The sequence below is a fragment of the Artemia franciscana genome, chromosome 13 (assembly GCF_032884065.1).
Source record: "Artemia franciscana chromosome 13, ASM3288406v1, whole genome shotgun sequence".
Lineage (NCBI taxonomy): Eukaryota > Metazoa > Arthropoda > Branchiopoda > Anostraca > Artemiidae > Artemia > Artemia franciscana.
This window is the reverse complement of record NC_088875.1, coordinates 10736265-10880443: the sequence shown is the minus strand read 5'-3', so window position 1 is coordinate 10880443 and position 144179 is coordinate 10736265. Positions and strand designations below refer to the sequence as shown.

The 144179-nt window shown below is 35.1% G+C and overlaps 5 protein-coding genes across 7 annotated transcripts; 2 read left to right on the top strand and 3 right to left on the bottom strand.

Annotated features, from left to right (window-relative positions):
- Nucleotides 1-3815: 3815 nt before the first annotated feature.
- LOC136034509 (uncharacterized) lies at nucleotides 3816-29856 on the bottom strand. Its single transcript, XM_065715730.1, has 4 exons — nucleotides 29733-29856; nucleotides 21514-21700; nucleotides 14696-15067; nucleotides 3816-4322 (listed from the first exon to the last, which is right to left on the bottom strand). The coding sequence occupies exons 2-4, from the start codon at nucleotides 21686-21688 to the stop codon at nucleotides 3886-3888; spliced, it is 984 nt and encodes a 327-aa protein (XP_065571802.1). The 5' UTR covers nucleotides 21689-21700; nucleotides 29733-29856; the 3' UTR covers nucleotides 3816-3885.
- A 9102-nt stretch (nucleotides 29857-38958) lies between these two features.
- Nucleotides 38959-84904, bottom strand: LOC136034507 (dual specificity mitogen-activated protein kinase kinase 1-like). The gene is made up of 8 exons (XM_065715727.1): nucleotides 84652-84904; nucleotides 62288-62501; nucleotides 57932-58044; nucleotides 56836-56947; nucleotides 54424-54600; nucleotides 51055-51247; nucleotides 48259-48440; nucleotides 38959-43734 (listed from the first exon to the last, which is right to left on the bottom strand). Exons 1-8 carry the CDS (start codon nucleotides 84858-84860, stop codon nucleotides 43651-43653), a joined length of 1284 nt encoding a protein of 427 aa, XP_065571799.1. The 5' UTR covers nucleotides 84861-84904; the 3' UTR covers nucleotides 38959-43650.
- LOC136035041 (DNA-directed RNA polymerase III subunit RPC2-like) lies at nucleotides 68988-72673 on the bottom strand. The gene is made up of 2 exons (XM_065716640.1): nucleotides 71083-72673; nucleotides 68988-69088 (listed from the first exon to the last, which is right to left on the bottom strand). Exons 1-2 carry the CDS (start codon nucleotides 72671-72673, stop codon nucleotides 68988-68990), a joined length of 1692 nt encoding a protein of 563 aa, XP_065572712.1.
- A 1852-nt stretch (nucleotides 84905-86756) lies between the features above and the next one.
- On the top strand, nucleotides 86757-103595 carry LOC136034508 (large ribosomal subunit protein uL22-like). Of its 2 annotated transcripts, none has more exons than XM_065715728.1 (5): nucleotides 86757-86870; nucleotides 91166-91246; nucleotides 94270-94404; nucleotides 98704-98899; nucleotides 103402-103595. In XM_065715728.1, exons 2-5 carry the CDS (start codon nucleotides 91166-91168, stop codon nucleotides 103545-103547), a joined length of 558 nt encoding a protein of 185 aa, XP_065571800.1. In that variant the 5' UTR covers nucleotides 86757-86870; the 3' UTR covers nucleotides 103548-103595. The 2 variants fall into 2 exon arrangements, with proteins under 2 accessions (XP_065571800.1, XP_065571801.1); XM_065715729.1 differs by lacking the exon at nucleotides 86757-86870 and adding an exon at nucleotides 87221-87295.
- Nucleotides 103596-113792: 10197 nt separating this feature from the next.
- On the top strand, nucleotides 113793-139096 carry LOC136034506 (uncharacterized). 2 transcript variants are annotated; one of them, XM_065715726.1, is made up of 3 exons: nucleotides 113793-113922; nucleotides 133224-133432; nucleotides 138927-139096. In XM_065715726.1, exons 1-3 carry the CDS (start codon nucleotides 113854-113856, stop codon nucleotides 138967-138969), a joined length of 321 nt encoding a protein of 106 aa, XP_065571798.1. In that variant the 5' UTR covers nucleotides 113793-113853; the 3' UTR covers nucleotides 138970-139096. The 2 variants fall into 2 exon arrangements, 1 of the variants encoding a protein (XP_065571798.1); XR_010619192.1 differs by lacking the exons at nucleotides 133224-133432; nucleotides 138927-139096 and adding an exon at nucleotides 123083-123234 and having other exon boundaries at nucleotides 113804-113922.
- The last annotated feature ends 5083 nt before the right edge of the window (nucleotides 139097-144179 follow it).

Below are 144179 nucleotides of genomic sequence, written 5' to 3'. Positions count from 1 at the left end.
TATTGGCCTTTCAATTAATATAGATAAATGCGAGTTTCTTCCCTATAACTGTACTACTGCTACTTCCCTTCACTGTAATAACTTCACTTTCCCTCTTGTTGATTGTATTCGTTGGCTTGGTATCTCTATTACTAACAATCTTTCGAGCTTACGTCAGCGTACTGTTGATATAAGTAAAAAGATTCAGATTGGTTATGCAAAAATTGTTGCAAATAGAGGGAAGTATAATAGACGTGCGCTGGCTAAACTTTATTCTACTTTCTGTGATCATTCTGTCCTTTATGCTTCAGGTCTTTTCCCCCTTCTTAATAATGGTAATTTAAAAAGAACTCGGATAAATTATTTCAAATTTTGCAAATTTCTTCTGTATCTTCCACCTTGGACAAAAAACCGGACTCTTGTTAAAAAATTCTCAGTTCCTGACATAACTTTAAAGTTGGAGATTCTTCACAGACAACTCTCCAGTACAGCTTCTGCGTACCTATCCCCTCACCACCGTCTTATCGGTTTTTTTCGTTGACTTTGTGTGTGTATTTGTTTTTCTCTTTGTGTTTTTTGAATTTCATTTTTTGTGTGTATCTAATGTTCATTTTTTTTCATAGTTCGTTATTTTGTGTGTTTATTTAATTTTTTGTATTAACGTAAAAAATTTCTATTGTCATTACTTTTCATTTTTTGTATGTTTTGCTTTTTTTGTGTGTATTTAATTGTTTGTACTCCACATTTTAATACCTTTATAGTGTTGTTGTGGGTAAGAAATAAATTATTATTATTATGAACAGTCATGTTATTCAGCAATTAAAGGAGCTTTATTCTTCATACGCTACACCTGATAAGTTCATTGAAGTATTTTGTGCTGTTTATGAAACGAATATAGCTGCGGTTAGCGTGGGGAGCAGAATTAACAGTTCTTCAAGGGTGGAGTTGAATAAAGCGGCTTTTTTGTTTAATATCTGACCTTTTTTAAACCACCATGACCCCCCCCTATAAAATATTCCCTCAAAAACTCCCGGAAACTTTCCCCTCGGTGGGTCCCCCTTTTTAGGGGGAGGGGGTATTTTGATAGATTTTTGCCTAAGAAACACAGCAACGTCTAAGATCAAAGACTTTGATCATACCTTATGTTTTGAGTGTTCTACGCGAAAATGATGATGAAATCGAGGGACTATTAGCAGCTGGTTTTGATTTAAATCAGGAGTTAAGCAGGGTTGTGTTCTATCTCCCTTTATAGGAATCATTTTGATGGACTTTGTCCTAAGGAGCACAGGAAAGGCAATGGGAGACCACGGAATCAAATGGGGAAAAAAACTCTCCTGGATCTGGATTATGCTGATGATTTAAGCATATTAGATGAAAGTGTGAGCAAAATGAAAGATTTTTTAGAGGTTTCGCGAGTTCAGGGTGCTAGAATAGGTTTGAAAATTAATGTTAAGAAGACTAAGTCACTAAGGCTAGGAATAAATGAAGACGAAAAGGTGACTTTGAGTAACGAAAAGATTTATCAGTTGGGCAACTTCACTTACCTTGGTAGTCTTATTGGTAAAGACGTTGGGAGCAGTGAAGATATTAAAAATAGAATAGCCAAGACTAAGGGTGTTTTTTTTCACAGCTAAAAAATGATTGGAAGAATAGAAACTTAAGTCTGCAAACCAAGATTAGAATATTGGAAGGTACAGAGATGACAGTAGTCAAGTATGGCTCAGAGGCATGGGCGCTCCGATAAGCGGATAAAGATTTACTAGATGTTTTACAGAAAAATTGTTTAGCCAACTTTCAGGTACCCCATATCGATACAATCTAACTTCTAAATGCTTTGTCTTCATTAAGGTTTACGCGGCCCTGAAAGATTTAATCCTGTCAGAGGCGAAAAAACCTATTTTCTGGCGTCACAAATCGATAAACCCAAAATTAGTTTGAATTTGCATCCAGTGGGAGTAACCTCATTCTCAGAGGAATATCTATTAGGTTTATCAACTTCTGAACAAAATGACCGTGACAAAATTTTGATTCGATGGTTTGAGCGGCTGAATACCTATGACTTTACAAGCATCAGACTCTACTGCATCAGACTCTTCGCCGAGTATGGATGTCCCGTGTATGCTCTTGTTTCGAAAATGTTGTTGGCACAGCTCATAAAGATCCGGAATGGGACAGATTCAGTAGTTCTCATGACTCTCCCCAGTCTGTTAGTTAGAGGTTTAATTTAGCGCCAACGGCTATTTTCTACAAGTAAATAAATTCAACCCTTCTTTAGAGCTTTCTCCTATTGCCCCCCCCCCTGTCTATTCGACAAGACAGATCCAACGGCACAGAGCTCGGTCCAATTATCCTAAGGTTGGCACGCCGAGAATGGAGCATTTGAAGAACATCTTAATTCGACCTTGCACTTCAATTTGGAACGATTCTCCAGTATACAAACAAGTCCGTATTGTTATGCAATTTTTACATTTCTGAGTGGGGAATTGAAATCAAGTAAAAGCCCTCGGTTAGGATCGGAGGATTTCATACATATTTGAATCAGAGGAAACAGATGAGTCTATCAAAAATACTTCGCTGAGTGAGGCTAACTGGATTCTATCTAATTCCGTTTATCAGGCTAAGGGTCCAATCCTGGGCTTTTTATAAAAAGAAAGAAAACATCTCAGAAGGGTCCCAATCTCAATACTGACCATGAGGTAGAACAAGCCAGTTCCATAAAGCTTCAAAAATACTTTTCATCCCGACTTTTCATAAGTGAAACAATGTTTGTCATAAATACAAATAATTCATTCAAAACTTCTTTTGTCCAATGACTATATACAGAATTTTGTGAGAATAAAACGGATGCGTTTCCCCAATGGTTTTGTTAAAAAATCTTAACGCAGATGATGAACTCTCATGGCGCAAAAAGGTGCGATGAAAAAGGAATGACACAAACCGCAGAAAAGTCGATTTGTGCGAGATTGCGTATCTATGTGACCTCAATGCTAGAGAATAAACGTCACGATTCTTGTGGTATTTTCTTTTTCGATTTGTGCGCGAATACGTACCTATGTGACCTCAATGCTAGAGAATAAACGTCACGATTCTTGTGGTATTTTCTTTTTCGATTTGTGCGCGAATGCGTACCTATGTGACCTCAATGCTAGAGAATAAACGTCACGATTCTTGTGGTATTTTCTTTTTCGATTTGTGCGCGAATGCGTACCTATGTGACCTCAATGCTAGAGAATAAACGTCATGATACTTGTGGTATTTTCTTTTTCGATTTGTGCGCGAATGCGTACCTATGCGACCCCAAGGCTACAGAATAAACGTCACGATACTTGTGGTATTTTCTTTTTCGATTTGTGCGCGAATGCGTACCTATGTGACCTCAAGAATAGAGAATAAACGTCACGATACTTGTGGTATTTTCTTTTTCGATTTGTGCGCGAATGCGTACCTATGCGACCCCAAGGCTACAGAATAAACGTCACGATACTTGTGGTATTTTCTTTTTCGATTTGTGCGCGAATGCGTACCTATGTGACCTCAATGCTAGAGAATAAAAGTCACGATACTTGTGGTATTTTCTTTTTCGATTTGTGCGCGAATGTGTACCTATGTGACCTCAAGGCTAGAGAACCTCACTTAATTCGCTGAATGATGATTGGCCCAAAAGAATTTCTTTCTCTGAATGTCGCTGTTTTCAAAAACTTAAAATATTTACCAAGAAAACCTATCGTTTCTATGAAAAAACAGCTTATCTTTCGCACATGTACACTCTTACAGCGGCAGAATAAAAGATTACGTCTGTCCGATCTTTCAGGGTCGAGAAGTACAACATAAAAACAAACGATTCATTCTCTATTATAAAACAATACTGGTTAGAGCCAACAATTTTTATACAAATATATATGAACTTCAGTTTTTGGCAGTAAAAACGGAGGAAATAAAAAATTGTTCTTTAGGGTAGAACATGAAACCATCCTCGCCAAAAAACCGCAGCCATCCGTTAGAAAGTTCATAGGTAACCCAATTACAATTATTTCCCAAAGCATTCTGCTCACAACTCACAAGTTCAGCAAGGTCAAAACCAGTCACAACAGGGGGTATATCTTGGGCACATCCAAGGGTGACATGTGCACGGCTTCCTTTACCCTTTAGAGGGGCAAAATTTCCTAGTACATCCTGATCTTGTGGTTGTATTTGAATATATTCAATAAGTACCTCATCCTCTGGATCAGGGAAATCTTTATATCTATCAATATGAATTGTTTGACTGGATACTACAACGTCACTAGCAGCTGTTGTTGCATCACCTCTTATTTCTGTCATCATAATCTCTTCCACAGCTGTTTCTGGAAATAAATTATTTCAATTTAGTGTATTTTAACAAATGGCTGAATAAAATCTGACGTTCCATACGTAATCCTGATCTAGATATATAATGTAAAAAAAGAAAAAAAGTTATTGGACTTTACAATTCCTACTAGAGGGCGTTTCATAGCCCACCAGGAAATGCAATGAGGGGTTGGGGACCGAAATCTTGTGCTTTGCCCATCCTTCCTGGTTACCTTCCCCAGATCTCTACTTGTATGAAATAAACAGTGACACCAGGACTATAACCTCTATCCTCACGGACAAAGGATTTCAAATCTAGCGGGGTAACTTTTGGCTAGGAAGGCAGAAAAATGGATCTCTTGTTTTCTTTTCTAATAGAAAAAAAATATTGAAAAAAAAAATCAAATCGTAGCCCCCCCCCCCCCCCCGGAAAACATTTTATAGGGCTCGAAAAATTCCTTCATTCAAGAATTTGAAGTATTCGGTAGTAAATAAGAAAGTTTTACTAAACGCCAACAAAAGCAAAGACACTGAAGAGGAAGGAAATTAGAGACAAAAATAAACGAGAGAAAGTACGAAAAAAGGGAAAAAGAATTTAAAATGCACAGACAATTAAACATTTTCCAGAAGAGAGCAGAGCTTCAGAGGTTGATGAAAAAACGACACTGACAATAAATAAAATCATCCTGAATGATTATTGTAAAAAAAAAGAAAACGATAACAAAGGAAACTAGAGGCAAAAAATAAATAAGAGAAAATACGAGAAAAGGGAAAAAGAACTAAAATACACAGAAAATTAAATATTTTCCAGCAGAGAGCAGAGTTTGAGAGGAAGAGGAAAAAACAACACTGACAATAAATAAAATCATTCTGGATGATTAAACACCATCATTAATAAAGAAAAATAAAAACGAAGGAAACTAAAGACAAAAATAAATACGAGAAAATGCAAAAAAGGGGAAAAGATTTAAAATACATAGAAAATTAAATTTTCTCCCTGTATAGGGCAGAGCTCGAGAATCTAAAAAAAAACATTGAACATAAACAAAACTACTCTCACATATTACAGAACACTATTATAATTATTACACAGAACACTATTATAAAGAAAGAAATGTAAAAAAAGGAAACTAGCTACAAAAATAAATTAGAGGTTACAAAAAAAGGTAATTAAGCGATACTTAACACCAGATTTTTGGAAATAAATTTTTTAGAACATTTTTTTTTAAATTTAGAGCCTTCGGCACGAGATTGTCTCCATAAGCAAAAAAATTAATGTAGGGCTTCTTTCCCAGCAGATGATCATAGTCTGTAAATGTCTGTAATCAGTCAAATTTGAATTTGATTATCAAAAATATAGTCATAAGATATATTGAGAGAAGTGCACAAAATTCTTACTTTCAAAGCGAAAAAAATATTTTCATTTATTAAATTATTAATTAGAAAGGGCCAACATTTTATTCAATATCGAAATTCAAAATATAAGATAATGAATATTGTAAAAGAAAAAAAAATAGGACATATCCCACAAAAAATCATTTATCGGATTGGACATTTTGAATCCTTTTTATACAGGAGCAAAAAATAAAGTTCGGCAGATAATTCGCCGAAAAACTTTTTTAAGGGTTGAAAAGGAAAAAAAAAGCGAAATGGCTGTGTTAATCCAAGTGATTTAGCCGTTGTTTGGTATATAAAAGATTAAATCAAACAGTATTTGAGCTAGAAATGTTGAAGCATTTCTGTTTGCTCATCTCTTGAGTTCCCTAGCTTTTACTTTGTTTGTAAATGGTCCTAGTGGAGGAGTGGAAGGAGCGCAATAGCCCATTTCAGAAAGGAGTAAAATCAAATAGTTCGTGGTAACGAACTGTAGTAAGGATCGACCCGGCTCAATAGTAACCAAAACTCTATAAAAATAGAATTTTGATACCAATAGCTACATCAAAAGAATTGCATTTTAATGCTGATTTTAAATATATAAGTTTCATCAAGTTTAGTCTTACCCATCAAAAGTTACGAGCCTGAGAAAATTTGCGTTATTTTAGAAAATAGGGGGAAAAACCCCCTACCTCTTAACGAAAATCACACCATCAGATTCAGCGTATCAGAGAACCCTACTGTAGAAGTTTCAAGCTCTTATCTATAAAAATGTGGAATTCTGTATTTTTTGCCAGAGGGCTAATTCTAACGTAAATGAAAAGTTCTAGTGCCCTTTTTAAGTGACCAAAAAAATTGGAGGGCAACTAGGCCCCCTCCCACCCTAATTATTTTCCCAAAGTCAACTGATCAAAATTCTGAGATAGCCATTTTATTCGGCGTAGTCGAAAAACCTTATAACTATGTCTTTGGGGGCGACTTACTCCCCCACAGTCCCCGTGGGAGGGGCAACAAGTTACAAACTTTGACCAGTGCTTACATATAGTAATGGTTATTGGGAAGTGTACAGGCGTTTTCAGGAGGATTTTTTTGGTTGGGGGGAGGGGTTGAGAAGAGGGGGATATGCGGGAGGAACTTTCCATCGAGAATTTGTCATGGGGGGAAGAAAATTTCCATGAAGGGAGCGCAGGATTTACTAGCATTATTTAAAAAAACAATGAAAAAATAAATATGAAAAGTTTTTTTTCAGCTGGAAGTAAGGAACAGCATTAAAACTTAAAACAAACAGAAATTATTACCCATATGAGGGGCTCACCTCCTCCTAATACCTCGCTCTTTACGCTAAAGTGTTTTTAGTAATTTCAACTATTTATTCTACGGCTTTTGTGATTCAGGGGTCATTCTTAATGAATTGGGACAAAATTTAAACTTTAGTATAAAGAGCGAGGTACTGACGAGGAAGCGAACCCCCTCATATATGTAATAAAAACATGAGAATACAAAAGTTCTTTACGTAAGCTAATTTATAAGTTACGTAAATCTTTTACTAATAAAAAGATTCGTAAAAAATTAAAAGTTCTAGTTGCCTTTTTAATTAACCAAAAAATCGGAGGGCAACTAGGCTTCCTCCCCCGCTCTTTTTTTCTCAAAATCATTCGATCAAAATTATGAGAAAGCCATTTAGCCAAAAAAAAAATATGCAAATTTCGTTTTAATTATTCCTCTGCGGAGAGCCAAAATCAAAACATGCATTGATTCAAAAACGTTCAGAAATTAAATAAAAAAAAAACAAGTTTTTTAACTGAAAGTAAGGAGCGACATTAAAACTTAAAACGAACAGAAATTACTTCGTATATGAAAGAGGCTGCTTCCTCATCAACGCCCCGCTCTTTACGCTAAAGTTTTTTACTGTTTTAAAAAGAAGAGTTGAGAGAAAGAGTCAAACTTTAGCGTAAAGAGCGGGGCGTCGATGAGGAAGCAGCCTTTTTCATATACGAAGTAATTTCTGTTCGTTTTAAGTTTTAATGTCGCTCCTTACTTTCAGCTAAAAAAAACTTGTTTTTTTATTTAATACATTCTTAGGCTCAGGGCACGATGGTGCAGTTGTAACAATTTGTAACAACTCTTCAATAAAGTTGTTACAAATAGAAATACTGATCAAATATAGAATTCCTATCGCACCTAAATTGCAATCTTGTGCTTGTACTTGCTGTAAGACATGGCATTTTCCACTTCACCTGGCATCGGAAGTTCAGATATTTCGTAGCAAAAAGGTAAGCGAGTGTTTTTTAATTATAGAGATTGCACTCTATCAGTAAGTAAAGTAAGTAAGACGGCACTAGTCCCTTAAGGTCCAAACCGGAGGTGCTGATCTCTGTTTCATGGCCCTTCAGCCAGGAAGTGCTATGGGGGGTTGGGTGCCAGCCATCCTGTGCTTTCACACACCCTTCCTGCTTACCTTCCCCAGATTTCTCCAGGTACCCATTTAGAGCTGGGTCGACTCTAGCTGAGCTTACAGAGTCACACCACTGACCCCCGTCCCAAACTAAATAACTGGTCAAAACTGGGATTGAACCCGTGCCTCTTGGACACAGAATTCTCACGCCAGCGCGCCAACCACTCAGCCAGGACGGCTACTGTCAGTAAGTTTCATTACAAGGTGATAAATTTTATAAATGCTTCTATATATACACCCTGTTTAGCCTCTCGGCTGGGAGATTGAGTTACTATTTACAGGAAAAGTTTTTCTTCAGAAGAGGGAGATAAAGAGACTTAAAATCTTGTTTTTGGAAGAAGAGGAAAACTATTTTCCCCCGATAGTCACAAAAGAGTACACGCTACGTTTTTCTCTTCCCCGCGTCTGTCGTCAAACAGCCTCTTGTTCTCTTCTTCTTCTTATAGTTACTGCAGGACAAGGAGTTTTCTGCTTCGCCTGGTACCTAAAGTTCAGGTGTTTCGTAGCCATAGGTAAACGAGCATTTCTTATAATAGCGATTGTATACAGTTAGTAGTTTTAATTAAAAGGTGATAAATTTTATAAATAGTGAAGGTACATATGGAATATATTGTCTCTTGGCTGGAAGACTGAGTTAAGACTTTTAGGAAGTTTTTCTTTGGGGAGGGGGGAGAGACTCAAAATACTGTTTTTGGGAGAAGAATAAAAATATTTTTCTTCTGTCCTCAGAAACGAGCATACGCCATTTTTTTCCTTTTCCATGCCCAGAGAGGTTGTTGTGAAACACTGTCGCCTTATGCACCAGCCGGTGCAGGAAGATCTAAATCTAAGACCAAATTTGTCGCCAATGAGCCTATTGTTCTCTTCTTCTTCTTGTACTTGCGGCAAGACCAGACGTTTTTCCGCCTCACCTGGCATCTGAAATTCAGATGTTACTTGGGAATTTGTTTAACCGTAAACTCCCAAGACTCAGAGCTTAACGAGGGCTGAGGCTTTCTCTTAAGGTGGGTTAAGGTCTCTGTCTTTTTCGTTTCATTTAGCCTTATAAGTTAATAAGTAAGTAAGTAAGCATGATGGAACTAGACCCTTAAGGTCCAAACCGGCAGTGCTGATCTCCGTTTTGTGGCCCTTCATCTAGGAAAACCAATGGGGGGGGGGCTGGGGGACAGCCATCCTGTGCTTTTGCACATCTTTCCTGCTTAGCTTCCCCAGATTTCTCCAGGTACCCATTTAAAGAAGGGTCGATTCTGGCTGAGTTTACAGAGTCACGCCATTGACCCCCGTCCCAAACCAAATAACTGGCTATGCCAGGGATCGAACCCTTGCCCCTTGGACAAAGAATTCTCAAACCAGCGCGCCAACGAAATAGCCATATCGAAGTCATTTCTACTAATTGGGCAAACCAAACCCCAATTTAGTAATTGGAATTTGCAAAATCCACCTGGCAGAAACGTTCTTTTATATTTACAGTTTGGGCTAAGCCAATTTTTGAGAAATTTTAGAGGGATTTTATTTTGTTTGGGGGTGGGGCTGAGGAGAGGGGGCTATGTTGGAGGATCTTTCCTTGGAGGAATCTGTCATGAGGGAAGAAAAATTCAATGAAAAGGGCGCAGGGTTCTCTAGCACTACTATAAGAAAACAATGAAAAATAAACATGAAAACGTTTTTTCAAATGAAAGGAAGAAGTAGCATTGAAACCTAAAACGAACAGAGATAATTACGCATATGAGGGGTTCTAAAAATACTTTAGCATAAAGAGCGAGGTATTTAGGAGGAGATAAATACCTTGCTCTTTATGCTAAAGTATTTTTAGTAATTTCAACTATTTATTCTACGGCCTTTCTGATTCAGGGGTCATTCTTAAAGAATTGGGACAAAACTTACGATTTAGTGTAAAGAGCGAGGTATTAACGAGGGTACAAACCCCCTCTTATACATAATAAAAATATAAGGTTATGAAAGTTTGTTACGTAAGTTAATTCTTAAGTTACGTGTATTTCTTACTAATAAAAACGTTCATTAAAAATTAAAAGTTCTAGTTGCCATTTTAAGTGACCGAAAAATTGGAGGGCAACTAGGCCTCCTTCTCCACCCCTTGTTTCTCAAAATCGTCTGATCAAAACTAAGAGAAAGCCATTTAGCCAAAAAAAGAATTAATATACAAGTTTCATTTTAATAATTTATGTGCGGAGAGCCAAAACCAAACATGCATTAATTCAAAAACGTTCAGAAATTAAATAAAAAAACTAATTTTTTTTAGCTGAAAGTAAGGAGCGACATTAAAACTTAAAACGAACAGAAATTACTCCGTATATGAAATGGGTTGTCCCCTCCGCAATCCCTCGCTCTTTACGCTGAAGTTTGACTCTTTGCCACAATTCTACTTTTTAAAACAATTAAAAGCTTTAGCGTAAAGAGCGAGGGATTGCGGAGGGGACAACCCATTTCATATACGGAGTAATTTCTGTTCGTTTTAAGTTTTAATGTCGCTCCTTACTTTCAGCTAAAAAAAATTAGTTTTTTTTATTTAATACCATAAATGAAGGCAATTAAAAAATGGATTACTTACCAAGAAAATTACTTTTAAATTCCAACCATTGATGTTTTATAGACAAAAGAATTGAATGGGTTACTGTTGTTAGAGATTTTTGTTTGTGTCTAGCATTTTTTTTTTATTGTGTACATTCTTTTATAATTGTTTTACCTTAAGGTGTGTTATAATTATATGTTCTTATTACGGGTTATAAATAAATAGATAAATAAATAAATAAAAGAATAGGGATTTGCAGAGGTTGGAGCTCCCCCCCGCTTCAGTTCAAAGGACTCTCCATAAAAAATTTGAAGAAACCTATTATTATTACTAATTTAACCCCGGAAACAGGTCGCCATTTGTACGGTTTCCCAACAAGAGCTGTGTGGAGAACTCCCCTCCTCTCCCACTTCTCCACAGGAACAGTTTTTGTGGAAAAACGGATACAGTTCTCAATTAACCAGATATCTAGGACCAAAAAAGCACCTTTTCGGAGTATCAGGCCTCACGCCCACAGGAATCCCCCTTCAAATTCCCTTGGATTATTTTTTGATCCTTTCTAAAGCACCAAATATGAGTATTCATTAATGCTTTACTTATTTTAATTAGTGATTAATCCTAACCAAATAATTACTTTATTCTGTAATATAATGGCAGCTCAAATCAGTCCCGCGCGTCCATGCCAAAGAATTATTTATTTCCCATCACGATTTCACATTTCACCACGATTGCACGATTTCCCACCAAGAACTGCGTGGAGAACTCCCCTCCTCTCCCACTTCTCGCCAAGTTCCCAACTACTCAGATATTTAGGTTGAAAAAAGCACCGTTTCGGTATATCAGGCCTCACGCTCACAGGAATCCCCTTCAAATTCGTTAGGATTCCTCTTTGATCCCTTCTAAAGCACCAAATATGAGTATTCATTAATGATTTACTTACTTTAATTAGTGATTAATCAAAATCAAATAATTACTTTATTCTGTAACATAATGGCAGCTCAAATCATCCCCACGCTTCTATGCCCAAAGAATTACTTATTCGCCTCGATTTGAGAATTATTTATACGAATAAACAAACATCAAAAAAAAAAAAACGAACACTTTGTGTTTTAGAAGCGACGCTAATGTTAACCAATAGGATCACGTAGAAGGACGAACATTCAGTCAACAATATGGTGGTGCACCATCTTGAGGGAAAATGATGATGTGTCTGCGGGTTAGCTGATACTAAAGAGGCAAGAGGATTGCATTATAGCAAAAGCTTACTGAATCATTTGCATGCATGTGATCAATGATAATAAATAGACAATCAGTTAACAATTATTGGTACAGTTTAATTTGAAAAGCTATTTTCTAAATGTTTTATAAATCTTATTTGACTAAAAAATGAGCAGAATTAAAAAATTAACTGACTGATTACTTTCACCCCAAAAAATGACAACACTGTCGTTATTTTCCTATTTATGAAGAAAACTGAAGTACCGTGGACGTCAGAATAAAAAGCATTTTGCCTTCTGAAACCGTCTCCAGCCAGTTTGTACTCGAAAACAGCTATTTTCGAAGATCTTTCTTTCGACTGTTAAAACTAAGAAGTCTCTAGTGCAGTACCACATTTTCCTCAGCATTGCCACGTTGAATCGTCAAAATAAACAAGGAAAAACAGTTAGTTAATCTTGACAACGCTTTTTGTGCCTAAATAGCAATAAGTTGATTCTTAAAGACAGCTAAACCTTCAAGTGATAGCTACAGCTTCTTAAGTTGTTTGGTGATGCATGTTTATAGCTTAATTTTTGCAAATTTTTCACAAACGTCTCTTTCTTTTTGAATTTGGCACCTGTTATGACAAGAAACTATAACTGCATAAGGAATTTTTTCCATTAGACATTGAATTCCCTATTCCTGCAACTTTTTAAAAAATATACATGGGTGTGTAAATTTCTACCAATCCAATTCAAAAAATCAGATTTCATTTTGGCTGTCCTTGGTAGTTTTAAATGAGTGATTTAAGCCTTTAGCAAATAAGATTCTTTTTAAGCATATAACTTGTAGGATTGGTCTATATGGTCATTTTGCCGTACCCGGACAAAATTAATTACAGGCAGCTTTCCCCGTTCCCCTCCCCTTCCCTCTTTTGAACGGCTCAGATAGGGTGTCTATAAGAATCTTTACAATCAAAACATTTATTACAAAAGCAGTTATTGAAATATTCAAACTAGATTTATTTTAACTTAATCAATGTCCATAAAGGCTGTTATTCACTGTAGATTTTTCACCTCTATATGAACCCTTTAGTTGAAAAAGCACATAAAGACGATAAATATTGGAATGTTCACTGTCCTCAACAGTGACAATTCATATTAACAATTATCGACAATTTATATTAGCAATTATATTGATAATTGTCAATAGCGACAATTTAGCCCTTCATAGTGAGAACGGCGTTAAGAATTCTTTACTTTCAAGTCAGCCAGATCCTGTATCTTCTCCTGATACGGGCTATCTTGCATATGCCCATACAAATACCGAGGGAGCGATATCTGCTGGAGACCATGGCCTCCAGGCCATGAAATCTGTGCCTTCCTTCTATTCCACCGATATGGAAATATTTGAGTGATGAGGAGACGAACATTCAGTCCCAAATGTGATGGTGTAACATCCACACCTTCCTTCTAACCCACAGATAAGGAAACATTTGAGTGATGAGGAGACGAACATTCAGTCCCAAATATAATGGTGCACCATCTTGCAGGAAAATAATAGTTGGCTTTAAGTCAATCAGTTGTGGTGCCACAAACTCGGTCATGACCAAGTTTTCTACACATATGAATATGTGTAGAAATTGTTGTCTTATTGAATAAAACTGGATCAATCGTTTGATTGACATGATTCTAAACCGCACATTCAACTTTCAGGCTATGAACGTTTAGCTACCTAGCAACATAAGGGCTACCATAAGGTCTACCTAGCAACATAATGAAAACGAAATTCTTGGTAGCACTCCCCCCTCCTGAAAAATTTCTAGTGGCGCTCAGGATAACCCCCTCCTTTCTACCTCTCTACCTTTGTGCCTGTATGTATGTGAATGTAGTCTTTTATGTTAAATAAAAAAAGATTGTTTGTAATAGGAGTGGCGCTAACACCTCTCAACACCAATATACGCGCGTAGTCATAAAATGTTCCCAATAATCAAGGGGGATTGGAGACTAATTTCAGCGTCCCAATTCCCAGATTCTAATATTTTATCTATTCGACTTCCTTGAAACATTAAAGTCTTGATACTAAAAAAAAACTTACTGGAGGAACGATTTATCTTTAGAAACGCGTTCGAGTATATTGATTGTGAACTTTTGTCATTTGGCTCAAACGCCTTTAATAGCCGCACATGGTACAACCATAAAATTTCAAAACTTCAATAAACAACTACTACAATAAAATACATCTGGCTAACGTATCTTATGAACAGCCATTTTAATTTTTTTTTTCAAGTATAAAGAGACTTCGAGCATACCCTGCAGATCAATCCCTATAGCTAGAACAGTGAGAAGGTTTATCCAGTTAAGCAGGACAACTTATCCTCTGGATTTAAAAACGCAGGATATATTTACCTTGCTTTAGATTTAATCTAAATTTCTCCTCCAACTTATCAAGAACATCTATGAGGGGATCCTCCTTGTTACCTTCTTCTTCTTTTTTTTAAGCATAAAGAGACTTCGAGCACACCCTGCAGATTAATCCCTATAGCTAGAACAGTGAGAAGGTTTATCCAGTTAAGCCGGACAACTTATCCTCTGGTTCTAGAAACGCGGGATATATTAACCTTGCTTTAGATTTTGTCTGAATTTCTCCTCCAACTTATCAAGAATATCCATGAGGGGATCCTCCTTGTTATCTTCTTCTTCTTTTTTTTTCAAGCATAAAGAGACTTCGAGCATACACTGCAGATAAATCCCTATAGCTAGAACAGTGAGAAGGTTTATCCAGTTAAGCAGGACAACTTATCCTCAGGATTTAAAAACGCAAGATATATTTACCTTGCTTTAGATTTTGTCTAAATTTCTCCTCCAACTTATCAAGAATATCCACGAAGGGATCCTCCTTGTTATCTTCTTCTTTCTTTTTCCGTCTATCTTGCCATCTTCCTGGGTAATCGTCCTGGTCATATATATTCAGCTGATTGTCTGTCAATCTAACTCTTGCACCAAAAGTACGAGAGGTGAAAAAGAAACCGATTACATTTATGGTGTCAGCTTTGCCGAGACTTCCCTGTACATCTGGCCGATTATGGTAAGCTTTAGCATCGTCTTCGTCCACTTTTTTTCCATTGTATTTAGCAGTTACATGCAACGTTTCACGATCTGGAAGTTGTGCATATGATCTGCTATACAGACTGTTAATGTTCAGTTCTAAAAAAGAGAGAAAAAAGAGACTAAAAAAAAAGAATCACAGCTGATAAGACTACTCTCTTAAGCTTTTATGCTTTTAAAGTCAACACATTTTTGTTCATTGTCCAGACAGTCGCTCCTTATCATTTCAATGAAGTAGTCATATTAGACTTCAGAGTCGTAAAACCAACAAAATATCAATTTAAAAGAATTAGATTTTTCATGTAACTAATACCTGAAGAAGAAGGCTATCCCAGCAATCTCGGTCAAAGCTGACGAACAGGTACGCCCACATGACGTAACAGACAAAAGACTACTAGGCGTAACAGACTACTTTTGTCCAACAGAAGAATGAAACAAACCTTTTTCTGTAAGAGTTTTACTGGAGCACCTAAGATCCTCCTAGCAGAAAGCTAATGCTGCTGTAAATTCTCTTAAACATGGGAGATGTGAGAAAACTTTGGATCCAAACTTTGCCATTATACGTGCTTCTAAGGCTCTTCCAAAGTTTTGACATATAACACCCTTTCTTCTTAACTATCCTATACCCTTCCCATGTAGGGATGTAAACAATAAAAATATAAAACAGTAAACACTTAACGAATTAAAAAACAACATTATAAGTTAGAAAGTATAAAGTGTGGCTAATATAAAGTTTATCCAAGGTCGTCATCTTTGCAATGCGTCAATACAAATCTGAAAAAGACAAAGGCTCCACTTTGAGGGGCTAATATCCCCCCCTTCAGGATGCTAGCTTCTGAATTTAAAATTGCATTAAAAAATACGTTACATAAATAGACTCTACCAGAAAACAAATTTGGTTGTTTATCCCTTATTGGGGGGGGGGGGGGGGTATCTTCTCACTAGAGTTAAAAGTATTCACATCTTCGAAATTATTATTTGAATTCAAAAATTATATTATTTACAAACAACTTGTGTGTAGTCAAACACTATCTATTTCTTCAGATTTTAGGGGCATACACCACCCTTCAGAGGGCAACAGAGGGACTTCTTCAAATATCAAATAACATCCCCAATACCAAGTTGTATACTTGGAATCTGCAAGGGGAGAAGCAGGTTGTAGTTAAGAAGGTTTCTTTTAGAAAATATTCCCCTAACATTGACAAGGGAAAAGATAAAAGCAAAACAATATAACAGATTTCATATGCTATGACTATTTTTTTCTGAAAAATTGAGTCATTTTCCACCTACTAGCCCTAACAACAAATCTATACTCAAAGACACCCACTCCCTCGGGAAAATCATGATAAGTCTGAATTGTATTCGGGTTAAGGAGCTTATTAAGAAAAAAAGATAAAAGAAACTTAACAAAAAAAAATAGCAAGAAGCCCAATAAATGGACAGCGACAGAACAGAACAAATTCCTAAACTACTTGAGGGATAAATCATACAAGGTATCAAATGAATAGCTAAAAATCAGCTTCAATATAATTCAACTCAAAAATATCCTCAGAAGTTAAAGCTAGTTACGGCTTTTGATAAATGAAATGATCAAATGACATCTTTGCCACCTAGAACAGTCTTTCTTTAGAGCCTGAACAGTAAATCACTTCATTTTAACTCAAATGCTCACTAGCTTAGGTATGCTGAGGCTTTTCCTATGGAGACAAGCAAAATTATTGTTCATTTTTAGACAGAAAAACTAGAAGCATAAGAAAGAGGGACTATGTTCTTTTTGTAAGCTAGTAATATCCATCAATATAAATGCGTATACATCGGATTTACAACGCTCCTTGACTGCTAAGGGCCTTGTAGTGTGCTGCTGCGACCAGGTCATCAATACAAAATTTTTTAACATTCAACGTGTTCAAAATTCTAGCAGGCAACATTTTAATTTATAGCGTTTTTCTTTATTTGTAGTTTTCAGACAAATTATTTTATTATTTATTTGTTTTTGGGTACTGACCCAGCACATGTGGGTGTATCTATATTCTTCGTTGGTTTGTATTGTGAACCTTTGGTTGGAACTACTCAGTCCTCTTCTTTTTTCCTGATGTCAATCACTGGGTTAAGCAGTATGAAAATTGATAAGAGGAAACTTTTCCACTTCTTCTTCTTCTCTGGTTTATAACTCAAGAGAGGAAACTTGTGCACTTCTTCTTCTTCTTTGGTTTATTTCACGACCTTTTGGTTAAACTACTCAGTCCTCTTTTTCTTCTTTCCTGATGTTCATCAGCAGTTTGAGCAGTACCGTATAGAAAATTGATTAGAGAGAAAACTTTGGCAATTCTTCTCCTTTTTTGGTTTATATTACGATCTTTCTTCTTCTTCTTATTCAGCAGACGGGCTTTTAAGTCGATACTATTTAGCCCTTTTCCTTTTGGCTCACTCTGTGAGATCGACAGAGCTAAGGAGCTGGTTTGTCTTATATGATTTGTATCTGCTCAGATTTCTTGAAGTATATCTTTTGATACCAGCAGTTGAATTATAAGAGAGTATATATTGATCTCTGTGCTCTGCGAGAGAGTATGGTCAGCAAGACTCTTGGCTGTTAGTGGAATTTTGTGGTGTTTGAAGCATTCTAACATTTTACATCGCAGGGTATACTGTGCAGACGTCAGCATATTACATTCAAATAGGCAGTGATCTATTGTTTCATTCTTAAGATTACATGACCTGCAAAGGGGGGACGAGGGAACTTCACCACTTGAATTAGGGATCTGATATGAAAATGCCTGAAAATTTAGCCCATTTGAACCTGACCGAATTCTATGATAAATCTTGGAAAGGTGCTTACTTGGGAAAGGTGATAGGGTAGGATTCTTATTATTTATCAGTACCTCTGTAAGTCTCCAGCGGTAAATATCTCTAATGGGGATTGGTCTCCCACTTGGCTGGTCAATATTTAAAGCATTTTTTGCTATTTCATCTGCCTTATGGTTACCTATTATACCCGAGTGGCTTGGAATATACTGTATATGAGTTAAAATACCTTTGGAAGCAAAAATATCAATAATTCTAAGACAAAGAGATGTGTCAATATCCATCTTATTTTGAGAAGCTGGCGGAAGAAGCTCAAGGCTTGACAAAGAGTCAGAATATATTATAATATTTATAATATTAACTTTCATATATTCATTAACCATGAGGAAATCTAATGCCATGATTATGGCATTTAGCTCGGCAGACATTACAGATGAATTATCTTGTAATCTCTCTCCTAAAGCGATATTATGGGTTGGGAAGAATGCTCCGCTTGCCACTTTGTCATTCATTTTGGACCCATCTACAAAAATTTGGAGATGGTTTTTATAAGCAACATTATTTAGCTCGGCAAAATTTTTCGGAATAAAAGAAATGGGGGTAAGTTCTTTGGTCCACTTTGAGAAGTCAGTCTTTATTATGGGGGTTGACCAACTCCAAGGGGGGGGGGGGTTGGGGGAATGTGGGTGCAATAGATTTTACTGGCACTGGGAACTTCTTCTGGATATTTGCATATTCATTTGCAACGCCTCTAAACATAGATGGATTTATTAACCAGTTATGCAGGGTATGAGAATCATTGGCTTCAATTTTTGTAAGGTGCTTAGTTAGTAGAGATCTTCTTCTTTCGCGTAATGGGGATAGTCCACTCTCAGTAAGCAGAAACTTGGTTTTTGTTGGTTTCCTAAGACCAAATATAAGACGAATTATATCATTTTGCGTCGTTCCGATTTTTTGCATGTGGGTCTTAGCACAAGCACCATAAACTATGAGGCCATAATCAACATGGGGTCTTATATATGATTTATAAAATTGGAGTAGTGTTTTCCCATTACAGCCCCAAGGTGTGGCTAGTAGCCTTTTAATTATTCTTATTTTTCTATAGCACTTTTTTATTGTATTTGTGATGTGGAGGTGGAAATTTAGTTTTTGGTCAAGTATGAGCCCTGGATAATTAATTTGATTTTCCTCTGGGATAAGTATTCCATTTAATGTTAGCCTAGCATCATAATGATTTCGCTTATGGTGGAATTGAATAATTTTTGACTTTGTGGGTGCAGTAGGTAAAATGGACTTTTGGGAGAACTTTTCAAATTGGAAAAGTGCATTTTGCAACTTTGAATGCGCAATCTCGAAGGTATTGCCGGTTGCCCATAATACCAGATCGTCAGCGTACTGTAGATTGGTATGTGGGAGGTTCATGTCCCACAGAAATAGTGAAAATAGGAGGCAGCTCAGGAATGCACCCTGTGGAAGGCCTTTGGTTATTGAAATTTTGTGTGAGGAGGCTGAACCTACACAAATCATGAAACTTCGGTTTTCTATAAAGGATTTTATGAAGGATACAAGTTTGGGGGGTAGTCCAAGGTTTGCAAGTTTAACTAAGAGAATCTGGTAGTCAACATTATCATAAGCTCCTTCAAAATCTAGGAATGCAGCAGTTAAGACATTATTTTTTGATAGAGAGTCATTTATTGCATTTGTTAACACTATGAAAGCATATGTTGATGAGTGGTGTTTCCTGAAGCCGGTTTGAGTATGAGGTATCAGATTATTCTTCTCAACAAACCATAGCAGCCGATGGTAAATCATTTTCTCCATTAATTTTCCCAGCACTGGGACAATCATTATGGGTCTATATGACTGAGGGTCATGTTTAGGTTTGTTTTTCTTTAAAATTGGTATGAGAGATGAACATTTCCAGTTATTAGGGAATGTGGATGTAGCCCATGCACGGTTATAGCAATTTAGGATTACAAAGGGGTAAGATTCTTTATCCACATAGGGTGTATATTATCATAGCTACTTGTAGCAATCTTTTTGGTTGAAACTACACAATCCTCGTCTTCTTCTGTTTTGGTAAACGAGGGCTTTTCAGTCTAGAATATTCAATCCCTTTCCTTTTAATTCACTCTGTGAGATTAACAGAGCTACTGAATTGGTTGCTTCTTATTTATCTTGAATCGGCTCAGATTTCTTTCAGTAAATCTTTTGATTCTAGGAGTGATTATTCTCAGCAGTAGCTTCTACTAAGGTTGAGAAAAGTGCATCACAGGCAACCATTTTCCAGTTTTCAGATCATCTCTAAAAATAAGCTTTTACTAAGCTTCTACTAAGGTTCTACTAAGCTTCTACTCTACTAAGGTTCTACTCTACTAAGCTTCTACTAAGGTTGAGAAAAGTGCATCACAGGCAACCATTTTCCAGTTTTCAGATCATCTCTAAAAATAAGCTTCTACTAAGCTTGTACTAAGGTTCTACTCTACTAAGCTTCTACTATAAGCTTCTACTAAGGTTGAGAAAAGTGCATCACAGGCAACCGTTTTCCAGTTTTCATATCATCTCTAAAAATAAGCTTCTACTAAGCTTCTACTAAGGTTCTACTAAGCTTCTACTCTACTAAGGTTCTACTAAGGTTCTACTCTACTAAGCTTCTACTATAAGCTTCTACTAAGGTTGAGAAAAGTGCATCACAGGCAACCATTTTCCAGTTTTCAGATCATCTCTAAAAACCGAATACTTTGTCTGTCATAGGTCTGTCTGTGGTTAGAGCCAAATACAAATCTACCTGGAGAAAGTGTCAGATCCTGCAAATACAGACAGTTGTGCAGGTAAAACCAGAGCAAGCTTCAGTTGAATACTGGCAACTTCAGACTTTAAGCCTTTGAAAGCACAGGAGTTTCAAAACATATAGAAAACAGGAAATGGTCCATCCTTTTTTCTTACATTATAATTAGTTTTTGGTGCTTTTAATTTTTTTACCCTTTTATTATGTACTCTACTTGCAGGAGTGCACCTTTAGTGGGTTTTTAAATATGTTGTTGTTAGTATTACTCTTTTTACTATTTGAAAATTAAAAAATATCAGATTGAAATAAAAACTGCACCATTGGAGTAAAATCATAGAGAGCTGTTTGAGAGCACATTTTAAAAGAAATAGCTACATATGCTGCCTTTTGTAATTAACACATTCAAATTGAAATAACCTAATGGCAAATATTTGAAAAACCAGAGTTAATACTAAATGTAACGATGCTGAGCAGAGTTGCAACAGGGAGTGCAATGAAGCCTCTGCTTCCCAGTAGTATAATCATTATTTAAGTACCAAGATCAAATTCTTGGAGCCATTGTTTTACATTTTACTCAAAACATTTAAATTGTAATGGTTTATAAGCTCACCAGCAATACTGAGATGAGAAATATGTGACTGAAATGGAACATAAATTTCTGGAAGCTATGCTCGAAATATGTAGGCAAATATTAGAGCAGCCAAAAAAAAACAGAAATACCTGAAAATAAGTATTTTTAATTTAGATTTAAGATTATTTTCTTAGATTCCATAAATGCCAAGATATTGCTAAGAAAGTTTAAATAGAACACAAATTTCCCAGCAAAAACACCACACAGGTGATAATAGAATAGATTTTTGTGTAGAAATTTTCTCAAAAAAAAGTATGGGTGAAAAACAGCTCAGATAGCTCCAAGTTAAAATTTAAAGTATTATGGTAATATGTTTTTTTTTACCTTCATCTCCATTGAATGTTTCTTTCAACCATGCAGCAAAATCAGGACATTCTTTCTTCAAACAAGAAAAGATGCAGCTGGCAAGCAAACATAGACTTGATGACTCCAATTGATGTATGTTCCACCAATATACATAAGGGATCTCTTCAACTGATGCAATAGTTTTCTCTTCCATTTAGATTTGGTTCTACATAGAAAATAAATTAGTAATAGGATTGTATATTTGTTTCAATTTTACAATACAAAAGTATGAGAATGATTAGTGACCACTGCTTGTTATCCCTAATGGCTAAAGATGACAATATAACTCCTATTTGTCTTCAGGCAATTCACAACTGGTAAGAGCGGATTTTATATTCTGTTCTTATCCAAAGACAATAATCATGAAATTCTTAGTTAATTACATCCTTCTGCTTCTTCTGAAGAATATCAGCTGGGATATAAAACATTGAAACAATTTCTATTATTGGATTTTTGAAGTTGTTTCCAATTTAACTGCATCCCAACCTCTTCTTAGCCTTAATTTTCAGAATGATTTTCAAAGTCAAAACTCTTGTATACTAAATTTTAAATACAAAGTATTCAAAAAATATGTATTATTAGATTTTCTAAGTCGTTGTCAATTTAACTGCATCCTAGCCCTGATCCCATTGCTCCAAAAGCAGTTATTGAAAGAATGCAATTAAACTGTAACCAATCCTAACAAATCAATAAATGGAAATTTTTTTAGTGTAATGAAGCAAAAGTTTTTTTTTATAATAGTGTTTAGTCTAGAACAGGTCATAAGCTCCACTGTTTCCAAAAGAATATTTTACTCTAGGATACCCAAAAACAGCCACGTGTTGAAAAAAAAGGTCCTAACTATTCACTTTTATTCTAGAAAAACAAATCTAAAAAAAAGCCTGAAATTGACAATAGAAACCTAAAAAAAGCAGCAAGTCTATTTTACTGGCCTAGTTTTTTTTATTAGGTGAATGGGCTGATGGAAATCTATAATATAAAATCAATAAAAGAAGATCAGTCTTAGCTGGTATAAAACAAAACATCAAGTAATCTTGGCAGCAATATCGTTTCAATCGGCCAGTAAAAGCCACTATACATAATGTACCTCTGGGTTCTGGACCTGTATTAGAAAATTTCAAGGCAATGGGCAACTAAAGTCTATTAGCTATTTTGGCTTGGCCAATGTGCATAACAAGTTTTTTTTGGCTGTCTTGAGGTTTTCCTGGCTTCATGAACAATCCCTAGAACAGTAGACTTTGAGTTTTTTCTATTACTTAGCTAGTTAGAATGAGAACAAACAATTAAAGGCACTTTTTTTCAAGTCTGCCAATGCCTTTTTTTGTAAATTTTATTTTGAGATCTTAAAGTGGCACCTTATTCCTTATTATTTGCCAATAGAAAATAGCAAAAATCCCGGAAACTACGTTAAAATCATAAAAACTTACTTATATCAGAAATAAAAGGATACTGCTTCACTTAACCTCCATCCCCTTCCACCTAATGGATAAATATATAGCCTACTATAAATGTTGACACTATTTTTTAGGATAGTGTAACTTCATTTTTTGTGGCTGATTGATTAGTGTTTACCATAAAAAAATAAAATAAAGAAGAGAAAAGTTATGCTGCTGAAAAGCAAAGTTTCAATACACAAGTTAGAATATATGTTTATCTGTCAGGGGGAAGGGTAAAGTGAAGCAAAGTGCTTTTAGAAATAAAATAAGCATTTATGGTAAAATGCTATATTAGAGGCTTTGGTTGATCTTAGAAAGTAGTTGAGTTTGTGAATGAAACTCTCAAGAATGGGTCTAGAGTCTTCAAGATTTCCCAAGAAGGCTTTCGAAGCGCCCTTGTCCACTCCTTCCCCCTCAAAGGGGTACTAAACTTTGTTGTAATTTTATAATCTCTGTGTTACAAAAGTCAGACCTTAAGAAACAGATCTACTGCTCAAATGAGGCCCAAGAAAAGTGTCTTAGGCCTTATACCTTTGCTTCATCCAGATGTATAAGGTTTTATATATTATTGAATCCATTTCTAAAATTTAGAAAAAAACTCTGATATTTCTTGAAATTTTACTGAAATAATAGGGATTGTATTTTAAAAATCAGAGCCAATCAAAAAGAGATTGAAAACCTAAAAATTTTCTTGTCAAATTTAGACACATGTAGATTTATCATGTGTAGTCTACTATTTTCTAAGCCTAGAACTAAGGAAAACGTAAAGACAGTAGCTTAGCAATACCTTCAGTGGCTATACTTTAGGCCCTGGATTAATTTCTGAAAGCTTCATTCGCCCAACTGAACTACTTTCCAAGATAGCAAGAAGTCCCCTCAACTACACCTTCATTGTATTTGTAATTGTGAGAAGGTAGTTCTCAGAATTTCTGGTAACCATTTCTAATAGAGAACAAGGTGTCACTCTAAGGGACCCTTTGAGCATTGAAAATAGAACTTAAAAATGAAGCAATTTGTATATTTAAAAAACATACAAATATGCACTCAGTGGTGTTTTCACCTCCAATCTAGCTAAGTAATGGAAAAAACTAAAAAAATACCCTAAAACTTTCAACCCAATTGATGACATTAGGCCTATTTCCAAGCTTGTGTTGTTTGTTTTTTGTTTTTTTTGTCCAGATTCTCGTATTACTGCAAATTATTAGCTAAAAACTTTTGTTAGCTGACAATTCTGCTAGCCTACCACTTCCCTAACGAAAACTGTTATATTGAAGTTGGATGGCAGCAAAAATCCTTATATCTGGCCCATTAAGGCGACAAAATTACTATATTAGAGAGTAACAGCTCTTCTTAAGGAAATACTCTAATAAAATAAAAGTAGTACCACATGATTTCTTATGTAATATTATTTCCAAGTGTCATGTTTGCTTTTCTGACAATGCATGGTTCTGGTTTAGTGGTTGGTGTCTATCACTTTATTTTGTCACCTACTCCCTAACAGTCAAACATATGACCAAAATTATACAGTCTTGATGAATTTTTCCATTGCTTGATGCAGTTGATGTTGGTTATTTGTTGTCAATTTAATTTGAAGAAAAGAGTCACTTATAGAAAATTTGTTGTAGCCTATCTATGCCATTCAGGGTGTATATTTTGCAATTAGGGGGGGGGGGGGTAAAATAAATGTATGCACTTTTATGAATGATCTAAGTAATCATTTTGGTATTTTCCAAAGTAGTTTTTAGTATTTTATAATGTTCCCTTCAAAAGGGGCCAACCACTAAACTAGTACACAATACACAACACAGCCCCCCTGCCTCAATGGTTCCATATATAGCATTATGATAATATCAAACAAAAAGAAAACAACACTAAAAAATAGAAATCCTTACTTTATGATATACAGCATATCCATATTAATCAGATTATCATGTTAATTATTCATAATTTAACTTCTTTAGAATAGTATAGGCCTATACACTTTTTTCATCTAATATTCAATCAGTCACTTAGGCTAAATTTGATATTATAAAGTCTATACAACAGATCAAAACATGAAAACAACAACAAAGAAATACATTATTAGGGCTATAAGGGGGGGAATGGTTTGGTTGTGCGTTTTCAGGGTAATGACTATAACCCTGAAAAGAAGCATGAAGGAACCTCATGGTAATGTATTTATTCTATGATGATATTTCCTTCATAAATCCTAATTCTTTATAATTAGGCATATCAACTTCTAGTTGATGGACTTCTTGCTATCTCAGAAAATAGTTTAGTTATACCTAGAACAATAAAACTTTCAAGAATGAGTCTATGGCCAAAATTACACCCAGGAAAGTGTTTGCAAGCTACTGCTTTATCTTTTCCCTCAATTTGAGGGCTTACAAGATTGCAAGGATGACTGATTTATATTTAAATAAATTTGAGCATAAAACATTTAACCTTAATTTTGGGTTCTTAGTCTTTTTGTCAGTGGCTTTAGTTTTGAAATACAAATTTTACTGCTTCAGCAAGATTTTAAGCCATATCAATGCTTTTTCTTTAAATTTAAGTGACCAATTTACAAATCTTTAAAACCATTCAAATCAAGAATGAGTAAAGCAAAGCTTCAATTAATGTAAATAAATATAAGGGTCTTGATGATATTCCTCCTCAGCTTCTCAAACATAGCTGCCCCATTAGCTGTAATCTTCCAAAAATCAATCAAAGCAGCAAAATATCTGGTGGATTGGAAAAAAACATACACTACTTCTGTTTTCTAAAAGCAAAAATGAAGTTCTGCAGCAAATTACAGGCCCATCAATATTACATCTTCTGTTATCAAACTGATTGAAGGAATAGTTAATGGTGCTATTATTAAACATCTTGAAAAGAATGGCATCCTTCACCATTCTCAACATGGCTTCAAAAGAAGCAGATCTGTTAAACAAATTTACTAGTTTTACAATCCTATTACAGATCAAATAGACAAGGAAATTCCTGTTGATGTTGCCCTCTTTGACCAAGCCAAAGCCTTTAATAGGGTCTGCAACAGGAGACTGATTATCAAGTTACATGCTACAGAAACAAACAACCATGTTGTTGGCTGGATTAATGCATTTCTTGCTAAAAGGACTCAACAGGTCAGGATATTCACATCTCATGGTATGCTGATTTATTCCAAATCATTACAAGTCAAGAGGGGTGTGCTACAAGGTATTATACTTGGCCCTACCATGTTCAATATTTTTATTAATGATGCCCCTAGTGTAGTACACATATTTAACTTTATATGCAGATGACTCCAAACTTATTGGTGGTAGCAGAAACCAACTTGATGCAGACATTTTTCAATGTGATATAATTGAGCTTAATATTAGGGCAAATGCCTGGTTATTGAGCTTCAAGACATTTAAATACCTTGTCCTTTATTTTGGAGCAAACAACTTACATTTTGGGCACACTCTCAATGACCTACCACTTGAGGCTGTTCCCAAGGATAGAGATCTGGGTGTCTTGGTTGATGAGACTTTGATTCTTAAATTCTTTTAAGAATCTTTTGATTCTTTTGAGACTTTGATTCTTTTGATTGAACTTAAATTTGATTCTCATGCTGCTATTGCTGCTCAGCTAGCCAGACCCAAGGAACAATAAAGAGAACTATCAGCAGCTGCTCTTCAGGAGTCATGACACCACTATATATAGCTCTTGTTCAACCTAAACTTGAAGTTGACATGACACTTGCATCCTCTTTTTGCAATAAAGACAAATTCGTCCTAGAAGCAGTCCAAAGGCAAGCAACGAAATTGATTATCAAATTTGAAACAGTCCCCTATTGTGTACATCTTTGTTGCCTCAAATTATCTAAAATATAAAATGTGGGGACTTCAAACTTATTTTGACAAACATTGTGGCTGATTTATTCTTGGTTGCCACCACCTCTTCTACCAGACATTACTCAAAGGAACTGTTGAAGATGTCATGTAGACTCCAATGGAGAAATCAGTTCTTTTTAAACAGAGTCACTAGCCTTAGGATTAGACCATCAGAATATGCTGTCTCTGCAACTTGTCTTGACACTTTCAAATCCAGGATGGATACTGAATGGAGCGATGTTGAGTGGGAGTATGATTGGGCAAACCATGAGTATTCAACTTGTCTTTAATTCTTCATGGAGCTTACAAGGAGGAAATCCTTAGATTACCCCAAGCTGCAACTTAAGGTTAAGGTATTGGGCTAAAAACACTTTCCCTGTGCCTCATTTGAGTAGATCAAATTCTAAGTAGAAAGAAATATATTACTAGGGTTATACATGGGTCAATCAAGGAGGGGGGGGGGTAGTTCAGTACTGCATTTTCAGGGTAATGATTATAATCTTGAAAAGAATCATAAAAGAATCTAATGGTAATGTCTTTATTTTATTATGAAATTTCCTTCATAAGAGTTCTAAGTCTTTATAATTAGGCATATCAACTTCTAGTTGATGGACTTGTTGCTATCTTAGAAAATAGCTGAGTTAAGCTTAGGAGAATGAAACTGTTAAGAATGAGTCTATAGCCAAAGTTATATCCACAAAAGTGTTTGTAAGCTTACCTTAGACCTTAGCTCCTCCAGAGCTATCAGTAGTGTATAGGGTATCAACAAAGCCTCCTTATTCATTCTGCATTGATGATCTCTTCCTATTCAGGTTGTAATGAGGTGCCAGCCATACTCAGATCTCAGTTATGTTTGCTTCAATGTAATTTTGGGGCAGTCTCACTTTCTTCTACTGATGGCTTCTATTCACAGGTTGTTCAATGAAGGCAACTCTCTTCAATACAAAGAATACATCCCAGGTATGTACACCACCTTCTTTTCAGTAACTTACTGACTGGAGGTTGGCATGTTTTTCTGCATATGTAGTTTTTTGTTGCTGGTTTGTATTCAAGATTCTTCTGAGGCTTATATTTTCAATTGTGAGGATCCTTTTTTCAAACTAGGTGCTTATTCAAGCTGAGGCTCATATTATATTACTTATTAATTTCTGGGTGCTGTTGAAGAGTTGAAGCTTCAGTTGCATTGAATATTTATTAGTTCTCCAAATAGGCTTCAATCTACTGAAGGCACCTGCAGCTTGTCTAATTCTACATTCAATCTTGGTTGAAAGCTCTCCAGCACAGTCAATCCAGCTACCCAGGTACTTGAACTCCTGGACTTGTTCTAGATCCTTGTTTTTGCAATGGAGAACAAGTGGTGAGCTTGTGATGGCCATGCTCTTTGATTTCTCAATGGTTACCTTTACCCTGACATTCTCTACATTCTTGGTGATAGTATCAAGTAGTTGCTGTAACTCTTCTTTAGACTCTTTGAGAAGGACAACAAAGTCCAGATTCAACACTTGCTTGTTGCTTACTTTTACCCTGTGGCCTGATACAAATCTCAGGGCATAATCCATTATAATTATAAAGAGCATGAGGGAAAGTACACACCCTTGACAAACACCAGACATGATCTTGAAAAGTCTTATGGTACTGTTTTTGGTCTGTATGCAACATTTCAATTCTTCATAAAGCACTATAGTCACATCTATTATTTCCTCAGGAATTCTATAGTATTTGATGCCAGGCCTAAGAGGGAAGCCATACAAAGACTGCCTAAGAATTTTTGAGCTGCCAAGTCTGTTGTACAGACATAAGCAAGGAGATGCCATCTAGATGTTCAAGATGAAAGCCAAAATAGAAAATCTTCCCTTTGAAAAGTTCTTCAGGAAAACAGCCATAAACCAAACCAGAGGTTATTCAGAAAAGGCATATAAGCCAGAAGCCAGAAATGTGCCTATGCAAACTTTTTCTCAACACAAGCAGTGGACATAAGGAACAACCTGTCTAAATATGCCACCCAAGCACCAAACATCAATAGCTTCAAAAACAGAGTTAACAAGTTCTGGGAGAAACACAATAACAAATTTAATGCATTTACTGAGTGGTCAACATAACTTAAAATAAACCAACTACAAACCCTTTCAAAGTTAATGAATAGGAGGTAGAGCTACAGTTTTCAAGCTACTGCTTCATCTTTTCCCTCAATTCTAGGGCTTACAAGATTGCACAGATGACTGGTTTATATTTAAATAAATTTGAACATAAAACATTTAACCTTCAGTTGTGTTTTCCAGCCTCTTTCTCAATGGCTCTAGTTTTGAGACAAAATTTTATTGCTTCAACATTATTTTAAGTCATATCATTGCTTTTTCCTTAAATTTAAGTTACCAATTTACAAATCTTTAAAATCAGGACCTGAATCAAATCAGGGTCAATGTTGGTATTACTTGAACAATTTTTTTGGGGTCATGAAACTATTGTTAATAGATGCGTTTTGACTTTTTAAATACCTTTTCTCTCCTGCAAAACAACCGCAAACTCAACCTAACATAACAAAAATTATCTCTAAAATCCAGAGAGCAATTTTTGGTCTTACAATTTCAAATTTCTGATCAACAAACAAGGAATTTATTGCAATTCTATATGTACAAATACAAGACTATTTGGGCTGGATAACTCCATAATGGTGAGTATGTGGTAGTTTTTCAAGAGAGAAAATATGTTCAAAAAGTTAAAATGCATCTATTAACAATAGTTTCATGACCCAAAAAAATTGTTCCAGTATTACCAACATTGACCCAACTCAGGACTGAGCAAAGGTATTGGGCTCAAAATACTTCCCCTTTGCCTCACTTGAGTGGATCTAGTTCTCAAGGTATAGCTTTCATACTGCAAAGACTATAAAATGTCATCAAAATACCTTCCAAGAGGATCATTCAGGCTCTAGATTTATTCCTTTCCATACCTTGTCGTCTGCTTTCAAATTTCTTTGCCATGATATTTGCAACAAAATCCCTGGATCGACACGGTAGAGGCTTATTCTGCTGTCCAATTGTTAGCTAACCTATGTTTAACCCCAAAACGAACAGAAACTAGACCTACGTTGCCTGAGCAACGTGAAGTGTTGCGGCAACCTTCGTCCGGCTTCACCGGCTAAAGTGTTGCGAGAGCAACACTTTGGTTTTGTTTCTTTGCTATTGATCAGTAATCAGATGATCAAAGGCCATTCCTCAGCGTTGAAAAAAAAAAAAAAATAGTATCGAAAGAAGGGACTAAATTGACTTTGCAGCCAGTTGAACTTTATCCTTTTCAATCGTAGACATCGTGACGAATGAAAACTTGGAACAATATCTTATATAATCTAGTTGGTATTATAAAGATATCCGTAACTTTTCAGGATCAAATTATCATACATGACACTTTATTAATTATTACGAAACTGCCTCGTTGTTTTACGTAATCGTTTGTAGCCGTTGCGTAAACACTTAATTCTAGGTTACAGTGAGTATGGGTAGGCTACACCAACTAGAAAAAGGTATAAACCCCTCTTCGCTAAAGATGATTGTAGCCTAACAGACGATTATTACTTACAAGTCCCCTACATGTCTTACTTACCAACACTGGAACCAAATTGGTCTTATCATCAAATACACCGGAAACAAATAATAGGTACACCAACTCGCAAAAGTTGCAAACCCCTCATTGCAACTAGCAAAAGTTGCAAACCCCTCATCGCTGAAGATGATTGTAGCCTAACAGCCGATTATTACTTACAAGTCCCCTACATGTCTTACCACTGGAACCAAATTGGTCTTACCATCAAATACAACGGAAACAAAAAATAGGTACACCAACTAGTAAGAGTTGCGAACCCCTCATTGCCGAGGATGATTATGAGCTAACAGCCGACTGTTGCTTATAACTCGCCTATATGTCTCACAATTGGTATCGGCCTATTTTTGGTTTCAGTGTGTACCTTACTACTGAAGTTGTCAACCCCTTTAAACTTTCAAACTGGTATATCTCATGAAGGAATTTTTGTACAAAAAAATGGATGAGATATACTTTGATCAGCTCATCAAAAGCTATCGACTGCCGTCGAAAAAAGAAAATCTATCTGTCTTAGTTCAAAAGTTGACTTTTTTGCCGTAGGCCAACTTTCTAACGTCATCACTTAGAAAGGAGCAAAGCATAAACTCTAATTTCTTTAGCAATGAGAGAACTTTTAAAGTTTAAGAGCCACATCTGATACCATTTCTCTACCGCAATCCCAAGTCCGAAAAACCGAATGATAAACTAAGCCGAAATCACGGCAGCACTTTCGGACCCGTGGGAAAATGCCGCTTTTTTGCTTCTCTAAATTTTTCTATTTATCACTCAAAGAAGATATATTGCCTGTGGGCCAGGGTAACTGTGACATATATTTAACACTTATAGGTTTTAGTCCATCTTCAATTTGAAACTGGTGCCTGCCTGCTTGCCTGCTAGAACGGAGCTTTCCACTCGAAAGCAGAAACATGGTTTGATGAAACGAAAGCTTGGCTGCATGACTTCAGATAGTCCTCTCTGTCAGAGGCTATAAAACTCCACTTCACTTCACACACTATAGGCTCTGACTCAAGGACAAGCAAAAACCATCATTTTTGGCCCCAGGCAAGAGTTCTACGAAGCTTTCCAAAATGCAAAGTCATATTCATCAATCCGGCCTAAGGTCCACACTTTCCGTAAAAACCGCAGAGGTTAGACCCTTACCACTTTCTAGGAATAAGCTGAAATCGGGGTGCTAGGAACAAAAAAAAACATGACAAAACCAAAGTGTTGCTCTCGCAACACAATTAAATCGACAATTATAACCAACAAATATGCAACAGGTACTATCCTCTTTCCCTACCCCAAATGCAAAAATCTAGATCCTACTGTGTCTTTTGCTTTTTATCGAAAACTATATGTCTTGAAAAGTACTTGAAAAGAACTAATAAGATTTAAGTTGTTTTAAAATTTATCTATTCATTCATATTAGCGCTTGTATGTTTGTTTGCTATGGTTGTATTTTTAATTTCTGTTCGTATTGGGTTTCATTTATTCTTTCATTGTAATTTCTGGTCACTTTGAGTTTTAATTATAATAGAAATTTATTTCTACTTGTCTTTAGATTTATGGCGTTTTTTGAAAAACATCATTTTTGGAAAGTTTTTTTTTTAATTAATTTCTGTTCGTTTTCACTTGCCATAGTCTCACATTTTTCAACGCTACCCATTTGAACATCAATTTTTTTTCAACATCAAAGTTTCATCAAAAATCAAAACATCAAACTGATGTTTTTTTTTCAATATTAAAGTTTTGAAGTTACTAATTCCTCTCAACATTGTTTGAAAATAATTACATATGGATATAGTAGCAATTGTAAGCAGTCGCAGTAACAGTTGCAATTAGTCGCAATTGGATTTAGTCATATTTGTAATTGCTACCAGTGTCATTTGCAGCCCTAGAAGCAACAGTAATAGTAGTGATCCTGAGAATTTTATGAAGTTAATGCCTTTACCCGTTCCTAATATATTGTAGATACGCCCTTTTGATAACTTGGATAAGGATAATTTCGTTTAATGTAGCTCAATACACCCCTTACTACATTTTGAATTTTGCCTTAAAAACATTAGTTTTTTGGACACGTCCAGGCTCAAACATTCTCCCCTTTCCGAATGATGATCCAGCAGGTAAAAAACGGACCAACTGCATTATTTGTATTCCTTTCCCCGGGGGCTCTGAACACATGGCATCCACAAGGGCATGCTTATTAGACTGTGTGTCTATTTCGAATAGAATGGCTTTTCAAGATCTCTGTCAGTGTTATGGGCAATATCTAAAAGGACAAGAGGAGGGAGGGTTACCCTTCATTCCTTTTTCCAACATTCCATTAAAGTTCAACTTAAGTTTCAACTTTCAACTTATACGTTTCATAGATATTACTGATGTTTCCTTTTAACAACTCTCCTGCACATAGTGTGCTTTGATTTTGTTTGACACTCCTTTCAAAATTATATAAAGGTTTTACCTTAATATTCTTAGTATTTTTGGAGATACAGGATCAAACCTGCCCCCTTTTCAAAATAACCGGCCTTGTATATAAGCAATGGGCAACTTATACAGCTTCAAATACTTGCCCCTGGGATTGTATGGGTTAATTCTTCCCTGGAAGTATAGTTTTTTGAATATTTTGACCATGACGGCTACTTCAAAATTTTGATCAGATGTTTTTCGAGGGAGGACTGCTAAAAAGGGAATGGGAGGGGGACTGGTTGCCCTCTGACCAGTTTTTTTTATACGGAGCGCCAGTTCAAGAACTCATAATTTTAAAAACATGGTTGATATTGCTAGTACTGCCTGAATTGTGAAAATAGGTGAAGGGGTCATATTTTAAGCACGTGGATCCATCGTCAGGGAAGGATGTGAAGAGAATATATGATAGTTCAAACTTTACACTAATATTACACTGAAACGTTCCCACATATAGCAAAGCGGCTGTCACAAAGGTGATACAATAAACGAGGGAGGCGGCCGCACGCTTCAGAATAACGATTTTCAGAACGTTCGGTATTGATGTTCCTAGTTAGGTGTACATTAATCAATGTGAAGCCAGTTGTACTAGAAAATTAAACGGCTAACCAGTAGTCGCATGATTCTAACTTCCATGACTCAATCGCCTGATCAACTATTTCTGCTAGTCTTCCTCTCGGTCTGCAACAAGCGTAATACCGCTTTGTTGGATGAAGGTGTACAGTCTTTCAAGGGCTGCGAACACACCTGTGTCGTCTACTGTTAACGAATATTCTTGTAGACACACGACCTGATAATCGCTGTATAGACTTTGGATATACTCCATTTTCCTCGTATTGTGACTATAAATATTTCTGCAAAATATTAAAAGATCATTCATAATTTAAACAAATACGCACCATCACGATGCTTTGCTAGGGCATTCCGAACTACTGGACACTGCAGGCTATATGAAGGATGAGAATTCTTGCCGGTTGGATACAGAGTACACTTTACAATTTGCGAGTCACGTGGGACTTCTTTTGTAGAACCATGTGGGCCTGCACAACTCGCACATTTAGTATCATTCTGGTATTCTTTTGCGAGGTGCTCAAAGGATTGACATTTGAACCATCTTTTGGGTATTTGTTTAAATTCTACGACACGGGTATGAGTATATCCTATGCAAAGCCCTTCCTTGATGGCACAATTGCGAGACTCGATTTCACTGAAAGTGAATTTAACAGTTCCGGTTGAACATAACGCGAAGCTTCCGCAATCTGGATACAGGCAGCTTTAATTTCGTCCTCCGAAGTTCTTAAAGGAACGAATGTAGCAATCACACTGAATTTTTATTTTCTGTAGCTTACTTTCACCTCCGGTAGCTTACTAAGAGAGTCCACAAGAGCACGTGCAGCTTTATAAGACTCCAAGTGAGCAACTGGGCCAGACTTACGTGGCTCAATCTTGAGTGTTTCCACGAGTCAAAAGTAATCAGAGAGCAACAAGCCCCACCAACACCTTTTTCCCAAATGCTTCCGATCAAAATTTTGAGATAGCCATTTTGTTCGAAATAGTCTGAAGGTCAAATAAATATGGTTCCAGCCTTAACAACCCCCTTCTAGTTCCCAGGGCAAAGGCTATAAGTTATGCAAGCTGCTCAATGTAAACATATAAGGTTTTTATGGAAGGGGCGGTCTTAAAAAAAGTTTGGAGGAGGCTCATTCTATTGGAAATCAGGATTTCTAATATCCTTTATAAAAGTCAAAAGGGATCAGAAGACCACCATCCCCACACCCCCTCCCCCAGCGTCCTTTTTCCCAAAGGTATAGGATCAAAATTTTGAGGTAGCCAAGGTTGACAAACCCTTGACAACCCCCAGGACAAGGGTTGTATATTATTCAAGCTGCTCATAGCTCATTTATAATTTTTTGGTGAAGAGGTGGTCGTATTAACTTATTCCATTTGAAATCGAAAGTTATAGCTATTTTTAAGAGTCCAAAGTGACCAAAGAGCAACGAGCCCCCACCCCATGTCCTTTTTCCTTAAATACATCCATTCAAAGCTTTGAGATAATCTTTTTTTTCAAAATAATCCAAAGGTTTAATAGTTATGCCTTCAGGTTTGACAACAGCCCTCCTAAGCCTGCGGAGCAAGGGTTGTAAGTTGTGGAAGCTGTCCATTGTTAATATGTAGGATTCACGGAAAGGTTGGTCGTATAAACTTTGGATGACGCTCATTCGATTGGAAAACGAAAGTTAAGAGTCAAAAGTGATCAGAGGGCAGCCATTCTCCCCCTCCTGTGCTCTTTTTCCCTCAGATACATATGACCAAAATATTGAGATAGCCATTTTTTTCAAATTATTCAGAAGTTCAAATAACATTGCTTATGGGGTGACCCCCCCCCCAGACCCTGAAATAACAGCTGTAAATTGTGCATGTTGCTTATTGGTAACATATAAGCTTTTATGTAAAAGGTTGTTGGGGAAATTTTAGCGGAGGCTCGCTCGATTGGAAATCGAAAGTGCCCAGTTCTTATGAGTCAAAAGTCATCGGAGGGCAACCAGACTCCCCCCCTCTCAACTCATTCCCGTTTTCCTTAAATGCATCAGATCAAAACTTTGTGATAGCCGTCTTTTTCAAATCGTTCAAGGATCAAATAACTATGATTCTGGGGTTGGCATACCTCCCCCCAGTCTTCAGGGCATGGGCTATAAGTTATATATTTTGCCCATTGTTAACATACAAGGATTTTTACTGGAAAAGGGGGCATAGATCCTGGGTCTTCAAAAAAGCTTAAGGTTTTAAGGTGAAACTTTAAGGAAATATTCAGAGGGATGCTGAACAAAATCAAAACACACGATTTGCTTGCTGGTTGTTAAAAGGAAACATCTAAAGAACGACAGAGGTTATTTGAAGGCAATTCATAAAGAGATTTGAGGGCAACCATCTCACCCTTTCTTTTCTCTTTTGGTGTGCCCCATCTGCTCAATATTGATTGATCTGCATCAATATTGAAATCAAAAGGCATTATGTAAATCCAATTCATCATAAAAAAGATCGGCATTTTTAAGAACGGCTGAGGGTATTGAGTTAAAAATTTCGGGTCATATTGAGGTGTAAAGTCGAAAAGTGGTTGGAAAGCCGCCAGTCCCTTCCTATTCTCTTTTTAGTTGCCTTCCCTTTAAACATATTAAGCTTTGAAGAAGGATTCCAAACACATCGGAAAACATTTTGTGCTTGCTGATTGTCCGAAGGATGTAACATCAATATCTAAAGAACTGATGAGGGTATTAAGTTGAAAACTTCAGGAGACGTTGAAGAGCCATCGAAGGGCAGTCAGTCCCCTTTCCCTTTGTAAGTGCTTCCTTCCCTCATCACTGATCAAAATTTTGAAAAGGCAATTTTGTTCAAGACAGTCAAATGGTCTAGCAGCGAAGGCTCAAGATATGCAGTGCTCCACAGAGCCATAGGGTAAGGATTGTAAATTATACTGTTTGTCCTTTTTTACGTACAGAATTTATTATTAAGAAAAGGGGGATATTTGATTCTAGGTGTGTTCAAAAAACCTATGGGTTTTAAGGTAAAACTTTGGGAAATGTTGAGGGGCATATCAAACTAAATCTAAGTTACTATATCATCCTGTTTACCAAAATGGTGTATTTACAATATCACAAAATACCTGAGGGGATTAAGTTTCAACTCTCAGTGCATGTTGAGGAAAACGTTAACGCATTTCGGCGTGGCATCGAAGTTTTTTGAAAAATTAGAATGTGCGGAAACAGAAAATGCAGTGTATAAACAAGTAAGCGACGAAGATTTAAACAAAACTAGATCTACGTTGCATGGGCAACGTGAGGTGTTGCGGCAACCTTTGCTCGGCTTTGCCGAGTAATTGCCAAGGATGATTATGAGCTAACAGCCGACTGTTGCTTACAACTCCCCTATATGTCTCACAATTGGTATCGGCCTATTTTTGGTTTCAGTGTGTACCTTACTACTGAAGTTGTCAACCCCTTTAAACTTTCAAACTGGTATATCTCATGAAGGAATTTTTGTACAAAAAAATGGATGACATGTACTTTGATCAGCTCATCAAGAGCTATCGACTGCCGTCGAAAAAAAATCTATCTGTCTTAGTTTAAAAGTTGACTTTTTTTGCCGTAGGCCAAGTTTCTAACGTCATCACTTAGAAAGGAGCAAAGGATAAACTCTAATTTCTTTAGCAATGAGAGAACTTTTAAAGTTTAAGAGGCACATCTGATACCATTTCTCTACCGCAATCGCAAGTGCGAAAAACCGAATGATAAACTCAGCCGAAATCACGGCAGCACTTTCGGGCCCGTGGGAAAATGCCGCTTTTTTGCTTCTCTAAATTTTTCGATTTATCACTCAAACAAGATATATTGGCTGTGGGGCAGGGTAACTGTCGCATATATTTAACACTTATAGATTTTAGTCCATCTTCAATTTGAAACTGGTGCCTGCCTGCTTGCCTGCTAGAACGGAGCTTTCCACTCGAAAGCAGAAACATGGTTTGATGAAACGAAAGCTTGGCTGCATAACTTCAGATAGTCCTCTCTGACATAGGCTATACAACTCCTCTTCACTTCACACACTATAGGCTCTGGCTCAAGGACAAGCAAAAACCATCCTTTTTGGCCCCAAGCAAGAGTTCTACGAAGCTTTCCAAAATGTAAAGTCATATTCATCAATCCGGCCTAAGGTCCACACTTCCCGTAAAAACCGCAGAGGTTAGACCCTTACCACTTTCTAGCAATAAGCTGAAATCGGGGTGCTAGGAACAAAAAAAAAAAAAAAAAAAACACGACAAAACCAAAGTGTTGCTCTCGCAACACAATCAAAGTACCTTTTAACCACCTTTGTCACGACATTTCCGATTCGGTCGCAACTGAAATATATTATGTCGAGTTAAGCCATGCTACGAAGGTCGCACAAAATGTCGTTGTCCCAGTGTCTATGGTCCTTCAAGGAGCAAGGAAACCGGGTTGGCACAAGTCTCCTGCGATTAAGTATGCTAACTATCGTTCAAAATTATGTGATGTAGTCACGGTAGGGTAGAAGGGGTCAGATAGTTGGTTATTCGACAATTTTTTTTTTTTACTGTACCAATAACGACTTATATAGAAGTTTCGCCTTGGCCCACACTGTATCTTTCTCCCCTGAATCTGGGACATTTCAGCAAGTACATAGAACAGGATTCTGTCGGTAAACAGCGAAGATCCCTCTGTCATAAATAGGACCGTCTCCTCACTTCAAAACCCATTTGAGGATTGTGTATCACGGCATGATAACCTTACTGTCCAGTATTTCGTGTATGGGATTAGCCTCTGTAAGGCACATCTCTAGTGAAACTTCGAACAGCGACATCAGTCCGAACCAAAGCTGTTCATTTTAGAACTATGTAAAAAGACAGCTTAGCAGTGTGGTTGGCATAGAAAAGCTATTGACGAGGTAAACAGGCTGACTTTCACCGAGAGTGTAGCAGAGCATTTTCATGACACCCCCTGAAGGACTAAGATTGGTTTTAGCTGGGGGATCACGAGTAGGTTGAGAACCACCATCAAATGGGCAAACAACAAAAACTCATTTAACCCAAAATAAAAAGACTTTTTTTACAGCATCACCTCTTCTTTGCTTTAGCTTTCACAAAAACTTGATTCTTAACACACTTAAATTAAACCAAAAAGTAACAACGGCAAGAACGAATCCTCTCTATTTTTGTAATAGAGTCATTTACTAACCAGAAATTCACCTTGCTTTTAATTTCTATTTTCAAGAAAGATTTACAAGCAACAAAACTGGTCTGCTATCAAAATTTATTTATAAACAGTCACTCAGTGACATATACTATGAGCCCAACAGCGCCAATCAAACCGAGTTAAATAAATTTTCTTACGGAAATGATTGCTAAAAGTCAAAGAGAATGGTAATAAATCAAAATTCACAACTTTAAGATGATTCTTTTCAGACAAAACCGCCTCATTTTTAAAGTTTTGTCAACTGGGCAAACTTTCGTCAGGTGCTTCTGGCACGACCATGCCTATATGCTAAAACAATACCTCTGTAAGAAATCAACTCGAATCCAAATATTTTAAACATTTATATATACATTTATTCTCAAAATCTAAACAATCATTAAAATTTAATATCAAATTGACACGATGTACTCAGTAGCACGAAAATTACATTTACAAACTATTACAGTCATGCCTCAAGATGGTACCTGAAAATTTCACACTTTTAAAAAAATCGACTAAGACCGTTTGCTAAGCTGCTCTAAAAGGGAGGGCCTGGAGGGAAAAGTGGATCAAAAGGAACAAAGAACCATTGAAAATACATTTCCCTACTGACCATCCCTTTGGGAATAGCTTAGCAAAGGGTTTTTGCCATTTCTTTAGAAATGTGAGATTTCAGATGCGACGTTAAGGCGTGAGAGCAACAAAAAATGCCGATTGGAATCAAAATAGCTATACGGCAATGAAATACACTACAAAATCACAGACAAGAATTTAAATACTTTGATACCGTTGATCTATCTAAAACTTTATTCCACTAAAGGAAATGTTTCAAGGCAAATAGAGATTAGAACTTATATATTTATATTACAGTTCTTTTAGGGATTATGTATTTGACGTAAGCCACTGTTTTCATAGAGCAATTGTGGAATGAAAAGCATATATGAAGTTCATAGGAATTACGATAAAACTAGTTTTCCTGTTAGTCAATTTACTCAGTTGTTAGGTTACATGAAGTAAATTGTTATTTGAAGCAGCCAATGGAGACAGGTACCTCAGTAATTTGCATCCAAGAAGTTCGAAATGATCTATCCTTAAATATAAGTTATGAAGAAAAGAAGAAAACAGTGACGTTAGAAATTGAGAAAAATTCCTAAGAATTCTAGGAAATAAAGAATTCGGCACTAAAACTATTAGCTTACGCCAGTATAATGCTTTTCTTTACAATAAGCGATCATTGCGCTTATATTACTGATTAGTGTCCTGTTTCACATTAAGAAAAACGCGGAAAACTTAAGAAGTTGCATGTCTCATTACAGTTTATTAGTATAAAGATGCCGATATTGGACAACTCCGAGCAGGTATTCGTTAAAAGTTTCGTAGTTATCAATTACAAGGTGCCTAGGGGCGGGGCTTCATTTACGGATTCCAGAGAACATTTTCAGCTATTTTTTGAGGATGCACGCATACCATAGCCTCAGAATGAAATTACGTATAATTTTGATTACTATAAGCAAGAGTTACTAGAAGCAAAGTTTTAAGAGAAGAACAGTGCGGCTTTAGAAAAGGTAGAGGATGTGTCGACCAAATTTTCACTTTTAGGTTAATAATTGAGAAGTGCCCAAGTACAAAACGACAAATTTGCAAGACTTGGAAATTTTTATCTTTAGGGCTATTTTTAACTAAGAACGTTACCAAGGCCGTACCAAGAGCAACCTATGGACGTACCAAGGGCATAACTTGAATCTTGGGCTTTTGCAATCTTCTTTTTTTTTAGGGAAGGGACTCAGCTACGCTCTCACCGTCTTTGAGAACGCTCTTCTTTCCCAGGTTTTTTAGAATCTAGAAAAGGAGTAACACGATTTCCAAATAGACAGCAGCCTACACTTGGAAAATGACTATCATCAATACACGCAAAGAGCGAAAGCCTCCCCTGACAACAGTCAAACCACCCCTATGCATAAGGGCTGGATTTAAACTTGCTGGAAACAGCAAGTTTAAACCATTGTCCAAGAAAAGATCTAACGTGTAACGTTTCAACGATAATAGCTTTGCTATCATTCCATAAGTCTCTATTAACTGTAACAAGTCGGGTTCTGTAAATAGATTTTTCAGGAACTAATGAGTCAAATCATCAGGGACGTCAATGGAAGGGGGGACTTGCCCCCCCAATCCTAAGATATTGAAAAATATCATTTTTACTGCAATTTCTTTCAGTAGTTTCGTTGGAAATTTGAAGAGCAATAAAACGACCCACCTTTTCCCAAATTTTGAATACATCTTCTGTCTCCTCCTATTATTTTTTTTTTGAATTGACGTCAATAGCAATGTTATAAAAATATTGTTCTTTGGTCCAAGTTACACCTGGAGGCTTGTCGCAAAATTGTATGTTTGAAAGGGAACATAAATCTTAAGGCGATTGGGAATCACACTTGCTCTTCCTACCTCATTGGGATTGTTCTAGTTTTATTAGTAACAGTAATGAAATTTGATAAAACTAAAATCATAATAAATAAAAAGAACATAATTGATAAATAAATCTGAAACTAATGAATCTAATTCTAATTTTCGTACAAACTATAGTTGTGGAATTACCTGAAAATCACACATTTCAGAGGGAATATAAATCTTAAAAGTCAAAGTCTTAGATAAAATTTAAGACAAGACCTTGATAATGTTTCATATGGGCTGTGCTTGACGCAACCGTTATAGGAAAATTATTGCCAATTACTGATGTACTGGTTTAATAATCTCGCTTATGCAACTATTTGATAAACTGTGTAAATATGTCTGACTGGCCAAATCCGTCAAAATTTAGCCAAATATGACGTTATCAAAGAATATGACGTTATCATAATAGCAAATTATTGCCAACTGATCTCCAAACATGTCCAAAAAGAGCCAAATATGACGTTATTGTAAGATATAACTTCAAAAATGGTGTTGTCATAAAAAGAAAATTATTGCCTATTACTGATCTACTGATATCATCATTACTGATATAATCATCATACTACTAAATAAACTGTACAAATTTGTCTGACTGACCAGATTTGTCCATATTTAGCCAAATATGGGGAAAAACTGACCAAAACTATTTGATAAACTGAGAAACATGTCTGACTGGCCAAATTTATCCGAAAAATAGCCAAATATGACGCTACTGTAAGATATTACGGCAAATATGACTTTATCGTGACAAAAAATTACTGGCAATTACTCATCTTCTTATATCATAATTATGTAAGACAACCTACGAAAATTTGTCTAACTGGCCAAATTTGTCCAAATCTAGCCAAACATGGTCAGAACTGTCCAAAGGGCCTTTCTGCAGTCTAGTCGCACTCATTCCACAATCAAGCTTTTTTTTTGTTTGGATTTTACCTTCTCGTTTGTTTTTCTTTTTGCCGCCATTTCCACAGTGTTGCTTTTTTGTCGATGTTGTTTTACTGGTTTATTTGTTCCCTTTTTTCTTGATATTCCGCTTTTTTGGCAGTTTGGTAGAGTGGGTGAAAGAAACTGTCTTCTTATAGTTACCTCTGGGTTATTTTCAACTATTCCAGAACCACAAATGAATTCGAGAGTTACCTTACAATGGAAAAAAAAGGTAAGCAATCAAGGAAACTCACCAGCTCTGTTCTTTTAGATATACAGTCGGATTAAGGTTTTACTGACATAGAATATTTCAAGCAGTCCACATCTAAGAAGATTAATCGGAAAATGACACAAAGAAAGTGGATCACACAGACAATGAACTTTACATATTAGTTGTCTCATTTCAATAGCAACTATCAATAGCAATCAAACAAGTTACAAAAGGTTTCATAAATAGGACTCTATGAGCCCTCATTTCTCTTCTTCTTCTTCTGTTTCAGCTAACGAGGACTTTTCAGTCGAGACTGTTCAGCCCTTTTCCTTTTCATTCAGTCTATGAGATTCAGTCATTCAGTCATTTGATTCAGTTGATTCAGTCATTCAGTCTATGAACAGAGCTACTGAATTGGCTGATTCTTATTTATCTTGAATCGGCTCAGATTTCTTTCGGTAAATGTTTTGATTCTAGGAGTTGAAATATAAGAGGATAAACGTTGAGTTCTTCAACTGTTTCATTTTTTAAATTACAATACCTGCAAAGAGCAGAAGCGGGAACTGAGCCACTTGAATTAGGGAACTGATATAAAAACGCCTGAAGATTTAGCTCATTTGAGTCAGACCAAATTCTATGATAAATTTTAGAAAGGTGGTTATTGAGGAAGGGAGGTAAGATTGGATTATTCTTATTTAAGAATACCTCTGATGATCTCCAGCGGTATGTCTCCAATGAGGATTTGTCTCCCACTTGGCTGGTCAATATTTAAAGCATTTTTTGCAATTTCATCCACCTGATGGTTACCAGTTATACCAGAGTGGCTTGGAGCATACTGAAGGTAAGAATCTCAAAATTAAAGTATACTTTCTTCTTCTTGTTTGGAATAATATAGTGATGCTTTCGCATTATGTTATCACCAGAATTAAATTCCAAGCCCTTCAATATGTTGCTACACCAAGGTTCGAACTCTAATCCAGTATTACTAGGCTGAGATCGAACGTACTGCAGCCCTACAGGACTTAAAGCATTGCACACAGCCTGCTTAAAATATTCTATGTCAATAAGTCACTTACTCTGACTAAATCTCTAAATAATTGAAATGGTCAGTGAACTTGATTACTTACCTTTTATTGTACCCAAAGAAATTTTGGTTGCTAGCCGAAATTTCTTCCACCGCCAAGCGAGATGGGACAATATTTCTTTTTGAACTGCTTAAAATCTTTGGTACCAAGTGGGAAAGTAAGATACTTCTACGGGGATAACCAAATACCCTTAATGTAATACATAGAAACGATCCTACTCATACAACATTTTCTGAGTTGATTAGAGAAGGAATAAAGTAAATAGAAAGAAAAAAGCCAGACACCGCAAATGATGTATATGCAAAAACCAGATTATTACCAGGTGAAAAGTGATAGGGATAGTTATAGTTATATGATAGTAGGGATAGTTATAAACTAATCTTGAAATTCAAGGGTTTTAGAAACCCATCCGGCAATATCGACTTGTTCACATTCAGATTTTGTAATCCATGGATGTACCTGAAAAAATAAAGAAGCTTATTTTACTATTTATTTAAAACTGATATCCAATAGCCAAAAAAAGACAAAGCAATAAATAAGAGAAAACAACACAATCTACATTTACAAAACAACGGCAACAATATTAACAACAACAACAACAACGGTAGGAGATCAAAACCAGTCTCCAAGTTGTTCGACAATTGACCTGCTGTTTTCCCGCGTTTTGAAACTGTGACTTTTTTTTGGATTTATGCTGTCATGTTTATTACTCAATCTTGATTTTAGTGCTCATAAATAAAAAATAAAAAAAAATAATAGAACGGACTTTCGCTTTATCAGTTTTAGTGAACTTCTTCCAGGAAACATAGCATAAAGAATATGAGGCAGTGCCACAACGTTGCAATATTTGCGCGTTACATCTGGTGATATAACTTTGACAAGCAAATATCTGGCGAAAAAAAAAAAAAAAAAACAGAACGGATTTTTCATTTATCAGTTTTAGTGAACATCTCCCAGGAAACATAGCACAACAAATATGAGGCAGTGCCACAGCGTTGCAATATTTGCACGTTATATCTGGTGATATAACCTTGTGTAGCAAATGTCTGGCGAAATGGAAGAAAAAAACAAAAACAGAACGGATTTTCCTTTGTCAGTTTCAGTAAATATCTTCCAAAAATACAAAGCATAAAGAATATGAGACAGTGTCATTGTAGTTGTACATTTGCGCGTTAAATCGGGTGATATAAAGTAGTGTAGCGAATACCTGGTAGTTGTGCAGCGAAATAAAAAAAAATTGAACGAATTTTTGATTTATCAGTATTAGTGGCAGTGCATAGCGGCAATATGAGGCAGTGTCACAACAATGCAATATTTGCGCGTTATATTTGGTGATATATCGTTGTTAAGGAAATATCTGGCGAAGTGGAAGAAAAAAAAGAGAACGGATTTTGCTAAGTCAGTTTCAGTGAATATCAGCCATAAATACAAAGCATAAAGAATATGAGGCAGTGCAACAGTGTCGTAACACTTGGGCGTTATATCTGGTGATACAAAATTTGTGTAGCAAACACCTGGTGGTTGTGTTGCGAAACCGGAAGAAAAAATAGAACGGTTTTTTGCTTTATCAGTTTTGGTGAACATCTTCCAAGAAACATAGCATAAAGAATATGAGGCAGTGCCACAACGTTGCAATATTTACGCGTTATATTTGGTGATATAACATTGTGTAGCAAATATCTGGCAAAATGGAAGAAAAAAAAACAGAACAGGTTTTGCTTTGTCAGTTTCAGTGTACATCTTCCAGAAAAACAAAGTATAAAGAATATGAGGCAGTGCCACAAAGTTGTAATATTTGCGCGTTATATCTGGTGATATAAGGTTGTGTAGCAAATACCTGGTAGTTGTGCAGCGAAATGGAAGAAACAATAGAACTGATTTTATATTTATCAGTGTTAGTGAGCATCTTCCAGAAAACATAGCATAAAGAATATGAGGCAGCGCCACAACGTTTCAATAGTTGCATGTTATATCTGGTTATATAACTTTGTGTAGCAAATATCTGACGAAAAGAAAAAAAAATAAACAAATTTTGCTTTGTCAGTTTCGGTGAATATCTTCCAGAAATTAAAAAACACAGCGTTTTAACATTTACGCGTTATATGGAAAGAAAAATAAAACGGATTTTTGCTTTATCAGTTTTAGTGAATATTTCCCAGAAATACATAGCATAAACACTATGAGGCAGTGCGATAGCGTTGTAATATTTGCGCGTCTCTTATTTCTATATCAATTTCACAGAGTTCACAGCGAATCACGTGAATTACGCTACTAACAATAAGCTTTTCCACGAAGCAAGTCCAAGAAATCATGGAATCTATGGTTTGAGTCCAAAGGAGACCATAAGACTAAGGGCACTAAAGTAAAGCTTTCGGGAAACGTTGAGAGGACTGTTGAGCTAAATCAAAATACACTGTGTGCACGAAGGTTGCCAACAAAGCATATCTCAAGAACGGCTTAGGATATTAAGTTGAAACTTACAAGACATGATGAAGGGGGGGGGGGGTCAATTGACCAAAAAGTAATATGTACACGCTACTACTACTACTACTACCACGAATACTAGTACTACTAAGGCTAGGGTTATTAAGGTGAAAATTTCAGGAAACATTCAGGAAGGGTTGAAATAAATCAAAGCACACCATGGGCATGCTGGTTGTCAAAAGGGTGTATCAGCAATATTTCAGGAACAGCTAAGAGCATTAAGTTGAATCTTAAAGTGTATATTGAGGGATCTAAACTAACCGTAAGGCACTATGTGCATTCTATTTCTACTTTAACTGCTGCTACTACTACTCCTACTGCTACCATTAAGGTTATGGGTATTAAGGTGAAACTTCCAGGGAATGTTGAACTAAATCAGAACACACTATGTGCATGCAGGTTGTCAAAAAAGTGCGTCAGCACTATCCATGGAATTTCTTAGGGTGTTATGTTGAAAGTCTCAGGGCGTGTTGAGGGGGATGTGGAACTAACAAGCAGCATTATGCACATATTACTACTGCTACTAACACTACTACTATTCTACAGGAAATGTTGAAGGCTAAGGGTATAAGGTGAAAATTTTAGCAAAAGTTGAACTAAACCAAAACACAGTATGTGTAAGTAGGCTGTCAAAAAGGTGCATCAGCAATCATGGGTCCAACTGGATAGTGAGAAAACAAAAATCCCACTTGTAGCTGATTCAAAAATAGCAATCATTATCTAAGTTATTCTCAACAGAAGAATGTTATTTCGAAAACAATCTTATGGGAGTTTCAAAAAATAGTCTCAAACTCTTAAAAAGTAGCGCCGGATCAAAACAAATACACTGTTGGAATCGCCATTGCCGAAAACCCTATGCAAGAAACTTATAATCCCCTGGCTTGAACGACAAGGAAAATCACTTTTTCATGGGTAGCACTAATGTGTCCTATTTTTTTCCCTTTTATTTTTTGCTTCACTGCTAGCAGACACTGGGACATCATTGAGAGATGTTTAATGGCTCTTTTTAAAAGAAATCATGATTGCAGAGGTAGCTGCAGCCTAGTAAAGGACCAACCATTGTCCATGGTAACCAAACATTAAGAAACGCGTCTAAAAAAAAAGTGACGTGATTACACTGAATTAAGTAACAAAGGAAAGATATAATAGCATTCCAAGCGTACAACGACCATAAATCACTATCAATAAATATATAAATCCAAAAACAAACAGAAATTACAATAAATAAGAACTTCAACTTTGAACGGACAGAAACTACCACAAAGAAGAGTAGGACTAACGTCAACTATTCCTTCTAAAGACCAAAACGTAATTTGCAATTTACTGAAAACATAATGAGTTTCAAGCACTTTTTCTTTTATAGCATTAATAAATCCAAAATAGCTGAAACATTCAGAAATGAATATCAGCATGTATTAAACAGTAAACCCACATTCATTTGTTCTTTTCAGTAATCTCGGTTATTATGGTGCTTTTTTGCTTATACTACGAGAAATAAAAAAAGCTAGAAATATAAAAATTTTCAGTAAATTAAAGATTAGATTCTGGTCTTTAGAAAGAACAGGGGGAGTCAGCCATACTTCTCTTTGTGGTAGTTTCTGCTCATTATAGGTTTGACCTGGCTATTTATTTTAATTTATGTTTGTTTTGGGTTTCATATATTTATTAATAGTTCTTTATAGCCGTTTTACGCTTGAAAAATTATTTGAGTTTATTTCTGCTCATCCTTGTTTTAAAATTGTTCTTTACTCTTTCGTTTGTGGATTTCTTTTTTAATTAACCTAAAAAAGAAGAAAAGTGATTTTTCTACTTGGGCTGCATTTTTTACATAATTTGACTTCAATAGTCTTTGAGACAGCAAAGGTACGAATTTTCTTTCCCGCAAAAACTGATACGGACATACTTTTTTTCTTATTAGAATTTTCCTCCACAACGATTCTAATTATTTATGCTCAAAGTTTATTTTTGTTGAATGATTGAATAACTGAACAATTTTTATTAGCCATAAGTAAACATAATTACCAAGATTAAGTACATATTAAAAGAAGGAACACACGCACAACAAGAAACATACACACAAAACAGGGATTAAGAGAAAAAACTAAAAAAATATTTTCAACTCCCCTATTGAAACAATATGGCGCATACATGCCTATAGCATAACTAACATAAAAATTTTAAGTGTATACATAAAAATTTAATTTTTATAAAATTTAAGTGTATATTACACTTAAAACATAAAAACTTAATAAAACATAAAAATCATACACATAAAAATATAAGTGTATGATCTTCAAAAGCAAAAAAAAAAATCCAGAAAACTTACCATTTGGAGGATGGGGACGAGGACAGGTTCGAACCTGATTTTGTAAAACAGGGGAGGCCCTGTTTGCCATAGAAATAACAGGGGATTCGTTATAAAAATAACATTGTGTATTAGAGTTATCTTGACTTATTAGTCACTAATATTCAAATAAAAAACATCGAAAATGGACTTACCATCAACGACTTCAAATCCGCCCTTTCAGCTGGATTCTTCTTTAAACATCGGTCTACAAAATCTTTGAATTGATTCGTGAACACCCCAGAGGGCAATTTCGGAGGCGGTTCATTTACAATGTAATCAAGAAGCTCAAAAATGGCCATCGGACGAGGAGTGCTTCCACCTGTTCCATATTGACCTAAAAGTAAGATATATTGTATGTAAATGTAGTAAAGATTCAGTTTTTAATCTTCCTCTCGTCAAGTACTTCTTACTGACATTACACACAATTCGCAACATCTCGCAACAGACTGTTGCGAGACGTTCCTTCACACTGTAATCGAGAAGCTCAAAAACAATGATTGGACCAAGAGTACCTCCACCTGTTACACACAGACCTAAAAATAATATATTTAAAAATAATTTAACCAAAAATATTTCCACCTGTTAAATACTGACCTAAAAGTAATATATGTAAACATATTTTAATATGCGTATGTGTTACCGTGAACGTCCAAAAACCGGTTATCGGTGAATGTTGACTTTCAAAAAAGTGCACCTTTTTTGAAAAGAAAGCATTGCCCTCTAACTTTTTCAGTTTAATCCAAGGTTTAATGATGACAGGTTAGGTTATAGTAAATTATATCCCTTCCAATTGCATTATTTAAGTATTACTATTAGACGTGTAAACATCTTGACACTAAATATATTAAACGTATTAGTGTTGAGCTTTTATCGCTGTATCAAAGTTATCTTACAATAGCCGAAAAGAATAGATTCCCCAGCCTTTAAGTTTTAATCGTCTCCCTCCGCTTTCATATTTCAATATTTTAATTTTTCTACTTTCTGCTTTTCTACATTATCTATGTTTCTACATTGTTGTTTTTCATATTTCTATTTCTACATCGTTTACCTTTTTTATTATTTCTATAGAAATATATCTCTTCGAGTAAATTCTGCAATAATAACGATTACATCCAAGCTTCATGCGTTTACCTATTCTTCAAAACAGTGCACTTTTTTGTTTTGACTTCTAGATGAAGAAATGGACGAGGAGAGAATGGAGGAGGGAGACAGGGAGGCCTACCCTGCCCCCCTCCCTGGCCAGCATAAAGATTCCCATGAGAATTATCTTTACAGACTTAAACTACTTTTTGTATTAAGAGTTTTTTTTTAATTAACATTCATGGAAAAAGCCCTTAGCACCATCGCTGAGAGAATTTCCTTAGATAAGGAAGCATCACAATTGTTTCCTGTACTGGCATGCCTAACCGTGATCATCTGGGAAAATACAGTGACAGTTTCTTCAAAATAAAATTTTTGAAAATTAACTGAATAGTAGAACCAACAAGATTTAATCAAATAATGGTTAGCCCCTTAGGAGCGACCAAGTAAATAACAATTCTTAGCCCATTAAATTAACTTTAATTTTTTAGCTACCACAGCTGAGCAGGTAAAAGGCTCCGAAAAGATAAAAAAATATTATTTTTTTTAACTGCCAAGTGAGAAAGAATCATCAACTGATCCAGGATGGTAACTTTCATGTCGAGTAATCTTAATGATAAAAGTCCATGGCAAAAACAAATTTAAGGGAATTTCTAGAAATAGCCTGAAACTCCACAAAATGGTGTCAGATCAAAATTAAATCTGCACCATTCGGCACCAATCATCAGAGCCAAAAACCCTTTTTAGAAGAATTAGTCCCCATTCTTGAGCACCGAGGGAAGTCCTCTTTTCATAGGGGATGCAGTGGTATGTCTATTTTTTTTCTGTCACAGCTAGTGGGGCGCTGAAACATTATAAAACTGCATTTGAAACGAAATTGCTATATCTACGGGCTTTTAGCATGCCAGTGTTCTTCACAAGTCAATTTACAAGTCAAATTCTAATTATCCAAATTTGGATTTAGAATGGCACTTTAATATGAGTTTAATAGGAACCACACATACAGGTGCAACTGACACTGCAAGGCACCACACAGAAAAAAAAAATATAATCAGAAACAAGCTTAATTTTATTACTATTAAAATCTGGATTCCAATTAAAAATCAAAGTTTATCTAGATCCAAACTGAGAACTTATGAAAGAAGACATATTCTTCCCTTGTTTAAATTCTTTCTTTTTTACACATAATAAAATAATTAATGGAGACCATAAACTAGTCAAAAAAAACTGTACAAATTTATTTATTGTTCCCTTTTTAGAAAAAGCTGTTTTATCATCTTGAGACAATGTCAAAGCAAAATAAAAAAGGGGGAGGGAAAAAAAGTTCTCTTAAATAGGCTTGCAAAATCAAATTAAATTTTGCTGCGTAAGACAAGATGGCGTTGGCCATTTCTGTCTACCATCAACAAATAAAATACTTAATTAAAATACGACAAATAAATGGAGAACATAAACTAGTAAAAAAAAAAAACAACAACAAAGAAACAAGTTATTTATTGTTCCATTTTGGAAAAACACATTTCTTTCATCTTTGGACAGTGCCAAAGCTAAATAAAAAACTGGGAAAGGGGAAAAACAGTTTTTTTTTATAAGTTTCATTTCATCTTATTAGTAATATGAAAAAACTAAAAAATAATAAAAAAGAACAAAAAGTGACAGAGTAAAAAAAAGAAAAACAAATACATTAGATATTGTAGCCCCAAAAGTGAGCTTATAGGGGACCCAGCTGAGCTTGTAGTTTGCATAATTAACTTATATTTTGCCAAGTAACGCAAGATGACGGTGGCTATTTTTTGTACATCAAAATTGAGTTTCCTCTCTTATTAGATCCCTATTCATTCTGGACTGAGAAGCTAACAGTTATTTACCAGACCGTGGAGAACGAATTGGCAGTGATGAATTTTCAGGGTCATCACTAACTTTTGACCCAAATACGGCAGCTAGAGACTGGGCATCTGGAGGTGGAATTGGGTACACTCCAATTGCCATTTCCACAAGAGACAATCCTAGTGACCATATATCACTCTGTACTGAATAGTTTGTCCCCTGTAAACGCTCTGGCTAAAAGAGAAAAAAATAACTACTAACAAATTTAAATTGTTTAAAATAAACACCTAATTAAATACAATCCAATCACGTAACCAAACCAGGAGGAAGCCAGGATGTCTGCAGTAGCCTATATTACTGTAACGTATATGCTCAATTAATCTTCTGAATGGGACTATAGCAAAATGAAATAGGGTCACCGAATCGGTAACCCTAACTCTTTCTCCCAGACCTTGGTTTGCTTTCCCCCAGACCCCAGTTTGCCCCCCCAGCAGAAATTTGGTTTCTTCAAAAATTTTGTCAAAACTAAGATAAGCTTGCATAATTTAAGTATCAACAGAAATGGATCAGTTTTCTGTAGTCCACTGTAAAGCAACTTTATGGTACTTTTATAGTACTACAGAATACCTTTATAGTACTTTTATAGTACTATAGACGAAATTTGCAGGAGGGGGGAGAGAAGTTCAAACTTAATAAATTTTTCAATTCACTCACTAATAAGATCTAAGAAATAGACGTGAATAAGAATCATCTAAATACTAGCAAATTTAAAAGAGAATCAAACTGACAGATTTTGCTTTATTAGCATTCTTTGGCAGGGCAAAATGAAACTGAATAAAGAGAAAAATCAAGAGAGATGGGGCAGAATGGACAGGGTGATGAGAGATAATCCAATTTTACATCCCTTTTATTTTGGGGTAGGCTATTTGGGGTATTCCATTGTAAATTCGTTATTTCTGGTTTTCTCAAACGTCGTAAAGCCCCCAGCTTGGTCGGTATAACGCAGCATCATCTCCTGAATGATAATTCTTTGTTGATCCAATGCTTGAAACTTTTAAGTCAGCTGTACATTAATAGAGATAAAATGCCACCATTATTGGGTTTAGCGGTTTTGCGAATTTTCTTTTTAAAAGAAGCTTTTTTTTTAAAGAATTTTTTTTTAAAAAGAAGCTTATTCATGCAGTATTCTCTATTTAGTATTTTGGTAAAGATACCTGAAACCCTGATTTTGTCTAATTTAATATGTAAATATGCTTTAGATTATAGATAGCTTGATTTTTGTAGACATCTGAATTGTCGGTTAGCTCATAACCTTGTATAGAGAACTCTGAGAAAAACTGAGGCCTTAGGAAATGCTGCATAGTTATGTATCGTGGATATATTGTCAACTTTCAATTTATTTTTCCATTCTAAAGTGATTTCCCCCCCCCCTGATTTCGGTATTACAACCCATGTGGTTACACTACTTTCTTATTGGTATTTGATAAAAGTCTTCTACACAGGCCAATACGGTTGTGTAGAGGCCTGACACAGGATTCAATCTTGGATCCTTTTATTTTCAACATTTTGACAAATGTTGTAAGCAGGAGGATTAATGATTGACTATAAACCGACCTTAGCGATTTGAATTTGATGATACGAGTTAATTGTGATGATGTACTGCTGATCAGGTCCAGTATACCGACTTCAATATGATTCTCTTATCTCGACAAAGAAGCTTCTGGAACTTTCCTTTAACGCTGCAAAAACGGACCTCCGTGTTTATAATATACACCAGAGGGATACAGATTTTCTGTCTTTAATCGTGGCAAGTGTTAAATTTCAATAATAGTTGGCGCTAGCCGTCCTGAAATGGAACACTTGCTTTACAAAAACGCTTACCGGGCCAGCAATGGCTTCTTCTGCTGCCATATTCAGGAATATTTTTATTAATATAACCACTGCATAAATATTTAAACAATCGGCACTCAGAAAGACGAATATCACGAACACTAGCAATCTAAATTGAAGTAGCATGGAGTGCAAGCCTCCACAGCGCAACAACATCTACAGTTCTGTCTTTCATTGTGGTAAGTACAGCAACAAAAGAGTTCATTAGGGTACAATATCACTAAGATTATGTGATATGAAAGGATATGGGAAGGATACATAAAGGGATATAAATGGATATGAAAGGATATACATATAATCACTAAGATTATAAGTATAGCGACAAAAGAGTCTACTAGGGCACAATATCACTAAGATTATGTGATATGAAAGAATATCAGAAGGATATATGAAAGAATATATGGATATGAAAGGATATACTTATAATCACTAAGATTATAAGTGTAGCGACAAGAGAGTCTACTAGGGCACAATATCGCTAGGATTATGTGATAGGAAAGGATATAAGAAGGATATGTATGGATATCAAAAGATATACCTATTACCACTAAGATTATAAGTATAGCGACAAAAGAGTCTACTAGGACACAATATCATTAAAATTATGGGATATGAAAGGATATAAGAAGGATATACGAAAGGATATATATGGATATGAAAGGATATACTTATAACAACTAAAATTATAAGGACTTTAACCCGCACACTCACCTCTCTCACTAATAGTTGTTTAATTTTTGCCTTTCCGTAGTATATAAACAAGTAGTTATACGATGGTAAATTCCAGCCAAAACCATTAACAGCTGATTCGTCAACGTCTGAAGGAGATGGCTCCAACGCGACTCACAAGGACATCCAGGATGTAAGTCAAAGTCATTGGTAATTTTGAGATTGCCAATATTAAATTAAAGAATTATTGCTATTACCAGTAATAAAGCAATTCTACGTGGGTTTGAGCAAAAGATTACCACTCTACCACAATATAACTCACTGTTCTATCACCATAAAAGTATGATCAGAGAAATAAGAGCATCACTTAAAAAAAAAAAAACATCTTAGTTTACATTAATGCAAAAGTTGGCAATATTAATTAAAGTGTTATTGCTACTATCGCTAACAAAACTATTTGACATGAATTTATACAAGGAATTATCACTCCAATATGAATTAAACTCAATAGCTATTTATGTCGCATCGACCATGGAGAGATCAAGATATATATATATATATATATATATATATATATATATATATATATATATATATATATATATATATATATATACATTATATATATATATATATATATAGAGAGAGAGAGAGGAGAGAGAGAGAGAGAGAGAGAGAGAGAGATAGAGAGAGAGAGAGAGAGAGAGAGAGAGAGAGAGAGAGAGAGAGAGAGAGAGAGAGAGAGAGAGAGAGAGAGGAGAGAGAGAGAGAGAGAGAGAGAGAGAGAGAGAGAGAGAGAGAGAGAGAGAGAGAGAGAGAGAGAGAGAGAGAGTAAGCATTTAGATACTTACAGACATATAACTTCTAGTTCCAACAAACGAATTGGCCATGGAGTCAATTAGTTGACCTGATACACCAAAGTCGCAGATTTTGATCTCCCCTCTTGTATTTACTAAAATATTTGAAGGTTTGACATCTCTGTGCATAATTTTATGCTTTTCTCTAAGATAGACTAAGCCTTTCAACACCTTAAAAAAACAGAATGGATAAAATACTAGCAATGTAAACCATTTCAAAGAAGACAGTAAAAAGCATTAGAACGCTTGAATAATTAATAAAAGAAAGTGTTCAACTAATTTACGATTAACTTAGCGAACATCAATTTAGCACACAAGCAGCAAATAAATAAGGGGGTTGTTGTATTTAAACATTAAACCAAAAATGTCCAGGTCCTGGTATTTCGGTGTTCGGTAATTTTGACGTTGTATCTCAAAACTAACCGAGGATGCAGGGGGAGGGGGGTACCTTCATACTCTTCCAAACACGTGCAAACATGTTTGCTTTGTTCCTAACAAAAGGTTGACAGACAGACATTGCGTTTTAAGAGTGTGCGCTTAGCGTATATGAACGAAGAGTTGGCGTTTCCACAGACAAGGCAACGTTTTCTTGGCTAATATTCTACACTTTATTTAGAAGAAATTTTGAGGAGCCAAGTCCCCCTGTAAATTATATTGGGTGAACTTCAATCTCTATAGCAGATATTTCTACATATCCAGTAATAAGAATATTTACTTTTGTTGAATCAAGTTCTCTAACTACAGTAATTCAGAGCAAAAGAAAGAGAAAAAAGAGAGCAAGCTTATACTGACAAAAATGCAAACTGAGAGCTTAAAAACGGCCGTTTTGAATTGAATATCACACTGCAGCAGGAGCAGCTAATGACCTTATACCTATCATCAGTAATGGGGGCTTCTTTTCTTCTCCTTCCTCTTGTTCTCTAATGAGTTATAGACTTTTCAGTTTGACAGTTGAGCATTTTCCTTTTCCTGCCCTTACTCAGAGAGCAGCTGATACGGCATTTAATACTTGGTTAAATGTATCAGGTTAAATCATTTCTCTCAAAACACTTAAAGATAAGGTTGAATATTGCCATCTCTGTGTATTTTACCATATTTGGTTCCAATAAACTTTAGCTAGATGGCGATGGCTTATGAGAATTACGGAAGTATAACAGTTCAAAATAGGGATGAAACCTTTTAATCGACAGTGAACAGATATAAAATTCTTAACTGGATATTTCGAACACATATACCGTGTTCATCATCAGCAGTAAAACTAAAAGACATCAATAAAAACAAACAAAATTTATACCCAATAAACTAATTATATATAGTTTATTGCTCTTACTTTTTTTTTCAATGCAACAGCGGAAGCAAATCTCCTTGACCTTTTCTGTTCCGGTTCATTAGAATTATCTGACATATCAGGTGAACAGAGGTCATTGCTCTTAGGTGAAATAAGATTTACTCTATTTGACCTCAGTAAATTTTCATAAATTGAATTCAATCCAAATTCACCTGTATCTTTGTTTATGGAATTATTCTTGAATAATTTTTTTTTTAATTTCGATTGTTTCCTTGAAAATTTGCTTAAAACCTTGGTCCCTAGAAATCAAAGAAACATTTCAAACAAAATAAAATGATTTAGATAGTTATAAATACGTTCGATAGAGCCGACTTGAAATCTTTAGGTTTGGAATTTCGCTTTAAGGAACGATGAAATAGAATTATGATGTTGTAGAAATCTCATCTTCAAATTTTGGTTAGTACGTCCCACATAAGAGCTTCCACAAGTACATGGGATATTATAAACTCCACTTTGTTGCTCTACGGAAGTTCGATCCTTTCCAGAATTTTAAAAAACTAGCCAAAGTATACAAAGTACACTTTCGTCATGGAAAGGCGGAGTGGTCTTCGAAGTTATTTGAGAATTACGGAACAGTTAAAATACTTTAAGGGCTATCAAAATATTGACAGATACTAGAATGTTTGGAGCTCAGAGCATACAATATACCTTTGAAGTTTGACTCTTTAATAAATGATATTTTTTAAATATAGTTAAGTCACTTTAAAGCTATCAATTTCAGCAAGCATAACATATAAATCATCGAATAATTTTTCAGCTGAAGCTGTATATACAATGTGTAAAGTGGGAAAATTGCTTAGATGAGGCCAACTTCCCCATTTTTTAATAGTCAACAGCCAGTATCTTGCAACATGTACCACACGCAAGCTCTGCTAACTCCATGTAGCTGACTTGACTAACCCTACCAGCACTTAACACTTTATGGGAAGAATCTAAGGCTGTTATGGGAAGGAGAGCAAGCATCCGAGATTTTAGCAACAGCTATCTGAATCTGTATATTTTCAAACATTTTTGACAATAAAGAAAAACCAAGCAGAACAAGAAGAAACGGTACTCACAGAACCAGTAATCTTTCCAAGAATTTGCTCTGGTATCCTTCCAACTCTTTTTAGAATAAGATCCAACGAACCACCATCCATGTATTCCATACATATGTTAATCTCACCTTCACTGTAAACATAATATGTTGTTAGTAAAAAAAAAAGAAAAAGAAAAAAAGAACCACCCGTGGCATGATGAAGCGGAGAGTATTTTAGAGAAGAATAAAATGTCTTTACACACAGTCCAAATAACTCACATTTCCTTGGGAGGGGTGTGGGCGGCAATATTAAACCGATTGGCTGACGGAAAAACTATTACAGAACTTAAAATGCCAAGTGTCACCCAACGCTAGATAGCGCTAATGTTCTTGCCAACACTAACGCCAATTTCCATTCTTATGAGTTACCCATGCTCTTTGACTCATAGCCTATAGTCTCCACTCATAGCCCGTTTAGACGCAAGGGGAAACGTCCAAAAACCGATCGGTTTTTCCCATAGCACCGACTGTTTTTTGGGGCTAAGAATTTTTCTAGTTTTGCTGTGGTGCCCATCGGTTTTTTGCTTGAAGTCGCGCAAAAATGAGCAAGCATTTTTGAAAGTGGAAAACATGTCAACTGTTGAGCACGCGAAAGTTCGGGATTTGGTGGTTCTTATCCGGTACTAACAATTTTATCCAACACAAGTAATGCTTTGTACAAAACTAAGAAAAAACGGAAGATACATGGCAAGAAATACACTTGGCTTACATGCTTAGCCTGTACAAGTGTATGTTATCTAGGCTTTTTAGAAAAACTTTTGTACCCATTGTTTAAATACTTTTCCTCTCTTCCTGATTGTTTTTTTTTTTCGTCGGGTTACCAATGCATTTGAACAGACCTTTACTAAATCTGTTAAACCCTTCCAGCCCACGTTCCTCAAAAGACCAGATTATACAAGAAACAAAAGGGTTTCGTGACAGAGTAATCTTTCCCCGTATGGTTTGAAAAAAACCCATAGGTTTTGAAACAACCTAAACAGGGTTGTGGTAAACAGGAAAAAAAGTTTTGAATAAAGAAAAAGAGTAGTTTGTCTAACAGAATAAAGGATAATTTGGAACGAAGCTTCAATACTAACCTATAGAATGCTCCAAAAAAGCCGACAATAAAAGGGGAGTTGCACTGATGCAGAACTTTTAATTCACGTAAAATCTGCTTCTTTATTGCTGGTTTCACTTCAAGATGAATGAGCTAGAAAAGAAATATTGAATTGGAAAAAAAATTTAAAAAGTAATTAAAAAGAAATAATAAACTGAAAAGAAATGAAATAATGAAAAGAATAAATTTGCTCTTTATTGCTGGTTTCACTTCAAGATGAATGAGCTAGAAAAGAAATATTGAATTGGAAAAAAAATTTAAAAAGTAATTAAAAAGAAATAATAAACTGAAAAGAAATGAAATAATGAAAAGAATAAATTTGCTCTTTATTGCTGGTTTCACTTCAAGATGAATGAGCTAGAAAAGAAATATTGAATTGTAAAAAAAAATTAAAAAGTAATTAGAAAGAAATAATAAATTGAAAAGAAATGAAATAATGAAAAGAATAAATTTACTCTTTATTGTTGGTTTCACTTCAAGATGAATGAGCTAGAAAAGAAATATTGAATTGAAAAAAAAAAATAAAAAGTAATTAGAAAGAAATAATAAATTGAAAAGAAATGAAATAATGAAAAGAATAAATTTGCTCTTTATTGCTGGTTTCACTTCAAGATGAATGAGCTAGAAAAGAAATACTGAATTGGAAAAAAATTTAAAAAGTATTTAAAAAGAAATAATAAATTGAAAAGAAATGAAATAATGAAGAGAATAAATTTGCTCTTTATTGCTGGTTTCACTTCAAGATGAATGAGCTAGAAAAGAAATATTGAGTTGGAAAAAAAATTCAAAAAGTAATTAAAAAGAAATAATAAATTGAAAAGAAATGAAATAATGAAAAGAATAAATTTGCTCTTTATTGCTGGTTTCACTTCAAGATGAATGAGCTAGAAAAGAAATATTGAATTGAAAAAAAAAATTAAAAAGTAATTAGAAAGAAATAATAAATTGAAAAGAAATGAAATAATGAAAAGAATAAATTTGCTCTTTATTGCTGGTTTCACTTCAAGATGAATGAGCTAGAAAAGAAATATTGAATTGGAAAAACCAATTAAAAAGTAATTGGAAAGAAATAATAAATTGAAAAGAAAGGAAATAATGAAAAGAATAAAATTTGATCTTTATTGCTGGTTTCACTTCAAGATGAATGAGTTAGAAAAGAAATACTGAATTGAGAAAAAAAAATATTAAAAGGTAATTAGAAAGAAATAATAAATTGAAAAGAAAGGAAATAACGAAAAGAATACAATTTGCTCTTTATTGCTGGTTTCACTTCAAGATGAATGAGCTAGAAAAGAAATATTGAGTTGGAAAAAAAATTCAAAAAGTAACTAAAAAGAAATAATAAATTGAAAAGAAATGAAATAATGAAAAGAATAAATTTGCTCTTTATTGCTGGTTTCACTTCAAGATGAATGAGCTAGAAAAGAAATATTGAATTGAAAAAAAAAATTAAAAAGTAATTAGAAAGAAATAATAAATTGAAAAGAAATGAAATAATGAAAAGAATAAATTTGCTCTTTATTGCTGGTTTCACTTCAAGATGAATGAGCTAGAAAAGAAATATTGAATTGGAAAAACCAATTAAAAAGTAATTAGAAAGAAATAATAAATTGAAAAGAAAGGAAATAATGAAAAGAATAAAATTTGATCTTTATTGCTGGTTTCACTTCAAGATGAATGAGTTAGAAAAGAAATACTGAATTGAAAAAAAAAATATTAAAAGGTAATTAGAAAGAAATAATAAATTGAAAAGAAAGGAAATAACGAAAAGAATACAATTTGCTCTTTATTGCTGGTTTCACTTCAAGATGAATGAGCTAGAAAAGAAATATTGAGTTGGAAAAAAAATTCAAAAAGTAATTAAAAAGAAATAATAAATTGAAAAGAAATGAAATAATGAAAAGAATAAATTTGCTCTTTATTGCTGGTTTCACTTCAAGATGAATGAGCTAGAAAAGAAATATTGAATTGAAAAAAAAAATTAAAAAGTAATTAGAAAGAAATAATAAATTGAAAAGAAATGAAATAATGAAAAGAATAAATTTGCTCTTTATTGCTGGTTTCACTTCAAGATGAATGAGCTAGAAAAGAAATATTGAATTGGAAAAACCAATTAAAAAGTAATTAGAAAGAAATAATAAATTGAAAAGAAAGGAAATAATGAAAAGAATAAAATTTGATCTTTATTGCTGGTTTCACTTCAAGATGAATGAGTTAGAAAAGAAATACTGAATTGAGAAAAAAAAATATTAAAAGGTAATTAGAAAGAAATAATAAATTGAAAAGAAAGGAAATAACGAAAAGAATAAAATTTGCTCTTTATTGCTGGTTTCACTTCAAGATGAATGAGCTAGAAAAGAAATATTGAATTGGAAAAAAAATTAAAAAAGTAATTAAAAAGAAATAATAAATTGAAAAGAAATGAAATAATGAAAAGAATAAATTTGCTCTTTATTGCTGGTTTCACTTCAAGATGAATGAGCTAGAAAAGAAATATTGAATTGAAAAAAAAAATTAAAAAGTAATTAGAAAGAAATAATAAATTGAAAAGAAATGAAATAATGAAAAGAATAAATTTGCTCTTTATTGCTGGTTTCACTTCAAGATGAATGAGCTAGAAAAGAAATATTGAATTGGAAAAACCAATTAAAAAGTAATTGGAAAGAAATAATAAATTGAAAAGAAAGGAAATAATGAAAAGAATAAAATTTGATCTTTATTGCTGGTTTCACTTCAAGATGAATGAGTTAGAAAAGAAATACTGAATTGAGAAAAAAAAATATTAAAAGGTAATTAGAAAGAAATAATAAATTGAAAAGAAAGGAAATAACGAAAAGAATACAATTTGCTTCTTTATTGCTGGCTTTACTTCAAGATGAATGAGCTAGAAAAGAAAAATTGAATTGACTAAATAAAATTAGAAAGTAATTAGAAAGAAATAATAAACTGAAAAGAAAGGAAATAATGAAAAGAATAAAATTTGCTCTTTATTGCTAGTTTCACTTCAAGACAAATGTGCTAGAAAAAGAATACAGAAGTGAAACAAAACTTAAGAAGCCTCGATTTCAAACACAGTACCACAGATTACCAGAGATTTTTCTTGAAAAAAAATTGGTAATTAAAAACTTTTCATCGTTTTTTCTGGGTTACTGCTTCTCAAAAACAGATCAATTAAATTCTATTATTATTATGGGTGAGCTTTATGGGTAAGCCACACAGGCCATTCCCTTCAAAGAGTAACTGGCAGCCAATTAAGTTTCAGAAAGACAGAATTATTTGTCTCTCTTGTAATTACATTTCGAGTCATTCTAAAATTGAAGTTCAGCATTAGTCAACCAAGTTTCAAATGGCATTTTTTTTTATATCTCTCCAGAAATAAAGAACAAGGGGATCGGCTTGTAAAAATCCGTGACAAAAATAAACCAAAAAATCAAAGCACTTTTTTTAACACAAAAGCAAGACAGTAATTTCTTTCTTCCCCTTCTTTTTTCCCTTTGAATATATGAATCAAGAAAAAAATGTTTTAAATATCTATAAATTCTCATTGTTTCCACTTCGAATTTATAATGTACAAAACAATCCTTAATTAGTATCCTAATAAAAGGTGCACATTGCCTTTGAGGCGATCTGGTACACTAAAACTAGCTACTTTTGAATTTTGCCGACGCCTATAACTAGTTATGCAAGAAACAACTATTAGACAGATATTCCTCCAATTAAAGTTTTTTCTAGACAGCAAATTTTGACAAAAAGACACTTGCTTAATATACTGCTAACACAATCACAACAATGACAAAACTTACAATTTCAAGACCCGTAAAATATGACGTAAAAAATCACAGCTTAGTTAAGAATTTGTCTAGATTAATAATCGCTATTATCACTCCACACAAGGGGATAAAATTCTAAGTAAGAGTCAATTTTCGAGGTATGCTGCCTAAATAGTGGCACCCGTGAAAATTTCTTTCAATCTTCCCTATAAGGTCTGACCTCTTTGTACTTATGACTACAACAAATATTTTTGGTGCATAAATTATTAAATGGCTTTTACTTATAAATGCATTTTAGTTGATTTAAATTCTTTTATGTCTTAAAATTTCGTTAGTGACTCAGAATATTAAAAAGAAGAGAAAATAGAAAAACAGCAAAGGAAAATTCTAGAGCCCTCTTTGCTTGATATGCCTTCTCCTGAAGACTTCCTTCATCTAATTTAGGCTAGTGCACGCTGGGAATATTTGGAAAACATTGGAACTAATGACGGAAATCAGAGAAGAATTGTACAAACAGGTATACAGTTAGTTTCAATTTGAAGGGTATGGAATCTGCAAATTCTTACTTTTCTAGCTAAGATGAGTCCGGTAGTCTTGTGTCTAACTTTGGTGACAACCCCTCCATTTCCAGCTCCAAGCTCTCCTAGTTTTTCTAGGGATTCTTCAGTTAAGTCACCCAAGTTCTGCTTTTGCATGAGGAATGAAACAAGTCTTTGTCTCTGTACATCATCCAACTCCAACTCTTTGAGGCAATTTTGCACTGTTTCCAGTGTGAGAGCACTAAGGACAAAAGAAGAGAATATGTTACAGAGAGACAAATATATTTACTAGGTAAATATAGCCCTAAGCCAAGTGGCACCAATAAAAAATAGGACCAAGCAAAATGTATTTATAAACAGGAGGCGGGGCAAATGCACACCCCAACCCTCATTGACACTACTGCACAAGCTAAGAAAAGCGTAAGATCGTAAAACTAGCACTTGATAAACCCGCTTGAAGTCAGGGGTGGAAATACAGAACAGAAAACCTCGAATAACTGGGGGTCTAGCTGAATCAAGAATCAAACAGTTCATGATAACAAAATGTAAGTAAGGAGCGACCCGGCTCAATAATAACCAAAACTCTAAAAACAGAATTTTGATACTGAACGATATATCAAAAGAATTAGATTTTTATACTATTAAATATACAAGTTTCATTAAGTTTAATATTACCCATCAAAGGTTACAAGCCTGAGAAAATTTGGCTGATTTCTGGAAAAGGGTGAAACCCGCCCATAAAAGTCATAGATAATTACACCATCGGATTCAGCATATCAAGAAACCCTACTGTAGAGGTTTCAAGCTCTTATCTTCAAAAATGAGGAATTTTGTATTTTTTGCAAGAAGAAAGTTCATGGATGCGTGTTCGTTTTTGTTGTTGTTTTCCCCAGGGTGATCTTGTCGACCCAGTAGGCCTAGAGCATCGGGAAAGGGCTCATTCTAACAGAAATTCAAAGTCCTAGTGCCCTTTTTAAATGATCAAAAAATTGGAGACAAATAGGCCCCCACCCAAGCCACTTTTTTCCCAAAATCATACGATCAAAATTCTGAGAAAGCCATTTTGTTCAGCATAATTGAAAGGCCTAATAACTATAACTTTAAAGATAACATGACCCCCCAAAGCCCCTACGGAAAGCTCTTTAAGTTATAAAATTTGCCATTGTTCACGTATAGTATTTGTTATTGGGAAGCATGCATACATTTTTCAGGTAGGGAGGGGAGGATGAATTTTCTACTGGGCAAATTTTGCACAGGGATCATTTTCCATAAAGAGGAAAGTTTCCAGGGGGTGAACTTTTCAGGAGAAATTGTATACTGGGTCAATTTGCCTGAATTCATATGCAAAATTTCTTTACATGTCTTGCTTTCTCTTTAACGACTCAATTTTACGCGTGGAGGTGTTAAGGCTAATTGTCCGGGATAAATTTTCACCATGATTGAATTGTCCAGAGAATATTTCCATGGGGAGAGGGATTTTTCCATGGAGATGGAGCCAGGTTTCCTGGCGTTATTTAAAAACTATAAGAAATTCAACAACAAAAAAGAAATTTTTTTTCAAATGAAAGTAATGAACATTAAAATATAAAACGAACAGGAATTACCTATATACGAGGGGTTGCCTCTTCCTCGACCCCTTGCTCTTTACACTAAAGTTTAAATTTTGTCCCAATTAGTTAAAAACAACTCCTGAAACACAAGGATTGTTTAATTAAAACAACAAGTAACCTTTTCAGAAGTCCCGAAATTTAGCGTGAAGAGGGAGATGTTGAGGAAGGGGCAACCCACCTCATATACGTGATAATTTCTGTTCTTTTTAAGCTTTAATGCGTCCTTACTTTCATTTAAAAAATGAAACTTTTTATTTAATTTTCAAGTACAAGGATTATGTTTAAAGTATTAATACTTCCTCCAACAAATCAAAATATAATTTTAATTGTTCCTATCTTTTAAATATTACACAGAAGCTCCTCCCAAAGTAGAAGTTCAAGGTTTTTTATAACCAAAGGAACAAATTTGCCCTTTGCAGGGGCATTTCTATTAGAAAAAACTAGTAGCTTAAAAAAAATTCTAAAATTTATAAACAGAATTTTCGTAAAAATATGCCAATCGTTGAGGTGTGCACCAAGCGATCTAGGGAATACGCCATTAAAGGTTTAGAATTGGGCCTCTTAAAAAAAAGACATACTAGAACAAAAAGAGACATTTTTATATTGCAAATCTTACCACTATTTTCATGATTTGTTCGCGTTTTTGCTACTTCATCCACAACCTTCTCTCTCCAACGGTCACATGTACCCTTGGGCTATGTAGAGGGAAGTAAAATAATAAGTGATAAGAACAAATTCAAAAACAGGTCAAAATAGAAAAAAAGACAAACAAGGAAATATGATTCTTCAATGCTTGGTGCAGATTATAAAGTAAAAATTTTGTATATTTTGGGTTATTGTCTTTTTATATCCTAGGGCTATAGGGACCATTAGAGGGGAGGTCGAGATGAATTGTCAAAAATGCAAACCAAATCATGGGAGCAAGCAAAAGATTAGCAATATACAAATATTTCTATTTTTGTTCAAACATGTCTGATTCTGAAGAGGTTCGATTCCGAACCTCGACGCCATTCGTGGAAGAACAGTGTAAAGCGTGGCAGAAGTTTGCAGTACATATGGCACTCCGAGATGAACACTGGGCTTCATTAATTGGGCAACCACTAAGCTAGCTTTGTTTAAATTTATAGTTATTTATTCCTGGTCAACAGTTGGTTCACGATATCAAATAATACCCATATGAAAAAAGGACATAGTCTAGTGCTATATCTCGGAATTGGGGGGGGGGGGTGGAGGTATACTTAATGCGACACTGAACACCCAACAAGTAGAAACTTTGTGAATGTAATGAAGTAAGATAACAAATCTGGCATTTTAGAAAATAAATCTAAAACAAGCTTTAATCATAAATTTTGAAGGTATTGAGTAGGGAAATTAAGAATTAAAATGATTGGGTAATGAAAGAATAAGATGTCCTAACAAAACTCTTTTGTGACAAGGGCGCCAATAATCGACCCAATTGACAAACTAATGTAAAAAGAAGAGTGAAAACCAGAAAAAAAAAGCAGATCCAAGTAACTGGTTTTGCCTGCTTCCAGAACCTTGGAAAACCTTTGCTGGCGACACGTAATAAAAAAGCGCTGCTGTCCACAAAACAGATGGTGGCCACTATCAATTATACTTAACACGTGTATGGTCTTGCCTTTTGAAATAGCCACAAGTCATGTCCCGGACTTTATCAAACAGTTTGTGGTAACGAACTGTAAGTAAGGAGCAACTCGGCTCAATAGTTACCGAAACTCTAAAAGAAGGAATTTCGATAACAAAAGATGTATCAAAAGAACTGTATTTTTATACTGATTTTAAATATATAAGTTTTATTAAGTTTAGTCATACCCACCAAAGGTTAAAAGCCTGAGATAATTTTCTGGGTTTTCGAAAAAAGGAGAAATACCCCCCAAAATTGAAATAATCTTAATGAAAAGCACACCATCAGATTCAGCGTATCAGAGAAGCATACTGTAAAGGTCTCAAGCTCCTATCTGCAATTAAATAATAAAACAAGTTTTTTTTTTAATGAAAGAAAGGAGCAATATTCACTTAAAACGAACAGAAAATAATCCGTATATGAAAGGGGCTGTTCCTCCTCAACGCTCCACTCTTTACGCTAAAGTTTGACTCTTTCTCTTGACTCTACTTTTAAAACAGTAAGAAACTTTAGCGTAAAGAGCGGGGCGTTCAGGAGAAAAAGCCCCTTTCATATACGGATTAATTTCTGCTCCTTTTATGTTTTATTATTGCTCCTTACTTTCATTTAAACAAAGTTGTTTTTTTATTTTATTTCTGGACGTTTCTGAATTAATGCATCTTGGCTCTCCACACATAAATAATTAAAATGAAATTTGTATATTAATTAATTGCAATTAATCGGAAGATTTTGAAAAAAAGGAGTGAGGGAGGAGGCCTAGTTGCCCTCCACTTTTTGATTGCTTAAAAAGGCAACAAGAACTTTTATTTTTTTTACGAACGTTTTCATTGGTAAAAAATATACGTAGCTTACAAATTAACTTACGTAACGAACTTCTATATTCGTATGTTTTTATTGCGCATATGGGGGGGTTCAACCCTCGTCGATACCTCGCTCTTTACACTAGAGCTTAAATTTTGTCCCAATTCCTTAAAAATGACCTCTGAATCACAAAGACCGTACAATAAATAGTTGAAATTACTAAAATACTTTAGCGTAAAGAGTGAGGTATTACGAGGAGGTAAACTCCTCATATGCGTAATAATTTTTGTTCGTTTTAAGTTTTAATGCTGATCCCTACTTTCAGTAGGAAAAAATTTTCATATTTATTTTTTCAAATAATACTAGAAAATCCTGCGCCCCCTTCATTGAAATTCTCTTCCCCCATGAGAAGTTCCTCCATGGAAACATCCTCCCACGTAACACCCCCCTAAACCAAAAAATCCCCCTGAAAACGTCTGTACACTTCCCAGTAACATTCATATTATGTAAACACAGGTCAAAGTTTGTAACTTGCAGCCCCTACCACGGGGAGTGCGGGGGAGTAAGTCGTCCCAAAGACAGTTGTTAGGTTTTTGACTATGGTGAATAAAATGGCTATCTCAAAATTTTGATTCGGTGACTTTTGGGAAAAAATGAGCGTGAAGGGGGCTATCTGGGGCATGTTATCCGTATGGCGGGAGATAGACTCCCCAGAACTGTACTGGAGTGGCAACCAGAGGGAACCCGAAGAAGAGGGAAGCCGAAGAATACACTTCGTCGTACGTACCAGCGGGACCTAAAACACATCAATGCGATAGTCCAACCCCAGTGGGAAGACGTCTGGGCAGCAGCACATATGAGGGACGACTGGCGGCTCTTTTTGGATGCCCTGGGTGCCTCTGGTGGCACAGGAGGAACTAAGGTCTAAGGTCTAAGGAAGGGGGCCTAGGTGACCTCCAATTTTTTCGGTCACTTAAAAAGGGCACAAGAACTTTAATTTCCATTAGAATGAGCCCTCTCGCGACATTCTAGGATCACTTAGTCGATACGATCACCCTTGAAAAAAAAAAAAAAAAAAAAAAAAACATGCATCCGATCTCTTTTATTCCCTTCAGAGGTAAAGTCGTGATGTCTTCAGGCAAAAAATGCGAAATTCCACATTATTGTAGATAGGAGCTTGAAACTTCAACAATAAGGTTCTTTGATACGCTGAATTTGATGGTGTGATTTTCATTAAGATTGTATGACTTTTAGGGGTCGTTCCCTCAATTTTCTAAATGAGGCAAATTTTCTCAGACTCGTAACTTTTGATGGGTAAGACTAATCTTGATGAAACTTATATATTTAAAATTAGCATTAAAATTCGATTCTTTTGATATAACTATTGGTATTAAAATTCCATTTTTTAGAGTTTTGGTTACTATTGAGCCAGCTGGCTCCTTACTACAGTTTGTTACCACGAACTGTTTGAAAATGTGGAATTTTGTACTTTTTGCCAGAAGAAAGATAACTGATCCATGTTCACTTGTTTTTTTTTTTTCTTCCCAGGGGTGATCGCATCGACCCAGTGGGCCGAGAATATCGGGAGAAGGCTCATTTGTTCAGCATAGTTGAAAGGCTTAATTACTATGTCTTAGAGATAACATGATCCCCCACGGCCCTTGGGGAAAGGTCTTTAAGTTATAAAGTCTGCCTACTTTTTATGCATAGTATTTTTATAGTATTATTATTTTGGGAAGTATGCATACATTTTTCAGGTGTGGAGAGGAGGACGAACTTTTTGCTCGGGGGACTTTGCATGGGGAGAATTTTTCTTGGAGAGAAAATTTTCCCGGGGTGAACTTTTCAGGGGAAATTGTACACTGGGAGAATTTGCCAAAATTCCTATGCAAAACTTTTTGATTTTTTATTTTCTCTTTACTGACTCTTTTTTACGCGTGGAGGTGTTAAAGGTAATTGGACAAGGTAAATTTTCACAAGGATTGAATTGTTCAGAGGATATTTCCGTGGAGTGTGGGATTTTACATGGAGGTGGAGCCAGGTTTCCTTGTCTTATTTAAAAACGATCAGAAGCTAAACAAAAAAGTTCTTTCAGCTGTAAGTAAGGAGCAACATTGGTTCTTAAGCGAACAGAAATTATTGCGTATACGAGGGGGTTGCCCCCTCCTCAACACCTCGCTCTTTACGCTGAAGTTTAAATTTTGTCCCAATTCTTTAAAAATGACTCCTGAAACACAGGCGTCGTTTAATTAGAGCAATAAGTAACTTTTTTTAATGTTGAAAACTTTAGCATGAAGTCCGAGGTGTGTAGGAGAGGGCAATTCCCCCGTATAAGCAATAATCTCTGCTCGTTTTTAAGTTTTAACATTGCTCCTTATTTTCAACGGAAAAAAACTCCATCCTCCTCTCCACACCTGAAAAATGTATGCATGCTTCCCAAAATAATAATACTATACAAATACTATACATAAAAAATAGGCAGACTTTAGAACTTAAAGACCTTTCCCCAAGGGCTGTGGGGGATCATGTTATCTCTTTGTACTTTTTCTCAGATGATAGCCATAGAAGTATGCTTCGCATAATTATTATTTTTTCATCAGGGATGTTAGTAGTCAGCCAGTGGCTTTAGAGCTTTGGAAAAGAAAAGCTCTCATCCAAATTAAAATAAGTCCTAAAAACCTTTATGAGGAAAGATTTTTGCCACTTTATACTCCAAAACAACAATTTTGACCTGGATAGGTTCGAAAGTTTTCCCAGTGCAAAATACATCACCTAAAAATTAAACTTATATCACAATTGAAAAATATAAAAATTGAAAAAAAGAAAAGAAAATATGATTGATTGATGCTTGGTACATATTATAAAATAAGAATTTTTATATTTGGGTTATTGTCTTTTTACATTCTATGGCTATAGGGACCATTAGAGGGAAGATTGAGATGAATTCTCAAATATGCAAACCAAATCATGGGAGTAGCAGGGCGTTGAGAACGAATAGCCTCTTTCATATACGGAGTAATTTCTGTTTGTTTTAAGTTTTAATGTTGCTCCTTACTTTCAGTTAAAAACGCTTGTTTTTTTTAATTTAATCTTAATAATAGTTGTACCTTCAAATCCAAAGACTGAAGGAACCAATTGGCTTAAAACAGTCAATTGGTTCAGAAACAATAAAAGTATATTTTGTACTTTTTCTCAGATATGATGTCAAAGTGGAAGTATGTTTCTCATAATAATTATTTTTTTCATCAGGGATGCTAGTATTCAGCCAGTGGTTTTAGAGTTTTGAAAAGACCTTATCCAAATTAAAATAAGTTCTAATACACTTTTCCAAAAACAACAATTTTGACCTGAATAGGTTCGAAAGTTTCCCCAGTGGGAAATGCACCACCTAAAAATGAAACTTATATACTTTTTATTGAGAGTTTACACAAATAGCTTATTGAGAGTTCCAAGCCAAATGATAGTTGGACTATCAGTCAAGTGGTTTACTATCAAAAAGCTACTTTACATAAATTTCCTTTTAATAATAAACAAAGAAAAGATTGGGTGATAAAAATTCTGAAAGTTTGCAAGTTGTGAAAAAATTATATGGGATATGGAATATTTGTAAACAATTACATTTTTTGTAAAGGTGAGTACAAGTTCAAAACGAATCATGCTATATGCATGCCTCATTTATTACATAAGTTTAAAGAAAATGTGATAGCCTTTAATCATGAGAATTACAAGAAATGCATCTTCATATTCAATTGTAACATATAGACCAGCCCCCCCCTCTATAAAATTCAGGACCAAATCTCTCATTCACACCCCTTTAGAAATTCTCAAATACAGGACCAAATCTCTCATCCATACTCTTCTAGAAACTCTTAAGTTCAGGACTAAATTTCTCAGTCATACCCCTTTAGTAAATTTCAAGTTAGAAAAAGATTTAAAGTAAAATCTTATAGAATTTAGCAGTTATTCAATACTTTGTGGACTACGTGCCTTTAGACACAAGTTAAATGTTCCTTTTGGAACCAATCAACGGGTTTATTTGAACTTTGTTTTTTTTTTAACTCAAAACCAGAAGGGAAATCCTTGTTACGAAAATAACTTCTGGGTGCGGAAACTAGCCAAAGTATCATGATTGGAGAATACCAGCAGTATTGCAACATTTTAGCGCTAGAGGTCAACCGCCCAGGTCACCAAGCCTGTCCGCCAAGTTCTTGTTTAGAAATCGCGTGAGACTTATATCAGCTCAACGCAGGCAGTTGGTAGTTCAGTTTCAGGAGTTTTATAATAGTCAAGTTCCAGTGTTCATGTGTACCTTTTCATGCTATAAGTTATTGGAGCTGTTTTGCCCAAAGTTGTATGTTGTAAGTAAATAAACCTTATTGTACTTAATCATCTTTTGTCTATGTACTAGGGCATCAGGTACAGTTCCTCTAGTCTTCAGGTACGGTCTCAAGGGAATCTATATTATCTCAGGAGACCTCGATCATCACTGAGATGATTCTGTCTCCCAGGTTACTGGGGATTATATACAAAGCCTTTTTATTATGTTAGTAATTTAGCTCCCATATCTCATATCCACATTAAGCTACCAAGACTTAGAAAAGTCCCAAGTACCTCACGGTAAAAATCCCCTTTTTGGTAAAAACTTCCCACCAAACTTATCCATTTCCACTAAAACCCTCCCCCCGTAACAAATGGCGCGGCTTGTAGGATGCAAGTCTTAGAATTTATATATAAGCAATATAAAACTTTTAAAACAAATAGGAAACCTAGCTTTTCAAGCCTGATTTCGCTGTTGCATTTGCCACAGTGTTGGAGCCCCCAAGTTGGATCTGTGGGGTAATATTCATAGACTGAAGTTCTTGCAAAAGCAACTTGCAGGCATAGGGCATTATAGTTTCTGTGAGATGATAACAACACTTGTTCTGCAAAAGACTCAACATCGTGTTTATACGAAACTGGGACATCTTGATATCTCGCGAGATGGGCTTCAGACAAGGATAAATTCAAGGAGCTGGCCAAAGGGACCTTCTTATTCACAAGCACATTTCCCTGTTGTATACGAGAGCCAGGCTCGAAAATTCCATCTTTTCCAAGTATAACATGTCTCCTATCAGGCTCTCTAGTCACTTTATCAACAAGAGGTCCGTCAATTCTGTCACACAGTCCTTTATCATAGCTACGAAGTTGTATCACTTCATTTTTGTAAACTATACACCTTCCATATCCTCTGTCAACAGATGCCTGGTTTAAGACAATGGCATCTTCAATGTCATATCCAGAGTAGCTCATGACAGCAACAATGGCGTTCTGTCCAGCAGGGAGCTGTTCAAAATTTATCAAGTCGATTGTCCTTGATTTCACCATTGGCTTCATAGGGTAAACTATATTATACTGTAGACTATCGATCCGCATTCTTTGATTTAGTCCTATTACACCCATAGCTTGTTTACCCATGGCACATTGGTAAGTATTTCTGGGGAACTGATTATGATGCGGGAAGGGAATGAGACCAGCAACGACACCTAATATAGTATAAGGTTCAATTTCCATGTGAGTATGAGAAGGAGTCACTTCAAACTCTGAAACGGCGACCAGTGAAAGATTCTCTTCGTTGACATCTAGATATTCAACTAACCCTCTGTCAACAAAGTCTTGAAATATAATCTTTTCGTTTGACAATTCTTGAATATGTTGAGTAGTAACTTTGGGTTTTCCATTTTCTACAATTATATAAGGACGACAAAGACGGCCACCATCAGTTGCAATGTAAACACATCGATGTCTGTTCTCCAAATAGACGGACACAAACGGCGAACCATAGCCTTTTCGTCGAAGATGTCGAATTGCTCTCACCAAAGGTGCAGGTTTATCTGTAGCTGCTACTAACGAACCATTCACAAGGACCATATAAGTTTTGCCAAGTTTGCTCAAGTCAACACATTGAATGTCTTCGGCTCCAAGACTCTTAACCAAGCTTCTATGCTCCTTATCGTCAGATGGGGTTGTAATATGAGCTAAAAGAGCAAGGTTTTTCACCAAGCCACATCCTTCTCCTTCTGGTGTTTCTGAGGGACAAAGAACACCCCATTGTGACCCGACAAGGGATCTGACACCTCCAACTTTTCGAGTTTTTTCAAACTGTGAATTGACACGCGTCAACATTCCAAGCATATATATGTAAGAAAATCTTGACAATACTTGGCTTACACCTTTTCTGTGCATACCAAATCGCCCAATAATCCAATTACCCGTTCCTATAGCAAATATAAGGCCTTGAGATACTGTTTGTTCGGTAATCAACTGACGCACATCAAAAGAAGTTGCCATAGTTGCACCCGAAACTTTTTCCACGTGCATTGCAATGTCCTGACACAGTCACTTGAACAATTCCTCAAAAACTAGCGCAATTAAAGAGCCAGCCAACTCCACTCTTTTGTTACCAATACAGTCCCGATCATCAATAAAACTTGGATCTAGCTGGGCTTTAATTATTCGTCGCACCATCATACCTAGGTAGATCGCTCTTGCATGAAAATTATCATTTTCTGCAGGAATGTGGGACAGGATCATCCTGCAAGCCTCCAAACCTCTTTCTTCATCGCTCTTCCCTTGAATGCCAGACGTCTTAATTTTGCTACCTAAAAATTGAAGGGCTTCCTTTTGAGATCTGATATAAGTGTGTCCTTTGGCAGTTGTATAACAGTCATCAAGAGCTTCAGAGAACATCCTTAAACAATCATCGTCGGTTCCGACAGCAAACTGAATTTTCTGTTCTTCTTCAAAGCCATAAGCTTTAAATAATATGGCCACTGGAATAGGTGTTCCAAAGAGTTTAATATCCAAGTTATATTTATTTTTCATGCCAGCCACAGTTATTTTCATACGTCGCTTTAAAGTTGACGTTTGGACGTCACATACAATTCCCTTCGGTCCTTTCAGGACAAGCATTCGATTAGCGACTGGATGTTCATGCATCATTATAGTCTTCTCACTTCCATTGACTATGAAATATCCACCAGGATCATAATAGCATTCACCTTTTTGTGCCAGCTCAGAAAAGGTCTTTTGGTGAAGGTTACATCGCTCACTTCGCAACGTGATTGGCAATTTACCAATAGTAACATTGCTTCTAAATTCTTTCTTGAAAGTATTCCCTTGTCCCTTTGTGTATTCAATGTCAGCATTAATGTCTCCTGCATAGGTAAGGCCTCTTAATCTTGCTTGTTGAGGGTACATTTCAAATGATACTCCAATGTCATCAACAAGCTGTGGATTCAAACCCCGAACGTCCACAAATTTTAGATACCAATTTGCGTTGCTTTGAGAATAGACAGTGGAGTTGGCAGCCACAATATTTTTCATTTCTTCGTTAACAAACTGATTAAATGAAGATATATGGTGTCCAATTATTCCCTTTGTCTCAACAAAGGCATTCACTAGCTTCCATTTATCCTCAATAGCTTCAACAGGTTCATGTAAATTCCAATCTTCCATTTTTTAAAAGATAATCATAGGGTGTGTTCCAGCTGATGATTTTTCAATAACTGCATTTGGGGGTAAATTACATTAGGTAAATTACATTAGGGTAAATTTGGGGATTTTTTCTTAAATTACATGTTTCACAAGTATTGACATAATTCTTCAACTTTGTTAAGGCTGAACTGACGAAGAAGTATTGTTTTAATCTATGGAAAGTCTTATCTAATCCTAAATGTCCTCCCACGTCAGAATGAAAATTCTGAAGTGACGAAGCTGTGGATCTGAAGTGACGAAGAAGTATTGTTTTAATCTATGGAAAGTCTTATCTAATCCTAAATGTCCTCCCACGTCAGAATGAAAAGATTCAAAAGCGGGTTTTTCTAAAATTTGGGGTAACTGGTAAAATGGAAGTTTGACTTCTGTTATTGTCTGTCATTATTCTACATAGTATCTTTTCATCTATATCATAATAATAATTATCGATTTCTTTTTTAATAGATTTCATTTCATCAGGTAGCTCTTTATCATATAAGAAATATTCTATTAGAGCAGCACAAGTATTGTCCTTCTTTTGATATATTTTTATAGAATTTAAGGAAAACGGGCTGTTTTTCTGTTCTTTCTCAACCGAATTATTCTCGACCGATTTTATTTTTAAACCCTTATTCTTTGGAACATATTTTGCTTTTATTGTGTTGACTTCTTCGTTTTCATTTTCTACTGGGGTATTATCTGGAAATCTACTTAGATAATCACATGGGGCGTTTTGTTTTCCCTTAAGATGTACAAATTCATAATCTAAATCCTGGATTTTCAGAATCCATCTCGCGAGTATTCCCGTTGGCTTTTTGAAAGACTGTAGGTATTGAAGACTTTTATGGTCGGAACGTAGTTTAAATTTTCTACCTACCAAGTAATGTTTAAATTTTTCTAAATGGTGGATAATCGATAATAATTCAAGTTGTGGCGCAGAATAATTACTTTCTCCGGGTTTAAGAGTACGAGAAGCATATGCTATAACTTTTTCTTCCCCATTTATTATTTGGGAGAGGATTGCCCCAATCCCCTTGGTTGAAACATCCGTTGCAACAACGAATTGTCCTGTTTGGAAGTCGGGTAATGATAAGACAGGTTCTGAAGTTAAAGCCTTTTTCAAATGATCTAATGAATTTTGAGCTATTTTAGACCACGTAATTTTTTGTGGGTTCCCTCTAGTGAGGTCCCTGAGAGGTTTTGCTACTCGTGCGCAATTTCTTATAAATTTTCGAAAATAACTCATTAATCCTAAGATTCCTCGTAATTGTTTAATTGTTTGTGGAGGTTTTATATTTTTAACAGATTTTATCTTTTCAGGGTCTGGGGAAATTTGTCCTTGTGTTACAACTACTCCTAAAAATTTTAGTTTGGTTTGAAAAAGATTTACTTTTTCTGGTCTACATTTGAAATTACCTTCTCTGAATTTTTCAAATACTTTTCCTAGGGTTACTAAATGGTCTTCTGGATTTTTGTCCATTGCTATGACGTCATCCACAAAATGAATTATGTCATTTAGACCTCTTAACAAATGAAGTAGGGGTCTACATAATGCACTTGAACTAGTTTTTAGTCCAAACGGTACTCTTAAATATTCATAAGAGCCACATTCTGTTGTTGAAAACGCTGTTTTAAAAACATCCCCCTCTGCTATTTTTACTTGATGATAGCCTTGTGCCAAATCTAGGGAAGTAAATATTTTATTTTTATTTGATATGGAATCTAGAATTTCGTCTATTCTAGGTAGGGGAAATTTGTCACTAACTACCTGTTTATTTAGGGCTCTATAATCTACTACAAGTCTAAGGTCATTATTCTTCTTAGGCACAAGTATAACGGGGGCAGAATAAGGACTTACGCTCGGTCTTATGATTTGGTTTTTTTCGAGTTGTTGTATTTTATTTATTAGCCATTCTTTATGTTTATAAGGAATACAGTATGGTTATTTTGCCACTGGCAGCCCCGTAGTTTGTATTGCGTGTTCATAAAATGGGATAAGTCCTATGTCATCTTCAGATGTCAAGAAAACATCTTTATATTGCCATAATAAGTCGCATAATTTTTGTTTCAATGGAATGTCCGATATGTGATTTAGTTCGAATTTTTCAAGAAACTGAATCCTTGTCAGGGGGTATTCTTTGTCAACCTTAATGTTTATATTACTAACTAAGTTTTTTTCTGACTTTTTCCAATTATTTATGTCGGTTTCCGACACTACCTGTATCTCTACTAAGCATGTTCCCTTGCTTCGGGTAATCATGTCACTCGCGTGAGTGTTCGTTACCCAAATGTAACCTTCACCCTTTTCATAATTTATAATCTGTTCCTCACAGGTTATATATTTTGGGATATCCTCCGACGGCGAGGCTACCCAAATTTCATTTTTATCATTTATTGGTTCTAACATTTGTGATATTTACACTCTCTGCATTGATTTAGGGGGAATTTTAGTTTTTCGTATTGCAAATCCATAATATTTTTCGTTATTATTTTCTTCCATTGAATTTAGAATATTCTCCGCTGGTTTTTTCCCGGGAGTTTCTATATTTTCTAGTTTTTGCCATAAATAAGAAATTTCTTGACTTGGTTTATTCCTATATTCTTTCATGTTGTCTATGTTCTCCCTTACCTTGTTTGCTTGTATGTTATTTATTATCGATTTGGTTCCCGTCGGGTAGACAAACTTTGAATTTGCTACATCTAATAGTATTTTATTTGTTTTTAAAAATTAGCGCCTATGATGGCTTGGTATGGGAAATTCTTACAAATTATAAATCGAGTACAGAAATTTCTGTTATCTTTGCGTAAGGCTAGATACACAGTTCCCTTTACGTCCAGATTATGTCCGGTTACGCTTGATAAATTGGGACAGATATTGCTCATTCGTCGTTTAATATAGTTGGGTAATTTGTTAAATATGGATGTATTTATCACATTTACTGTTGCCCCTGAATCTATAAGGGCTGAGAAATAAATATTCCCTGCATTAAAATTTTCAAATATCGGTAATATATTATTATTATTTGCACTCAAAAATGGTATTATCACTGGTGGGGACCTATAAATTATTTTGCCACCAAATTTTGGTCCTACGAATTTTGGAGGCTTGCATCATTTCCCTGGGATTCCCAGATGTCAGATGCAGAACTTTCATTTGGTCTATTTTGATTTCCTTGATTATTATTTGAGGTGGAGCTGTTATATTGCTGCCGTCGGCTGATATAATTACCTCTATTATTTCTATTCCAACTATTACTAGGTTGATTTGTCCTTCCACGATACCCTCCGCGATACTGATACGTGTTGCGTTGGAAATTCTGATTTTGGGGGGGGTAATTACCTCTTGTTACAAAGGTGTTCCCTCGATTGCCTCTAGGGGCGTACCCACTATAGTTTGTCCCCCTGGACAAACGGTTGCTCGATCCCCTAAAATTAGGGCGATAATTATTGTTTGTAAAACAATTTCTTGCAATATGACCTAACCGGTTACATGTGTAGCATCTTAAGGTTCATTATTGGTTTGTGTCCTCAATTGATTATTGGGGGCAAAACAATTTATTATTGGTGGTTCGAATTTATTATTGGTGGTTCGAATTTGATTTCGAATGGGTTTTGGCGATGATTCTCGGGAGAAAAATCGTGGAGAGGAATCTCTTGATTTTACAGGGTTTTTATTTTCTACAGCATTTATTGACAGTTTTTGATGCTGTAGGACAATCGAATCAATTTCTACGGCTTTTTCTATTTCCTGAACTGCCAGTTCTAAGTCGTCGATATTTTTGGCAATTAATAGACGATATAGTTTTGGGTTGAGTCCCTGTTTAAATGCGTTTAGTATTATTTTTTCATATAATTCTCCTTCGCCTGGACCGTATCGCGCTTCTGTTGCGATTCTAATTTTATTTAAATATTCTCTGACGTTTTGGGTCTGTTCGAATGTTACTAGTCCATGTTTTAGTTTGTTCAATGAACTAGTATCGATGAATCTCTTCTGAAAAGCCTGTTGCAATAACTCTATTGAGTTAATTGTTGAGGTGGCTTCTATTCCTACGGTATTTTCAATTTGTTTTAAAAACGTCAATTCCTGACCTTTTAGTCTTAAGAGTAGCATGTTTTTTAATACTTTTAAGTCAATTTTTGTCATTTCCACAAATTGTCCTAAATGGATGTTGAATTGATCCACATCCGTATCCCCTTCATAATCAGGTAATGATTTGGCAATTTCTACCGAAGTTGCAATAATTTGTTGCGCTTTTAATAATTCATCTTGCTCCTGAGCCATATTTGTTATTTTAGTTCAGTTTTTTTTAAAGAATTATTGAAGGTATGCGGTATATAAAAATTTAGTTTTTTTTTTATTGGTATTTCATTTTAATTATTAAAGATTCTAATTATTTTTAGATGGGGTACACACAAAAAAACACATAAGTAGAAATAAAATTATACTGCACTTAAATAATTTAAAATTAAATGCACTTAAAAATTAAAAAATAATCTGTAAATAATCATATTTGTCTATGTTAGTAGACATTCATTGTGCAGGTATTTTCAGTTCCTTTTACTGTCTTCTTTTTCAGGCCGCGCCATATGTTACGGGGGGGGGGGTTAGTGAAAATGAACGAGTTTGGTGGGAACTTTCTGCTTAAGAGGGGATTTTTACCGTGAGGTGCTTGGGACTTTTCTAAGTCTTGGTAGCTTAATGTGGATATGAGATATGGGAACTAAATTACTAACAGAATAAAAGGGCTTTGTATATAATCCCCAGTAACCTGGGAGACAGAATCATCTCAGTGATGATCAAGGTCTCCTGAGATAATATAGATTCCCTTGGGACCGTACCTGAAGACTAGAGGAACTGTACCTGATGCCCTAGTACATAGACAAAAAATGATTAAGTACAATAAGGTTTATTTACTTACAACATACAACTTTTGGCAAAACAGCTCCAATAACTTATAGCATGAAAAGGTACACATGAACTTGACTATTATAAAGTTCTCCTGAAACTGAACTACCAACTGCCTGCGTTGAGCTGATATAAGTCTCACGCGATTTCTAAACAAGAACTTGGCGGACAGGCTTGGTAACCTGGGCGGTTGATCTCCAGCGCTAAAATGTTGCAATACTGCTGGTATTCTCCAATCATGATACTTTGGCTAGTTTCCGCACCCAGAAGTTATTTTCGTAACAAGGATTTCCCTTCTGATTTTGAGTTTAAAAAACCAAAGTTCAAATAAACCCGTTGATTGGTTCCAAAAGGAACATTTAACTTGTATCTAGACACGTAGTCCACAACTTATTGAATAACTGCTAAATTCTATAAGATTTTACTTTAAATCTTTTTCTAATTTGAAATTTACTAAAGGGGTATGACTGAGAAATTTAGTCCTGAACTTAAGAGTTTCTAGAAGAGTATGGATGAGAGATTTGGTCCTGTATTTGAGAATTTCTAAGGGGGTGTGAATGAGAGATTTGGTCCTGAATTTTATAGAGGGGGGGGGGGGGGGCTGGTCTATATGTTACACAATCAGACATCCATTACCTTAATTACCCCACGTCAGAGCATTCAGAAAATAATTATGCATAAACAGAAAATTATGTCTACATTTCTTATTTATTTTCTAACTTTCACAAGACATTGCTTTCAATTTGTGAAAATAGTTTTCAAAAGTATATTGAGTATCAAATGAGGGGTACCAATAGGCGAGTCCAATTTAAGTGCATAAGGTTTTTATTCAAAGTATAAATCCTTAGATTGCTCCTAGCTGCTATTTAAGGTAATTACTATTGCATATTCAGTTAAGCATGGATTGCACAGATAGCAGCCAGAATTATTATGTTTCTTAATTATAACCAAAAAGCATTTTAATTAAGTTCATCTGATCAAATGAAACCAATTTTTTTTTTTTATTAACAAGAGCTAAACTGCTTTTTTGACAACACGGAAGTTTCTTGAAACTGAAGGAGTTTCTTCATTGTAGTATGTTTTTTTATTTGTGCTATAATGAAAACACAGATACTTTTGAAATATCTGAAAAATATTGACCCCTTTCAAATCATGAGAATTTAGGGGGGGAGACAAAATGTATTGTTAAAAATCTAGGCAGAGATAAATTCCTTGTTTTTCAATTACTTAAATGAATACACCAGAAAAGGTATTTTCAAAGACCCAAAAAAGCCTTTCCAAAGCCAAGGACAGGGTTATCATTAGAGCCCAAATAATGTGTTGGCTGACTATTACTATCAGGCCAATATAAGGGTCAGTCTCATTGTTGGATATTGAGAACAGAATATTAGTCATTGACCAACAGATTTTTTTTGTTTTGTTAATCCACCACTTGTCCAGAAGAGGGTACCAGATTTCCTCAGGTACCTTGCTTATCCAGACCTTGGGAATGGAGCCACCAGCTAAGTCTGACCATGGTTGAAAGGGCAGCAGAGGTGAGTCAAATGAAGTCAAAATATATTCATTGTCAATACTTGTCAATACATACCTGGTGCAGCAATGTTTCAAATGTAAGGAAACTTCAAGAGCCTACATATTCAACCAAAAAAAACTAAGAAAAATACAATGAACCATACATTTCTGTTTAATGAATGTTCACTTGCTTGGGTGACAGATCCAATATTCAATCAAATAAAACAATGATATCCAGTCAGGGGCGTAGCTAAGGGAGAGAGGGGGTGGAGTTCCAAGGTGTTGCCATCACATCTCAACACCTTGGAAAATTTATTCATATATCTTGGAAATATAGCTTGTGTGTCTGCATTTGTTGGCATACTGGACAATTTTATTGACACATTTCATAAATCACTCCTCCAAACTTGAAACTCTATCTACACCCCCATATCCAGTGTGCTTTGCATGGACTTGTTTGCAAGAGACCATAACATATGAATGTATAGTTTTCATATTAGTAGGCCTATGTGATTGATTAAAATTCAAAACACCACTATCAAAATTTCGGCTCTGAACAATCAATTTTGATAAATATCTTATGCTTCTTTCAATCATATTTTCATGTAGTTGCATTTATGTAGCTAAACTGGCTTCTTTGATTGAATTTTTTCTTATTTGTCAATTCTAGAAATATCTGCCATTTCGTTTGTGTGCTCAGAAGCTACTGATCAAAAAAGGTAAATGAAATAAAACAATTCTTGTAAATGGCCTAATTTTTTGAATCCACAGTCAATATATTGAGGCTGTTCTCTGGTGTGTAATTGACCAAAGAGAAACATTTAAGTATGATTATGGGCAGAGAATGGGAGATATAAACTTTGGGTAATGTTTTTTCCTGGAAGAGAATTTGTTGGCAAATTTTATTGGTATCATATTGGTACAATACCAATATATTGATACCAGTAATCAGACCCCAAAAATCCATATCAGTTGGGCCCTAGTTATCATCTAAAATACACAAAGGAGAACACATGTTAAAACAAAGGAAGAATTTGTACTGGAGGTCCATAGGACATTTAAGCTCGCAAATGGATTAAGGTTAGGTGAATTTGGTATTTTTGGCGTTTTTAAGCAGTCAATTTTCTTAAATAAATAGACTACAACCAGCAAATCTAACTGTACAAAAAGTATTAAGTACAAGTCAATTTTTATCAATAATCAATATGGGCTATTACTAGCTATCAGATCTACTCCTAGAGGGGGCGGGGGTACACATCTTTAGAATGACATCACAGCAAAACCGATGTCATTTTTGAGAGGTTTCTAGGTCTTTTTAAAATTTCTGCATATTCATTTTCAAAACAACATTTTACTATTAGGCTAATAAAAATAATTATTATTTCTGAATCAGATACAAACAGTAATTTTTCCTTACTAACAAGTTTTTTTTTAGAAATATACTTTTAAATTTTGGGACTATGGGCTATTTTGAGCCCTCTTACCCATAACAGCTAAAAATGGAATTTGCCCCAGAACCAATCATTGGATTGTAAAAGAGGATAAAAAAGGCATCAAGTGATACATTCACTTTCATCCTGGCCAAAAAATGTTGTGAACATAAAATTTACCCTGAATTCTCTGTAAGTCACTCTTTTCTTCAAACTGATTTAACAGTTGGGCCAAAATAATAGAAAATTTCTTGCATATAGACTATAAAACTCAGGGTACATATTTGCAAATCATGGACAGAGCCATTCTAGAGCAGATGGTGCCCAGGGAAAAACTAATTAAAGCACCCCCTCCATACTCAAATATAAGAGAAAAAAAAGCCAAATTTGAACAAAGTGGGCAATTCCACAGCCACACTGCCCCCTGGCTACAGCACCCAGGGCAGCTGACCCAGCTGTCCTTCCCTTTCCCTAGGAACAGCTCTGATCATTCGAGAGAGTAAAATTAAGTTCTTATAGAAATAAATATTATTTTAGATTCAGGATGAAATCCTGGGTACTTGTATAATATAATTCCTACCTAATATTCATCTAATATGTTTCACTGATCCTTAATTATTAATGAAATATACTAAAGAAAGATAAAAATATAATACTTTAGAAACAAATTCTGACAATATATTTGCACATTAGAGGGGTGGGGTAAAGTATAGCAGATCTGCATGCATAATGGGTTGGGTAAAAATTATTCTGCATAATATGTAGCAAGGATACATAATAAGGATTATGCAATACGTAATAAGGATACATACAATGATTATCCCCATGCTTCCCCTAATGTGCAAATATAGAGCCCAAATTATATATTTTCTATCTATTATGTCACTTCTCTTTGTCTTGTCTCACTCTAAGCTGAAAGAAACTAACACAAAACTAGTTATATAATGCATCAATGAATGAATAGCTTGAGCAGTACAGAGATTATCATACAAGTACTAAATTTTGATTCTAGAGATATGACAGTAAAATTCTAGACAAGCTACCTTTTCCTATCTTAGAAAGGGATTAGGTTAGGAAAATAAAACTTTCAGGAAAGGATCTACAGACTAAGGTTTGTCCATGAAAGGTATTTTGAAGTGCGTACCTCTACTCCTCTCTCTCTAAAGGGCACTGACCTCTGATGACCTTTAATAATCTTTATGTTATAGAAGTAAAACTTTTCAAAACAGATCTTTTGCTTAAATGCAGCACAAGAAAATTGCTTTATAACTTTGCTTGATCCCAACTTATTAGGTTTCAAATACAAAATCATCTACAAATACACTTTCTAAATTTAGAAGAAAAAAAATGCTACTGCTTAAAATTTTACCCAAATAAGAGGAATTTTATTTTTGAACCTAAAGCCAAAGAAAAGGAAACTGAAAACTAAGGTAAATGTTATTTTGTCAAGATTCCAAAAAGTATAAATCTGTCAAGTAGGCACATTTCTTAAGACTTCAAAATCAGAAGAGGGTTATTAGCCTATATTAGGTTATCACAAAGACCTCTTTTTAGAAAAGACCACTTTTCTTTGGCATTCTGGGAAAAAGAGATGGGTCTTTGGACTGCCCCTATTTTACAACAGCAATGTAAGGGTAGTAACAAGAGCTTCTTTGGTGAAATTTTCACCAATAATTTGTCAGTATAAATTAAGGTAAAATTCTAGTTAATTGACTTCTTGCTCTCTCAGAAAGGGTTTATGTTAGGAAAATGAAACTTTCAGGGATGAATCTACAGACTAAAGTATGTTCTGGGAAGGTATTTTGAAGCAACTACGTCCACTCCTTCTCCCTCTAGAGGGCCCTGACCTTTGATGACCTTTAAAAATGTGTGTTATAAATGTGAAACCTTGCAAAATAGATCTTCTGCTTAATTGAAGTACAAAAAAATTGTTTTCAGCTTCATAACTTCACTCAATTCCACTTTATAAGGTTTTAAAGATATGCAAATATATTTTCTAAATTTTGAAAAAAAAAACATTGATATGGCTCAAAATTCTACTCAAATAACAGGAATTGCATTTTCAGAACTGAAGGCAGAGAAAAAGCAACTAGTAACTGAAAATTAAGGTAAAACGTTGTTTTGCCAAATTTCTACCTGTCATGTAGGCAAATTTCAGAATCCTCTAGAGGGAGAAGGAGAGGATGTGGGTATTTCAAAATTCCTTTCTGGGACATACTTTAGCCTGTAGACCCATCCCTGAAAGTTTCATTTTCCTAACCTAAACCCTTTCCAAGGTAGCAAGAAGTCAATTAACTAGAATTTTTAACTAGAATAATTAACTAAAATTAATAATGTGGTCTTTGTTTTCACAAGCAATTGAAGAGAAAAGTCATACTTAATATTTGTGATTTATAGAATAAATATTAAAAAAATAAAAGTCAGATTTTTGGAATCAGAAGAAAATCAGCTTTTTGTTGACATATGAATAAAACTGAAGGGAAATATACATCAAAATAGAGCAATTGGTATTCCCAAATCAGGTCCTTGAAGATGAGTCAAAAGTAATAATTTAAAGTGCTTGATCTTAAATAACTTTAGTAATGATCATACTGATCCACAGATTAGATTCTTAGCTATTCATTGACAAAGGACAATTCCTCTTTGGTAACAAGGTGTGAGGGTTTTAGTTACTTTGCTCAATTGGATACTGGTTTTTACCCAAGTCAATACTTTCTAGGGGATGTTTTTGGTCCTGGATTCATTACTGAAAGTTGCATTTTCCTAACCTAACCTATTTCAAAGATAGAAAAAAGTAACTGATCTAGAATTTTAGCAATATGAATACTTCTTAGCTTTCTCATTAGTGGGTGAACTCAAAAATTTATCCATCTGGTAACCATGATTTCAGACTATGTCTGGCAAACTCCCTAAATTGATGCCAATGCTAGGCTAATACTGAAGTTGCCTATTAATTTGCTTAATATAAAACATACTCAATACTGCCATTTGAAGAATTCTGACTAACTGAAGAAACAACACTGTTGAATGTTGCTCCACTATGAAATGACCCAGCTGAGGAGGGTTTGATTATAGGCTCACTTTGTAAGCTTAAAGCTTTAGAGCATTCTACCGGAGTTCCAGCAGCTGATCCAGATTCAGGTTCTAAAGGTGGCAGTGTTAAATTGAATTTGTTTTTGTACATTTCAGATAGCCTAATCACTCCACAACTCACGCAAATATACAAAACAAAAATACATTAATAGCGGCCGTTATTGCAGTAAAAATCTATATCCTTCATCACTTAAACAAGATAATATTCTTATTCTCTTCTTCAAAAGTTTCAAAGGTAAAATTATTCTTAAATACGTATTTGATTGTATTGATTTGAATTCCCTAAGTGCGAAACAAAAAGTAAAACAAAAGTGCTTTCCACGTCGACCGAAGAGTATTAAAATAATAAACGAAGAGAGATAAACGAAGAGAGACTTCGATTTAATGCCATTTTCAAAAAGGAACACAAATCGTAGGATTTCCTTGGAAAGTTGAACTAATGTGAAATTTACTTGGATTGAATGTGATTTAAAGAAATTCATTCACTGTTTGAAGAATTAAAGAATGACAATCACATTAATGAACAACAGTAAATTTTAATTTGAAAGATTTGAATTTCACATTTTTTCAAGCAAGATCCTTCTGCTTCATATTTTTTTTCCTTTTTAACAGTTTACGACTCTCATTTTTGGAACTTCAGCAGCAAAACCCCTTTTGTGCCAAATTTGTAAAATTTCAACTTTCAAAATCTCATTTTTAAAGTAGAGCCTTTCTAAATTATGTTTTATCCTCTTTTTTTATTCATTTTCACTTCTTTCGGATTTCAATAAAAAACCCGTTTTCGTGCCAAATTAAGGTTTCTAAATATTCAAAGATTTCAACGCAGGCAGTTGCTCCAGGCAAATAACCCCCCTCCATTAGCAAGTCAAGCGATACTGTTCTGGCTCAGTGAATACTAACTGAAGTGACACCCAAGCAAGCTAGTGATTATGGAAGGCACAGAACAACTGAGTGATACGAACGCATATGACCTATTGGTCGAACGCGTCATACCCCAAACAATAACAATAACATATTCAAAGATTTAAATATTAAATTGTATACAATTTTCACATTTCTAGAAAATTTAATCATTTGAACATATATTTTATTCAAGTGAGGCTTTCCCACATCATAATTTATTAATTTTTAACATTTTTCACTTTTTCTGAAGTAAATAAAATCCTCATGTTTAAGACTCCAACTTTTTAAGAAATTTTGGATTTCAATGTTGCAATCTATAAATTTAAACCGTTCTGCTTAATATTCTGTCAAATTTTCTTTACAATTTACGTTTTTATTTTTTTGAATTTAACAGCAGAAAAATTTTATAAATCAAGTATTCTTCACTTCTAAAAAAAATCAGTCTTTTTGTAGATTCTTTTTATATATTCCATTACCTTATCAAAATTGTGAACAATCAACATATTAGAAAAAAATTCAGACAAAAATGGCTTAATTCTAGGTAATATCCAACAAAGATGCTTTTCTTAGAGATTTTAAAAAGTAGGTTAGACAACAATATTTTCACTCAAATAATTCGCTTCGCTTCAACGAAATTTATTTTTCAGCAGTCGTGAGCTTTTCAGTCTAGGCTATTCAGCCCTTTCCTTTTGAATCGAGGCGTTTGCGCTGTGGGCCGATACCTCGGACTTTTACTCACGAAAATAGGGACCGTCGGGGCAAGCTGTCGACGCTACGCGCCAAGGCGTTGGAAATTAAGGGGAAGTTTGACTGCTCTACTAGAGAACCAGATAAGATGTTGTTTATGTAGTGCTTTGAAGGGCCATTTCAATCTATTAATTATGTATTTTTTCTCATTTTCATGTTGCGCCTCTCATTGCCAATATGGCCAAAGCTGTTTGAGCCTCATCATTCTATTTTTCCTGCATTGGGCTTGTTCTTACCCTGTTTGTTTTTGTTTTCTTTGTCTTTTCAGTTGTTTTTTCACAGTCGTTTGACTGGAATGTCATTATTGAATTGATTATTGACATCATTGAGCGATTTGGGTCATTGGAATTTGAATATGAAACGCATTTTGTAAAAGGGATTTTCTTTTTTTACGCTCATAACACCGAATCGTTTTACTAGGAAAACGGATTAAATAATTCATCAAAATAGGGTATAGTTTAGAATATTTATCTAACGCAATCCACCGAGTCTTAAGTTCTTGGATTGTTTTCAGTTTTAGTTTGTACCCAAGGTAATCTAAGGCCCATTCTTGAGGAAACCGAAATTGGACAGAAGCTATCAGTCATTACCAAGGGACTATGTATTCTATTTTGTAACAGTAACCCTGTCTTAAACAACAAACTTTCTGAAGTCGTACTTATTTGGGTAAAATTCTAGTTTACCTTTTATTGCTGCCTTGGACAGGGGTTTCTTCTAAAAATGCGGTTCTTCTCGCGAATTCAAATTTAAGTCCTTTTGAACCCTATAAATAACAAAAAAAATTCTAGGTTTTGGATATAGTTTAGAATATTTATCTAACGCAATCCACCGAGTCTTAAGTTCTTGGATTGTTTTCAGTTTTAGTTTGTACCCAAGGTAATCTAAGGCCCATTCTTGAGGAAACCGAAATTGGACAGAAGCTATCAGTCATTACCAAGGGACTATGTATTCTATTTTGTAACAGTAACCCTGTCTTAAACCACAAACTTTCTGAAGTTGTACTTATTTGGGTAAAATTCTAGTTTACCTTTTATTGCTGCCTTGGACAGGGGTTTCTTCTAAAAATGTGGTTCTTCTCACGAATTCAAATTTAAGTCCTTTTGAACCCTATAAATAACAAAAAAAATTCTAGGTTTTGGATATAAAAAGGGTATAATTCTAGTTGATTGACTTTTGGCTATCTTGGAAAGGGGTTAGGTTAGGAAAATGAAACTTTCAGGAATAGGTCAAAAGGCTAAAGTATGTTCCAGGAAGGTATTTTAAAGTACCCACCTCCACTCCTCCCTCTAGAGGGCCCCGACCTTTGAAAATATGTGTATTATTAAAGTGAAACCCTGCAAAATAGATTTTCTGCTTGAAGGAAGTACAACAAAAATTTTTTCAGCTTCACAACTTGGGTCAATCCCAATTTATAAGGTTTTAAAGATAGCCTATGCAAATACATTTCCTAAATTTTGAAAAAAAAGCCATTGACATGGCTATGAATTTTACTTTAATAACAGGAATTACATTTTCAGAACTAATGGCAGAGGAAGGCAACTGGTAACTGAAAATTAAGGTAAAATGTTGTTTTGTCAAAATAGGTAGACCTGTCATGTAGGCAAATTTCAGGGCCCTCTAGAGAGAGGAGTGAAGGTGGGTACTTTAAAATACCTTCCCAGGACAAACTTTAGCCTTTAGAACCATCCCTGAAAGTTTAATTTTCCTAATATAACCCCTTTCCAAGATATCCAAAAGTCAATCAACTTGAATTTTACCAATATGAGTACTTTAAGATACCTTCCTGGGACATACTTTAGCCTATAGACCCATCCCTGAAAGTTTCATTTTCCTACCCTAATCACTTTCCAAGATAGCCAGCAGTCACTTAACTAGAATTTTACCAAATGCTTTTTTTCAGCAAAATCTTCCTGTTGATAGTATGCAAATAGTTTTTCTATTGCATTGAAAATATACACACTTCATGGAGGTTGTTATTCCAATTGACAACTTTTTTTTTTTACAAATGTCTAGCTCTTGTTGACACTAGGTCACAGATGACAATTTTTTAGCCAAGAAATAAATAAAAAAAAACTACAGTAACAAATAGTATTTTACTTTTAGAAAAAAATTGGGACATAAACTGATGGTTTTTAAACATGTCCTATTGTTACAGTTCCAAAAATGTTGCTTCTTATATGAGTAGAAAGTCATGGTGTGTCCATTGATGCAGTGTTTTGGGTAACAACCCCTTATCCTGGATAAATATAGTTGCATGTTCTTTGGTCCTTGGCAAATCACCAATCTTAATTTGAGCATCCATGGTGATGGAGATGGCCATCTGACACCAAAACTCCCAATTTAATAATTGACAAATGACTCACAATTTTTTTTCAGCCAGTCTATTTTCATCATATTCTATTGTCACCAAACTTCACTTCTCAAGTATGTTTATATTATAGACAAGTACCCAAAATATTCATTAAATCCATTTTAATATTTTCTCAATAAAAGTCTTCTTGATGTAATCCTTTGTTCCTTGTAGAAAATTTGCTCTGACAGTTATTGTGACATGGTTGCTTTCTAATCTGAAATAAGCCTGGCAAAATTCTAGAGAAGCTACATTTTGCTATCTTGGAAAGGGATTAGGATAGGAATGAAACTTTCAGGGATGGATCTGCTGATTTAAGTATCTCCTGTATTTTGAAGTATCTACCTCCAATCCTTCTCACTCAAGAGGAAACTAACCTTTTAAAATGTTTCTGGTATAAAAGTGATATCTTGCAAAATAGATTTTCTGCTTAAATGAAGTACTTGAAAAGTATTTTCAGCTTCACAACTCTGCTCAATCCCAATTTTAGGGGGTTCCAAAGATATACAAACACATTTCCTAAACTTAGAAAAGAATTATATGGCTCAAAATACTGTGCAAATAATAGGAATTGCATTTTCAAAATTAAAACCAGGGAAAAGAAATTAAGATGTGATATATTTTTTTCAAAATTCCAATTGGTATAGACCTTTCAAGTAGGAAAACTTTATAAGACTTAGAATCCAGAAGGTCAACATTGTTGCTTGGCAATACCTTCCCAGGGTATGTTTTTGGCTCTGGATTTATTCCTAACCTAACCTCTTTCCAAGATAGCCAAAAGTAGTCTGTCTAGAATTTTACCATAGGCCTATCTATGAAACAAAGAGGAGACCTTGTTGTCTCCTGAGGAATGCCAAGGGAAGGAGAATTGTTTGGTAAGGTAGGGTAGCCTATTGTTAATAATATCAATGATTGAGCATATAGCACCTCATTTGGCATAGGGAAAGTGGTCTTTCAATATGATTCTAGGCAGGTTAAAGTCACCTGCAATTAGTAAGTCACCTTTGTGGGTATCTACAGTCATGGGAATGAGTTACTCTCCCTTCCCCCCTCCTAATGTGTCAATATAAAGCCTAAATTATATATTTCCCCTCTGTCACCTTTCTTGGTCTTGTCTCATGCAAAGCTTAAAGAAACTAAACAAAGAAACTGGTTCTGCATTGTGTCAATAAATGAACAACTGGAGTGGTCAGTGCTATAACAGTCAAGTATCAAATTTTTGAATGTATGGTAATTTTTTTGTATAAGCTCTGATACTAAAATACAAAGAGAACCAAGTGTCACTTTGAAGGTTCAAATGGAACTCTTTGAAAAGTACTAAAAGTAAAAAAGTACTAAGTGCTAGCAAACTGCTTGAAAAAAAAATCAAGTTTACTGAGGATTTCTGCTATATTAGGAAGCTACTGAGCTAGGTAAATAAAGCTTTCAAAAATAATTCTACAACCCAATCAAGACTTAGTTGGGGGGGGGGGATAGTTAACAAATTTGCAAAAATAGTTTGAAATTAGCTTCTAGTGTGGTAAGTTTAGTTTCCAAGGCAACAAATTTATAATGTTAACCATTTATCCATTAATAATACAGCTCCCATGTTGTTTTTGTCAGTATAGCATGATTAAACTTTCTTTTGTAGGCACTTTTAATTTAGGCTAAGTTTTGTTGGTTTTGACTTAACTCTGGAAAAAAAAAACTTGCAAATTTAATTTTAATGCAAAAGACCTCCCTCCCATGGATGTTATGCAATTTTTGCCATTATTGTACATCAAATTGAAAAAGGAAGAAAACATGGTTAAAAAAGCAGCTAAAGAAAAACTACTGTTTGAAGTCGTTGAAGAACGACTGTTGGTGTAGCTGGTGTTTGAATTTTTCCAAAAGAAAAGCATTATCAAATTTTACTAATTTAGTTTTGCTTTTTATTTTCACAGTTCAACATGGCAACACCAACAAAAATGCAATAGTGCCTGAAACTTCATAATTTAACTAATTAGTTTTGCTTATTTGTTGTCCTGATGAGGATTAACAAAAACCTTGGGATTTTTAAAAAGGGAATAGGCACTGTAAATTGTTAAATTACTATATTTATGTATCTTCTCTCAGTTTTACTGTCTTTTACTGATATTCTCAATTGTAAGCTTTATGGAATCATGATATTCCAGTGGGGACTTTCTCCTTTTACATTATCTTTATGAAAAAGAGTCTGCTATTCATGTTGTCTTGTTAAAAATAGCTAAAAACAGATGCAATTAAGGGGTGTATTAAAAAATCTTCCCTTGAGGATCAGGGAAGGTGAATTCTGAATGTTATGTGTCCAAATTTTCATGTTGAACAATTTTCAACCTCTTTTTAGTTCAAAGGGGCTTAGCTATTCAACTATAATAGTGAACTATTTATTTTTTCAGATGGGGAAGTATTCTTTAGAGCCAGACAATCCAGTCAAATCATGCAAAGCAAGAGGATCAAATCTCAGGGTCCATTTCAAGGTAAGAATCCCTTCTGTTTCATTTTCTGATTGTTTGGTTCTACCCACCTTCTGGTTTTTGCTTATGTGGTCCTTTGTTCCTAACTCTTACAGTCTTTTTGGGCAAAACCTGAGTTTGTAAGATGTAAAATAGACATGGTTGTATTTGGATGTATTATTGTGTAGTGTTAGGACAGGTCACAATTTTATGCTCAAGAACATGTGCCTTAGTACTGGCTTAAAAAAATAAACAACTAAAAAATAAAAGGGATAACACAGCAAATAATTTTTGGCCTTATAAACAATCAAATAAGTAAGCTTTAGGTAAGAAACAGATGGTCTTTCTCTCCAAAATATAGTAGTCCACATGAAATGGATAGCCTTAAAATTTCTCAGTATCTCCTGGCAGTAGTATATTTAGGGAGTCCTGGTCTTCCCATAAATTTGCAAAATTTATTTGTAGCTCTGATCATCTCTGGCTCATTGTCACAAGTTTTTGATCTCTTGTTTGGTGATAATTTCTTTGGGGTGCCTCACAGCAATATAATGTATCTTATTTACAAACATATGTTTCCTTTTATACATATATCTAGGTTCAACAGTTTTGAGGTCAATCTTGTACCAATATCCAGGAGGTGTCATTCACTCTGTGCTCAAAACTAGCCTGTCAAGAGTTGAACAAAAGCCACTTGACAGTTTTTCTTGACAACCTTGTGACACAAGCAACAAATATCAGATGTAACAAATCCTTGCAATCCCCATAAAAATGCAAGTTGGGATTATGTCTTGTAGTTTCAAACAGGGCAAGCATTTTATTAAAACAGACAAAGTTTTCTTACAAAAAGTCTTATTTTCTGCTGTCCATAATTGCCAACAAAAGTACCCTCTGCAAATCCATAATGCAGACCTTTGTCTCCATTTCAGTCTTGTCTTTTTAAGTTTCTTGCCTTGAAGTCTCAACAGACCTTTTGGTTTCATGCAGTTTTCTATTTCAAAATTCTGCTCTACCTTGTTTTTAAAAGAACAGTAGGAGATGTTTTGTCACCACCTATGCCTGTGATAAGTGGATTTCCACTAGGTATATGTCTTGGGCCAGTACCCTTATGCCTTTTTTAATCAGCGTCTTGCCGCTTCTTATTAAAGATTCGACTATGAAAATGTTTTTGAATGATGTAAAGATATCCTGGTCAATTATGAATGAGTGTGGGATTTTGTTACTTTAGGATGATTTGAACATTCTGCAATAGATTGTGTACTGCACTATTTGTGCAGACTCCCTAAAATCAATCTTGAGAGTGAAGAATCTTCAAAACCTAGGGGGTTTACTTTGACTTGAGTCTGAAGTTTGATAAATCTGAAGTGCTGAGGCCACCTGCAGGGCAAATTACCAATTACTATGTTTTAAGATGCAAAATCTTTGTTTACCCTTTATTAATTGATGTTACATGTGATATTCTCTTATTAAGATAGATCAAGGAATACCAGAGATATCTACCATACTGCCAGATACCATTGCTGCCCAAACCACAGACAGCTTTAAGAACCATCTTGACAACAAATGGTCAAAACAAGAATGGAAGTATAACTGGGAAGCACTCGATTCGGAATCAGCGACATCATACCACTAGTCAATGTGTATTTATTCAACTATGTGTCATGTGTTATCAACTCTGGAGTTACTACAAGGAAAAATCCTTATATTGCTCCAAGCTGCAATTTTAAGGTAATACCTACTGGATACCTACCATACAGCTCTGGTCAGGCCAATCCTAGATTTTGGAACATGTCTTGCTGGTCCTTTTTACAAGAGAGACATCCAGCTTGTTGAGGGTGTCCAGAGGAGAGCCACCAAATGCATCGACAGTTTACGCAGTCAGCCCTACTGCAGAAGATTACAATCTGTTAACCTCCCAACACTCGTTTTTCAGCGTAGGCGTAACGACATGCTGCTCACCTACGGGTACCTCCAGCAAGCGGATCAGAAGCTGTTCACTTTCTCTCCCCACCAAAAGCAAACACGAGGACTTTCCAAAAAGCTGTTCAAATCCAGCATTAACACCAAAGTCTGACTAGATTTTTTCAGCCAGCGAGTGGTGAACAATTGGAACCAACTAAGCCAAGAGACAGTCTCTGCAACCTTGCCCAAGGAATTCAAAAAGAGGCTCAACAAGGAATGGGAGGCCAAACCACGGAGATTCCAGTGGGAAAACCCCTCCCAGCCCTCACTACCATAACAGTTGTGGAAGATAATAGAGAGTTAGCTTGGAGGATGATGCAGCTTGTCATACCCAACCATCTCACACACTCTACCTGAAGTTGCTGTTGTGCAGTGGTGCCAACTCAAAATCGCTGGAGAATGGTCCTTGAACCATACCTACCATGTGATCACCATTACCGAGTGGGCTTGAATTGCATCTCTCCAGCACTCTCTAGTCCCTATGGTTTGTTGCTTGACCACCAGATCTATTGCCATCATCAACTATGGAGCATCACGGTTCTCGCAACTAATTCGCTCTGAAGTGCGAATTAAGGTAATTAAGGTAATACCACCAGAGAGTAAAGAAACTGCAGTTGGCTAGTTTCCAATTCCAACATGGAAGATGGACCTAATAAGTACATTCTGCATAGTTGAGAACATTGTTAATATCACTCATACTCACTTCTTCACTCCCTAGCTTTCTAGAAAATATCCTATTTTTCCCCAACATAGGTGTACATGAGTCCATCCCTAGGGGCAGATAGTGTCAGCATTTTTCTTGAAAGGAAGTTGGCAGAACGTCATTGGTTTTATGATCACCATAATTATTGGGTATTAATATTCAGAAAGGTTAGAGCCTAGAATGTTTGAAATATTTCTAATCAATGCATTCATTATTTTTGTTTTTAACCAGTATAGGTGTTGAATTTTTATACAAACATGACTAAATTGTGATAGATGTTCATAACTTGGTTGAGATGTATGGCTTTTCCTTAATTTGTTGTGATGTATAGAACCTTCATTTTTTTTATTTGCTACAAAATAATTGCCATATACTTATTTTGTAGAATACAAGAGAAACAGCTACAGCCATTAGAAAGATGCCATTGAGAAGGGCAATGAGATTCCTCAAAAATGTAACTGAAAAACAGGAATGTGTTCCCTTCAGAAGGTTCAAGGGAGGAGTAGGCAGATGTGCTCAGGTAAAGTCCTTCAAATTGGCCCTTCTTTATGTATCAAAAATATTTGTTGTAATAAACTGTCAGGGAATAGACCTGTTCCAGTAGTAACTAAAAAAAAGTTTGGATAAATCAAGGGATGTATGCATTCTAGATATTTAAAATATGTTAAGCTTATATATACCCATTTACTGTATGTAAATTTGTTTAGTTCCATAAAAAGGGGATACTTTCCCCTTCCAAAAGTAACCCAGTCCTGATGAAAATTGTCCCTCCAAGCAGAAGATTATCCAGCTTTTTTTTGGGGGGGGGGGGGTATTCTTCAGGGTGTTTGACAATTTTTTTTTATTGCTTCAAAAATAGTTTACATACATTTTTACGAGTTGGGTATTTGTTTTTGCAGGAGGGTGGGGGGTAAACCGGTAACCCCCTTCTCCTGGATACAGCCTTGCCTTCAAATTCTGTATGCCCAAAAACCTATTTGGATTTTCTAGTCCTTTTAACTACAAAAATACAATATTTCATAATTACAGGAATTATTATTTGTAGCAAAGATTTTAAGAGCACAGAATCACTGGAGAATAACTATGCCCCCAAATACAACAGTCTTTGGCCATTGCATCCAAATGTGGGGGTGTGTTGAAATTTTTGGTAGTGAACCTACATCCTAGCAAACTCTAAATACGCTATTGTAATCATTCCCCCATGGGCTGATTTCTAAATACCAATAGCTAGAAAAAAATTAAAATATTTATTTAATAATGGAGAAACAATTAATCTGTTTAATTAATGTCTCATTTCTTGAAAAAATTCTCGGAAATATCAAAACTTGTTTTTATATTTTGTTTTTTTATGTATTTTATGTATGTTTTATGTTATTTTTTTATGTATTTTTTTATGTTTTTATTTTGTTCAGGACAGTGCCAATTTGTAAGTTGAGGTTGGTACAAACTCTTGACCCTTGTCAACCTATGAAAATTCCCTCCCTCTCCCCCTATTAAGCATAGAAAACATTAAGAGGGTTATCAATGGTGTACCAAAAACTTCATCCTCTCTTTTTATTCAAATTTTAGCACTTGTTAAGGTAATGCACCTTTTGCTGGTATATACTTTTTCATGGGTGATTTTATTGCCACTCAGCCTCAAATTCGTTTCCAATGTTATTTATACACTTTTTACAGAATTGATATTAACCACAAGGCTTAGGATTTACACATTACCTAATCTAGCTGGTATGAGATATATTTCTGATGGAACAGTTGTTTATAAATCATTTAACGTTTCTGAATTTTAAATTTAAAAATAATTACTTAAGTCATACCTGAAATTAAGAATACCAGGGGATTGGGGAAAACCTACCTGATATATGAATAATTTGCAGAATAATTTATAAAACTGTATTTAGCGTGTGATAAATGATGTTCTAAAAGTGATCTATAAGTGATGTATATCCGTGTCAGCTTCCAATTCCAGTAGCATTATTGATGGGAATCCTGTTCAAATTAACTAACTAATAATTAGCAAAATTAATAATAATCTAATTAATTATTAATAAATAAATAAACTATTTGTTTATAAATTTATTAGTTTATAAATTAGTATAATTAGTTTAATATTAATTATTTAAAATTAGTATAATTAGTTTATAAATTCCTAGCTTATTAGTTTATAAATAAACTAAAAATTAATATTAATAATAATAACTAACTAATAATTAGCAAATTAACAGTTGCTAAACACTAACTGTTGAAGTCGCAGCTGAACTTTTTTCAGCAATTGTAATGAAAAAATGACAAAAAGTAAATGTTTTACTCGAAATGGCAAGTATTCTCTCATTATTCAAGTGACTTGTCTTAAAACAAGGTGGTTAATCAAGTAGTACTGCCGAACGCATTATGATAGTAATTAGTTTTCTTTGTAATAAAAGCCAAGCTGGCGGAGATCCACCCAAGGAAGGTGGGTAAAAAATAACAGAATTCTTTATTCTGCTTATTTTAGTATCTAAATCCTTTGAAGGATTTCAGTGTATTCCAGCATGATATTAATTAGTTTTCTTTGTATTAGAGTTGCCGGAGAACAGCTTGGTCCTTGAACCTGCAACAGAAATTGAAGTTGCTAGAGTTGTTTTCGGACTACATGGCTCTTCTTCGTCTGGACCTGATTATATCCCAACAACAGCTATTAAGCATGTTCTTTTGGGAATAATTGCTCCTCTAACTAAACTTGTAAATATGTCGTTTGAGCAAGGTGCTTTTCCCAAATCCCTTCGAACAGCTAGGGTGATAGCACTGTTGCAATAGAAGTGATCCATCTAATTATCAACCGATTTCACTTCTGTCTGTTTTCTCAAAGGTCTTTAAGAAATCTAACCAAAAACGACTTTTTAGCTTTCTGGAAGTTAAGAAATTTCTGCTTAAGCACCAATTTGGTTTCCGCTCTAAGCACACAACAGAACAAGCTTGTGCAGTTTTTTATTAAATTTCATTGATAGTGCCCTTGAATTTGGTAAAAAATACCTGCTGCTATTTTTCTCAATGTAAAACGGCATTTGACAGTTTAACTCATCGTATTCTTCTGGGCAAGCTTTCCCATATAGGTATAAGATGATCAGCTTTAACATGGTTTGAATCTTACCTTCATGAAAGGAAAATTTTGTTTGATCTGGATCTTCTACCGTCTTTTAATTTTGATTTCGGCGTGCCACAAGGTTCCGTCTTTTGGCTGACACTGTTCTTAATCTATATTAATGATCTTTATAATGTTGTTTCTAATAAAGTTCCTAGCGTTTGCTGCAATCTGTGTTGCAGCAACGAATTCCATCTTTCGAATGTTGATGAGACTAATAATAATGAAATTCTAGTGGCTTTTACTGATGATAGTAACGTCGCGTGCGCGGAGTGGACACAGTTGGTATTGAGAGCCAAACTTGGAATTCTTATGGAAAAATATACTTGTGGTTTGATTCCAATTTGCTTGCTCTGAATGTATTGAAATCACACTTTCAGATGTTTTCGAGGACGAAATAGATGTATCCATTGCTTATTGTACATCAGACATCTAATGGACCATTATGTCGACCCAGGAAAGATATGTGAGATTTCTTGCTGTTTAATTGGATGAAAATCTGTCTTTCAAGAAGCACATTGAGATGATCAGAGCAAAACTTTCGCGAAATCTGGACATTCGTAAATTAAAACATGGATTTCTGGGATCAATTTTATGTACACTGTATTTCTCTCTGATCCAACCATATCTGACTTACTGTAACACTATTTGCATGTCAATATTTCCTTCTCCGCTGCACCAAGTTAAAGCTATCCAACAGAAAGCTGCTGGAATTATTAAAAAAGCAAATTCGCATTCTTAACGTGACCCTCTAACTACAGACGCTTTATATCATGTGTCGTGTGCAACCCTTATTTTTAACCTCCTCCATGGTGAGTTGCCTAGGTGCTTTGAATCTTTTTTCCAAGATTTTTTGCAAGACAAAAATTCGTGTATGCTTTGAAATAGAAACCACATGCAAATTCTGCAAACCAAAACAGGCAGGTCAGATTTTAATCCTTTTGTCGCGTGTCCTAAAGCATGGAACACACTCCCAGATGAAATCCGAGGCAGTCAATGGTTTGGTACTTTCAAAATCCAGCTCAAGAAAATTCTTATGTTAAATTATAAAATGGATATTTAAAGTATGAAATAAGACATGGATTGGTTTAAATTTAAATTATTTTGTTATTATTAGACTTATTATTATTATTATTGTAATTTTTATTATTAAAAATATTGTTACGTGGGCTTGGATGGTAGCTGTCTTTGCCCTAGGTACTGGACGGGGTCAAAGAATCGAAAAGTTATAAATGTGGGGATCGATCAAGGATTGGTGTCTTCTCTTGTGGCTTGAGCTTTTCGTGTTACTGTATTAATTTAATGAAGTGAATTCTTTTGTTAATTTGTTTTAAATTTATGGTGTTATTTAGCCTCCATATTACGGGCCATGGAGGCCATTTGTATAGTGTTCTTGTAAATTTTTGTTGCAATAATAAAAGATACTGAACTGAACCACCCAAGGAAGGTGGATAAAGAAATTAGCTGAATTCCTTAGTCTGGAGATGTAAAGGTATAAATCCTTCGATGGATATCAGTCTGTTGCAGTATGATATTAATTAGTTTTCTTTGTAATAAAAGCCAAGCTGGCGGAGAGCCACCCGAGAAAAGTGGCGAAAGAAATCATAATTTCTTGTTCTGCAGATTTAACGATGTGAATCCTTTGAAGGATATCAGTGTGTTGCACCATGATATTAATTAGTTTTCTATTTAATAAAGGCTAAGCAGTGGAAAGCCACTCAAGGACGGTGGCCAAAGAAGTCAGCTGAATTTCTCCTTCAATTGTTGAAGAATGCTGAATCGAATGCTGATTTCAAAGGTTTGGATGTAGACCACTTGATTATCGATCATATCCAAGTTAACAGAGCACCCTACATGAGAAGGAGGACATACAGGGCCCATGGCAGAATTAACCGTAGGTTTCCCTTTATTTTTAGAAATTTGTTTATATTTTACAAAAATAATTCTTGTGTCATTTGTATGGACACTAAGTATATGCGTTCGTATTTATACTTCTGTAGAGGGAGTAATGTTTCAGAGGTCCCCGCATAAAAGAATATGTATAAAAAAACTGCCCTCCCCCTTCCCTTCCCCTCTTAACAGTGGAAAATTGCGCACAAAAAAAAATACACTTTTGGCATTTCAGATCACTATCCAGATCTTTTTTTCCCTTTTTTTATAGATGCAATTTGAGCCATTATATTGAACACTTGGTCTTAGAAAACAGAGAGACGGTTAGTTTGATTTTTTCTTTTCAATTTCAGTGTCTTTTACTAAGTAGAAAAGGGGTAAAAAATTTAGCCTGTTATATTGTAACATTGAAATATAATAGAAAACAGAAACTTCAATGAAAGAGTGGATGGGGCAGTAAGCATCGAATTTATAGAAAAGGTGCTTATGAATATTTGATTTAGAGCTGAGGAATTAACTGAAGTAAATTTTATAACTGTAGTTAAAGAGATTATTGAAAACTTAAACTGAACAAAAAATATTCCACATATGAGGAGCATACCTCCCCCTCAAAATCGTGTAAATTATGCTTTTGCTGAAGTTTAACTATGTTGTTAAGGCGTTGCTTAGCAGGGCTTCTTAAACTTTTGTAATTCCCGACCCCGTTTATGTTTTTGAGTTTCTCAACGACCCCAATAAATAAAAAAAAAAATTAATTTTTTTTATGATATTTTTAATAGGTAACAATATACATATGCACATAAAAATATATAAATTTAGAATTCGTTTTGAAACATATAAAAATCTAAAATTGAAATTTGCACGAAATATTATAGAAATGTTTTTATTATAGTTTCAAAAACAAAAGTGAATTCTGACCGTCTTAATTCTTTCGAATATATGCAAGTAGTTGCGTGGTAAATATAAAATTAAAGTTTACGTTAAAAAATTAATGAAATGGATGTGTCTGTTTTTTTATTCCATAACAAATCAAATCTTGGTGTAATTTTTGAAACTGCTGGACGTAAGGCCTCTTCAACATTTTTATCGCTGAACGATATTGGGATTTAATGTGTGTTAAGCTGAGAAAGTAACATCACATAAGTATGTGGTGTTGAATGGCAGAAGTACATTTAACGCCAAATCGGCGATTGTGGGAAATTCAGTTCTAGTTCCTATGCAGAATTCAGTCAAGGGCTTTTTTTTGGAATTGTAGTTTTAAGTTTGAGTCACACGAAAGCTCAGCAAATTCCTCTTGAGCTTTAACTGGTAGATGATCAGTCTCACTGAAGCCAATCCAAAACGGCTTTTGAATCCAAACTATTTTTGTAAATCAATATTTAATATAAATTATGTCCGGAACTGTGTGTTTAGCGCTTTTAAGTGATCTACAATACTTTTTTTGCAATAAAAGTTTTACGATGAATTTTCTCAATTACAAAATTGTCGACACTGGAAAACATTTCGAACAAATTTTTTTCGACCCTACTTTTCCAAATGCTGGTCTTTATAATAAAACTTTCAATTTTATTGTTTGAAGTAAATATATCGCAATTTTTTTGAAGACAAGTTAAGATAGTTTAACTTCGCAAAAATATCTGAAAAATAACACAGCTTGGATAGCCACAAGTCATTTTGAAAAAAGCAGCAAATTCACATTTTCGTTCAGTTAGAAATATTTCGATCTCGTCCTTTAGTAACAATAATCTTTTTAAACTTTGACCTCTTGACAACCATCTTACTTTTGCATGTAATAAGAAAGTTGTGCAGTTGGAATCCATATCCTTACTGAGATTTGAAAATAAGCGACTGTTACGGGCATGCCTTTTAATAAAATTTATGACCTTAACAGCATCCTGAAGCACATCAATTCAATTCTGGTGCTGTCAATCAATTAAGAAGCACCCAAAGAATTTTTACATGCTGGGACTGTAAGGTCAAGCCCTGGCTGAGAGGATGAAACTGCCGATTTAGTTGCATTGGTTTTTAGCAATACTATTTTCTGTTCAGATGTTTTAAAAGGTAATCGGTAACATGCCAAAAAGGAATGCTCAAGTTAAACATGAGTGTAAAATTGTTCTATCTTTTGGGGTAGGGGTAGGAGGCTCATGAATAAAATGATTTGTTTTTTTAAAATTTTATTACCCCCTTTCATTTGAAAATAACTATTCTTTGTCAGAGACAATAATATAATATGTTCAGGGGATTGTTTTCCCCGCCATCTCTCGCACTATCGCTAAATTTAACAATTTTATTAAAAATAAGATATAATAAAGTAAAATATAAATATATTAATATATATATAGTTTAATATTATGTTGCAAATATCATATATTGATATAATTTTACTGTGAAGTCGACTTAAAACCCATTAGTGAACTATTTACTTCTTTTTTTCTGTATGCTATGTATTTATATTTACTTTCTTTCTATAAAATAATAAAATCCCTCACTGCTAAGGACCGTTAGTATATTTCATTTTATTTCCTTTTTCAGAATATTTCTTCTTACTTTTGTATGATCATGTTGTTCTAACAGCCAATGGAGTTGATTTACTCTTACTATTTTTTTTTGCTTTGTTATTACTTATTTTTACTATATCACTATTTATTTACATTTTTTTAAGTATATAGGTTTAGTCCTTGTGGTTCTAGTCTTATGGGAAGATTATACTGATGGTTTTGTATGCTACTGCTAACAACTCAACGTAGCACTAAGCCGTCTGAGGCCAACACAGCTACGCACGCTCCCCCATCCCAATCTATTAAAAAGCCTCACTCTTTACACCCTCCAGGAAGTTTTCCTCTTTACATCCTCTAGGAAGTTTAATGACATCCTCCCATCCCAACCACGGATGATCTGCTTTCCTTTCAGTCCTAGACGGTTGGGCGTAAAAGACAATCTTCGGCAATCTGTCATCCTTCATCCGCAGGACGTGCTCTAGCCATCTTAACCTCTCATTATAGCCCTAGAAAGCGGGATAGAAAGACACTTTTTGTACAGCATACCTTTTGAAATACTGCCAATTAGCCGGATACCCAGAATTGTCCATATGCAATTTCTCTGAAAATCATCTACCAAATCTTCATCCGTTTTTCAGACCACCCATGCTTCAGAATCATATTTGACCACCGTCACCACTGTAGCTTCCAATATCTAATCTTGGTTTGCAGACTTATCTTCCTATTCTTTCAAACTTTTTTTACTGTAATAAAATACCCTGGGCCTAGGTTATTCTACTTTTAGCGTCTTCACTGCTCCCACTGTCTTCACTAATAATTCTATCAAGGTAAGTGAAGATGTCCACCGGATTAATCTTATCTTGTCCCAGCGTTGCCTTTTCATCTTCTCTTATTCCTAACCAAAGCAACTTAGACTTCTTAACATGCATTTTCAAACCTGTTCTAGCACCCTGAACTCGTAAAACCTCTAAAAGTTCCTTTATTTTGCTCACACATTCATTTAGGATGCTTAAACCATCAGCATAATCTAAATCGAATGAATCTTATCCTCCCCATTTGATTCCGTAAGACGAAGTCCATCAAAATGATCCATATAAAGGGGGATAGAACACAATTTTGTCTACCTTTTCATCTTCACTTATAACTAGCCTTAGTGACTTAAACTTCTTGACAAACCAATTCTAGCACCCTGAACTCGCAAAACCTCTAAAAGTTCCTTTATTTTGCTCATACTTTCATCTAGGATGCTTAAACATTCAGTATAATCTAAATCCAGGAAAGTTGATCCTCCCCATTTGATTCCGTGTTCTCCCATTGCATTTTCTGTGCTCCTCAAAACAAAGTCCATCAAAATGATTCATATAAAGGGGATAGAACACAATTTTGCTTAAATCCCGATTGAATACGAAACCAGCTGCTAACCTCATGTCCTACCTTAACCACAACTGTTGTTCTCTTACATAACATCAATCCGTCGCTAAAGCTCTTTTATCAACAGAAGCGAACGCTCGCTCATAATTTATAAAAACAGGACTGAAGGTCTTTATTAACTCAGGCAAGACTTAATTATTAACCTAAGAGTGAACTTCGTCTACTACATCTCTCAGTCTGAAAAATGCCATATTACTAAGTAATTTGCTACCTCCAAAGATCAGGCTAATGCCTTAATAATTACCACACTCACTCTTATTACCTTTCTTACACAGGGGTTTAATTAGGGTTTTCCTAAAATCGCTAGGTACTTCCACCTTTTCAAAAATCGTATTCATAGTCTCGCAGTAATTTATTTCTAACCTCAAAGCCACCATATTTAAGAATCCCATTTACCACTCTCTAAGTCCCTGGGAACTATTATTTTTAATCCTTATTAAAACTATCGTTAATTCTTCCTCACAAAAAAAATCTCCCTTTACCTCCAAGATATCAATCCATTTTTGACTAGTTAAAAAATTATAATAATCAGTTGCGAGGTTAAATAATAAGTTGAAAGTGTGTTTTATTTTAGCTTACATGAGCAGTCCTTGTCATATTGAAGTCATTCTCTCTGAAAAGGAAAACGTCGTATCAAAGGCAAGTGATGAGGAGCAGACAAAGAAAAAAGTTTCCAAGAAAAAGTTGGCCCGTCAGAAGATTGCTCAACGTGGCGAGTAGAACTTTGTGGCTCTTCGAGAAAATAAATAAAGTTCTCTCCGCTTCGTACGATTTTCACTTTGTTGTCTAGACTTCAATAGGTCTTAGATGAAATCTATCCTTAAATAGCCCACTCATACACAATTCTTGGAAAAACCTGGCCTTAAATAGGCTAGTAAAATTTTGTTCTGAAAAAAACACTAGTTTTAAATTGCCCGCTCATACGAAATTCCTGGAAAAAAAGTTAGGAATGTCATAATCATTAGGGACAATTAATATCTTTTTTACCCAAAAGGACATTTGTAACAATTTGCCACCCTCCCCTTCGGCTTACTTTCCAACGAAAACTAAGATAGTCGAATTTTCTGGAGAATATATGAGACTGTTGTAAACCTGTCTAAAATATGCATTGAAGCTATATAACAAAGCAGTAAAAATAAATGAATATAGCAATTAAAATAAACTTAATATGTATTTCTGTGTAGAAGCAATAAAATAAATATGGATTGAAGCTTTGCTATTATTAATACATTTATAATATGCATAATAGAGTTAAAAAAGGAGTAAAGGTAAATGAAAAATAAGAAAAATGAATACACAGAAAACAAACTGTTTCGAATAACATTGCATGCAGATAATACAAGTGAAATAAAGATAATATCAAACAAAATAATTCACTGACACATAGCAGGATAGAGGCTATTCTACTTATCCAGCTTACACAGAAAGCGAACACGACGCTCGTCGGCCGCTAGTAGTGGCTCAGATAACCCGTAAGCTGAGACTAGACGGTTTTTTCTAGCCCATGCTGTACAGATAAGAAAAACTTCGCAAAACTAAAATATACAGACCGGATAAATATCATATCAGTAGTTCATAAAGATATTTCAAAATAGTGCGAGGATATGTGGTATGGCAATATCGCTGCGCGTTTAGGCAAGAATACGCCTGCTATAGCAGGCTTTACAGCGGACTAGCATCCCAAACGCACTTTTGAGTTTCTCGGTTAGATGTGTGATGAGGAGTGGCTCGTCGATTTCATTGTATCTTCTGTTGGAAGAGAAGATCAAGATAATTAATGGAAGTAGATAATGAATAATCCGATTTCCTAGTTATATACAGTCGACATTGCATGTATGTTTACCAAAAGCAAGAACCCCACTCTTAATCTTCAGACCAATTTCAGCATAATTTCTACCAAGCGTATGAAAATGTTAGTTGAGCATGGAAAGATCCAATCTTTTTAAAAGTAAAACAAGTCTTAATCTTTTCTGGGTTCAATGGTTAATTTATTATTTACCATTGTCCGGGCCCTGAAACGGTAGATAAAAAAAAATATTATTAGTGCAGAAAAAGTAAAACTCCTTTTCCTTAATAGCAGCATATAACGGGTAGAATTTACAAATCTGAACCATTTTGGAATGCACCCATAGTTGATGTTCTATATAATCTGAAGAAGAACGAATAGTCTATGCCTAAATTTATGGGACATAGTAGGGCGACGTTCTTTGCTCTTTAGCTTGATCTTTTGATTAACATATAAAGAAAATGTAGGTGGATAAAAAACTGCCATGCTCCAGGTCGTGCATGAAAAGATAAACCAGCAACGAGAGAACAACAAGTCCTGCAGGGTGCATAAAAAATTGCAACAATGTGGGCCCACGTAGCACAGGTGCCTATCAGCTGATACCACGCCCTTAACCGGGAGTGCTATATGTGGTTGGATGCAAATTATCCAACGTTTTCTTTCCATTCCACTAGGAAAATGGTGTGGGATGATTGGCCCGCAACCACGCATTGCACTTCCTGCCGAATGCATTGGACCATGAGATTGATACCTGCGCAACGCAGACCATTGGTCAGCATGCAAAAAAGTTTTTTTTTAATCCCAATAGTGCATTTTTCTTATCCAAAATTTAAACTTTGGATGCGTTTTTTGAAGTTTCCCGTTGCAACCCCCCCCCCCCAAAAAAAAATCTTTTCGAAAAAGTTCTTGTGAATACAAGAAGTTTCTTTTAATCCGAAATTCATAATTTTGGAGGTTTTTTTTAAAGTTTATCTTTGTAAACCCCTCCCCCGAATTTTTTTTTTCGGATTTTTTTTTTATCGAGGATGTCTTGCTTCTTCTTTGGCCCAACTTGGATTTATGAAAGGCTCAGATTTTAGCCGCCTATAATCCTTCAACCGCAAAAATTCAATTGAAAAGATAATTCCTTTTGGTATACAGTCCTGCTAAACGACTACCATAAATATCCTTATATAATTCCTCAAGAAAACATAGTCCTTCAGCTTTTAGCAAGTTCCCTCGTAAATTCCATTCCACTTCCACTTTCTTCACATTCCACTAGGTACCTATTTGAAACTGGTAGACTATCAGATTGATGTCCAGAGGAATACGCATAACCTTTGCCACCACCGAGATTCAAACCAACGACCCTTCGCTTTATGAATTAAGCATGCTAACAATTCACCCATTACGTACTCGTATCGCAGTATTTGATTTTATTTGTATTTGCTTAAGATTCAAATACCGTGTAGTTTGATGGAATATACTTCTAAGAATTGTTTTCCGGAAAATAGAGAAACACTCAATGTCTTGGATTTATAGGACACGCTTGGGCCGATTCTAGTTGATTCTTTGATGCAGAACCTGGTGTTTAATTGGACGAAAATCAGTCTTTCAAGAAGCACATTGAGATGATCAGTATATGAGAGTATATTAGTTTTTTTTATCTATCGGCGTTTAAAATTTCGAGTGAATTCCTGGAAAAATTTCGGAAAGTTAGAAGAAAGTCTAAATTTGTAGAATCAATGGGACATGGTCTTCAGATCTTTTGGCAAAATCGTAGTTTTTATTATCCATCTGCGTTTAATAGTTTGATGCTGTCTGTCGGGACAATTTTTTTTTTAAGGTTTTTTTCTAAATACCGTACTTCCTAAGGAAAACTTCCAGGGAAACCACTTCCTAAAATTTTTTGGTGAGTATAGAAGAAGAAAAAGTCTTGATTTCTTTGATTTATGGGACACATTAGGGTAGATTATTTGATTAGAACCTTTGGGGGCCACTTCCAGATAGTCAATGAGTATGGGTTATCCTTCAAAGGAAAACAGTGCTGGTTCTAAATTACTATATGGTTCTGCTAACTATTTTCTAAATATTTTGGAAGTTAAATAGTCGTTTCGTATCAAATCGAGCATGCTGACTTCAAATCTGAATTCAGGTTTCCATTTTTCCGTACCCTTATGCCCATTTTAACCCTAAGAACAACGGGGAGGGGGCTTAAAACTTGAAATTAAGAGGCTGTCGTATTTTTGATCGTTTCCTATGAAAAGAATATGATAGCAAATTCGAAATTAAAGTGGAAAACTTGATTTTACGCAGTCAAGTACCTCATCAAACAGTTCGTGGTAATGATCTGCAAGTAAGGAGCGACCCGGCTTAACAGTAACTGAAACTCTAAAAAACGGAATTTAGATACCAATAGATACATCAAAAGAATCCGATTTTAAGGCCGATTTCAAATATATAAGTTTCGTCTTACCCATCAAAAGCTACCAGCCGGAGAAAATTTGCCTGAAAAAAAGGGGAAATACCCTTTTATAAAGTCGTAGAACCTTCATGAAAAACACCATCAGGTTAAGCGTATCACAGAACCCTTCTGTAGAGGTTTCAAGCTCCTATCTAAAGAAATGTGGAAATTTGTATTTTATGCCAGAACAAAGATCACGGATGCGTGTTTATTGTTTTTTTTTTTTTTCCAGGGGGTGATCATATCGACCCAGTGGTCCTAGAATATCGCAAGAGGACTCATTCAAATGCAAATTAAAAGTTTTAGGGCTCTTTTTAAGTGACCAAAGAATTGGATGGCAAATAGGACATCTCCCACGCTCATGTTTTTCCCGAAGTCACCCAATCAAAATTTTGAGATAGCCATTTTTTCAGAATAGTCGAAAAATCTAATAACTATATCTTTGAGGATGACTTAATCCCCCACAGGTCCCGGGGAAGGGTTGTAAGTTATAGCTAAATTTGGCCTCATTAATTAGGAGGTGTAGGGGGCTACCATTTTTATGGCAGTTGGTATTAACCAAGTGACATATAGCAGTCGCCAATTCTGTCTGTCTGTCGGTCTGTCTGTCCCGGTTTTGCTACTTTAGGCACTTCCAGGTAAGCTAGGACGATGAAATTTGGCAAGCGTATCAGGGACCGCACCAGATTAAATTAGAAATAGTCGTTTTCCCGATTTGACCATCTGGGGGGGAGTGGGGGCCCGGTTAATTCGCAAAAAATAGAAAAAATGAAGTATTTTTAACTTATCAGCGGGTATTTGGATCTTAATGAAATTTCATGTTTGGAATGATATTGTGTCTTAGAGCTCTTATTTTAAATCCCGACCGGATCTGATGACATTGGGGGGAGTTGGAGGGGGAAAACCTAAAGTCCCGGTTTTGCTACTTTAGGCACTTCCAGGTAAGCTAGGGCGATGAAATTTGGCAAGCGTATCAGGGAACGGACCAGATTAAATTAGAAATAGTCGTTTTCCCGATTTGACCATCTGGGGGGGGGAGTAGGGGCCGGTTAATTCGGAAAAATAGAAAAAATGAAGTATTTTTAACTTATGAGCGGGTGATTGGATCTTAATGAAATTTGATGTTTGGAATGATATTGTGTCTCAGAGCTCTTATTTTAAATCCCGACTGGGTCTGATGACATTGGGGGGAGTTGGAGGGGGGAAACCTAAAATCTTGGAAAACACTTAGAGTAGAGGGATCGGGATGAAACTTGATGGGAAAAATAAGCGCAAGTCCTAGATACATGATTGACATAATTGGAACTTATTTGTTCTCTTTGGGGTAGTTGGGGGGGGGGAGTAAGTCTTAAAAATTAGAAAAATGAGGTATTTTCAACTTGCGAACGGGTGATCGGATCTCAATGAAATTTGATGTTTAGAAGGATATCGTGTCTTAGAGCTCTTATTTTAAATCCCGACCAGATCTTGTGATGGGGGCGGGGAGTTGGGAGGGGGAACCTAAAACTTGGAAAACACTTAGAGTGGAGGGATCGGGATGAAACATGGTGGGAAAAATAAACACAAGTCCTAGATAGATGATTGACATAAACGGAACGGATCCGCTCTCTTTTGGGTAGTTGGGGGGGGGGGGGTTAATTCTGAAAAATTAGAAAAAATGAGGTATTTTTGACTTACGAACGGGTGATTGGATCTCCATGAAATTTGATTTTTAGAAGGATATCGTGGCTCAAAGCTCTTATTTTAAATCCTGACCGGATCTGGTGACATTGGGGGAAGTTTGGGGTGGGGAGACCTAAAATGATGGGAAACGCTTAGATTGGAGGGATTGGGATGAAACTTGGTTGGAAAAATAAGCAAAAGTCTTGCATACGTAATTTACATAATTGGAACGGATCCGCTCAATTGCGGGGGGGGGGTAATTCTGAAAAATAAGAAAAATAACGTATTTTTAACTTACGAAGGAGTGATCGGATCTTCATGAAACTTCATATTTAGAAGGACCTCGTAACTCTGATATCTTATTTTAAATCTCAACCGGATCAAACGTAATTGGGGGGGGGGCAGTTGGGGGGACCGGAAATCTTAGAAAATACTTAAAGCGGTGAGATCAGGATGAAACTGGATGGGAAGAATAGAAACCTGTCTAAGATACGTGACTGACATAACTGAACCGGATCTGCTCTCTTTGGTGGAATTGGGAGGGGGAGGTAATTTTGAAAATTGAGGTATTTGTAACTTACGAAAGGGTGACCAGATCTTAATGAAATTTGATATTTAGAAGGATCTTGTGCTATAAAGTTTAAATTTAGGTTCTGACCTTCTCACAAGTGCCAAATGAGCTCTTGGCTCTTGGCTCTTCCGACCTCGTACCATATGAGCTCTCGGCTCTTCCGACCTCGTCCAAATGAGCTCTTGGCTCTTCCGACCTCGTACCATATGAGCTCTCGGCTCTTCCGACCTCGTCACAAGTGCCATATGAGCTCTTAGCTCTTGTTAAAGTAAAAATATTGAAAGCTTTTGAAGGGGATGTTCATTTCTGAACATCCCCTTCAAAAGCTTAATTAAATATTAGTCGCGTCAACAATATTGACGCGACTAATATTTAATGTTTGATTAATATGTGTTTGATTATGTTTGTTTAAATTTTCCTGCGAGTGTTTTTGAAGATATAAATTATTTTTGTCATGATATGCTATTGCTAGCTCCGGCTATTGTAGTGAATAAATATATTCTATTTCTACCACCTATTTTCAATACTATTGTTTCTAATATTTTGATTTCGTCACAGTTGCTTCAATTTGCGGGTACACGGTTTAATTTTTGGCTTACTTTTAAAGATTATCAATTGTTTGTTCGATTATTTGAATTCTAAATTTGTCCTTTATCATCGAATCTATTTGATTTACATTTAATTATTTTTTCGGGCCCGATTGAGCCCCATCGTTCCAATTGCCCTTTATCCGACCCTGTTTTCACGGTATAGCGATCAAGGGCTCCCCTGCCCTCCCCTCCCTTAATTGGTACCCCTCTCATTGATTGTGGGTTTTTATTAAGCTACTGTAGGAAGCTCTTCCAGGCTGCAAATTCAGCAAAAAAAAAAATATAGTTCAGGTAAATCAAGTAAAATATTTTGAATATTTTAGGCTGGGTGGACAGTATGTGTGTAATAATACGGACAAGTGCCAATTCATCCAAAAACACATTCAACGAATTATTAATACTGCTATAGTACGTAATTTTGGTCTTAGGTACAAGCGTGACTTTAATGTCTGTGAAAAAAGCCCAATTAGGAAGTACTTTGATTGTCCTCACTTCGCTTGGGCTCGGCTCTTCTACATGTTAACGCTCATAGTTAAATAACAGCAGCAATGATTAAACATGATGTGATGAGATGTTTTTATGAATTAAAAAGTAGTAGACTATGATTTATCTATACGTTGTACTTGAATTAAGACGAAGGATCGTAACAGTTTTGGTATATTTATTCTCATAAGAATTGTCAATTTTAATTGAAATAAATGATGCATTGTCAGATATTACTGAAAACCCTTTCTGAGCCAGGTGTGACTCATGCCAGTAAGTTGGTTCGTGTCCAGGGAGTCCGGACCCACTCTCAGAATCCTTATAAAATTATTTCTGATATTTTAAACACATTTAATTCCTTTCTTTTTTCATATATATTCTCTGAAGCCAACCTCAGAGAGATCAACCTCATCAGGAATTTGAACCTAATGATGACAGGCACAGGTCCTGTCGAAATTATCGTTTGAAAAAATCAATCACCTGACATCCATAGCCTAGGTAAGCTTATTACCATCTATCGTTATTATTCTTTTTTAAGATTCCCCCCTTTATCTTCACCAATAGTCATAAATTTTTTAAAGTTTTTTTTTTTTTTTACGGTGTTTCTTTTCAATTTAAGGATGCCATCCAAGCACAAGGTAAAGTCACTAAAAGTATTTTGTATCCTGTGTCGAGTCAGCAGTTTTTTACAGTATGTACCAGTGGCGTTAATTGACTGAATGTATTAGATGGGGGAGGGGCAAAATGCATTTCAAATTATAGGTTAGGTTCAAGTTTGTTGTTTATTAGACAATATTTCAATGAAAAAAACATGTTTTTCAATCAAAATACAACAATAATGTTTTTGAATATTAGGAGAAATCTAAGAAGAAGGACAAAAGATCCCTTCTCCTCCCATCCCTTATTAGCACCGTTGATTTACTCTGGTTAACTCCTTATAAATCCAGAAATTTATTGCCATTGCAAAAAAGTAGAGCAGGTTGAGGGAGCGGAGCAAGTTTAGAAACGACACTACTTAGAACCGGTGTGTAATTATGCATTCAGCTGGACAGGGGGTTGGAAAACATTTGTCCCTGCCAAGTTTCTGTTAGAATGAAAAATTATACAGCGAGCGACAGCATGGCAAACGAAAATGCTTGTTCAGATTAGTCTATGTAGTATAGTTTTAGATCTTATTACTATGCTAAATCAAATGGCTGTCTCAGAATTTTGATCGGTCTCTAGGGAGCAATGGTTGTGGGAGGGGACTAGGTACCCTCCAAACTTAATACTAACTCAAAACGGGCAATATAACTTTTGCCTTTTAGTGAAACCACTAAAAATAGGGCTCTCTGGTGAGATCACTGGGCTTTTTGGGGCTGTTTTCCCCCTTTTTCAAGAATTTGAAAAATTTTCTCTGGCTCTTAGATTTTGACGGGTATTATTAAACTTAAGGAAGGTTATATATTTGGAATCAGCACAAAAACCTTTTTTTGATGTACCATTTTTTACCAAAATCCTTTTCTTAGATTTTCAGTTACTATTGGGCCGATTCACTCATTATTTACAGTTTATTACTACAAACTGTTAAATAAAACGTGCTGATCTTACCATGAGAAATCGTATCCCTTTATTTTTTTGAGCTTATGCTATTTAATTCATTAAGGACAACAAAAAAATTTTGAAGTTCTGAAAAACGACATGAAAAAAAATTTTTGTTAATATATTTTGACTTTTTTAGGGTGCCTTTTTTTAAAAACCAAGCCAATTTTCTCAGTCTCATAGATTTTGATGGGTAGCCAAATACTTAATAAACTGTCTATGTTTGAAATCGGCATAAAATGTTTTTTTTTATGTATCTATCGTCTTCAATATTCATTTTTTAGGGTTTCAGATACTATAGTGTCAAGTCACTCTTTACCCACAGTTTGTTACCATGAACTAATTGATAAGACGCTCTGATCTGAGCATGACAAATTGTTTCCCTATAACACTGAGCTCAGGCTATGTCGTTCATTTAGGACAGCAGGGAAATTTTTGAAACCTGTAAAACTCAGTGTATACAAAACAATTTACATAGGCAAAGAAAAATATAAAATGTCAAAATTTTTATTTACAAACTTAATATAACAAGAATTTTGATTTTAGTTCCGAAAGAATTAACATCCTTAATAAAACCATACACCTTTATAATGTTTGAAGATGTTGTTGTTGAAAATAACACCTTAAACGGATATTCAACCTCTTTTTTGTGGGAATATCGGGATCTGGCAACATCATTATTGGGGTCATGTTGTATCTCCATCGGCGCTGTGATGGGCTTTTCACAAAACCTTTCGGCTCTTTTATCTCATCTCTCATTGTATTTGGCATTATTGGAGGAGTAAGCACTTGAGCGTAATCTTTCTTTGAACACTGGAACGCTGAACTTTTGTATGCTTTTTCATTTAGACATGGACTGTTATCAGATTCGTGTTTTATACAGCAGTCACTAAGAAAATTGCACAAGGATGTGGGACTTTCAGCGACAATACTGTCTTGAACAGGTCTAGAAGAGGAATCATCAGGCTGTTTGAATGAAGTTTCCTCCAAGAGGTGCCATGTTTCACCGGTATGTCTCCATATCTGCTTTCTTCCATCAACCCATATCACCTCATCATGATATCTTGGTGCACTTAAAACTTTTCCAGATAACATGTCTCGAACAGGTCTAGAAGAGGGATTATTAGGCTGTTTGAATGAAGTTTCCTTCAACTGGTACCACGTTTCACCGGTACGTCTCCATACTTGCTTTTTTCCATCAAGCCATATCACCTGATCAGAATATCTTGTTGCACTTAAAACTTTTCCAAATAACATGATAAAATAGTTGTTTTCTCTTAGCTTGGTAAACTCAAACTATAAATTATTAGTCAGAACCATGCCTTATATTATGATAGTGACGTCATACCTTCTACCGTCTGAAACAGTTTTAAAAGAAAGTGACGTCATACCTTCTATCATCTAAAATGCTTTTAAATGGAAGTGACGTCACACCTTCTACCATCTGGAATGCTTTTAAATGAAAGTGACGTCATTGCTTCTTTAAAGTCCATTATAGAAATTTAACAACTCTAAGGAAAATCCTGTCAACATACATGAACATATACCTATATTGAGAAATCATTCCTTTTTGACATTTATCCCTTGCCACTGGTGGGATTGAACCCGCAAACCTCCATTCATGAGACACACCTTTATAGAATGTACTGTGACAAGGTATGTCATTGCTTCTAAAGCATTATCATAGAAACAAGGGCCACTGCTTGATGACGACAATACGTGGTGGAAGCCTGAAAACCCAAGAATAGACGAGCACAAGCACCAAATTAATTAGTGCCGTACAATGATTTCAATTGTAATACATACAATTTTGTCCGTGGCTAGTATGTGGATTCCAATAAATTTTATTTATCGAAGAAAGGATTTTTTTAGAAGAGTTTTCTCCCAAAAGACGTTAGATACCCTGTAAAATGACAGGAGTAGCAACAAAATTAGCCAGGCCAATTTTGTCCAAGACAGCATGTCAAAAAGGACAACAGGTATTTATTTTAACAAAAATGAATTATCTCTTTGTGACCAGCTTTTAGCCTAGGCTACTAATTGTTTTTCAGTAAAATCTGTGATTATGTAATCAATAGGGCAGCTTAGGATCTTGAGACCCTAACTTGGCCAGTAGTTTGGGGTCACTATTGGCCAGGGTTAAGCCTATTAATGTTTATATCAATTTTCTGTAGCCTACAGAAAGATGGGTAGGCTCAGAGTAGGCCTATTTAATGTACACTTTGCCTAGGCTATTTTTTAAAAACTGATTCCTAGGGTAAGGCAACCAGTACTGGGACACTTCAATCACTGCCCATTCTCGGACAGAATCTTTGGTTGGATTGCAACATGTCCAATACTGGGACAAAAGACAAAAGGCTTTTTGGAAGCAACCCAGAAAAATGTAGCCTATGGATTGGGTGTCCAAGATTAAAGTCTTTTGTCCCAGTATTGGACATGTTGTAATCCAGTCAAAGATTCTGTCCCAGAATAGGTAGAGCAATCAAAGTGTCCCAATACTGGTTGTCTTACCCTAATGTGGCCTAGCCTAGTTCAGCCCTTGGTGTATTTCCTAAGGTAGGTCTCTCCTCTTCCAAATGTACTCCAGCCTTACTAAGTTTAGTTCTTACAATGTAGAACTTTGCCCAGCCTTAAAAAGTAACCTACCCCTAACCTGTGATTCATGGCTAAATACATGGTAATATAATTTTGGCTATATATCTACACATTAGAGAGACAAAATAAAACATATGTATGGTCAGAATGTAGGCTTAGACCTATACCAGTGAATGTTTTTTCAGTGTCCAGGGATGGGGTAGATTAGGTGCTGTTTTCAATGAAGATGCTAAAATGGTATTTTTATTCAAGGAACTCTCATAACAGTATTCTTGGTAAAATTCTAGTTAATTGACTTCCTGCTATCTCAGAAAGGGTTTAGGTTAGGAAAATGAAACTTTCAGGGATAAATCTACAGACCAAGGTATGTCCCGGGAAGGTATTTTGAAGCAACTACCTCCACTCCTTCTCCCTCTAGAGGGCCCTGACCTTTGATGACCTTTAAAAATATGTGTGTTATAAAAGTGAAACCTTGCAAAATAGATCTTCTGCTTAATTAAAGTACAACAAAATTGTTTTCAGCTTCATAACTTTGCTTAATTCCATTTTATAAGGTTTTAAAGAATGCAAATACATTTCCTAAATTTTGAAAAAAAAAACATTGATATAGCTCAAAATTCTACTCAAATAACAGGAATTGCATTTTCAGAACTAAAGACAGAGAAAAAGCAACTAGTAACTGAAAATTAAGGTAAAATGTTGTTTTGTCAAAATTTAAAAAGGTATAGACCTGTCATGTAGGCAAATTTCAGGACCCTCTAGAGGGAGAAGGAGTGGAGGTAGGTACTTCAAAATACCTTCCTGGGACATACTTTAGCATGTAGACTCATCCCTGGAAGTTTCATTTTCCTAACCTAAACCCTTTCTGAGATAGCAAGAAGTCAATTAACTAGAATTTTACCATATTCTTAAAAATCTATGAGAGAGTGAGGAGAAGGCAGACCTCCTGTCTCCTATTTATTTATTTGGCCAGATACATCCCAAGGGTATTTACAAAATGTTGTTGGTTTTCATTATTTCTTGCTTGTTTCACATTACAAGCTTTTTGTAGAACCAAATGAGTTCAATCTAAAAAAAACCTTAATAAATAAGAAAAACTTTTGAATTTTCTATTGAGTTATAGGCCTATACCCAGTACCAAACTTGGACAGTGGCTTATCTTAGACTCTTTTGGTTAAAATGTATCTTTCACAAACATAAATGGTAGGTTTCTAATCTGAAATATGACCAAGACAGTTTAGTAAAATTCTAGTTTAGTGACTTTTGGCTATCTTGGAAAGGGGCTAGGTTAGGAAAATGAAACTTTCATGGATGGGTCTAAAGGCTAAAGTATGTCCTGGGAAGGTATTTTGGAGTACCTACCTTTACTCCCTCTTCCTCTAGTGGGTCCTGGCCCTTGATGACCTTTAAAATATGTGTCATAAAAGTGAAACCTTGCAAAATAGATCTTCTGCTTGAATAAAGTACAAAAAAATTGTTTTCATCTTCACAACTTTGCTCAATCCCAATTTATAAGGTTTTAAAGATATGCAAATACATTTCCTAAATTTTGAAAAAAAAAACAAAACAAAAAAACATTGATATGGCTCAGAATTCTACTCAAATAACAGGAATTGCATTTTGACAACTAAAGGCAGAGAAAAGGCAACTGGTAACTGGTAATTGAAAGGCAAAGGTAAAATGTTGTTTTGTCAAAATTTCAAAAGGTATAGACCTGTCCTGTAGGTGAATTTCAGGGCCCTCTAGAGGGAGAAGGGGTGGAGGTAGGTACTTCAAAGTACCTTCCCAGGATATACTTTAGCCTTTAGACCCATTCCTGAAAGTTTCATTTTTCTAACCTAACCTCTTTCCAAGATAGCCAAAAGTCACTAAACTAGAATTTTACTGACAGTTTTATAGAGTTGGTAGTGGCAGATGGCTAGGACTAAGCTTGTTAAGATTTGAAGTATTTGATTTTTTTTTATTTAAGCTTCATCAAAAGTTACATCCTAGTGCAGGCTAGCCTACTCTTGATTACAATTATTCTGATTCACAACACTTGCCTTGTATTGAAATAACCAAATCAAACAGTGAAACATATCATAAAAAAACAAGCTAATGATGGTGCATGATCCCAAAATTTCTTGTACTGTGCCATGGCAAGTAGAATACTGTAAGGAAAGGCAAAAAAAGAGAGAGCAAGAAAAATAGGCATGAAACAAAATAAAAAATGGTAATAGGGTTTTTTCCCATTTCCAAGGTGTATGCATCTTGTTTTATCAAAGACCTGCCAATGAGACATAAACTGGTTAAACATTTTTATACAATCATAAAATCATCAAGAACTTGCCAATCTTTCTTTTTGAGAAGAAGAAGCAGTGGAGATTTGACTGGCAGTCATCAATCCAAGAACACTACAGATCTGGAAGACCTTAAAGCTCTCAGATGGATTAAGGTGATAAATATTTCTTTGGAATATATTCACACCATCTATGAAAACCAGTACTCTACTCTTTAATTTTTATATTAAATCAATCAATTTCACTTTTGAAAGGCTCATAAACTACCTTTTTTTTGAGTGGCTATAGATTGGCTATAGGGCTCTCCTCCAAAGATAAAAGATTGAACTCCTAAAAATAGAGTCAGATTAAAAGAGAAGTAAATTATTAGAACTACCTTGTCTAAGATCCCTAAATAGGAAGCTTAATGTCTTGACTTGAATAGGAAAATTTATTCGCTTGAAAAACAAGATAAGTTGCTTGAACTATGATATTCTGCATTGACAACATCTTTTTTTTCTTGATTTGCCAAGATAGCTGAGCACTGGAAAATCACAGAGAGCTGTATAATGGCTCATTTGAAAGAAATTACCACATCTAGTGCCTTCGGTAATTAAAAAAGTTTTTAAACAGAATCAAGTTTCTACAAGAAAGCTGCATTTTTCTATAACAATATAGTAGCAAATGTTCTTCACATCTTCTTGCATACAAAAAAAATAGTATTTTCAACATTATAAAAAGTATGCAGATATATGTAATGATCAAGATAAGCAATTTGTTTAACCCAGGCACCTACAAAAGAAAAGCAATATGTAAAGGCAAGCATAGCACATGCAGCAACATACAAGAAAGCACAAGCAAGCATTCATAATTAGTTACTATACTATAAATCATTACAATATAGTTATGTAAAATGGGGTTAGGGTATAAAAGAAATTTGACTTGCGAATTGAAACTAGAATACCTTCAAATTAAATTTTAATTCAGAATTGCTAAAGTTATTATATAAACTGCAAAAATATTTAGGTGCCTGAGCAATAATTTTAATTTTAAAATTGAATAGTAGTCAAGAAGCAATGCAATCCATCACAATACAATTTATTACATAAATAAATATTAGGAACATTGATTAAATAATATTCATCTATGCATAAAATGTCTTTTTCAATTTCATAGCCTCTTCATTACAATGTGTATTAATTTTCTCCTAATAAAAATTTTGAAAAATCATTTAATCTTACCTCATACAATCTTAAACAAGCAATTGGATTAACAACACTTCTTGACTACTGAGCTCTCTGTCTCAGCCTTGCAATGGGTTGCTACAGGCAGGTTCTATCTCTTGGTCCAAATACTACCCAGCTAAGATAAAACCCACTGCACCACTACAGGACCACACAATTTTAGTAGAAATAGCAGTAATCATACTAACAACACTTCTTGAATACTATGGTCCCTGCATTAGCCCTGTAATAAGTTCTTAAAGCTAGATTTGACCTTTGGGTCCCATAATACCCAAAGGTCAATCCCACTGTGCCACCATAGGACTTGTCCAATTTTATTCAATTTTTTGTATTGAATCAGATTAACAGTTCTTCTTGACTACTAAGGTCTTTGAGCTAACCCTACAGTGTTACTACAGCCAGGTTTGACCTCTGGGTCCCATATTATCAAGATGAGGTGAAAATCTATGCACCACCACTGGACTAAAAATTTGTCTAGACTACATTTGAAATTTACACAAGACTTGGAATACTGAGGACAGGGGTTCAAGTCCTGGTGCTGCTCGTTTTGGTTTTAACAGGGGTCAATGATGTGATTCTATAAGCTCAGCCAGAGTTGACCCAGCTCTAAATGGGTATCTGGGGAGAAAATACAGGAAGCATCAGATGATTTGGCCCCAATCATGCATTGCACTTGCAGTCAAAGGCAGAAAGTCAGCAGATCAGTACCTATACTACCCAGACCATTATTGTTGTTTCAGGTCTTTCTTTAATTTTGGTTGGGATGTTGTTTCTTATAAAAGTATGTTTTTAGTTTTATGATGAAAATGTTTTAAATAGTCAAATAATCTCCAGAATTTATTAAGCTACAAAGCATTAAAAAAAGGTAGTTTATGAGCCTTTCAAAAGTCAAATTGATTGACTTAATATAAAAATTTAAAGAGTAGAGTATTGGTGTTCATAGATGGTGTGAATATATCTTGAAGAATTATTCATCACCTTGATCCATCCAAGTGATGTGGCTTTTTGCAAATATTGTGTTTTATTCTCTGAAGAATGTGTAGGCAAAGGATATAATCAAAGACTAAAATCGTTTGTGAAAGATCCATTCACAAAATGGAAGGACACTCAGGAATTGTTTAATAACTATAAGTTGCATACCTACGACAAATATTGCACACCGATTGGTAACAACTTTTTGAAAACAAAAAGTGACTTAAACTCTGGTATAAGGAATATTATGGATTCAAGTAGAAAGAAAAAAGTGGAAGATAATAGAAAAAACTTTAATCAATTGTAGACACATTGGACTGTGGCTAGTAAGAGTTAGCATTGAGAGGTACAAATGACCATTGACCAATATCAGTAAATGATGAAGAGCCTTCTTTAAATGACGGTAATTTTTGTGCGCTTTTAAGGATGAGACTCAAGTCTGTCTGTCCAGACAGACTTGAGTCAAGTCTGGAGATCAAATTTAGTAAGTCAAACAGAAAAAACTAACTTGAATGCATTGTATATGAGCCCTAAAGTTCAAAATGAATTGACCAATATATGCAGAAAATTAATCCAGAAAGGAATTGTGGCAAATGTTAGTAATGCTAAGGCATTTTTAGTTATTGTGGATGAAACTGCGGATATTACTAGTCATGAGCAAGTCTCAATTTGTGTAAGGTACACTAAATCAGAAAGACCTAATTTTTTATTTGCAAGGAATAATTTTTGTGTTTTGTTAAAGTTGGTGACACAATGGGAGAAGCGCTGGCAAACACAATTCTTTCAACTCTAAAAGATCTAGGTGTAGAGATGACAAATGTGATAGGCCAAAGGTAGGAGGGAGCCTCTGCCATGAAGTGCTCATTCAAAGGAGTCCAGGCAATAGTAAAAAAATCTTTTCCTCAAGCGCTATATTACTGTTATAGTTCCCATTCTTTGAATTTGGTATTATGCCACTCCTGCAGTGTCCCATGTGCTAGAAACTGCATTGGAACCATAAAAGTTGTCACAAACTTTTTAAAAGCATCTCCAAAGAAGACAGCTGTATTGCAATCCTACATAAAATTGGATTTTTCCCAATACTAAATGGACAACTTTAACAGCCATGTGGGAAATCAGATGGGTGGAGAATCACAGCAGTTTGCTAAACTTTAAAAAGATCTTTAAGGCTATTGTTGAAACTCTAGAAAGTCTTTGTGAAATTCCGGATATTGAGACATCTTCTAAAGTATCATCGTTTTAAAAGTCCTTGCTTGCTAGTGAATTTGTAGTGTGCCTTTGTTTATTGGCTAACATATTCTCAGCCACAGTATATGTCTCAAGTGCTTCAGTTTCCCTTTTGTGACCTAAAGTCTGCAGTTGACCAAATTGAAATATTGTTGGCCACTTTGAAAACATCTGAAGAACAATCTATGTCGAGTTTTCCAAGATTTTCAAAACAGCACAACCTTAATGAGTGATCTTGGTGAAGAAATCCATTTACCAAGACTTGCTCCTGACCAATGCCATAGAAGTACCTACTCAACTAAAGACCCTGAAAGTTATTTTTAGAATTGAAAGTTATTTTTAGAATTTCGGTGGCAATCCTGATCCTAGACTATCTAATAGATCAGCTGAAATGCGGATTCGTGAACCACAAAGACCTTTATGGAATACTTCAGTACTTTATACCAATCTTAACAACTGAATCAATAGATGTTGAATCTTTGAAACTGTAGGAAAATATGGTTGATCTAGAGCTAGTATCTGGAGAGTACTTATTGTGGAAATTGTTTTGGGAAAAAATGGAACAGGACGAGGCTTCTTGTGCCATTGATACCTTATGTGAATAGAATAGGGAACTTTTCCCTAACATATTCAAGCTACTGAAAATGTTTGCCTCTTTGCTAGTGACTCCTGCAACTGTTGAGAGGACATTCTCTACTCTTAGAAAGACGTACCTGAGAAACGCGTGTGGACAAGACAAACTAAGTGGACTGGCTGTAATGTCTGTTCACAGAAGCCATAAAATCTCAACAGAGAAAGTGATCAATGAATTCGCTAGAAAAAAAACAGAATAACGGTTTTTGTTATTTAGATTTTGTAATATTGTTGTACTGTTATCTGAAGATACAAGAGTCTATTTTTGTTGTTTATGTATTTTCACAGTCAACCAATTTACAAGCAAAAATCTTTCCGTACTTGAAATTAAAAGGTAATGAGCTTTCAACTTTTAAATTATTATTCTCAAAGGTTCAGATATGATGTGTTAATGCAAGAAAAACATTCTGATTTCTCAAAAATCCTCTTATTTTTTATTCAAAATTCTCAAGTCAAACCATAGTTTTTTGGTGTATAAACTCTTAAGAGTTTAATTAAAAGTTCTAAACAGCCTAAAAATGCGTCCTTTGACACTTACAATTTTTAAAATGTTCTGGAGGAGGACCATACCCATCAGGCCTTTTGCCCCAGCGTGTTTTGACCCCCTCCCTGAAATTTTTTCTTCAGTACAGCCTTGGCAGGAAACTTCATCGGGCTCATATATGACGAATCTAGGCAAAACTTTCTTGTCTTTGGAGCATTGATAGACAGCCTTCACTAAATCTAGCACATTTTCAGAGTCCTTATTAGCTGTTCTCATTCTATCATTGTATCCCAAATTTTCATAAAGTTCCTTTAGTTTTTCCCCTAATGGTTTCTGTAGAACAGATATCAGGGACGCCCATACTCCTATTTATCAGGCAATAACAGGCCACTTATTTTCTTTTTATTCTACTGACTTAACTTTATTTTCATAACTGAAACACAGGAAGTATTCTAAGGTTGCCAATGAAACACCAGCAGTAGTTATACCCTCCCAGAGCCTGTCTCTTTCATACCGTTTACCCCCTAACCTGACAATTTTCTCTGCAGAGCTTATGGCAATTAAGTTTTCATTTCAAGCCAACAGAGAGCAAACATCAGAAGTATATTGTCTGCAGTGATTCACTTTCAGCTCTGGATTACCTCTCACACCAGCAACACCAAGCAAGAAATGTTGCCATTGAGATTGAAAATTTGATTACTCAACTTGCAAAAAAGGGTATATCTGTTCTATTCACATGGGTTCCAGCACACTGTGGTATAACAGGAAACAAATTAGCAGATCGGGCTGCAAAACAAGCCTCCCAACTAGGCCTGATCACTCAAACCCCTATTACTGGTCCTGAATTTCTTTCTTCAATCAGCTCAAAAATTTTGGAAGAAGAAGAGGCCTGGCTCCATTCTTCCCATACTCAGCTCCTTGATCTCTATGATTATAAGCAGCCTTCAAAAGAAATGTACCTCACTTCTCGCATCCTTTCTACCTGCCTATTTCGTCTTAGATGTGGCCATGCAAAGACAAAATCAACACTATTCCAGTGGAAAATGGCTCCATCCCCCAACTGTGACACATGTGGAGTGTATGAAGATATACGTCACATCATCTTTAACTGTAGAAAATATGAAAAAGAGAGAGAAGTACTAAGAAATTGCTGTGAGAAGGCATTTAGTGCATTTACAATGCGTTCTGTTCTGGGACATCACACGTCTCCTCCTTGGGCTAGAAAACTAAGCACAAACCTATTAGGTAGATTTGTTAAGACTACTGGTTTGGTTCATTCCCTATAATTTTTTTTTATCACCTATTTAATAGAATATTTAGAATTGCCCTATTTATAATTTTAGATATATTTTATTGGCATTTGGTTGTATGATATTGGTTATAATGTGTAAAAATTGTATTACTTTTTATTATTGTGTTGTACATGTATTTTAATTGCTGTTTGACAATGCATAGTTGCAGCACTTTGATTCCCGTTTTTCAACGCAGTCAGTTGCTGCAGGCAAATAACCCCCCTCCATCAGCAAGTCAAGCGATACTGTTCTGGTTCAATGAATACTGACTGAATTGACATCCAAGCAAGCTAGTGATTATAGAAGGCACAGAACAACTGAGTGATACAAACACATATGACCTATTGGTCGAATACGTCAAACTCAAACAACAACAACAACAATGAAAGACCATTTTTTCTTTTTATCTGATTGACCTGATTATCTTCTTGTAGCCGCAGCACAGGGAGCATCCAAGTCTTAAGCCTCAACGCCATTGCCTCCGTCAGAGCCAGAAGTTGGGAGTCTTAAAGCAAGCAAGTCTGATAGTAAAGGTGAAGAAGTGATCTCAAGAGTTTCAAATGGTTTAAGGAGGGACGCATACATAAGGTAGTTGTTTTCCATTCAAAAACAGTGGTTTCCGGCCTTCCTTAGGTTTTGCTTATGACTTCATTGTTAATGACATAAGATAATGAATTTAAGACGAAAAAGCTTGTCAAAGACTTGATTCTATGCCAATTTAAAAGTTTGTTTTTAGTGAAGAAAGAAATCTTCAATGGAACAGCACAAGTACACACCCCACAACTGAACATAGAAAAAAAAAGAGAGAAACACTGTTTTCCTACTTTAGTAATTAAGATAGATATGGGCTTGAACAAGGCCTTAAGGCCCTACTCACCCATCCAATTACATAGGTCAAACAGCATAGCCCTACACATTCAACCGTAAAGAACAGTCCATGAACAGGCAGTCGTGTCGTCAGTAAGTATAAGTTGTCATAAACTGAATGCTTAAGACTATAAATCAAACAAATGTCTCAATAACTTCCTAGCACCAGTCTTCTTCTTAATTTAAGTATGTCTAATTATTATTCTCTTTATTAGAGGAGATATTTAGTATATCTTCTCTAATTATTATATAAAGTTTGTCAAAACACCCTGGCTGGCAAAATATAAAATGTTTCTCTCCTTTTAATGGAAAGATTCAAGGTAAAAACTTATGTAGTTGTAATTGTTTTTTATTAGCCGTAATTAATAGACTACTGAATTCTGAAAGACACTAGCTCCTGGAGCTATCTTATTGAACTGGTATTTAATCTAACTGACAATAAATATTTATCATTTTGTTAAGTATTCCATGTAATTCGTCTCGGAAAACATTATGTCCTGCTTAATGAAGCACGTAGATATATCAATTTAGTTTTGAAAGAGTCCTTAAACAGCTCACTATGCTGTTCCAGTGCTCTGGTAAAGAAAAAAAGAATACATTAGTATTCTCATTTTTATTTCGATCTGACACCATTTTTAAGGGTCTGTAGACTATGTTTCCAAATTCCCATAATTTTTTTTATTTACTAAACTTATCAATGACATAAACCAAAATTATAGTTACCCTTCCAGAATCAGCTTCAATAGTTAATTTCTCAAACTAGACAGTTAAAAAAATTAATACTTTGGTTATTATGGGCTGTGGCTTGTTCTTTACTTGACTACAACTATTGCTGAAGCCATGATACAGACTTTAAAACTGTGTCGCTAAGTAAAGAACACAAAATACTTGTAATTTCTTGCATTTATATGAGAGTATAAAAAACAAATGCCATATTTAAAACAGCAACCTCCCAATCTTTAAACCCCACTCAGAGACTGTCAAAGCTCCCAATTCTGAGAGCTACTATCAAACTGGTATTTAGTTCCAGTCCCAGTCCCATGTTTTTATCTCTTTCTAAGAATTCCTTGTAATGAGTCTTGATATGGTCTTGGAATGAGGGGAACAATTCAGGAGATATTTAAGTGTTGTGCACTCACTATCTTAGGGGGCAGCCTCTCATTCTTTAAAACCCACTCAGAGACTGTCAGAGCTTCAAATGTTCAAACTAATATTTAACCCCAACTCCCAGTCCCATGTTTGCATCTCTTCATAGAATTCCTTGTGTGGTGTTGTGGAAGAAGAGTGAAATATATTTGGGTAAGACAAGAAAGATTTAGGAAATATTCAAGTGTTGGGTTCTGGTGTTGAACATTTGATTTGTTTTATATTTGGAATCCCTGACCTTCCTCCTCATTTATTTTTAGCTGATTAGTTTCATTTTTGTTCAATAAGCTGTTACAATGCCATGTTTGCAAGTGTATGTTGTGGGAAAATATTAATTAACCATACTTTCCATCTTGATGTAAACCCTGAACCATATCATTTGTAGAATTTTTTCCGGGAAGCAAGTTTAAAAAAAATGAATACTCCTTTGGTGCCCTTTTTTATGGCACTTGGTATTAACCAAGTGACATATAGCAATCACAAATTCTGTCAGTCTGTCTGTCTGTTGGTCTGTCTGTCAGTCCCGGTTTTGCTACTTTAGGCACTTCCAGGTAAGCTAGGACGATGAAATTTGGGAGGCTTATCAAGGACCGGACCAGCTTAAATTAGAAATAGTCGTTTTCCCGATTTGACCATCTGGGGGGGGGGGGAGTGGGGGGCCGGTTAATTCGGGAAAAATAGAAAAAAGGAAGTATTTTTAACTTACAAACAGTTGATCTAATCTTAATTAAATTTGATGTTTGGAAGGATATCGTGTCTCAGAGCTGTTATTTTAAATCCCGACTGGATCTGGTGACATTGGGGGGAGGGGAGTTGGGAGGGGGAAACCTAAAATCTTGGGAAACGCTTAGAGTAGAGTGATCGGGATTAAACTTGGTGGGAAAAATAAGCATAAGTCCTAGATACATGATTGACATAACCAGAACGGATTTGGTGTCTGGGGTAGTTGGGGAGGGGGAGTTAATTCTGAAAAATTAGAAAAAATGAGGTATTTTTAACTTATGAACAGGCGATCGGATCTCAATAAAATTTACATTTAGAAGGATATCGTGTCTCAAAGCTCTTATTTTAAATCCCGACCGGATCTGGTGACATTGGGGGGAGTTTTTTTTTGGGGGGGGGGTGACCTAAAATCATGGAAAACGCTTAGATTGGAGGGATCGGGATGAAACTTGGTGGGAAAAATAAGCAGAAGTCTTATATATGTGATTGATATAATTGGAACGGATCCGCTCTATTGGGGATAGGGGGGTTGGGAGGGGGAAACCTACAATCTTCGAAAATGCTTAGAGTGGAGGGATCAGGATGAAACTTGGTAGGAAAAATAAGCAGAAGTCTTAGAATCGTGATTGACATAATTGGAATGGATCTGCTCTATTGGGGGGGGGGGTTAATTCTGAAAAATTAGAAAAAATTACGTATTTTCAACTTGCGAAACTTCATATTTAGAAGGACCTCGTAACTCATCTCTTATTTTAAATATCAACTGGATCCAGCGTCATTGGGGGGGGGGCAGTTGGGGTGGTGGACCAGAAATCTCAGAAAATACTTAAAGCGGAGAGATCAGGATGAAACTGGATAGGAAGAATAAAAACCTGTCTAAGATACGTGACTGACATAACCGGACCGGATCTGCTCTCTTTGGTGGAGTTGGGGGGGGGAGTAATTCGGAAAAATGAGGTATTTGTAACTTACGAAAGGGTGACCAGATCTTAATGAAATTTGATATTTAGAAGGATCTTGTGATTTAAAGCTCTAATTTTAAATTCAGACCAGATCCTGGGACATTGGGGGGAGTTGGAGGGGGAAACCAGAATTCTTGGAAAACGTGAAAATTGGGGTATTTTTATCTTACGAATAGGTGATCGGATCTTAATGAAACTTGATATATATATATATATATATATATATATATATATATATATATATATATATATATATATATATATATATATATATATATATATATATATATATATAGAAGGATCTTATGTCTCAGATGCTCCATTTTCGACTCGAATTGGATCCGGGGACATAGGGGCTGGAGGAGGGAAACGGAAATCTTGGAAAACGCTGAGAGTGGAGAGATCGGGATGAAACTTGATGGAAAGAATAAGCACAAGTTCTAGATACGTGATTGACATAACTGGAACGGATCCGTTCTCTTTGGAGGAGCTGGAAAAATTAGAAAAATTGAGGTATTGTTAACTTAAGAACGGGTGACCGGATCTTAATGAAATTTGATATTTAGAAGGAATTCATGTCTCAGAGCTCTTATTTAAAATCACGAACAGATCTGTTGACGTTGGGGGGAGTTGGAGGGGGAAATCTTGGAAAACGCTTGGAGTGGAGGAATCGGGATGAAGCTTGGTGGATAGAATAAGCAAATGTCCTTGACACGTGATTGACGTAACCGTACTGGATTCGCTCTCTTTGGGGGAGTTGGGGGGAGGGGTTCAGTGATTTGGCGAGTTTGGTGCTTCTGGGCGTGCTAGGACAATGAAAATTGGTAGGCGTGTCAGGGAGCTGCACAAATTGACTTGATAAAGTCGTTTTCCCAGATTCGACCATCTGGGGGGCTAAAGGGAGAGGAAAAATTAGAAAAAATGAGGTATTTATAACTTACGAGTGGGTGATCGTATCTTAATGAATTTTGATATTTAGAAGGACATCGTGACTCAGAGCTCTTTATTTTAAATCCTGACCGGCATTAAGCCTCTGATTTTCCTTTTAAATCAGTCTATTGATTCTTAGAATTTTGTTAGAGCTCATACCATATGAGCTCTTGGCTCTTAGCTCTTCTTGCCTCGTCACAAGTGCCATATGAGCTCTTCGCTCTTGTTTTGTTATATGTGTTACCCTTACTCTGACTTAAGGTATGTTTCTGTGTTTCAATTGTTACTTGCTGGATTAATTTTAACATAGTGGGTGTACTCTATTTCTCTTTGCAATAAATCTTCTGACGTCCTTGTGACCACTGTGTGGTAGTTGAATGGAAAAAGTAAATTGTGGCTATGTGCTCTTAAGCACACAGGAAACTGTGTGTTTCTACTCCCCCCTCTCCCTACAAAACATAAAATTGAAAAAAAATTGGACTGTTTGGCTAAACAACGGCTCTAGCAGATTTTGGAGGGATTGTTTACCCTCCTCCTGTGAATAAAATCCTGGACGTAAACCTAATGGTAGAAATAATTCGGGGAGAAAAAAGGCCAATTTTAAAGAATAGTACCTCATGTATGTCACTGATCCAACCTTTCCCAGGGCTCTGGTTTCTTAATAGGAAATTCTGAAGCCCTGAAGTTACCCATTGCGTGTCTTCTCCATCGGCTGGTATTTGAATGGTTGGAGGCTTTCCTGAAGATAATTTCTTCGGGTGTTTTGGACTCTTTCTAGCTGAAAAATAACTCAGACATGTTGACACGCGATTAGTGGATACAATAAATGCTATATCTTTGAAGTTGAAACGCACCAAAAAAGGACATAAAGGACATATCCAGAAAGGACATAAAGAACAGGCATTGAGTGGTATGTTCATAGAATTTGTAGGCCAGTAATGAAAAAATCTCCATCTTTACTGCCCAAATTGTATGTTTTCTATGTGTTTTTCCATTTCTTGATTTTGTTAGCACTGATTCAATTTATAGGTATAGTAATTTATAGGTAATTTTTTATGTGTTTTTTTAGTTTTTTTTGTGTAAACCCCCTCCCCTAAAATAAAATCCTTGTGTAAAACGTCCCCTGAAAAAAAAATACTGGGTACGACCCTGCTGTGGAATTAAAATTCTATTTTTCTTTTTTAGCATTTTTCAATTTTTAGACAAAGATAGTGTCTAAAATTTGTTTTGTTTGTTTTTCATTATCTGTTATTAGTTTTTTTTTGTTTGATTTGGTTTTGTGAATGGGGGGGGGGGGGGGCTCAGTATCTTAGAAAACCATTTCTTCTAATTTCACTATAATTCCTCTTATATTCTTTATAATGTTTGAATGAATGAATGAACTTAATTACCCGTAAAGTATAAAAAACACAAAGTACGGAGTATTATAAATAAATAAACAAAAACAAATACGATAAACAGCGAAGAAAAACAAAATTCAAACTAACAAAGGACAATATGGACTAATCAACCAGTATCAATATGGAAAAAAGGCTGCAGAGGGTCATAAACGTATTGTATTCAGTTGTTGCCCTATTTTAATTGAGTTTCTAGTTTCGACAGCTTAATTAAATTAAATTTGTATTATTGTAGTTGAATCTAATTCGTTAGTTTAATCGAAATATCGACCATTGTTTTGGTAAGATAGAGATAATGCTTTATCCATATGAATGAATGAATGAACTTTATTACCCGTAAAAGCATAAGAAACACAAAGTACGAAGTATTATAGATAAATAAAAACAAAAACGATAAACAGCGAAGAAAAAATTCAAACTAACAAAAGACAACTTGGACTAATTAACCAGTATCAATCTACTAAGGCACATCTACTAAACCAAATCGAGCAATTATTTTTTGTTTCGGTGCCATCTAGGAAGCCGGAGGAGGAATTTGCAATATCTGAAATAAGCCGTACGTAGAGTATGTCGATCTTTCTTACGAAAAACAAATGCCTGATAAAAACAAAAGCACAGGGGCGCAATAAGTGTTATAAATCATGCACAAACCGTTGCGTTTGTAACGGCTTTTGTTTGGGGATATTTTTCCGTAAGCGACGCGTAGGTTTTTCACGGCTTGATTCACTATGGATGAACAGGTAGCGGAAAGTGTTTGGCCGAAACACAGACTAAGCCAACTAACTAAAGAAGAACATGGTAGAACTGCAGTCCCAGTAACAAATGGAGCGACCGCATAAGGGCTATTAAAACAAATAAACTCGCATTTAGACGCGTTAACTGACAGTCCAATCTTAGATAGTTCATTGGTTAATATAGTAAAATTAGAAAGCAATCCACGGCGAGTCCGGGCAACAAGAAGAACGTCATCTGCATATGCAATAGAAGACAAACCAGTATTACCGTAAAAAACAGAACTTCTAAGGGGACGCAGGCACGATGCAAGCACGCATTTAAATATACTAGGAGACAATACGGCACCTTGCCGAACTCCCTTATTAATTTTTACCGGGTCAGATATTTGGCCATTCCAGGTAACTTGAATTTTAGACTTTGAATACCAAGAAGACAATAAACTTAGTACGGAAGGATTAATACCTGAAGACGCAAGGGAAAATAGAGCCTGAGAGTGCACAATATTGTCGAAAGCTCCAGAAATATTAACAGTAAGACAGTATAAAGACATTTTAGCTTTTACGGCATCTTTCATGAGTCGGCTTAAAACATGATGTGCATGGGAGCAACCGAAACTTTTCCGAAAACCAAATTGAAAAGGCGTAAAATCACAATTCGACTCAATTTCTGGTAGTAACAAATGTTCAAGCAACTTACTTAAGAAACACGATACTGTAATGGGACGATAATTCACACATGACGTGGGGTCCTTGCCTCGCTTTTGAATAGACGTTACACGGCCACAAAGGAAACTATCAGGAACAAGCGACTGTGCTAAGCAAGACTGGAAAAATATTTGTAGATGGTTAAGTAGAGCAGGACAATCATAAGCAAAAAATCGGTAAGAAAGGCCGTCACCATCAAGGCTATTTGAACGCTTAATTTTTCTTAAAGCCCGGCGAATTTCAGATATTGCTACAGGCTAATTTGTCTATTCATTGTCTATTTTTGAAATCCCCTACACTCCACTGAAAAAAAATAAAAAAATTCTGCACGTGTTTGGTTCGAATAATTCCTTAGTCTGTTTTACAGGCACTTTGTTCTAATTTCCTATTTCTGAGAACGGGAGCTAAAACAAATAAAATTTCTGAATCATTTATACATAAACCTACCTCCCCCACCATAAACTATAGCCGCGAGATTTAAAGCTGGAATTAGAGTTAAGACACTTTCGATTGTGTGATTATCAAGATGGTAGCATGGAAGAATGTTGTCTAAGAACAGCATCGCTAAAAAGAATCCCACATCAGAAGTCATTTAAGAAAATATCAATAAATGGAATATTAAATAAAAGCATTTAATTCCTATGTGTTCAAAATCTAGATATTATGTTTATTTCTTTATAGGAATGATGCCTATGGGGATGAAAGTAATTTCATTTGACAATTGATCGTAAATTAATGGGATAAACATTAACTTCTTTGACAAACACTGCCTCCTATATACAGAAGATAGATGCTAAGGTGACAATCATTGACAATACTCTCTTTATTTGAGAATTACATTAATTGAGAAGACCAGGGTAATATGTGTACTGGCAGAATAAGACCCAGGAAACCTAAAGGGAAAATGTTTGGCTTAGGGCAAGAAATAATGAAAGAGTCTGTCTCTAAAAGGAACTGAGTTTCACTCAGGTCAGTTATCAGTTGAACAAATCCTCCCATTATGGTAAAGATTCTGCCCATATGTGAAAAGTAGTGAGAATTGCGACACATATATGTGTGTGTAATGGTCTGACCTCTTACCGTAAATAAGAACACAATTTGAGACCTCCTATGACCCAAGACTTAGAAGAGTGTAATGTCAAGGTGTGATCCGTAATAACATCGAAGAATCTTAATCCCTATGGAGAGTATGATAATAGTAGTTGCTGCGTGGTTCGTGTGTCAAGTACTCGTATATGACGGTAAATATTGGTTGAATGGGTTGTGTTTATGGGTTGGTCCATGGGTTAAAGCCAAAGATTATAAGAAAACCTCTTCTCAGCGTTGCAAACCCCTAGTGATTTATCACTATTTCTAGTGATTTTTTATGTTGCCGAAAAAAAATTCACTATATCAACCAAAAATCACTAATATCTAGTGATTTTTGTTCACTTGGTGGCAACCCTAGCTCTTCCTTAAGTAATAATGTGAGAAACTGTTCCAAAATAAAGGAAAAATTAATATATAGGCTTTTGAGCGATTTAACAATCAGAAAAGGCACTTAAAGAGGATTGGTTCCAGTCCCCCAGGTCAAACTATTAAGTATTTAAATTATGATCTAAAAATAATAACAACAAGCAAGACAAATGAGGTTCCAGCAAGAGGAATGTAATTCCTAGAGGATGGCACCTGGCATGGAGAGAAAAAGGAGCATTGCTGTGATCCTTACTGATCATGCTAGCACGGGCATATGATTGATGTAGCGCGGGGTCGCCTATTTAGTATTGTAGTAATAAATTTTATAGCCCTCTGAAATGGGGGAGGTAACAACAAGGTGGAAATTTGACAACAAAGATGTTTGCTGATACATCCAGAGTGTTCTTTTGCTAAGAGGGTGAAGATATGGGACGGGGGGGGTAGCTCTCTTATGTAAGACCAAGGGGTATTTGTTCTGAACGAAACTTTGTAACCTAGTAGATATGTTGATTAAGCACTTAAGCACAAATAAGTGTAACTTTCATTGAAATAAATAAATTTCAACCCACACACACGCGTAACACACAAACAGAACGCACACCCTTGTATTCTTTGAAATTCTGAAATCTGATTCGTGAAAACCCTGGTCTTGTAATTGGACATAAACCAACTCTGGAATGTTCACTACTATAACTAGAGGTAGTGTAATTGTAATACGAATTTGAATTATAATTAAATAAATCATAGAAAGAAACTTACAATTTATTATTTAAAAAACCTCACAAAAATACGCAATTGAGATATCATAAGGCTGAGATATTCAAGATCTTCTGCTTCAGAAGGCTTATGGGAATAAATAAATTTAATCCTTTCTTCTGAAGAATCTTGAAAAGATTGACCAATGTTTGATAGCGTAACATAAATAATGGTTACTAGCCTAAAGTAAACCAAGCATAAACAATAGTGAAGTTAGTGTTTTGTTTCAAAAGTCATTATATATTTAGTTTGTTAGTCCTTTGTTTGTCGTTTATAGAGCCTTCCGTATGTGAAGCCGAAATGTTCGGATTTTTATTGTTATTAGTGAAAACCTTTACCTTTACTGATACTTTTATATTATTTGAATCAAATGTATGTTTATAATAAAAAATAACTGTAATATAAAATTGTTGCTTCCTTCTGAAAGTACGTATATCTGTAAAGACTTTCCCTGACCAGTCCTCGTTGCTAAAAAAAAAGAAAGAAAGAAATAAGGTATATTTAAAAGAAAAAAGGAGTGTATTTCTAAAATCTTGTTTCTTTTCTTCTTTTTTGAACGCTGAGCTCTTGTCTTAGTGGTTATTTTTTCTTTTTTTTTTTGGGGGGGGGGGGGCTATAATGGTTCAGCATGACCTCGTTTGGCTTCTTAATGATTTTTCATGTTGTAGAACGTCACATGGCCAGTTTGGTCTCAAAATGTATTGGATTTAGTGAAATGTCCATTCCCTTAACTATTAATGAAATGAATACATATAGGATGGTTTCTATATCTTTTTAAATATTTTGTCTCTAACAATGACGGGAGTTCTATTTATTGGGACCACTTCTATTTAATCATCTAATTTAATTATTTAAAATTCTATTTGATTATTAATCATCCATATTTAATTTTTTTTTCAGATTAGTGATTCTGCCTCTTCAAAGTCTATCTCTGAGTCAGTAAAAGATAATGGTGAAGTTAGGGAATCCAGTGAAGAGAAAAACGAAGTAGGATTGGCAGCCAAGGCAGTTTCTGAACAAATCTGCTACAATAAAGAAAAATCTTTCTTTGATACAATTAGTTGCGAAGCCATAGAAAGAAACAAAGGAGGATACCAAAAACTTGATCGGTATGTCTTCTTTTTTTATAGTAGAACTGTGTAGTATTATAGTAGAGTAAAGGTGGGCAGTATATATTACAGTAAATAAAAAATCCTTTTTGATACCATTGGTTGTGAAACCATAGGAAGAAACTAAGGAGGATGTCAAAAACCTGATTGGTATGTCTTCTTTTTTTATAGTAGACGTCTGCAGTACTATAATTGAGATGTGCAGCACGAGAAAACTTGAATCTCACTGGAAATCTCATATTCACCCTACCCTTAAAATAGCTACCCCAAGGTCGTCATAGAATTCCGCCATAAATCATAGCTTTTGGTTCAATACCAACGTTGTAAGACCTAAATTTTGGCACAATCTGATCTGCGGCTTTTTTCGTCCAGGTATTGCTTATTGGCACTTTTGTTATAAGGACTTTTGGACAACTTACCAGAAAGGAAATTTTGGAGAACTTTACTGGTTAGCAAAAGAGGAAAAGGTTTCAAATGCTGGTGAAATTCGGATCTTGTATCTTTGAACGCTTATGACTTAAAGTTGTCGGGTTTTTGCGATCATATATTCGGACAGAGAAACTTGGCTTTAGGAAAATTCATTTTTTTTTTCTCTTTTTTTAAACATATCATTGATCCATGTGTGGTGCACAGGAATGTTCTTATGCAACCATTAAAATAGACAGAATATGTCAGAAACAGAAATTTGACTTTGGTGAACAGAAATGTTCTTATGCAACGATCAAAATATACAGAATGTGTCAGAAACAGAAATTTTATTGTGGTGCACAGAAATGTTCTTATGAAATACCTACGTTCACCTCATAGCATAAAAGAAATTGGTGAAATTCAAATCTTGTATCTGTGAACGCTTATGACTTGCAAGATGTTGGGTTTTTGCGGTCCCATATTCGAACAGAGAAATGTGGCTTAAGGAAAATTCTACTGAATCCAAAATTCAAATTACAGATTTTCTATGGAAAGCTTCTGACGTTAAACGGATTATAAAAAGGAGCTAGTATATACACTGATTTTATGCTGTTTACATTCATAAGCTACGTCTTTTCTGTTTTGCGTTTTTTGTTTGAATATCTGGTCAGAGTTAGTATTAACAAAAGCTTTGTCTTAACTTGGTCTTAGTTGGTATAAGAAGGGTCATAGGATTCCACACCTTATGAAGTGTATACAAAAAGTCCAAGAGTAAATTTTGCCTTGCCTTTATTCACGCGTATAAGACTATTACAAGTTCCCACCATTTAAATTTGATGTGTCTAACTTCAATATTCCCTAATTCAGGTGTATGTACTAAAATTGCAGTTTGGGAGAGATACTCAAGTTCCGAAAAGCCCCTTATTTATTTTTCCTCTTTCTTATTAGATATAAAACGATTAAAATAAATCACGCCTTCCTAGCCTTCAGCACCAATAGCCATTCAGGGTCTGTAATGGGTATTTGCTCAATGATAGTATGAATATTGGCTGGAGTCTTACTGTGGCAACGGTGATAACATACGTGCATGTGTTAGTTAATACTGAGGAGCTACAATTTTGTTGGGGATGTGGTTCCCTCTCCATCTCCCCTATGTGCGTATATGATTGCAATAATCTGCAACTACTGACAACTCACTGCAGTACCAAGACAACTGAGCCAGCAAAGCCACGCACCCCCTTCTTCTCCATCTTTAATATATTCAAATCCTCCCTCTTTACAGCCTCCCAAGAAGTTCCAATTTCCCTTATATCTTTCCTTACGATCTCCTCCTACCCTATTCGGAAACGACCTGGTTCCTTTTTGGCCCTAGATGGTGGGCTGAAAATGGTGATCTTTGAGAATATATCATCCTTCATCCGCAGAACTTGTCCAACTTGTTTTTTGAAATATAGATGGGTAACCATGGTCAGTGAGACAGGTACCCCAAAACAACCTGTTGACAATTACTCTGGAAAACATCTCACAAATCCTATTACTGTTTGCAATAGCCCACATATTCATATTAATCACACCATCTTACAAAATCCTTTGCACGAGGGGTAAGGGTTCGATTTCTTGTGCCGCCGCTTATTTTGCTAGGGACGAGGATCAGTGGCATGAGTTACAATCAACCCAGCTCTAAATGGGTACCTGGAGAAATCTGGGGAAGGTAAGCAACTCCACTGAAAAAAAAATTCTGCACGTGTTTGGTTCAGAATAATTCCTTAGTCTGTTTTTCAGGCACTTAGTTCTGATTTCCTTTTTCTGAGAACGGGAGCTAAAACAAAAAGAAATTTCTGAATCTTTTATACATAAACTTACCTCCCCCAACATAAACTATATCCACGAGATTTAAAGCTGGAATTAGAGTTAGACACTTTCGATTGTGTGATTATCAAGATGGTAGTATGGAAGAATGTTGTCTAAGAACAGCATCGCTAAAAAGAATCCCACATCAGAAGTCATTAAAGAACCAATAACCCTTGAACTATTCAAACATGAAAACAGCGAATTTCTTAAGATTTTTCTTTTGGTTGTTTCAAAAGTATAAAGTTTGAAGGGCAGTATCCCAGTTTTGTCAGTATGAGCCCCAAACACATGTCAATTCAAACATTGACAGTGTTTATTCCCAAAGGCAATTACACCATTAATGGGAAGAAGTGCCTTCTTAAACTGTTTGATGATATGTGTTTTTAAGCTAATTTTTTTCATCCACGTCTTTTTCTTTAAATTGGCGCCTACTGCTACCAAAAATGGTAATTGGAGATCATATTCATTAAAAATTAGTTTTTAAGATACCGATTTTGATTCATTTTTAGGATAATTTTTTTTTTTTGAGTTCAGAATCTAGATATTATGTTTATTTCTTTGTAGGGATGATGCCTATGGGGATCAAAGTAATTTCATTTGACAATTGATTGTAAATTAATGGAATAAACATTAACTCCTTTGAGAAACACAGCCTCTTATATACAGAAGATAGATGCTAAGGTGGTAATCGTTGACAATACTCTCTTTATTTGAGAATTACATTAATTGAGAAGACCAGGGTAGTATGTGTACTGGCAGAATAAGACCCAGGAAACCTAAAGGGAAAATGTTTGGCTTAGGGCAAGAAATAATGAAAGAGTCTGTCTCTAAAAGAAACTGAGTTTCTCTCCGGTCAGTTATCAGTTGAACAAATCCGCCGTGATGGTAAAGATTCTGCCTGTGTGTGAAAAGTGGTGAGAATTGCGATACATATATGTATGTGTAATGATCAGACCTCTTACCGTAAATAAGAACACAATTTGATACCTCCTACCGATGACCCAAGATTTAGAAGAGGGTAATAAGTGTGATCCATAATAACATCGAAAAATCTTAATTCCTATGGAGAGTATGATAATAGTAGTTGCAGCGTGGCTCGTGTGTCAAGCACTCGTATATGGGTTGAACGGGTTGTGTTTATGGGTCAAAGCCAAAAGTTTCAAGAAAACCTCTTCTCAGAGTTGCAAACCCCTATTGATTTATAACTATTTCTAGTGGTTTTTTATGTTGCCGAAAAAAATCACTATATCAACCAAAAATTACTAATACCTAGTGATTTTTTTCACTTGGTGGCAACCCTAGCTCTTCCTTAAGTAATAATGTGAGAAACTGTTCCAAAATAAAGGAAAAAAAATTAATTTATAGGCCTTTGTGCGATTTAACAATCAGAACAGGTTCTCAAAGAGGATGGGTTCCAGTCCCCCAGGTCAAACTATTAAATATTTAAATTATGATCTAAAAATAAAAACAAAAAACAAGAGGAATGAGGTTCCAGCAAGAGGAATGTAATTCCCAGAGGATGGCTCCTGACATGGAGAGGAGAAGGAGCGTTGCTGTGATCCTTACTGATCATACTAGCACGGGCATATGATTGATGTAGAGCGGGGACGCCTATTTATTATTTTAGTAATACATTTTATACCTCTCTGAAATGGGGGAGATTACACCGAGGTGGAAATTTGAAAACTTAAAAATGTTTGCTGATGCATCCAAAGTGTTATTTTGTAAGAGGGTGATGATATGGGATGGGGGGGGGTAGCCTTGTTATGCAAGACATTAGGGGTATTTGTTTACGAAAATTTGTAACCTAGTAGATATGTTGATGAAGCACTTGCGCACAAATAGTGTAACTTTCATTGAAATAAATAAATTTCAACCCACACACACGCGTAACACACAAACAGAACGCACACCCTACAAACTCGACAGAAAAGCTTGAGAGAGAAAGAGAACTGTTTTTAACAACATTTTATTATTATTTTTCTGGGAAGGGAGGAGGCAAGGACGGTTGGTAGCGATTGTGTATGTAGGGTTGTGTAATGGGTGATGTCTACCCATATAATTTCATAAATCTTGGTATGTTGTTAATTTGTTTATTTCTTTTAATAAAACATTTTCATCTTCTACTCAAGGCAAAAGAATGTTATTTTTTGGTTTCATTAAAAATATTGGTATTCTTTGAAATTCTGAAATATGATCCATGAAAACCCTGCTCTTGTAGTTGGACATAAACCAACTATAGAATGTTCACTACTATAACTAGAGATAGTATAATCGTAATACAAATTTGAATTATAATTAAATAAACAATAGAAAGAAACTTACAATTTATTATTTAAAAAACCTCGCAAAAATACGCGATTGAAATATCATAAAGCTGAGATATTCAAGATCTTCTGCTTCAGAAGGTGTATGGGAATAAATGAATTTAAGTCCTTTCTTCTGAAGAATCTTGAAAAGTTTGACTAACATGTGGTAGCGTAACATAAATAATGGTTACTAAACTCAATTAAACCAAACATAAACAATAGTGAAAAAATATAGTCAAGTTAGTGTTTTGTTTCAAAATTCTTTATATATTTAGTTTGTTTGTCATTTATAGAGCCTTCTGTATGTTAAGCCGAAATATTCGGACTATTATTGTAATTAGTGAAAACCTTTACCTTTACTGATACTTTTATATTATTTGAATCAAATGTATGTTTATAATAAAGAAAAAAAAACTGTAACATAAAATTGGTCCTTCCTTCTGAAAGTACGTATATCTGTAAAGACTTTCCCCAACCAGTCCTCGTCGTTAAAAAAAATAATAATAAAAAAGAAGGTATATTTAAAAGACAAAAGGAGCGTATTTCTAAAACCTTGTTTCTTTTCTTCTTTATTTGAGCGGTGAGATTTTGTCTTAGTGGTTATTTTATTTTTTTTTGTTATTTTTTGGGGCTACAATGATTTAGCATGACCTCGTTTGGCTTCTTAATTATTTGTCATATTGTAGAATGTTAGATGGCCAGTGTGGTTTCAAAATGTATTGAATTTAGTGAAATGTCTATTCCCTTAACTATTAATGAAATGAATGCATATAGGACGGTTTCTATATCTTTTTAAATATTTTGTCTCTAACAATAACAGGAGTTCCATCAATGACGGGAGTTCCATCTATTGGGATCACTTCTATTTAACTATTTAAAATTCTATTTGATTATTAATCATCCATATTTAATACGTTTTTTTTCAGATTAGTGATTCTGCCTCTTCAAAGTCTATCTCTGAGTCAGTAAAAGATAATGGTGAAGTTAGGGAATCCACCGAAGAGAAAAACGAAGTAGGAACGGCAGCAAAGGCAGTTTCTGAACAAATATGCTACAATAAAGAAAAATCTTTCTTTGATACAATTAGTTGCGAAGCCATAGAAAGAAACAAAGGAGGATACCAAAAACCTGATTGGTATGTCTTCTTTTTTTATAGTAGAACTGTGTAGTATTATAGTAGAGTAAAGGTGGGCAGTATATATTACAATAAATAAAAAATCCTTTTTGATACCATTGGTTGTGAAACCATAGGAAGAAACTAAGGAGGATGTCAAAAACCTCATGGGTATGTGTCCTTTTTTATAGTAGAGCTCTGCAGTACTATAATAGAGATGTGCAGCACGAGAAAACTTGAATCTCACTGGAAATCTCATATTCACCCTACCCTTAAAATAGCTACCCAAGGTCGTCATAGAATTCCGCCATAAATCATAGCTTTTGGTTCAATACCAACGTTGTAAGACCTAAATCTTTGCACAATCTGGTCTGCGGCTCTTTTCGTCCAGGTATTGCTTATTGGCACTTTTGTTATAAGGACTTTCGGACAATTTACCATATAGGAAATTTTGGAGAACTTTACTGGTTAGCAAAAGAGGAAAAGGTTTCAAATGCTGGTGAAATTTGAATCTTGTATCTTTGAACGCTTATGACTTAAAGTTGTTGGGTTTTTGTGAACATATATTCGGACAGAGAAACTTGGCTTTAGGAAAAATCATTTTTTCTCTCTCTTTTTTTTAAACATATTATTGATCCATGTGTGGTGCACAGAAATGCACAAAATAGACAGAATATGTCAAAAACAGAGATTTGACTGTGGTGCACAGAAATGTTCTTATGCAACCATCAAAATAGACAGAACATGTCAAAAACAGAGATTTTACTGAGAATTGTACATTAACTATCTTCGATCAATTATTAAAAATACCTGGTCACCTCTGCTTTCCACTCAGTACTATATTTCAACCAAAAAAAGTGTAAAAAAAAATTAACAAAAAGATAAAAAGGAAGAAAAATGAATGCACAACTGAAAATAAATAAAGTTTAAAAAAATCCAATATCTTGCATATCGTAAATACAAATTATTGACAATTTCTTATCAACCATTCTACAATAAAAGATGTAATAGTTAAATAAAAACCATGAACCTTTTCTTAAATTTTTCTCCAAACAACAAGTCTTCTAAAATTTCAGCGCTGGTAAGCAAAAATTTTACGCATTGGACATGTTTGCCATATATCGGTTGAAAAAGAGATATAAATTGGTCGTAAATTAGAAAGAATAAGTCAGTCAGAGAAGAATGAGTAGAAATTAGTATATAATTGATTGAGTCTTCTGCTCGTATCCTTCCTCAAACTTTTCTGAAGCCGAGTGAGTCATTGCACTATGATGAAACAGGCTATATTTCAAACTATGCTCGATTTATAACCTCAACCAAAAGTCAATATACTGATGCTGATAAAATATTGCTTAAATATGGCTAATAAGCCTCTATACAATTAAAAAAACTAAAGTAACTGAGACATCTCTTCGGAATTTGCTAATATGATATTTTTCAAAATACATGTGTTGTATCTGATTAGTTTTTCGAAGTTGACATCGTAGGAGATATGTCAGCCTCGGTTGCTAAAATTTTTTTTCTTATTTATTTATTTTCTTTATTTCCCTCAAAAAATGAGGGGTAGGCTACATATTAAATATAAAGAAAAGACAAATGATAACACTTACAATAAAAAATATATAATATTGATCAAACACTAAAAAAAGAAAAAAAGATACAAAAACACTTGCTAAATAATTATACCTGTAAATCATCAAGAGCTAGAACTGTTACTAAAAACTGAATTAAATTGTGGCCTAAAAGGATAATTTTCGCCTTGTCTTCAAACGTTTTATATTTTTTCTTTATACAAACTACGAGATCCTTCACTTTAAGATTTGAAACAAGCTCAGTATTACTTAAAGAAAGGGGGAAACTAAGTAAAAATTTACAAAATTTAAAATAAGAAACTTTTTAATGGCCGAAAGATCAGAAGGTCGGAAATTACGGAAGAGGAGGGATGGGAACAATACATGAGGCAGAGCAACAGCGCTATACATACGACCAAGGATGTCCCGACGGTAAAGACCCCGAAAACGAATTAAAAGACCAAATGACTTGCGTAGTTTCATCTGAACATACTGAACCAGGACTGGTTTAAAATCTCTCTTCGAAGCAGCATAAGGTAATCCCAAATAAGTGACTATTGGCGATGACTGGAAAATAACACCATTGCCGCAATCGATAGTCACCCTGACATTATCATCTAAACAATTTACAACAAAAAAATGACATTTTTCAAAACTGATAAAAAGGCCCAAATCTTCCAAACAATTAATTAAAATATTAAAATTAAAAACAAGACTAGACTTGGACTAGCTTAGAAGGATAATGTCATCAGCATATGCAATGTAAGACAGATTTAGTGATAATGAAACAAAAGAACAAGAAAGAGAATGAGGCAGTAGCTAAACATGAATTGAATATATAAGGAGAAATAATATCTCCTTGTCTGATTCCTCTACCCTATTGAATTAATTTGGACTGAGATGAAGACAAACTCGAACAAATACGGATCTTTAATCAATTCCATGCATGGGGTCCCAGATGCCAAATAGAAAATTGAGATCTACGGGTAATAGCAAGCGGGCGACGAATTGTATTGGACTGTCTCGTAAAATCTGTATGAATATCACTTCCTATTTCAAATCTACTTTAAACACATATTGATAAACAATTTTGCAAGTATTTATACATAAACAAACTTCAATAAAAAGTAATAAGTCCTGCCAAAGGCAAGATTTTGCAATATATATAGTTCTTTTGTACCGAGTCTTTAAAACCAACAACGTATAACCATGGAAGGGCTTTATTCTGCAAAACTGGAATATGATGGAGATGAGAAGGAAATTTACTGCCCCCAACACTACAACAATATAGCAGATAAGGATGAATTAAGGAATCATAGTGTTCTTTAAATATCTCTTGGGAAAATGTACGTCAACTTTCTTAAAATGGCAACATTCCTAGCGAGTTTAAGACTAATATAATCTATATGTTCTCTAAAACTAATACATTCATCAATTAAAACTCCTAGATATTTTGTATCAGTTGTATCCTAACAGATTATGTCGTATCAGTCCTAACAGATAAATCAGTTCTAGCAAGAGTGAAAATCAAATTCTGGGAGGAAAACAACCACCTGGACCGAATTTAGGTTTGTTTTTAGGTGGGTGGGGGGGGGTCAAATCTTCGAATCCTTTCCCCCTGGATTCTGCCTTGGTCAACACTGAGAATTACACAATATTAAACCACTTGAATAATTACTTCACTAGCGAAGTACACAATGGTCTGACAAAAGCTGACAATGTATTAAATAATAATCATAATAATATACACTTTTAATACCCTTTTGGAGGGTAATGTTTAAAATAATTCACCTTCTTAATATTACACGCTGAGGACAGGAATTTCAAGGTCTCTGGGATATTTCCAAGGAGTGGCAACCCAATTAAACACCGAAAAACTGTTTGTACTAGGTAAGTCGATGGGTGAGTAAGGTTAAGGCCTCATTCACGTGCTTATCTGCCTTAATTACTAAAGCAGTTTTTTTTTTTTTTTTTTTTTTTTTTTTTTTTTTTTTTTTTTTTTTTTTTTTTTTTTTTTTTTTTTTTTTTTTTTTTTTTTTTTTTTTTTTTTTAGTTGTAGTAGTAGTAGTAGTAGAGCAGAAAAGAGTGTAGGTATGTGTATGTGCATATATATATATAAGTATATATATATATATATATATATATATATATATATATATATATATATATATATATATATATATATATGTCAAATTTTTTCTTTTTTGTGTGTGTATGTGTGTGAGTTTGTTTTTGTGCATGTGATATGTGTTCGTGTGTGTATGTGGGTGTGCTCTTTCACTAATGGTTTTTTTTATTATATATCACTCTTATTCTCTATATCATCCCCCCTCTCTCCCTCACATACAAATCAAATTAATAGATCTCCCTCCACTAATTTAGATCATCCTATCTGTATTAATCTGTATCATACCATCTCTGCTCTACTAATCTATATCTTACCATCGCATCTCTACTTTTCTAGATCACCTAAATCACCTTACTAATCTAAATATCACTACTAGTAGTAGTAGCATTCCTTGTTTCCATGAGGGGGGGAATTTTTGACGGTGGGGGGGGGGGGGGGTATTGGGGATAAGGGGGGTATTCTCTGCAGGGATAGGCTGGGGGTTATTTTTCACAGGGTTTTAGGTGTTTACCCCCCCCCCCCCCATCGCGATTACCCCCAGCGGAAAGTAATTCCCCATGAAAAATAGAGTCTGGGAAACAAATCTTTCCAAAGAAAATATCCCTCCTCCTGGGGAAAATACCCCCAAGGAAAATTTAAAGCTCCATTGAAGGATCTTTGATGTTTTAATGTCCGTTATTTCCTTTTAAATTTGCCATTTTGTTGTATCACTGTCGCTTGCAAAGGAGAGAAGATCCTCTTCCTTTTCTCTTTCTGTTTGGTGTTTCCGGTTAGTTTGAGGGCCAAGTGCATTTTTCGCTTTGCTAAATTTCTTCAGGTGCATTGTATCTTTTCCATCTATCTGCTTGTTTTCGATTTCTTAGGAGTAAACGGGGAAGGCGTTTTTACTTTCAGGAGCTGAAGTTCAGCTGTTGCAGAAGTTCACATACTGGAGTTAGGAAGTGCTGTGATTATTTGAGAACTGCTAAAGATTGATTCTCTTTCTATTCTAGGTATAGACCAAGGAAAACGCTATGAGTGTGAAATTTGCTCGAGAACATTCACTCGTGCTTGGAATTTCAAACACCATCAAATGTTTCACGTCGGGGAAAAACCCTTCGAATGTCCAACATGTAAGAAAAAATTTTCTAGTTCTTCACATTTAAAAACCCATGAATTGCCTCACACATTCAGAGTTCAATTCAGAGTTTGTAGAGTTTGTGCAGAATTTTTAAGTGTATTTTTTTTTACAAATTGGAAATTCATATGGTTTTTCCCCAGAGTGAGACAATTCATGGGATTTTAAATTGGAAGAACTAGAAAAATTTTTCATACATGTTGGACATTCGAAGGGTTTTTCCCCGGCGTGAAATCTTCGATGCTGTTT

Bases quoted from the DNA above. Each gene is read 5' to 3' on its own strand.
- LOC136034509 (XM_065715730.1), bottom strand. From the start codon at position 21,688: ATGGAAGAGAAAACTATTGCATCAGTTGAAGAGATCCCTTATGTATAT. The intron at 15,068-21,513 runs GTAAAAAAAAAC...TCTCTTTTTTAG, and splicing joins AACATTCAATGGAGATGAAG to AACTGAACATTAACAGTCTG. The intron at 4,323-14,695 runs GTAAATATATCT...ATTTATTTCCAG, and splicing joins TAGACAAAATCTAAAGCAAG to AAACAGCTGTGGAAGAGATT.
- LOC136035041 (XM_065716640.1), bottom strand. From the start codon at position 72,673: ATGCACGTGGAAAAAGTTTCGGGTGCAACTATGGCAACTTCTTTTGAT. The intron at 69,089-71,082 runs GTTTCCTATTTG...TTTAATTTTTAG, and splicing joins AATCAGGCTTGAAAAGCTAG to GTGATGTATTTTGCACTGGG.
- LOC136034507 (XM_065715727.1), bottom strand. From the start codon at position 84,860: ATGTACAAAAACAAATTCAATTTAACACTGCCACCTTTAGAACCTGAA. The intron at 56,948-57,931 runs GTTAGTATTGAA...TTATGTTTACAG, and splicing joins TTTTTTGGAGCATTCTATAG to TGAAGGTGAGATTAACATAT. The intron at 51,248-54,423 runs GTAAGTATCTAA...TTTCTCTTTTAG, and splicing joins GAACTAGAAGTTATATGTCT to CCAGAGCGTTTACAGGGGAC.
- LOC136034508 (XM_065715728.1), top strand. From the start codon at position 91,166: ATGGGGAAGTATTCTTTAGAGCCAGACAATCCAGTCAAATCATGCAAA. The intron at 91,247-94,269 runs GTAAGAATCCCT...CTTATTTTGTAG, and splicing joins ATCTCAGGGTCCATTTCAAG to AATACAAGAGAAACAGCTAC. The intron at 94,405-98,703 runs GTAAAGTCCTTC...TATTTAATAAAG, and splicing joins GAGTAGGCAGATGTGCTCAG to GCTAAGCAGTGGAAAGCCAC.
- LOC136034506 (XM_065715726.1), top strand. From the start codon at position 113,854: ATGACAGGAGTAGCAACAAAATTAGCCAGGCCAATTTTGTCCAAGACA. The intron at 113,923-133,223 runs GTATTTATTTTA...TTTTTTTTTCAG, and splicing joins CATGTCAAAAAGGACAACAG to ATTAGTGATTCTGCCTCTTC. The intron at 133,433-138,926 runs GTATGTCTTCTT...GTTTTTTTTCAG, and splicing joins GGATACCAAAAACTTGATCG to ATTAGTGATTCTGCCTCTTC.